Source organism: Chenopodium quinoa, unplaced genomic scaffold (assembly GCF_001683475.1).
Source record: "Chenopodium quinoa cultivar QQ74 unplaced genomic scaffold, ASM168347v1, whole genome shotgun sequence".
Taxonomy (NCBI): Eukaryota; Viridiplantae; Streptophyta; class Magnoliopsida; order Caryophyllales; family Amaranthaceae; genus Chenopodium; species Chenopodium quinoa.
This window is the reverse complement of record NW_018742963.1, coordinates 960,636-1,078,088: the sequence shown is the minus strand read 5'-3', so window position 1 is coordinate 1,078,088 and position 117,453 is coordinate 960,636. Positions and strand designations below refer to the sequence as shown.

Sequence of the window (117,453 nt, the reverse complement as noted above, 5' to 3'; positions counted from 1 at the left end):
GCGGTGGTGGTGTCGTTGTTGTTGTGGTGGTGTCGCCGTTTGAGGTGGTCAGAAAGAGGGGAAAGAAGAGGAGGGAAGGAGGAGATCGAAGAAGAGAGAGAAGGAGAATGAGAGGACCAGAGAAAAGGAGAAGGGGAAAGAACGGGAGAAGGGGAAAGAACAAGAAAAGGAGAAGGGAAAAGGAGAAGAGGAAAGAGAAAGAGAAACGATAGAAGTATAAGGCGGAAAAGAGAAATGAGAGAGCTGGGGGGTTTTGGGGGTTTTCTTTTTTAAAAAAAAAAATGGGAAAATCCGTTGGAACTCACTAAAATTCCGTCGGAAAATCAGTCGGAAACTATGTATTTTCCGATGGATTTAAATTCCGTCGGAAATTTCCGACATAAAATCTAAATTCGTCGGAAATTTCTAATGGAATTTAAATCCATCGAAAATTTCGTTTTTTCCGACGGATTTTCGTTTCCGTCGGAAATTGACCTTTTTCTTGTGGTGAACTTAATACTAAAACAGACACCGGGAGAGACATGTGTCACATCATGGTGTTATTTTTTCCCTCTAAAATTCTCTGTCCCTTTTAAACCATTTTTTTTGGTGAATATTTGATACAATTATAATAATATCATTTCAAATCATTTATATTATCTTTATGACAAAAATATTCCCTCTTATTTGGTGCTTATAATTCTTCCCTAAAATATTAATCTAACTCCTTTTTAATTATTTGATAGACGGAGTAACATTAGATTTTGCTAAAAAAGTAATATTCCGTAATAAAATTGATTCATATTATTGATATTAAAGAAATTAATTTAAAGCATCACTTTTATTTGTTAGACATAATAATTTTTTGGGAAATTCTACATTATAACCCCTAAGACTTCGAAATTCTACGCTGTGCCTATGCTTTTTAAAAAGTCTACAATGTAACCCCAAGGTCCTGTTTGTATCTACCTTGGCGTTAAGTCTCCATTAGTTTGGTTCCGTTAACTTATCTGGAGCTGCGTTTTTGTTAGATTTGTTAAGTTTTGGCGGAAATTTTCCCTCCAATTGTACAGGTCTCCATTCCCTCCCTTTATTTATACCCTTTCCCTTATTTTTCCCCAATTTACAATTTAATTAGGGTTTACATTGCTTTCTCTCTCCAAAACCCCTCCATGTCTTCAACAAGTTCTCGCTGCTCTTTTCCCTCCAATTCCACCTGTCGTTTAGAGTTTCTCAGCCCACGTTGTTGGTGCAGCCCACCCAAAGTTGCGAAAATGAAGATCTCAACCACGAACCGCAACCCAAGGAAAGCTTTTTTCAAGTGCAATGATTGTGGATTCTTCAAGTGGCTGGATGAAAGTGATATTCAAGGGCTTGATGCACTGAAGAACAATAGCAATGGGATTGATTCAGTGATGTTGAAGTTGACAGACTTGATGTCATATGTTAGGAAATTTATGAGGGTTGGAGTGTTTATGTATGTAATTTTATTGGTGATCGTAATGCTTAAAAAAGGGGGTAATTGATTGCCAAACTTAGCTTGATGTAACCCAGATTAAATAATATATGGTATACATAAATTTGGGTTTTGATTTAACTGTGTTGTTGTGTGTATTGTGCGCAATTTATATGTGCAATTAAAATAGCATATAAGACATGACAAAATTTGCTAACCATATAAACATCATCACTGAGATGAGATGGGCTACTCATATCAAAATCATATCTGTTTACCAAAAACAAATTCATAAGTTAAGCAAGTGGTAGTCCAAAAAAGCCACTGAAGTTAAGTAGTTTGCTAGTATAAAAAAAACCCACTTAAGTGGATACAAACCAAACTAATATTATTTGCAAAAGTAGTGCCAAAATAAATGCAACAGGGGATCAAATTACATCATTGATAGCCTGTGAATTTTTTGCCTCCTTCAGCTAATACTCTGCTGTAGTTCTGATGCTAGTGGAGGCTAAGTGGATACACCAGCTTTGGCAGTTGATCTGGTTGTGTTTCTTGGGATGGGTTGGCTGTAACTCTCACTTGGTGGTGGCATTGACCTTTTTCTAGTAGGTGGTGGCTGACTTGAAGTTGGAGTGTGCTCTAGCTGGAACTGGGAACTTGTTGGGATAATGTAGCACCATATATCATGAGATCAATCAAGTTGGTGTTACATGGTTGACTGCCTTGCCTTGTATGCATTTTTCCCTTGCCCTTAGCTTGCTTTGGTGTCTTCCCCTGTTGTTCCAGCAACTCTTTCTTAGTTTCCCCCCCTTTGCAAGTTAAAGTGTCACAATAGCACTTTTCTTTCCCTTTCTTTACTCTCCTTCCTCTCTTCTTCTATTCCTAGAGGGTCTTCCCACACTTCTCTTGATTGGAGGAGGCACAATCTTTGGGAACTCCAAATCAGGCCATTGTTCTGGATTTGGGATGGGCAATATGTTCCCAGCATAAGTTGCCTTATACCTAGCCACTGAAAACCACTCACTCACATAATCAGTTGGCTCTCTCCCAACATCTAACAGTGCCCTAATTCCATGTCTACATGGAATGCCACTGATTTGCCACCTTCCACTCACACAAATCCTAGAGTTCAATGAGATAGGGAGCATAGTTTTACCATCTGAGATTTCATACTCACCCTTTCAAGCTGGATAAGCATGACAAGTTCTGGACTCTTTCATCAGAACCTTAACTCTTTCTCTGATGTTAGGAAAAACTCCATCAACCCATTGCTCACTGGTTTGTTGTCTGGTGGCATGCCTCACCATAGCAATTCTCTTAACATCTGCACAGAACAATAAACAATGATGTCATACTTTCACCTAGTTCCCAAATATTACAGAAATTAGTATCAATTATACCTTCTAAGAGGGTGAGAATAGGGTAGCTTTTGTCTACTCCAATTGTGCTGTTGAAGCTCTCCACAAAGTTGTTAGTATTCTCATTAGAACATAGTTGGGCCTCAAATCTCCACTTAGTCCATTTCTCTAGTGATCCAAGTACTCCAACCATTTCACAGCTCCCAAACCAGCAATTGATTGAAGCTTGGTGAGTGCCTTCTTAAAGATGAACTCTGAGTTTGCATTTGTGATTGCCCAGAACATCTTATGCATCGGCATGCCTGGATAGTTAGAGTTGAAATTCTTGCAGAGATGCCTAGAACAGTACCTCCTAGGTACTTTGGGCCATATTTAATCCAAGGAGGGATCAATTCCCTACAATAATTAAATCACAATTAGTGCAATAATTAAATCAGAGTTAGCTTAAGTAATTATTAATTGTAAAATGCAAAAAGGATGAGTACACTACCTTTTGTCTATCTGACATTATGGTCCAGTCAGTTCTCCCTGTGTCTGTGTTAGTCAGAATTTGCTTCAAATGGTGGAAAAACCAACACCAAGATTGCTTATTTTCTAAGTCAACCATTGCCACTGCTACATGGAAGATCTCATTATTTCCATCTAATGAGACAGCTGATAATAGGACACCACTGATTAGGGGATTTTGCTCCCACCAATCAGAATGCGCCACATGGGCCAATCAGGTCCTGCCAAGTGTCCCCCAGTTGGACCTCTCAGGGCTTGCCACGTGGCACACGCTTATTCGTCCACCTTGGACTTATTATGTCATGACACGTGGCATACTCCATGCCTAATGGAGAAGCCGGTCACCTAGGCCCAACTTCCGAGGGAAGCCCAATCAGCCCAAGGTTAACCTAAACCTAGATTGGCACGTTTCCCGAGGTTATAAATACCTCCCTTAATCCTCATTAAGGGAGATTACACAGATTACACACATTAAACACTCTCACCTAGAGAGACCCAATCACTTTAATTTCCGCATTAATTACTCCTTAATCAAGTACTAACTTGACCGTCGGAGGCGGATCTCCAATCATCCGGAGCATCCGTTTGTTTTGCAGGTACAGGCGTCCGGTTCCAGTCTCGGAATTGTAACTCTCCCGCAGGACATCAGAAAACCCCGAAACATTTTGGCGCCGTCTGTGGGGAGAATACTTCTGAGATGGCACCCACGTTTGTACCGGCTCCTGAAGAGAGACGTCCCCTGGACGATCCTCTAGTTCAGTCGGACCACGATACTGAGAATGAATTTGAAGTTGAAGCTCACACAGCTTCAGACGGGACCCTAAGGGCCCGACGTACCCGTCATACCGAAAGGAGGGAACGGGAACATCTTCAAACTGGAAGCGAGCCAGCAGGCGCACCGCCTGTTCGGCAGCAGCCGACTGATGGATCTGCTCCCATCACAAGGAACGAACTCATGACCTTCATGAGGGACTTCAAGGGAGAAATTCAAGAGTTGATCAACAAGAAGCCGCCTGCTCTGGACAAGGAGCAGTCGGCTAAGAAACCCTCCACTTCACGGAAGAGGAAGCCAGTTCAAGGGCGAGAGGCGACCCCTCATCCTAAATCTAGGAAGTGGGAGCCACCTGCCCTTGATTTCACAAAATACCGTTTTCCTACTCCAGGAAATAGGAAACCTGTTCGTCATATTCAGGCGGACGGGTCGAGGAAAACATACACAGACGCTCGGCTACTGCTAGAGTAGAAGAAGAGTGACCGATTGTCAGAGTCGGCCTCTACTTCAAACTTCCAAGACAGTTTGCAAAATACCTCGATGAGGCATACTCAGTCGTATCATGAGGGTCAGTCAGGCGGCACCTCCCGTCAGTCTGGCTTTCATAGCGACCAGGCGGTACCAAACTTACCGTTTGTACCGCAACAACAGTATTTTTTACAGCCACCTCCGTTTGGTGGACATGCAGCAAAAAATGTCCAACCTATGGACTGGCAGCTACGGTTGCTTAGACTTGGTGAACAGCCGTCGGCCTTCTCCAAGGAAATTACTGAAGCCGCTCAGCCGGCTAAAGTGAAAAATGTATTAGTAGGCGCCTATGACGGCACTACTAACCCAGAAGACCATCTGATGGCATTCACCAACCTGATGTACCTTCAAGGGTTGGATGATCCCACTTGGTGCAAGTGTTTCCCAGCGACTCTCAAAGGAATCGCACAACAATGGTTCGGCAACCTGCCGACTGGTTGTGTAAATAACTTCAAGACGCTTGCTTACTTATTCACCTCCAACTTCGCCATGAACATCCCTGCGAAGAAGACGACCCTTGATTTAGGAACAATTCAGCAGGGCGAGAAGGAGGGGCTTCGTTCTTACATCAGGCGATTTAACCTGATGAGAATACAGATTCAAGGGTTACCGGATGAAGTAGCCTATACTGACTTTTTCAGAGGTCTCAAAGACGGGTCGACCTTCAAATTTGATTTGGTCCGAAAGAGGGTGGCGACTCTTCAAGAGGCCTTGATTGAAGCGGAAGCCTATATACAGGCGACTGATCTTTGTAGTACGGTAAAACAGTCAGACGGGAAAAGGTCCGACAAAAGAGAAGGACGACAGAAGCAGTCGTTAAACAAAGACGAGAAGAGAAAAGGGGTCTGGGCAACTGATTCCTCTAAACAGCCGTCCCAGAAGAAGAAAAAAGAATTCAAACCATACTCCCCAAAGTATGTGTTTAACAAGGATAGCCAATTTATCCTAAAGGAAATCAAGGGACGGATCTCAATTGAGAAGCCGGTCCCCATGAAGGGTTTTGCAAACAATCGGAACCAAGAAAAATTATGTGATTATCATGAAGATGTTGGTCATCACACCAATGAATGCATCAGTCTCATGCGGTATCTGAACCGCCTGGCTGAGCAAGGTGACCTTGACACTTATGTCAAGAAATCTACGGGGAACACTTCCTCGAAAAAGCAGTCGACCAAAAAGAATCAACAGGCCGACAACTCCGATACAGATGATGCAGTCGTCTACACCATTGCAGGCGGCTTCTCAGGAGGCGGCCCCACTATTAGGGGCAACAAAGACAATATCAGACGGTTAGATGTAAATTCCGTTCACCAAGAACGGCCCTCCAAATATTCATTTCCTGAGATTGTCATCACTAAAGAAGATCTAGGAGGGGTAAGAGGGCCGCATGACGACCCTATCGTTATTGAATGTAAAGTGGCCAACCAGAGAGTTGGCCGAATCCTCATAGATACCGGAAGCTCCTCAGATCTCATCAGTAGCAAATGTCTGTCGAAACTAAAATATCAGACTGATTGCATACATCCGGCATCCCACCCTTTAGTAGGGTTTGGAGGAGGAGTCGTCCACCCAGTGGGACGAGTGGATTTACCCATCCGCCTAGGCGAAAAAGGAGAAGGACGACACATGGTAGTCCGGTTCCTGGTAGTAGAAGAACTCTCGGCCTACAACATGATTCTGGGACGACCAACCCTGAATAATTCCAAGGCTGTTATAATCCCATCTCTTATGTTGCTCAAGTTTGAGATGGATAATGGAACAGTCGGGTCCCTAAGGGGAGATCAGAGGATGGCCCGAGAGTGTTATCTCTCGGATGTCAAGCCCACTGTTATGGCCACTGGGTCGAGCGGTGGAAAAATAGACCTTGACAATGTCAAGGAGAGTGCGCCTGTTCAAGAAGCAGGCAGCAAGAAGAGAAAGGCATCCCAGACAGGGGCCGCAAGGAAAGACAGAAAATAGCAATCATTGGCAGAGGAGCGTTCGGATGAATTCCGCCCTCAGCCGGCTGGTGAGCATACGGACCTGATCTTAGATGACTCGCGTCCTGACTGAACAATCAAGGTTGGGACGACTGCTCTAAGGGACCTGGGTGACGACTTTCACAAACTATTGAAAGAATACAAGGACATCTTTGCATTCGAAGTCCATGAAATGCCAGGCATTAGTCCTGATCTGGCGGTACATAAACTGGTCGTGGATCCGAAAAAGAAGCCGGTACGGCAGAAGAAGCGGAACCATGGCGAAGAAAGAAGTCAGGCGGCAGCCGCCGAAGTTAAAAAAATTACTTCATGCAGGGTTCATTAGGCAATGTTACTTCCCAGACTGGGTTGCAAATGTGGTGCTTGTTAAAAAGACGAATGGCACCTGGCGAATGTGTGTAGACTACACAGACTTAAACAAGGCGTGCCCCAAAGACAGTTACCCTCTGCCTAAAATTGATAACCTGGTCGACTCAACAGCCGGCCATGCTTTGATGAGCTTTATGGACGCCTACTCTGGTTTCCATCAAATTCCTTTATGGAAGAAAGATCAGGAGAAGACGGCCTTCGTCACTGATCAGGGGTTATACTGTTACACGGTCATGCCGTTTGGTTTTAAGAATGCCCCGGCCACTTCCAGCGAATGATAAACACTGTGTTCTTTTATTAGATTGGGTGAAATGTCGAGGCATATATTGATGATATGATTGTCAAGTCTAAACTTCAGAAAGATCATCTGTCGGACCTCCGAGAAACTTTCGCCACACTCAGGCGGCACCATGTCATGCTCAATCCCAGGAAATGTTTCTTTGGAGTTGAGTCTGGGAAATTTCTCGGATTCCTTATCAATCAGAGAGGAATAAAGGCGAACCCTGAGAAGGTGCAGGCGGTCATCGACATGCAGTCGCCTCGTACCATCCGAGAGGTTCAGAAGTTAACAGGTTGTCTGGCGGCCTTGGGAAGATTTCTAAGCCGATCAGGCGACAAATGCCTATACTTTTTCCAGGCAATTAAGAAAAAGGCAAGGTTTGAATAGGGGCCGGATGCTGAGGCGGCCTTCCAGAAATTGAAAGTTCACTTGCATTCCTTGCCGAGGCTGGTCAGCCCTTTGCCCAAAGAAGTACTCTACATGTACCTGGCCGTCTCTGATCATGCGTTAAGCGCTGTTCTCCTTGCTGAAAGTGACGGCTGTCAGCTCCCGGTCTACTTTGTCAGTCACGTACTGAAAAATACCGAGTTGAGGTATCCCTTAGTGGAGAAATTTGGTCTTGCACTCTTCATGGCTGTTAAAAAATTGAAGCCCTACTTTTTGGCACATGCAGTCGTCGTGTATACAGACCAACCTATCAAGCGGCCACTGGCCATCATGGAGTCGTCAGGCCGAATGATCAAATGGGCCATAGAAATACAGAGCCTCGAAGTTACCTTCGAGCCTAGAAAAGCAGTGAAGGGGCAAGCCTTTGCTGACTTTATTGTTGAGATGACTCGTCCTCCTGACTCTCAAGTTCCAGACCAAGTCTGGAAGGTATATGTGGATGGAAGCTCTACTTCAAATGGTTGTGGAGCAGGCGTCATATGTCAGTCGCCAGAGGGCGACATGTACGAGTATGCTCTACGCTTCAGTTTTCAGGCCTCAAACAATGAGGCAGAATATGAAGTTTTACGAGCCGGAATCCGTATGTGCAAGGCGGCAGGGGCAAGAAAAATAGACGCCTGTTCCGATTCACAATTAATAGTGAGTCAGTACAATGGCGAATATGAAGCAACCCATCCGGCCATGATCAAATATTTACAAGCGGTCCGACAAGCAGTCGGCTCCCTTGAGGATTTCCATCTGACCCAAGTGCCGAGATCAGAAAACAACCAGGCGGATGCACTTTCAAAATTAGCATCATCCGCCTCCTGTGATACTCCTCGAACTGTTTTTTGGGAAGTAATGGAGAGGAGAAGCATTGAGGAAGACCCTATTGGAATCTTAGACAACTGCTCAACCTGGATGGATCCAATCAGGGCATATCTGACAAATGGTACCCTGCCGGATGATCATCAACAGGCGGCAGCACTAAAAAAACGAGCAACCAGTTTTGAAATAATAAAGGGAGAACTTCACAAAAGGGGGTACCTTCAACCCTTCTTAAAGTGTGTTACTCCAGAAAAGGGGCGAGAGATACTAGATGATCTTCACTCTGGTTATTGTGTTCCCATATAGGCGGTAGGACGCTTGCTCAACGGGCAAGGCGGCAGGGCTACTTTTGGCCTACTTTAGAAGCAGATGCGATGGAGATGGTGAAAAAATGTGACAAGTGCCAAAGGTTTGGCAAACTAATTCACCGTCCGGCTACTGACCTCACTACCATTCTTAGCCCACTACCGTTTGCTAAGTGGGGCATGAATATTCTAGGTCCATATACGCCTGCTACAGGCGGAAGGAGGTACATACTTGTTGCCGTCGACTACTTCACTAAATGGGTAGAGGCGGAGGCTATAAAGGGAATCAAGACGAAGGATGTAATTTCATTCATTTGGAAAAATGTCATCACTCGGTTCGGGGTTCCCATGTCTATGGTTTTTGATAATGGTCCCCAATTTGAGACGCCTGTTCTCAAAATCTGGTTGGGTGACCAAGGAATTGCACACTACTTTGCATCTGTCGGCCGTCCACAAGCAAACGGCCAGGTAGAAGCCTTTAATAAAATCATCTCAGACGGTCTCAAGAAAAAGATTGAACGAGCAGGCGGCCTATGGGCGGATGAATTACCACATGTTCTCTGGGCCATTAGGACGACTGAAAAAGGGGCGACTGGAGAAACTCCATTCCTCCTAACTTATGGTGCGGAAGCTATTCTTCCAATAGAACACTACGAGCCGACTCTTCGAGTAATGCTATATGAAAAAGAGGCAAACTGGGAAGCCATGTGCCTGGCATTAGACTCACTTCCTGAAAGAAGGGGCAATGTTGTCTTGCGCCATGAAATTTACCGCCTGAGAATGACTAGATCATACAACAAAAAAGTACACAGGCGTCCACTCAAAGTGGGGGACTTTGTACTTAGAAAAATGGAAGCAGTTGGAAGGGCTAATGAGTCTGGCAAACTAACTCCCAACTAGGAAGGACCCCACCGAATCTGTGAAGAGGTCAGGGACGGTACCTACCATCAGGAAACACCAGACGGCCAACCGTTGCATAATAAAAGTTTGCATACTTAATATTTCTTTTGAATGATATAAGTAGTCAAGGGCTACTTAATAAAAGTTTGCATACTTAATATTCAATTTTGTACTAAGAGGGGCACGCCTACTAACAAACAGTCGGCTACTCTCCATACTCAGTTTTCATTTTTACTTAAGAGGGGCATGCCTACTGACAAACAGTCGGCTACTCTCCATGTTTAATTTTTATTCTTACTTAAGAGGGGCACGTCGCTTGTTTCACTCAACCGGCTACACTCCCATAATACAGTTCACCAAGAACTATCAAAGGCTCATAGCTAAAATTATCAGACCAGGCGCCAAGCCAACTGATCAAAATATAAAATTCAATTCGACCTGTCCCAACGTTATAGCAGGCGTCCGACGGCATCCATCCGGATGAAATTCGTCGCAGAGAGCAGCTCCCTTTTTGGGTGGAACATTGTTCTATAAAATCATTACACGGCACCTATACGACTGTCTAACCAAGACAACCACGTGGCCGTTTCTCGGACAAGGATATCTCTCACTTAACTGACTAATCACGTCAAGCAAGTGTTCGCAGTAACCATCCGGGTCAACCGACCGACTGAACTACTTGGGATAAGAACAGTTGGTATTTTATGAGTTAATAGCCAACAAACATTGGCGAATAAAGTGGAATAACCGGTACCCACCGCTTGATACCTCTACTACTCAGTTACTTGGCGACTAGGTAACAATCATGTTTACTTGGTCACTCCTTAAAAATTTAGTGTGAAACTAAAAAGGTGTTCATACAACACCTTTTCACACTAGATTAAATATGGTGGGGAACAGTCGGCCTAGACGGCCTAAAGTCTCTAGCCTAAAAACATGACAAGTAGGAAACCACTTTCCTACTTGGTTAATTTAACAAATGACAGGACCGCCTGCCTAAAGGGGATCCAGTCTTTAAAATGGTTCGAATACCGATTGGATAAATGGCCGACTGATCGTCTAGCCTGGAAACAAACAACCAGTCGTCCAGGGGCATAGGCGGCGTGACTAACTATCCGTACCTGTCTGCAACTATCGGCCATGTAAAACAGTCGGTATAGTGTACAATTGGATATCAGAATATTCAATACTTAAACAAATTTGAAGCAAAACAAAAATATTCATTAAAAGGAAGCCGGTCATTAAAGACCGGCAAAATATTCAGAGCCCCGGCCCCCTGGCCGGGTAAATACAAACAAACGGCACGCAGGCCGGGGAAAGAGGACATAAAGCTTATGAAGGGGGCAAATCTTCAATATTAGCAGCTGCCGCCTAGTCAGCACTCTTTTTGCTGGACTCGGCTTCAGCTGCATCCTTCTTCGATGCATTAATCCCAAGCGGCACAAGCGCCACTACCGGCTCCTCCTCCTCCTCCAACGCCTCTTCCTCAGTAGCCGCCAGGATCTCTTGATTATATCTATCAGAACAATGGCGGTACGTTTTTTTCCCAGGAGGCAAAGTCGGCATTGGGGAAGAGGCGGCTCCAAGTCATCCGCTGGATTTGAGCAGAGTCTTCCATCATCTCTCGGACCAACTCTTTCTTTTCTTGCTCGGCCTTTTCCGAGAGCTCCTGAGTAAGACTCTTCTCCTGGGTCACCAGGTGTTCCTTTACGCTCGCCAAGGATTTCTCCAAGGTTTCGTATGAGGACATCTTTTGGCAAAGAGGTCTCAGCTCGGTCTTGAGGTTGTTGATGGTCGCCTCCAGCTCGCTATTCCTCTTCTGGGCCGCCTCTAACTGAGCCCGGATAGCGGCGGTAGCCTGCGCCTGATAATAAAGAATATCAATTGTCAGAACTTCATTTTGGGCAATTTGAAACATTGCCTTATCACAGTCAGAGGCGGCCATAGCTTTTGCAGCCTTTACCTCTTTGTTCTTCCGGTCAAGCGGCTTGCGAAGGCCGTTCACTCGGAGCAGGGCCTAAGTAAAAAGGGGAACAAGCGTCAGTTTCCAAACAAAAAAGAAAACAGGCGTCCTGGAATTCAAATACTAAAAAATATGCTAAGTATACCTCAGCAAGGACCCCTGCAATCCCGTCTAGGTCAAGGGTGCCGACACCCCTGACCGCCTCCCTTTCAGCTGGAGGTACGGCCTTGATCATAGACATGGCCACTTCGACCAAGTCAGGCTCCTGAGGGCCAGCTGCATCAAGCATAAACAAACGGATTAGACCTAGTAAAGGAGGGAGCAATTCTAAAATTTGCAAGGACAATTTCATACTTCTAGGTGGCCCAGCTGGAGTTTTAGAAGAAGTGGCCGGCTGTTTCTCAGCCGCCGCATGTTTCCTGGCAGAACCAGGAGAGCTCCCAACAGTCGTCCTCCGGGCCTTGGGGTCCGGCCGTTGGGAAGAAGAAGCTCTTAGAGCGCCCGTCTAAAAAAGAAGAAAAGAGTCAGTATATGCATAAACACAACTCCAAAAGGAGGGTGAAAGGTTCGAAGCCCACCAAGGGTGACCCTTGTTAGGGGAGTCGGTTGAAGACTGTTGCATGATGGAGGCCCGCAACATGGCCGCCGCAGTCTTGGAGGCGGTAATTTTGCTCATGGCGTCCGCTGCAAAAACAAATAGCAAAGTTAATAAAAGTCATAACAAGAAATGCACGGAACAACAGAGTATTCGACAGGCCGGCTACCTCTTGAGCACCGACTGCTGAGGCCACAGGCGGCCAAAAAGTACTCGTCGTAGAGCCATTTGAAGCTCGGGACGCAGTGCAGGGGTACTTGCTCTCGTACCCCTGAAGTAGAGTTCACCTTCGACTCTACTTTGAAGAGTCCTTTATCTAGGATCTCTTTCTTAGCCTTGGGGGGAACAGGCGGCATGCTGCGGCCGCCTGCAAGAAGGGGCGGATTCCTATTCCACCTGTTGAAGCGCTTGTTCAGCTCTGTGTCTGAACTCTGAATGATAAGGAAGGTGCTCCGCCAGTCTTTCCATTTGTTTGCTTTACCTCTCGTCATGAGGTAGCCCCTGTGGCTCGTCAATTGATACCAGCCGGTACCGCCTGCCTTAGGGGTCCGGCTGAGGTAGTTCATGTGGGCGAAAGCCTCGAAGTTCGGCTCCACCCCGTGCAGTTCGCACCCGGCCACATAGCCGAGTACGTTGACCCAGGAGTTCGGGGCTAACTGCCATAACCCCAACTCATACCCATCCAAGATCCGCTGAACAGCCGGATGTAGTGGGAAGCGCAGCCCAGCCTTGATGGCCGCCTCGTAGCAACCAAAGAAGGCGCCATCATAACTGGTACCAGCCGGCAAGACGACTGTGTCTTCTGGATTCGGCACGAACACTAAAAAGTCGGGGCCCATTGTGTGGTTTGCGATAAAGCTCCCCACTTTCTCTTGCATGGCCGTGATCCGGCCCCGAGGTACCGTGTAGTAGTAGGGGGTATTTTGCTCTCGGTGAGAGGCGGATGGCTCCGCCCAATCGTCCCCCTTCTCAACTGCGTGAGAAAGCCTCGCCTCTTGTAGGCGACTGTTTTTCTCTTCTGTGTCCAGAGAAGCATGGCCAGAAGAGCTAGACTCGGATTCGTCCTCTGACGAGTCCGAAGAGGACGACTCCTCCCCTCTCCCGGAGGGGCCCGCCTCCTCTCCTATAAAAGGAGCAGGAGAGAATGTAGAATTGTCAACTGTAAAATGGGAAGGGGTCACTTTGACTCCTCCCTCAGAACTGCCGGCTTTCAAGCCGCTTTGTTCACTTCCACATCTGGCGCCTGGTCAGATGTTTCACTAATCGGCACCCTGTGGGAGGAGCCGTCTGAGTTTGAGATCCTGGCAGTCTTTTTTGTTCTGGCCATCATGCTCTGCATAGACACAGATACAGTCGGACTCTGTATAAAGGGCAAAGATGGGTCCAGAAAAGGGCAGGCGGCATTCCTAGTCCTAGATTCAGCCGTCCCCGGTGACCGGCTGATCACTAACCTAGGTCGTGTCGTGTGCTTCCGTGGTGCCATTTCAAAAAAGAATAAAGTAAAGAGAAAATTAAGAGTAAGAGAACCGACGGTTACCTGAACGAGTGACGAATGATGAAGTTCTGAAAATCCTTTGCAGTCGGCTTGTCAGAGTAGGCGGTAGGCAGAAAGGGTCCAAAATGTCAGAGCAAGTTCAGGGGTCCGAATGTTCTCTCACAAAGTTTTCAAGTGTGAAAATGACCGAAGTCAACACTCCTTTATATAGGCGAAGTGAGAAGGCGAAGGGTCACTTCCAGAATTCAAAATTTTGGCGGGAGAATCTCTCGGCCTCTCGCCGAGTGACACCTGTAGCAGGCCGTCGCCTGTTACAGGGCGACACCTGTCACAGGTAACACGTGACCAGTCACGTGCCACCTGTGAGGGGCAAATGATTAGGGGATTTTGCTCCCACCAATCGGAATGCGCCACGTGGGCTAATCAGGTCCTGCCAAGTGTCCCCCAGTTGGACCTCTCAAGGCTTGCCACGTGGCACACGCTTATTCGTCCACCCTGGACTTATTATGTCATGACACGTGGCATACTCCATGCCTAATGGAGAAGCCGGTCACCTAGGCCCAACTTCCGAGGGAAGCCCAATCAGCCCAAGGTTAACCTAAACCTAGATTGGCACGTTTCCCGAGGTTATAAATACCTCCCTTAATCCTCATTAAGATTACACACATTAAACACTCTCACCTAGAGAGAGCCAATCACTTTAATTTCCGCATTAATTACTCCTTAATCAAGTACTAACTTGACCGTCGGAGGCGGATCTCCAATCATCCGGAGCATCCGTTTGTTTTGCAGGTACAGGCGTCCGGTTCCAGTCTCGGAATTGTAATTCTCCCGCAGGACATCAAAAAACCCCGAAACAACCACCATAATTCCCTTTCAGGTTGCATCCATCAACTCCAACTAAACCTCTACATCCTTCAATAGGACCATTTAACTGAGCAGCAAAGCTACTGAAGATTGACGTAAACTGCAAAGGCTTCTCAAGCTGTTGTAACTCCCTCCATATACAAAAAGCCACTGAACCTGGATTTCTCTCCTTCAGTAAGTGGCATTAAGCATTCAACTTTCCATGAGAATCATCATGTCCCCCCTGGATTATCTTCATAGCAATGTCTTTCATCCTAAAGACAGTGGAGATAGCCATAGTAATACCATATCTTTCCCATAGCAAACCATTAAGTGCCTTCCCCTTAATGTCTGGGCTTGCTCTTATGTCTTCTAACAATTTCTTAGCTGCCCATTCACAGTTGCCCATAGGATTGTTCACTAGGTTCATGTGACAAGCATGCTTGTTCCTAATACTCTTTATAGCCTAAGTACATCCATCATTGAGCATGCTAGCATGAATTCTCCAAGAACATCTTATATCAGCACACTCAGTAGTGTATCTATCATTCTCTGATTTCCTCACCACCAAAGCAAAACCTTCCTGGATGCAGTAATCTCTCAGTGCATCTTTGAAATGTTCTCTGTCCACAAAAAACTGCCATGATCTCAAGCTAATCTTTCCTATCCTAGCATCATCATAAACCTCACCAATTTTGTATAACTTCCCCATATAACCACCATCCTCAAATGATTTTTCATGTGCTTTAAATGGCTCCCTATTCCCGTCTACAAAATTCTGATTCAACAGATCTCTCACATTCTCTTCCATGAAATCATCATCAAACCCCTCATCACTCTCTTCTTCCTCTTCCTCGGTATGAGGTTGGTACTCACCTTCAGAGTCAGACTCAGAGCTACTCCCTTCTTCCTAATAACACACACTGGGTCCTTGGTCCTGAACCTACCCCTTGTATTCTCAACTAGGTCTGAGACTTGTGACTCCTGAGTTTGAGCTATCTGTCCCCTTTAACCTAGCAGTGCTATGAGGCATTTTCTTACCATGAGGAAAGATTAGGGTTGTAGACCTAACTCTTGGTGGTCTAGGAGAGACATTTGGGTTAGGATTTGGGTTAGGAGGGGGTTTTTCTGAAGATTGGCCATGATACAATAACAGCCTTGGGCTCCTTCTAGTATTTGGTGGTGAAGAAGCATGGGGTTGGCTTGACTGTTGCCTAGTATTGCTAGAAGCTGCAAGTGAAACATGAGGAAGAGAAGAAGGGTCTATTTCTTCTAGATACCTACTGAAAGGAATGGTGTCCTTCCAACAAGTGTATTATTCTGATAGAGGGTTCAGAATTATTACAGAGCTAATTCTTCAGTAAGGTCAAGTGATCAGAATGCCTAGGTGGAGGCCACTTCCGATCAGTAATATTAAGGTATAATTAATATTACAGCTTAATCTTAACTGAACCCTTCGAGTCGAACCCAATCGAACAACCGATCTAAGACGACGAATAAATCCGAAGGATTTAGTGAGTCGTCGGAGTTTTATGAACACAGACATCGGATATCGAGCCTAGGGCGTCGAGACCGAGCGTCGCAAAATCACAAGCAACAAGTACGAGCACAACCGTAGCATCACATTGGCCTAGCCATGTGAAGTGCTAGGCTAGGCTATTTCATCGCAAGCCTAGGCGCACCATGTGTGTGCTAGGAGCGCTCTAGATGCTATTGCAGCCCATCGCACAAGCACAAAACCATCGCAGTGCTAGGCACTTACGTGTGTGTGCCTGTGTGTAAGACTACGTGCGAGTGCGAGTGCCAGGCAGTCAGCAGCGAGCAGCGGGGGCCTCGCCCAGCGCCTAGCACCTAGCATCATGGGTGGCTCGCTAGCAGCACGCATGTGCTAGGCAGGCTGGGTGGTGTGCATTGCGTGCTGGGCAGTGGTGCGGTGCAGGCCAGCTGTGCTGGCTGGTGCACGCTAGCATGCTAGCTGGCTGCCAGCCAGCAACCCTTGCTTGGTGGCGATTTGGGGAGAGTGGGGACCAATCCTTGGGGCAAAGCCTTGGGGAGCAAGGCAATGGTCCCCCCCCCCTTGTTTTTTGTCCTCACCTAACTCTCTCTCTCCCCTTGACACTTGTTGCATAGGGATTGCCTTGATTAATTATTTAATTTAGAATTAAATAAGTTATCAATTTTTCTCATTCTCCCACATTGGTTGGGGAATGAAATCCAAGGGTTCATTTCCCTATAAATACCAAGGCTTTGGCATTTGGGAAAGAACACACTTGAGTGGAACTATATAGGCATCTCCACTGTTGAGAATACCTAAAGTTCGTAAAACTCCAAAGTTTATATTTTGTCCGGGTCCCGACTAACCTTCGGGGCTTAGGACGATCGGGTCGGGTTCGAGGGTACGAACCGTCGGAGGCCTTGCATTTGCGAGGTTGAAGTAAGAGCTCTATTAGCGAGAGAAGCACGCGTCTAGGGTATAATTCTTTATCCCTTATTCTTTTAATTATGTATTAATTATGTTTTGCATGCTTTAATTGCTTAAGTTATCGGGGCAGGACTTGGGGGGTTTCTTTCCGCGTAGTGAGGGTCACTACGAAACCCTTCAGAGGTATCGGAGCCGCGCTCCTTTTAATTATTGCAATTATTTATCAATTAAGGTGTTTTAAAGTGGATTTAATTTCTGGTTTTGCTTTTTTAATTGGATTAGAAGCTCGTTTTAATTAATTTTAAAACTCGTATTTTTCTCGTTTTGGCTGTCGAACCCAGATTTTGGTTCAAAAATAGTGTTTTTTGGTGGAATCGACATTCTGAATCAGTTTTAATCCTCTACGAAAGCTGTCCAGAAGCCAAATTCGAACTATATTTCCTGTAATTATTAATGTATAATTATCGTTTTTTTCAATTTTTGTATGAAATTCTAATTAAATTAGCAAATCTACTGGTTTGTGTTGTATTTTTTGATTTTTTGGCTTTAAATTTCGTATTTTTTTCGATTTTCGACGGATTTACTGCATATTTTGTTTTCGATTTTTTTTTGGTGAACGGTTGTAGTGGTGGGAGTGTTGGGGCTGGCAGGGAGTGCGTGAGGGTGGGGCTGGGTGTGGGTGGGTGTACGTGAGGGTGGGGCTGGGTGTGGGTGGGTGTGCGTGAGGGTGGGGCTGGGTGTGGGTGGTCTGGACAGGAGGGGTGGTTTGGGTGTGGGTGAGGGGTGGGGATCTGGGTAAGTAAGGAGGGTAGGGGGATGGTGGTGGGCTGGGGTGGGCTGGTGGTGGTGGGGCTGGGTAGGGGTAAGGGGGTAGGGGGTGGGCTGGTGGTGGGGGTGTTGTGGGTGGTGGTCTGAGGTTGAGGGTAAGGGGGCAGGGGGTGGGCTGGTGGTGGGGGTGGGGTGGGGCCTTTTTTTTTATTTTTTTTAATTTTTTTTTTCCGACGGAATATTCCGTCGGAACATCTACCCCACTGACGGAATTTTCCGTCGGAAAATACCCCACTCCGACGGAAAATTCCGTCGGAACCTTGCGACGGATTTACACTGAAAGTCAACAAAAGCGCCGACAGAACAAAATCCGTCCGAAATTCCGTCGGAAAGGTCGCAAAATACCTACAAAGGGTCTTCCGACAACGCTTGCCGACGGAATGCATTTCCGACGGAATTTCAGGGTTTTCCGACGGATTTTGTCCGTCGTTGATTGTCTGTTTTCTAGTAGTGTCAACGAAAATTTTAAATCTCTTATGCCTTGATTAATGCAAGCATGTCAAGGGTAGATTAAATGCATTATTGCATCCCTAATCTACTGCAATTTAAATATCTTTTAAGCATGATTATGGAGTTATAATATGTGCTTAAGTAGATATGTTTTTTTTCACATAAACTTGTTTTTCACAATTATGCAAATAAATTGCATCAATGTGTGAATACTTGTTTTGAATGTGTAATTTTAAGTTCCTAGTATGTTAAAGATCTAATCTTTAAATGTTTAATTGATTGGAACTTTAACCCTAAATTCCATGTTGGACTAATTTTGAATTTTCATATTTGGTTGATTAAAATCCTTGAAGTTCAAATGCTTGTGAATAAATGTTGATTAAACTTCATATTGGAAGATATAATCTTGTTATTTTACACAAGTGTAAAAGTTGGAAAATTTTATCATTCCATGATTAATTTATTTTTCCAACTCCCTATTTGTCAAATCCATTACTAATTTACATATTGGTTAAATTAATTATGGACATAGCTCTTTCAATTTTAAGCATCAAGGAAGACCTAAATTATTTCAAAAGGGAAATTTTAGATGATTTAGGCTTGTGCACCATTAAAATTGAAATTAATTAAGTTGGACTTATTTTATTTTCATTTTTGCCCTAAATTAATTCTAAAATAAATTTAGATTAATTTTACGTCGCACGTAAATCGGGATTAAAATCCCGAGAATAATGCACGCAAATCGAGGCAAAAACCCCAAGCGTCACCAAGGCTGGCCGGACTGCTCGGCAGCCCGCATGTAGGCTGCCTATGGTGCGCACAGGGGGTAAGCCATGGTGCTGCTGTGCAATGTTGTGTGGCGAGGGATGCAAGGGGCTGATGTGCGTGGGGCAGTGGCTGGGCAGCTGGCTTGCTTGAGGAAGCTGCTGGGCAGCATGACAGCTAGCGCCAGCCCAGCGCGCCACTTGCTGGCAGACGCCACCATACTAGCCAGCATGCGAAGCATGCAAGGCAGACAGCTGGTGCTAGCAGCGTGGCATGCTACACTAGGTGCTGCATGCTAGCACCACACACCAAGCCACCCCATGGGCTACTTGCCAGCCATGGTGCGCAACCCACTAGGAATTGTGTGGGGTGTTTTTGCTTAAATTCGAGCTATGTGTTTTGCGAAATTTTTGCCGTTTTAAATTATTTATGTAATTATTTTAACGAGGTTAGACCTCGATTTTTCCGGCTTTTGCAAAAATTTTTGATTTTGACAAATTTGGGTTAATCGGCTTAATTAATTGGATTAATTAAGTTGGATGCGGAATTTAGTGGGAGCTTGGCTAATTACTTGAACAAATGGCACCTTAGTAATACATAATGTATTAAACAACTTTGACTAGTTTTAATTAGGCGCGTTAATTGGATTAACCACCTAAGTTATTTACTAGTTTGGCGTGTTTACTTGTTTTATCTCGTTAAATGCATGGGCCATTCACAAATAGTGAATGGATGAATGAAAGATTGTTTCAAAACAGGTTATTGAAAAATGGCAACTAATGGCACCCGACTAGGATAGAAAATACGGACTGCGTTCCGTTATGTATTTTTGTAAAATCTAAATACGGTCTGTGAACCGTTAAGTATTTTTGTACTTTAGATTAATCTTAGTCGTAGTAGCTAGTTATTTTATTTTGGAAAAGATGTCTCAAGACGGCGTTTCGATGAAGACGAGCCAAGATGAAGACCCTTGAAGATTTGAAGATTTCAAGGGGTCATGTTAGTTGTCAAATGCATCTATTTTTATGCTTTATATATATTGTTGTTATATATATATATATATATATATACTTGAATGTTAGATGCATGTCTAGGATTTCAAATGTTGCGATGATTAGTTAAGTTCACTTAAATCAACCAACATAGAAACCCTAGGTCCCTTAAAATATTGAGCTAAAAATTTGCCGTTCCAAGCTAAAAATCAGATCATGGTTGTCTTGCTAAAGAGAGGTACCATCTTTGGTCTACAGTCTGCAACACCAAGTTGAGACTGGGTATGCCCCTCCGACCCTATGTGGCAAGAATGACTAGGCTCTTTAAGAACATGGAACTCCTCAGAATTCCATTAGAAGATGGAATGGCTGGTCATATTATGCTCATTTCACTCCACTCAGGATATGATGCACTAAGGGCATATATTTCTGAAAGCCAGGAGACACATTCTTTGAAGAGTGTGGTGGAGCTACTTTACCGAGCCAATTCATTTGGGGCAACCAAAAGACCATCAAGGAGGAGGGATTTCAAGAACAAGGCAAAAATTCATTGCTTCTATTGTGGAGGGCAAGGCCACTACAAACGAGAATGCAAGATCTTTCGCAAGGATGAGGAGGAGAGGAATGTTCTGACTACCTCAGGTATTTAAACACTTGTGAATTAAGCTTATCATGGGTATTGGATACCAAGTATGACTCACTTTATGTTGCCTTTCCAGGGACCAAGTGAGAAGCTTATCAAGTGTTGGTGCAAGGACAAGTAGACGACGAAGATGGTTTTTCGGTCGTGCTTGCATGCACTATTTTGTCCATGACATGTAATTAAACTAATCCTAGTTTTCATCATGCTTTTGAACATACTATGATCTATGGTGTTAGACACCTAGTTAATTTTGAATGTAAGACTTTGACAATAGTTGTTTCAAAATTGTCTTGCAAATATATGTTCAATGGAAACTGCATGTTATTACATATGATTAGACAAGAGTTGATATCGCTAACTAAGACATCTAAGAATCAACTTCGTTAACAAACATTAGTAGATATGGCTATGTCTACCTAATAAATCTGAATCTTTTGAGAAATTCAAAGAATTTCAGAAAGAAGTTGAAAATCAACTTGGCAAGAAAATTAAAGCACTTCGATCGGATCGAGGTGGCGAATATTTGAGCCATGAATTCGACGATCACCTGAAAGAAAATGGTTTTCTTTCAGAATTGACACCTCCTAGAACTCCTCAATGGAACAAAGTATCCGAACGAAGGAATCGAACTTTGTTAGACATGGTTCGATCAATGATGGATCTTAGTGAACTTCCTATATCTTTCTGGGGACATGCACTACAAACCGCGGCACTAACACTGAATCGAGCTCCGTCAAAAGCTGTTGAAAAAGACTCCATATGAATTATGGACTAAGAAACCTCCTAGGTTGTCTTTTTCTAAGATTTGGGGAAGCGAAGCATATGTCAAACGATTAATTTCGGACAAACTTCACCCCAAATCAGACAAGTGTTTCTTTGTGGGATATCCAAAAGAAACCAAAGGGTATTACTTCTACAATAAATCCGACAACAAAGTGTTTGTTGCTCGTGATGGTGTCTTTTTGGAGAAGGAACACCTTTCCAAAATGACAAGTGGGAGGAAAATCGAACTCGACGAAGTTCGAAAAGACGAGCAACAATGTCAACCTAATAAAACTGACAATCTAAGTGCTTTGGAAGCAGCTGAGAAGATTGGTCAGAATCAAACAGACAATGTAAATGCTCAACCCATTACCCTTCGTAGGTCGCAACGGCAAAGATCTCAACCAGACAGATACCTTGGTATTGTCTTAACCGATGATCAAGACATCCTAGTTATGGATGGTGATGAGCCAGCAACGTACAAGAAAGCTATGACGAGCCCCGACTTTGCTAAATGGCAAGAAGCCATGAAATCCAAGATGGACTCCATGTCTGAAAATCAAGTCTGGTACTTGGTGAATTTGCCCGAGGGTTACATACTCATTGGTTGCAAATGGATCTTCAAACTGAAGACAGACAAAGATGGAAATGTATCAATATACAAAGCTAGACTGGTGGCAAAAGGTTATAGACAAATCCACGGGATTGAATACGATGAAACTTTTGCACCAGTTGCAATGCTAAAGTCTGTCCGGATTATCCTACTGATTGTTGCATATTACGATTATGAAATATGGCCGATGGATGTCAAAACCGCCTTTTAAATGGGATTTTGGAAGAAACTGTGTATATGACACAGCCAGAAGGTTTTGTTGATCCAAGCAACGCTGGAAAGGTATGCAAGCTTAAGAAGTCCATTTATGGACTGAAGCAGGCAAGCAGAAGTTGGAATCTGCGATTTGATGAAGCCATCAGCAAGTTTGGTTTTATCAAGAATCTAGATGAGTCTTGTGTCTACAAGAAGGTCAGTGGGAGTGACATCGCATTCCTAGTCCTATATGTCGATGACATACTGCTCATTGGAAACAGCACAAAATTACTAGAGTTTGTGAAGGGCTGGTTGGGAAAGTGCTTTTCAATGAAGGACTTAGGAGTGGCACAGTACATATTGGGCATCAAGATCTATAGGGATAGATCTAAGAGGATGATTGGATTGAGCCAGAGTACTTACATTGATAAAGTACTAGCATGATTCAACATGGAGAATGCCAAAAGAGGGCATGTACCCATGTCCCATGGCGTAACTCTCAGCAAGAAACAGTGTCCACAAACACCTGTTGAGCGAGAGAGAATGGATTAGATTCCATATGCTTCGCTAATTGGGTTGATCATGTATGCCATGATATGTAACAGGCCAGATGTATCGTATGCCTTAAGCGCTACGAGCCGATACCAATCAAACCCAGGAAAGGCGCATTGGACTGCGGCCAAGAATATCCTGAAGTACCTGAAAAGGAACAAGGATAAATTCCTGGTTTATGGTGGCCACAAAGACCTGATTGTTGAAGGTTACACCGACGCTAGCTTCCAGACTGACAGAGACGACTTCAAGTCACAGTCAGTGTACATATTTTGCCTAAATGGAGGAGCGTTTAGCTGGAAGAGTGCCAAGCAGAGCACCACTGCAGACTCTACAACTGAAGCCGAATACTTGGCTGCTTCAGAAGCCGCTAAGGAGGCTGTTTGGATTCGCAAGTTCATCAGTGAACTAGGTGTTGTACCCTCCATCAAGGGTCCGATAGATCTCTACTGTGACAACAATGGAGCTATCGCTCAGGCTAGAGAGCCAACAGAGCACCAGAAGGTCAAACATGTCCAAAGGCGATTTCACATGATAAGGGAATGGAAATCCGAGGGTGAAATCAGAATTTGTAAGATCGGAAAGGATGATAATGTAGCCGATCCTTTGACTAAACCTTTACCTCAAGTGAAACACAACAAGGACATTGAGGCAATGGGAATTAAGCACGTATTGGATTTGAAATTCCCTATACATGTGTTTTAATTACACTGGTCGTTTTAATGTAAGACACTGTATTGAAACCATTCATTTATGGAGTAATTAATTTTTATGCAAAATTAGTATTTACTCCATTACTATTTAATTGTGGTTTAGAATTAAATAATGAGTCATTCGATTTATGGAAATATTCAAAACAGGATATCAAGACCATGTCTTTGATAAATATTTAAATCGAAAATTATCCCTAATCGAGGTCATCTAACTGATGGACGATTGATGACCACCAGAGATTAGTGTGTAGTATGATTTACAGCACCGTTTCTTGTGCTGCAAGGACATGATGGTCATAAATCATTTGCACAGGTGCCAGTTTGGAACTGCACTGGATAGACCTATGAGAGTACTTTAAGAGATTTGAAATTGTCATAAGTACATTTCTCATTATAGCTATCGGAACTTATTTCCTCGACCATGAGTATTGTGAAGTTTTCTTGTTTGAGTACTAGTCTCTTTGATGTTGCCTAACGTCTGCCGTAACTGGGGATCATAACGGGAACACTCGGGATATTAGATCCTCTTAGTAAGAGAAACTTATAGTACAAGACTGGGAATGTCCCCCTATTAACAATAGGGAACATGTCTTTGTTGTTTACAAGGCTGCTCGAAGAGCGAGACTGTGAAAATGCATGGTCGTGCTCAGATGAATTTTAGAAATCATCTGCTTATTGACAGTCGAACTCGGAGATCGAGAAACATTTCTGAACGTAATAAGGATGACGATGAATCTTACCTTATAGTTCACGAAGAGACATTAAGTGACATAGGAAATGGGCTATACACTGTATGCACACTTGTCCGGAAGGACAAGTTGGAGATTGAAAGGAATGGTGTCCTTCCAGTGTATTATTTTGATAGAGGGTTCAGAATTATTACAGAGCTAATTCTTTAGTAAGGTCAAGTGATCAGAATTCCTAGGTGGAGGACGCTTCCGATCAGTAATATTAAGGTAAAATTAATATTACAGCTTAATCTTGATTGAACCCTTCGGGTCAAACCCAATAGACGTCGGATATCGAGCCTAGGGCGTCGAGGCCAAGCGTCGCAAAATCACAAGCAACAAGTACGAGCATAGCCGTAGCATCACATTGGCCTAGCCATGTGAAGTGCTAGGCTAGGCTAGCTCATCGCAAGCCTAGGCGCACCATGTGTGTGCTAGGCGCGCCCTAGGTGCTATAGCAGTCCATCGCACAAGCACAGCACCATCGCAGTGCTAGGCACTTGCGTGTGTGTGCCTGTGTGTATGCCTAGGGCTATCGCACCATCGCAGCCTTCGCACAGCTCACCATCGCAGCACAGCACTATCGCATGGCTAGGACTATGCGTGTGTGTGTGTGCACGCATGCCATTGCGGCATCGCTAGCACAGCACCAAGCATCGCATGCTTGTGCGTGTGGCTGGCGAGGCAATGCCCAGCATGCGTGGCTCGCTAGCAGTGTGCGTGCAAGTGCGATTGCCAGGCAGTCAGCAGCCAGCAGCGAGGGCCTCGCTCAGCGCCCAGCACCTAGCATCATGCGTGGCTTGCTAGTAGCACGCATGTGCTAGGCAGGCTGGGTGGTGCGCATTGCGTGCTGGGCAATGATGCGATGCAGGCTAGTTGTGCTGGCTGGTGCACGCTAGCATGCTAGCTGGCTGCCAGCCCAGCAAGCCTTGCTTGGTGGCGGTTTGGGGAGAGTGGGGATCAATCCTTGGGGCAAAGCCTTGGGGAGCAAGGCAATGGTCCCCCCCTTGTTTTTGGTCCTCACCTAACTCTCTCTCTCCCCTTGACACTTGTCGCATAGTGATTGCCTTGATTACTTACCTAATTTAGAATTAAATAAATTATCAATTTTACTCATTCTCCCACATTGTTGGGGAATGAAATCCAAGGGTTCATTTCCCTATAAATATCAAGACTTTGGCATTTGGGAAAGAACACACTTGAGTGGAACTATATAGGCATCTCCATTGTTGAGAATACCTTAAGTTCCTAAAACTCGAAAGTTTATATTTTGTCCGGGTCCCGACTAACCTTCAGGGCTTAGGACGATCAGGTCGGGTTCGAGGGTACGAACCGTCCGAGGCCTTGCATTTGCGAGGTTGAAGTAAGAGCTCCATTAGCGAGCAAAGCACGCGTCTAGGGTATAATTCTTTATCCCTTATTCTTTTAATTATGTATTAATTATGTTTTGTATGATTTAATTGCTTTAGTTATCGGGGCGGGTCTTGGGGGGTTTCTTTCCGCGTAGTGAGGGTCACTACGAAACCCTACACCTAGGCTACCTCTTATTACCACTATAAAATTGGACACATGAGTTCAATGAAGATGACTTTTGAGGAGGTGAGTTATGAGGAGTTGAGTTTTGTGGGGCTGTAAGCCTTTGACTCATTCTCCTAAAAAATACATACTTTTTTACTGTATAAATACTCTAAAAAATACATACTTTTATACTGTATAAATACTCTAAAAATATGGGGTATTACAATACATGTCATATAATGATTCAAAGAGTAGTCAAACTTATTAATTCATGATAATTTTTAAAACATAAAACAGAATAATGGAAACACCTTTATCTTGTTTCTTATTTTTAGCTTTTTGTTTTGAGAAAAACTAAACTAAAAAAAATTAATAAATAAATAAAACAATGCCAAACCCTTAGTTAGACCTTATTCTGTTCCCCTTATGGTGTATTTTATATTTCACTTATATGAATTAATTTGACCTAATCAGCTTCTTACATCTAGTTCGAAATGAAAATTCTTAAGATATGTGATTTACAATGTTTTGGCCATCAAAATAATAAGATAATTTCTTATTATCTAAAATATTTTAATTTCCATAATCTATTACGTCAAAAATATTATCAAACACTAAATTAGTCTCATGCGATGCACGATTATGACAAATAATTTGTTATACTGTCGCAACTACAAAATTATTGGACTAAGTTTGAATGTTAATTTCAAATTATAAAGTTAAAAATACTGAAAATAAATTTCAAATTACAAAGTTAAAAATATTGAAAATTACACATGCATATTTTTTTTTTTGGAAAATTTGAGTATTAGTGAATAGTTGACTGAAATTTTATCAAAAAACAAAATTACAAAATAAAATTCTAAAATCACATATATTTTTGGTGGGAAATTTTTTTTCCACAACTTGACATGTGTACACTTACGAGAAAGATTGATGTTACCGGTGTTATTTTAGTAATAGTTATGGATTATAGGTTTTCATTTATTTTGAATAATCATTATTATAGTTTTCCATTAATATGGTAAGATGAGAGTAATTTTTGTAAAACTAAGAGCAAGATTAGCCCTAAGTCTTAAGACTTAGGATGACATTATCATTTTTAAAGTTTTTGGTCTTAAGACAAGACTTTGTTTTTTTTATGCATTTAGTCTTAACAAAATTTGAAGTGGAGTCTTGAAAACTCAAGACTCAACTTAAGACTCAACTCTACACTCTATACACAATGTTTTTCCTATAAATACATCAAAACACAGTGTTTTGATAAAAATAAATAAATAAATAAATAAAAAATTTATTCTGTAAATTCATTAAAATCTATGTACATTTCTTCCAAAAAGTTGTATGTACGTTGGCTTAAAAAAATGTTTTACATTTACAACTATTTTAATTCAGATCAATTTTACATTAGGCGATTTTATTTTACATTTACAACTATTTTAATGCAATATGTGTAATTTTAGTTTACATGCATATTTAAATCATTTAATTTCATGTAGTTCCATTATAATTGATTTTTCTGCTTTATCTATTTTGCTATTATTTTTCAACTATGACATCTAAATTTGATTAGAAATTTGTAACACCAATGTGAATATTCATATTAAAAATATATATGTATTTCAAAAAATATATTGAAAAAAATATGTTAAAAGGAAACAAAAATTAATAGAGATTTTAAAGAAATCTAAAATAAGTTTGAGGAATGAAGAGATAAAACTAATTGAGTCTTAAGGGGTCTTAACATAATTAAATAATTTTAAAAAATAATTAAATTTAATATAAATCTGATGTGGCAATGGATTAAAATTTTAAGACCAGACAGGGCTAATCTTGTTCTAATTAGAAAAATGTTTTTTCTTAGAAAAAAAAATAAAAAAATAAAATAGACATATGTTTTTAAGGATTAAAACAAGTGAATATATTTTCTATAAAAAAAATTTAAAGGAGGAATGATTCGTTGAATTTCCATCAATTTCAAATTCAAATTTATGGATAAAAAATATTTTTCCTCCTTTACTTCGGATAATATCGGGTAGTTTCCTTACCAAATCTTTCATTTCATCTCAACCGTTGTATTATTTCTCATGCCAAGCGACGCCATGCAAATATACAATCTTATAAATACCCTTGGAACAACCTTTATAACTATACAACAATTCTCTTAAAACCCAAGCCTAATCCCCTAAGAAAGATGGCAAATGGTCTTGAAAATTATCGTTGGGGGTGGCGATCATGGGTTGCTCTTCTTACATTGGTTGTCATAATTTTGGGTTTACCATTGATCCTCAAGCCCGACATACCACCCTTTCTCTTGATGCTCACTCTCATGCCTTTATGGTTTGTGATTGTGTTGATCGCTTGTGATTATCATTATCATACGGTTGTACTACCGGCGCTTGAACGATTTAGGCGGGAGTATCAAGACTAGTATATGTTAGCAAGGGTGATCGTTGCTGTTGTTGTGCTTTGCAATTACATATTATCCACATTATAATTATATGAAGATGAAGATTTTGCTTCATGGGTGGGATATTTGTACTATATATGAAAATGTACGTAGCATGATATGTTTACTACATGTTGTAATGTCTTAAAAGTTTTATTTGAATAAAGCAAAGCACTAGTATTATGTTTATTATTTTTGGATTCTAGGTTTCTTTCTTTTATTTCTTTTTCGATTATTAAGATAGGGTTTATTGTTTCTTTCTTTAATTTTTGCTGATTTTACCTTGATAAATGATGTTAGGGTTCTTGACCTTAGAAAGAATTTGAACAATTAATCGTTGGTTGATTTGGATGATCGAATTGCTTCTTGGTTGATGAAAAGCATCCTTTGTTGGAGAAGAATGTTGTATAAAGAAGTATAGTCTATCACATCTATTTTTTTTTTTTTTTTTTGACAACTGCAAATGAATATCACATCTATAATAATTCAAAAATTATATGATGATATGCCAATGATAATGGTGATCGAAAAATGAAAATTTCTTAATTTTATTTTTTTTCTGCTTTGATTGGGAACTCATACCTGGTATTCTGTAAATTGTGTTAATTTTTTTTTGTTTTCTTAAACTTAATTTTGCTGATAAGTATCTTTCTTTTGTCAATGTGAAACTTCAAATACATAAAATTTCAAGAAATTATTAATTATTTATCATAGGTCTAGGTTCTCGTTTTCAACTGTAAATTGTAATTATTTATTATCCATTAGAATATGATGTTAAAAATTTTTAATGTATTTTTTTGATAGAATTTACCTCATAAAAATGTTAGAATTAAAAATAGAATATTTGAGAGTAAACAAATTTATATACTTACACTATAACATTCATAAGTGGGTTTACTAACATATGATATCAAACGCTTAAGGATAGATATAAATAATTGTTATATCATTTTTTATCCTTTTGTATTAATTAAGTTTAAATAATTTGTTCCTAACCACTATCCACCTATTGGAAATTTTTATTTTTACATGTTCATGACTTATCCTTCTTATATTGAAGATTACTAGTATTTTTACAGGCATGTGCAATAATTATTCAAATTCTAGTAAGAAGTCGGTCTATTTTGTCTACGGTCCGTCCTAATGATTAGTAAAGCATTCGTGTGAACTAAAAGTCTGTATACTAAGTTTATTTTATTTTTATATACAAAGTATATTCTTATAGTCCGGTACCTTAAAAATTTAAACTACAAAACATTAATTCTTTTTAAGCTGTGAATTTTGAATAGAGTACAAAAAATTAAAGGTGTCACAAGTCGTAAGTAATAACTTCTTTTAATGTTTTCTTGTGTATTTTTAAAACAACTTATATTTGTCAAAAGAAAGAAAAAAAAAAGGTCCTTATTAAGATAAAGAGTAAATATACTGCGTATCTAGCTATCTATGATGAATCAGTTAGTCCATAATTTAATGACAAAAGTTTCTTTATTGTTTTCCACATAGTAAACATCTATGTATAAAAAAAGGGGTTGTTGAAAAAAATTGACATAAAAATAAAAGAAACTGTTATACATAACCCTTAGAGCTACATATAAGCATTAAATACATACTAAAAATCGTATAAATTTAGAAAATCATCAAAATTAAATATTAATTAGACTGATTTACGTGTGTTTTTGTCATAAATTCCTAATTTTATACTATTTTTATACATGGCATGAGTATTGGTACATAATAAATAGTGTAAGAAGATACCAGGATTTTCTTTAAAGTGTTTTGATGTATTTGAGAAGCCCTTTATACTCTACCTATGAATAAAAAGTTTAAGATGGAAACATATTCACAAATTAGGAATTGTTGAGAAAATCAAAACAGTATTTAATTATTGGATTAAATAGAAATTTTATCTTTGATTTTGGTAATGTATGCAAGCATGTATGTGTAGATATATCCAATTGAAGATGGATATGGTACAAACACAGATACATTGCATGCAAGATTGCTGAGATTCGAAATATTAGTATAGTTCTATGCTTACGTACGTTGAATAATTTGTTTGAATTTACATTTGTAAGAAATAAAAATTAAAACATTACTTGTATTTCGACTCAACTGGAGATCAAACCCAGAATCTCAGGTTTCGTAGACCAGCGCCTTATCCATTGGGCCATTGAGTCAACTTATTATAATTGGAGCAGTAAACACTTAAAACAAATTACTGCAGGCTTTAGCATTTTTGTCAACAAAGAAATACAAAGGAAGATCTAAAAACAGCTTTAATTCTTAAGGAATCCGGTAAATTTCACGTTTGATTTTTATTCTCAATTTAAATTTCATAATTAAGTAGTAATTTTGAGCACCCATTTCCTTACAAAGAGTTAAATGTATATTTTTGTTGCCTTTATTGTGCATTGACTTGAATGTCAATCAAATCGTTTCAGGAGTATAAGCATATGATCCTTCAATTTCATGACATTGAATCCGCAGAAAGCTTTCTACGTTCGTAATGCACCATCACCTTTCCTTTTACACTCCATACTATATCATTCTGTTCAGTTTCTGGGAACGGCGAAATCAACTCCAACTCAAAATTCCTCAGTAGATAGCTCCATACAGCCTTAACCATCAAATACGCAAAAGGTTGTCCAAGGCAACTATGCTTACCTCCTCCAAACGACAAGAAAGAGAACGGCCCTGCTAATCGATCCTCGTTCCTTTTCGGGAGTAAACCTATCAGGATCATAATCATTTGGCTTCTTGTAAATATGAGGAAGCCGATTTGAGAAGAATGGTGAGGCTGCAATTATATGGCCTTTAGGGATATCGTACTTTGTACCATCTCGACGACTAGTCATAGTAAAATCGGTATGAGATTGGCGTAGTAAAAATGCATTTGGAGGGTGAAGCCTTAGGCTTTCCTTGATGCATCGATACAACAATTGCATTTCCAATAAAACATCATAATTAACTTTGTTTCCATGTTTTTTCATCAATTCTTTCTGTTCTGCCTTAGCTGTAAACCAATGTTGCTTATAATGAAGAAGAAAAACTCCTGTCCAAATAGATGTAGCTGCACCGGTGTGTTGACCGCCATAGAGCGCAGTAACAAGCAAGCCAGTGACCTCTCCCACACTCGTGGCTCGGCCATCTTTGTACTTTGAGTCAATGAGGCATTGTAACATGTCATCCTTGGTTTTGTGAGATGATTGTCGAGAGGCTATGATGTTTGAGAAAACCTCGTCGAGCTTCTTTCGAGCTTTGTCACGACGATTGTGAGGTGGGATAGGCAAATAAGGGAACAGGGTAGTAAGAGGTACCATTGCAACATTGATCTCCTTAATAAGGGCAATTATATCCTTGGAGAGACTGTCACGAATATCTTTACCTAAAAAACATCTACTAGCCATTAAGATGATGATATTTTCCATTTCTTGTTTCAAATCCACTTCTCCTTTCTCTTCCCACTTCGAAAAATAGTCCTGTTTATATAGTATTTGATCAATAATTAAACATCGCCATGAATTTATTAATCATTCCACGAGAATAAATTATAGATTAAAGTATATTATTTATGCTTAGATTACCATAAGTTCGTAACTGATCAAATACAATTACATCCTACATTCTGCTTTGTTTTATCTTCCTATATATCCCGTGTACAAATCTTTACATTACATACTTGGTACTCCACCTCTCCCTTATTTTTTGCCCCATTTGATTTTTCACAGTTTTTAAGACGCGTGTTTAAACGTATATATCTTAATTTCTATGTGCATAAAAATTATAAAAATTTGATATTAATGGAATATACAATGAGACGAATCTAACAAGATTCCACATGAATATATTATCACTTATACATTACGAGAATTCATGGTCAAAGTTATATAAGTTTGACCCATATATTTGCAATGGGGAAAAAATTAAAGGACGGAGGGAGTAATAAGCATTAGACCTTAAAATAAGAAATTAGAATTCAAACCCCAGTAAAATATATAACATCACTATTTGATGTGCCCGATCAACATTAAAAGATAAAAAAGACATCTATACATTTCCCAACCTTTTAAAAAATATGATAAAACACTTATGAATAGTGTGAGGACAATTATATCCTTAGAATATTTATTTACCTATGCCCTTATTGATATGATGTTAATTACATCTAAACTTTTTCTTGTGACTTGAGTGATTTAATGAATGAACTCTTAAAAATAATGTTTGGACAATTATGCCCTTTAAATGTGATAGAGTGTAAAATATATTCCTAGGGCTCAACCATCAGCTTTGTAATCCCTTATATTTTTAAATATTTTATAAATGAAATTTTATTTAATTTATAATATTTATTTGTATTTTCAGGAATTTATTTTAAAAGGTTTCAAATTATTATTTTTGCCTTGATAAACGATTTTATTATAAATGAGTTTTTATGTGTTATATTCTACAATTTATGCCCATGCAAACAAAGTCCAAACCATTTCATTAATTAAGAGACCCATTATTTATTTTCATTAGGCTCAATCTTACCTACTTACCCAATAATTTTCCTCCTATTAATACATTATTAATCCTCAAAATTTTTCCAACACAAAAAGGTTAGTTAAATTCTTTTCTCTTTATTTTATTTCTTTTTCTTTTTCCTTTATTTTTTCTTTTCCTTTCTTTTCTTTTTTTTTCTTTCTTTTTCTTTCTTTCCCTTTTCTCCGTACTTGAGCAACTGCACACCTTGTAGCTGTTGTCGCTGCCTTGCCTACCACCCCTACTCACCAAAAATCGGCGTCGACCACTGCTGGTCTGCCGGTGATCCACCAAGCTGCCACCGTGGCTGCTCCTTCCTCTCTCCCCTTGCCTTCTTGTTATTTTGCTTAAAAAAAATTTAATGCTTTGGGTTTTGGTTTGGTTGCTTGAACTTAATTTATTTAGTACCAAAAATGGATTTTGATGATTTAAAACTTATAATTTCAGATTATTATTGTTGTTTTGATTTTCAGATTATGTGATTTTAAAACCTAGGTCAGGGTTTTAATTTATTTAAATTTTAGGGTTCTTATGAGAAATTAATTTGGGGCTTTTGTCCTTATTGTATTTCTAATCATTAATTAAGCATAAAATCACGTTTTTAAGGATCGGAAGTTTTAAGGAGTTTTAATCAAATTAATATTGCTGGAAATTAGTTTGGGTATTAATTTATGAATGTTGGTTGTTTTCTAGGAGGTGATTATTCCCTAAGAAACTTTTAAGTGATTAAAAGTGGCACAAAGGGTTGTTTACACAAAGTACGTACATGTCTACTTCGTTGTAAGTAGTATCATGTTTAGGTACTAAAAGGAAATAACTTAGTTTCATGTTTAGAGAACTCTTGGATGGAAATTGTTTGGTTAAACATTGAATTTATTCATGTGCTTATATTTATGAGACATGTTGTGGTGAATTGATTATGTTTGTATGGAATATTGATACAAGCATATTTTATTGGATTGGTTTCATAATAACGTTTGATTATTGAAGGATTGGAATTGAATGGTTTAAGTGGATTGAATTTATTAATTATTTCATGAGGTTATTATTATTTTTATTATTACTCAAGCATGACTTGTTAGTATGTTGAGTAAAGGTGGATTAAGCCGAAATGGCTAGGTGGGTTGACTATGTTCAACAATTTTTGATATTTTGGATTTTAAAGAATTAAAGGTCAATTTGTGATGCAATCATCATTGTCCTAAATAAGAAGAAAAGTGAATTATATGTATGATTATTGTGTATGGTTATTTGAATGAATCGACTATTATTATTTAAATTTGTAATCATGTAATGTGAAACACGGATGGGCAATAAAAGTCTGGAGAGTGTGCACTTCTAGAGTATTAACAATTATGGGTTGGGGTACACGGTGGTAGCCCGTGGCTTTTTGAGGCTTGTTTGATCAACATGTCCTCTTTTCTTTTGGTATTTACATTTTTATTATATAATGAAAATTAGATGGGATCCTAGACTAACTTTGTGACAATGGAGTCTCGCCCATTCTTGAATCGTGCTATATTTTTATTTTAAATGGTCATTTGGGACCAAAATGATTTGCTTACTCCAATTAATTAAATTAAATTTTATGAGTCAAGTGGTGATTGGAATTGGTTAGTAAGTATGTTGTGTTGATTGAAGTATTTAAGTGAGGAGTCTTGTTTAAAGAATTCGGGATGTATGTTTATTTACTTTAAGTAATTGAGCATGCTAGGTTGAAGCGTTGTACCTTGCATGTACTCAGCTTTGCTGATTGCGTGCTTTTGTGTGTATTTTCTTTTGGTCATGGCCTTCGCCTTTCAACGACCCGATGATGATCCAATTATTACACTTGTATTATTGGGGAGTAGTATTGCATAGATTAGCTTGATGATGTAAAGTTCACGGATGTGACAAAATCAAGGGATTAGTGTGATTGAGAGTATTAATTCTTTGTGTTGAACTTATTTATGATTTATTACTTCGTTTATGTTTCCAGATTTTAAATATTGGTTTAGTTTTAAATAAGGGCCTTATATTGTTCCAGTTTGTAAGCTTTGACTTATCGATTTTCTTTATTATAATATTTTAAAGATTTAAGTTTGGATTTTCCGCTGCGAAACTTTGATAAAGCCTTAACGTTTTAACACGTGGCGATAACATGTCAATGGTTTTCCTCTATTCTATTTAAAGTAAGTGGGTTGGAAAAGGGAGAATTATTAGAGCGTTACAAGGTTAAGCTTTTGGTTGAGTTGGTCTGTTAACATGGTATCAGAGCTAGTGTGATATATAGGTCACGAGTTTGAATCTCATCCATACCTCCCTTTAAAGTGGAATATTTCGCATGGGTCTTATGCTGCATCCACATTTCAGGCCCAATGGGCTCTAATGTGAGGGGGCGTGATAAAGTATAAAACATATTATTAGGCCTCAACCATCAACTTAAGTTTTTGGTTTGGTTGTTCCTTTAACAAAATGTTTATTTAATTATTTACCCTCATTAGAGGTGTCCACCGTGCGAGTCGTGCGAGCTGGGTTAGGGTTAGGTGGGTCGCGGGTTGGGGTTTCATGACACACGGCACGACACACGTAGGGTAGGGTGGGCCGGGTCGTGGGTTGGGTCGGAGAAGTTGGACACACCAGGGTTAGGTTCGTGGGTTAGACGAGTCGTGGGTGGGTCGAGCTGGGTTTGTGGGTTAGACGGATCGTGGGTGGGTCGAGCTGGGTTTGTGGGTTAGACGGGTCATGGGTGGGTCGAGCTAGGTTCGTAGGTTAGACGGGTCAAGGTGGGTTAGTGAGTTAGGGTGGGTCGAAGGGTGGGTTAGTGGGTTAGGGTCGGGTGGGTTTGTGGGTTAGGTGGGTTAGGGTCGGGTGGGTTAGTGGGTTAGGGTCGGGTGGGTTTGTGGGTTAGGTGGGTTAGGGTCGGGTGGGTTTGTGGGTTAGGGTCGGGTGGGTTCGTGGGTTAGGGTCGGGTGGGTTGTGTGGTGTTTTAATTTTTACAAAATTAACAATTTGATGGCTTGCTCTTAATTAAGATGCCTACGTATCCTTATATTATAAAATAAGGAATCAAAGCCAGCGTAGTTCTTATATTGTACTTCTTTTGAAATTTGGGGGGGGGGGCTTGGACCTATCTTTAGAAAACTAAAATTTAATTTTGCAATTAAATTGTAATTTTCGAAAAATAAGTTGCCTACGTATCCCGAAAGAATCAAAGCCCACGTAGTTCTTAGCGTACCTGATTTAGACTTTTCTAGCCACCCATGTTTGTTGCATCATCATCCCCGGAAGCTGCATCATCCGTTGACGACTCCAATATCATCACAGGATCATCTTCATCGTCTTCGTCTTCCTTTAAACCTTGAGTTCTTCTTTCAGCTTGATCCCAATCTTTCTTACAAACACAAATTTGAATGCTTTCCGGAGTTAAGCGAGATCTTTTTTCATCTAACACTCTTCTACCTGCACTAAAAGCAGACTCGGAAGCAACAGATGAAGTGGGAACTGCAAGTATATCTTTTGCAATTCTCGCCAATATAGGAAAACTTTTTTTATGTTCTTGCCACCATTTTATAATTTGAAAGTTGTTGTTGGTCTCATGTTGATATGACAAATAATCATTAATAGCAAGTGTTGAAGAAGATGATGATGAGAATGATGTAGATGCTTTGTGTTTTTTTTCATAACTTTATCAAGAAAACCAAATCTAGAATCGGAAGTGCTAGTAGTAGTTGGTGTTGCCAAATCAAAACCATAAATAGATGCATAATGATCATAAAGGTCTCCCAAAACAGATTTGCATTTGTTAATATATTCACTAACATCATAATCGATACTTAAACTTGTATAATAAAATTCTAAAAGATTTTCCAAACCTTCAGCTTTGACACCGGGGTCAAGAATAGCAGCAATTCCATAAATGATTGGAAATTCACTAAAATAAGTATGCCACTTACGTTTCATGCTATCAAGAACGGGACGAAGTCCATCAATCTTCATATGCTCTTCGATGGTGTGAACAACTTTAACACACTCAATTATGACTAAATGAACGTTAGGCTCATAAATATAAGAGAAAATATGAGTTGCACTATCAAAAGCATTTAAAACATCACGAACAACAGAAGCATTAGTCCAATGACTTTCGGTTATTAACTCAGTAGGATCAACACGAGTCTCATTGTAAAGTTGGGTCAAAATATCACGATACTTTATAGCATCACTCAACAACTTGAAAGAAGAATTCCAACGGGTAGGGGTATCAATAGACCATTGTCTTTTCTTAATACCTCTCTCTTTACACATAGCTATGTACTTTCTTCTAACTGACTGAGTAATCCTAATCCATTTTATAACTGTTCTAATTGGGTTTAGCAATGGTTGCAACTCAGCGAGACCCTCTTGAACAGACAAATTCAAAATATGAGCACAACATCTAACATGCAAGAGACTACCACCCAACAACAAATTCAACTCGGAGTCATTTTTCAAATAGTCAATACACTTTGTGTTTGCAGTTGCATTATCAAGAGACAAAGAAAAAACTTTATTATTCAAGTGAAATTCTTTTAAACAATCCAAAATACGAACTTTGATGTTAAAACCGGTATGCCTTTCTTCCATAGCTTGAAAACATAGTATACGTTTTTGAATAAACCAATCATCATCCACCCAATGAGCAGTAATGCAAAGAAAAGGTTCGCCAAAACTAGAAGTCCATGTATCACTTGTAAAACTAACACGACCATCAAAAGTACGAAATAATTCAATCAAACCACTCCTATACTTATAATAAGAAGTTTGTGTATAACGTCTTAGGGTATTTCGGGGGACACGAGTAAATGCAGGTTGTAATGCAACTTTATTAAAATGCTCAACGTTTGCATTTTCACCGTAACTAAAAGGGTATTCATTAGCAATACCTAAAGTACTCATTTCATCAATCATTCTATCATTATTATAAATGAAAGGTGTACCTCCGCCGGGTTGGTTCATGTATCCACCCAATTGTGTTTGGACGCCACCCCCCGAAGGACGGGGGCCATTTTCGAACAAGTCGTGTTTATTTTGCAAATGCCGACTCAAGGTTCCGGTTCCATCTCCCGTTTTCCAATTATATGACTTGACATTTGCACCTAGCGCCTTGCAAACTAGGCATGTACACGTGAACCTCTTTGGTTGACCAGGTTGCCATCCCGGGGGTGTGACCTCAACTCGTTCAAAATGTTTCCACACCCAAGAAAAATGTGCTCGACCTCTACTTTCACCGCCACCACCTTTCATAAATCAAATTATTAAAATTAATTTTTAAATGCTATTCATGAAAATAAGCTTTTAAATTTTAAATATTTTAATTATACTTATTTAAACGCATTTTCATGGTAATTAACTAATTGTAAATCATAGAAAATTGGAAACTAAACTAACTTTATAATCATTAATAATAGTTTTTTTAAATATTCATAACAATAAAAATTTAATTAGAAATTACCTTGAGATGAAGGTTGAGATGTTGGTTGCGATGGAGGTGGCATAGTTGAACTTGATGATTGGTGGGACTCGTGGGAGAAATGTTGTGGTGGAGACGTTTGAATATTTTGCCTATCTCCTAAACCATAATCTCCATATTCATTGACAAATTGGTTTAAATTTTCCGTATTAATTTCATACGAAAAATTTGCACCACCACTCCTTTGGCTACCACTTCGACCACCACTTTGACTCCTTCCCATTCCTCCTCTTGAGCTCATTTTTTTTTTGTATGATTACTAATTATAATATGGAGAAGAACTTTTTTTTTTTAGAATCTTAAGAATACTAATAATAATATTAAGGAGATTTTTTTTAACAAAAATATAACTCTATATAACACTTGAGAATTTGAGAACAATAAGAATTTTTAAGTAAGAGAGAAAGAAAGCTTGAATTTGTGTGGAAATTTGAGTGAAATGGAATTGGTATTTATAGGAAAAATAGAATGGATGATCATACACTTAAAAAACTAGCCGTTAGATACAAAAAACTAGCCGTTAGATACAAAAAACTAGCCGTTTTTTTTTTAAAAAATGGATGTTAGGCCGTGCGGGCCGTGCGGGTCGTGCGAATTGTGCGGGCCGTGCGGGTTGTGCCGGCCGTGCGGGTTGGGTGGGTCATGCGTGCGGGTTAGGTGGGTTGGCTCGTGCGGGTTGGGTGGGTCATTCGTGCGGGTGGGCCGTGCGGGCTGGGTTGTGCCAGGTGGGTCGGGTTAGGTGGGTTCACGGGCTAGGTGTGTCGAATTAAATGAGTCAAAACGGGTTGTGCGATTTGGGTCGAATCAAACGGGTTAAACTGAGCTGGGTTGAAATGGGTTGTGTCGAAAATTTTGGACCCACGACACAACCCGGATTAAATCCGAGCTGTGCCGGGCTGTGCCGGATTGAAACCGGGTCGGACCCACGTGACCCACCAGCCGTGCGAGTTAGGGTGGGCTGGGTCCAACCCGGCCCACTGGCCACCTCTAACCCTCATTAATGTTAAATGTCTTATTTTTAGAACTCCTAAGAACAGTATGTGGACATTTATACCGATAAAAATATTTTCCCTGTTTAATGTTGCTAACAATTGAAAGGGCTCTCTAAACATGCACTACATGGCTAGCTATGGCGCGTGCATATCACGCGTTAACCGCCCTAGTCTCATTAATAGTATCACAAAAGTAGTTAAAGCTTCAAACTTATCTTGGTGATAACAAGATGATATTATAGACATTTACTTTTAACCCAATTATTAGTACTTCGTATCACCTTAAGATGGGCAGCCAAACATCAAGCAATTACTTATCACCTAAGCGCATGACATCAGATTTTCCTTCTAAATAAGCTATAACAGGGGCATATCCCGGATTCTCGACTAATTTGTGTACTTTGCAAATAGTTAAAAACATTATTCTATTAATTGAGATTTGTTATTAAACCCTAAAATTTTCTCTATTCTCTCTCTTTAAACCTAGCCACCATAGGAAAACTTAGGGGCTGCTATTGATTTTTATCGATGGTAAGCCCCAAATTCTTTCTTGATTTAATGTTTTTAGCCAATAAAAATCACCAACAGTACAGTGATTATAGTCAGTCCCTCCGTGTAGGGTTTTTGTCAGTCTCTCCATGTAGGGTTTAGTATAGTTTGTTTTTAGTGTGTGCAGGGATACAAATTTGGAAGATTCGTCTAACAAACGGGTCTGTTGGTATAGGGGTGCAGATTTAGAAGATTCGTCTTGCAAATTTGCAGATCTTGATGACCAAAAAAGTTTTATCACTTTTGCGACTATACATTAATGGAGCTCCGTCAAAAACGATGTAAAGACATCTAAAATTATCCAGGAGCAGTTCAGAAGCGATGCCATTAGTTTATGGGTGTTTAATTCTTGTATTGAGAATTTAGCTCTCATAAAGGATGATTGTAAGTGCCAAATGACTATTATTATTTAATGAAATCTCCCCTCACTATTCCAGTAAATATATATATATATATATATATATATATATATATATATATATATATATATATATATATATATATATATATATATATATTGAGATCTATTTCAATGTGTCTGTTAAAAATATTTGTTTTTTTTTTTACTATTTTTAACAATATGAAGTGAAGATATCATAGTCCAATGGTTTACACCTAAGACCATGCAAAAAGCAATTATATGCTGCATGTTTTAATCCGAACTCGATTTAAATGCAAGCTTTAAATTAGTCAGTTTTTACTAATATTCTAAGATCGCTCTACAAAATCAAGTTTCAATTCATGTAGAATGAAATGTATTTTTATTTTATATACACATTGACAGATCCAGGAATTTAGTAAGGGGACATTAGTAATAGATACTCCCTCCGTCCCATAATAGATGAGACGTTATGGGACGTTGGACGTTTTTTACTATTCATGCATTAGCTTTGACCGTAATTTTTTACTAACATAACAAAAACATATTTTATCATAAAATATGTTGTTAGATAGGTATTAATATAAAGATTCATAATATAATTTTTAAAATAATTTTTATTAATATTTAACTATATAAAAATAAACTCAAACTTGTGTATTGACATGTGTGCAATGTTGACTGTGTCATGTAATACGAGACAAAGGGAGTACAATATATATACACTCAATAGAAAAATTGTTACGTACGTATTAATTAAGATTACTTTGACTCTACACATTTTATTAGCTTTATATTAATCTTGTGAATGATCCATAATTCAAGTTCATCAGATGATTAATTTCAGATTAAATACAAATTAAAAATGCTAAGAATACATGGTTCAATTATACAAATCTTGTTAGATTTGCTCGTTTATTTTAATTACGAAGCTTAGAAAAAATAACTATCGAGATTAATAAAAAAAAAATGCTAAGGATAGAATGTAGCAAAATTACCTGTACTTCCTCGAGCATGGCATCAGCATATCCTCTAAGATTATCGATACGTAGCGCATCCTCGAAGAAGTGAAACTGCTCTTGGCGCACAGAATACACGGCATCGTAGACCACCCCAGGTCCGAATATAGGCACGGTGAATTGATACACCTCTCGCTGACTGAGCTCAGTCTCACCAGCCTTAAAGAAGTGAGCAGATACGTCGGGTTCGAGTAGGAAGGTAATATTCTTGTACACCGCATTCATGGTAAATACACTTCCTAGGGTTTGATACTCCTCATTAAGCATCTCCACGGGGTTCGATAGAAACCGAACCACCCCGCGGATTAGCGGTAGCCGCCCTTTCACCACTGGTGGTGGGCGTTTGCTACTCCTAAAGAGAGTTTTGGGTGCCCATTTTATCATTAGTTTTGTTGCTACAATAGTTGTTAAAATAAAAAGCACTACGTTGAACAATTGCAGCTTGTTGTTCATTATTTCTATCATCATTTTCATTTGGTTATTGAATACAGAGTAATTGTTAAGTGCATGGTACTATATATTTTCCTCTAATCAATTACGTAGAAAAATGATAAAAAAGAAATTAATAAATAAATATGCAACTAGTGTTCACCATAACGTGCGCGTTTATTCCTTAAGGATAGCATAATATACATTTGTTAATTAATTATGTACCATTCGCACGTAGAGTTGACTAGACAATCTTTTAATTTCTAATAAACACCGATCATATCGATCTATAACAAGCTAATATTAATTTAATACAAATATTTTAATATTCTAATATTTTCATCTTGATAACGAGGATCCGCAGGGCATTAGATAACTAAATATTTCCTAATTAAAAGGGATGTATACTAAAATTATACAACAATTAGTGTAACTAAAGCTTATACGGAGTAAAAATTTAATATTCTTCTCTTAATCATGTTATCTAATGCCTTTGGAGTAGTATATGTTCATTAGCTTTTGTCTTCTAAGAAAGTAATATGACAAATAATTTGCGTAAGTCAAACGTGGTTAAGGTGTATAATTACGAGCACCACTTTAAGTACAATGTCAGTAGCACAAAAAAATTTGCGTTAGTCAAACGTGCTTAAGGTGTTTAATTAGGACCACCACTTTAATTAATTAATAAACTCACATGCAATCTTCATCCTTAAAGATTAAAACGCCTATGATCTTGCGTTTGTTCCGGGTTTTGAGTAAGGACCCATCTATCTTCTACTTCCTCTGTTATTTTTTACTTGACTATTTACTTGATTTTAATACTATTCATTTTCCCTTCTTTAACTGTCTTTTGTAAGTTATATCTAAGGAAAAAATAGTTTTATGGGATCTTTTTAGAATCCCCTCAATTTATACTATCATAAAATCTAATTTTTATAATTTTAAATTATTGGCAATTAAAGCTATTGATGGTAATTAGTCAATCTCAATATCATTTGCAAAGTTTATAACCACTGTGTTAATTTCGCCAGGCCACTACGTAGCTTACACTCATTAAATCTTCCTAAAATTGATTGATCTAAGTAGTTTGAATTCTTTCTCCGGAGGAGGTCTATTTTGTCATTTTTCAAAAAAGGCACCATAACATGCAGACATGGCATGTTATGGTTGGTCCATTTTTCATTTATTTTTAAAAGGCAAAATGTACTATACATGTATGTATAGTTGTAAATACATGTACTTTAAAAAAATACATAATTACAGTATTTAAAAGTCTATTTAAATTTTTTTAAATCATTTTCGAAAATTAAATTATAATTGAAATTTAGAAAATTAAAAATTTATCATTGTTCATCAATGTTCTTCATTTCATGTCATAGTTAGCCGCCCATTCCCCAAAATCATTTTTAATTGTTAATGTATTCTCTAATCCGACCTAAAATCCCAATAAATTCATAAATGAATTGTGTTGTAGAGTTTCGTTTTTTTTTTTTTAGTTTTGATTTTTTGGGTTCCGTTCACAAAAAAAAAAAATCTCAACAACAATCTTTTTTTAAAGTATTTGTTAAGGAAGAAATACCCGCATAGGTGTTTTGCAATGTCACGGTGGCCGGCGGCATAGAGATTTAGGTTGAATGATTAGCGTACTTCTGACTGTGTAATAGGAGAAGACGACCATTGGTTTTTTTTTCGAGTCCCATCAGTTTGATTCGTAAAAATTAATTAATTTTTCACAAACTTGTTTGTGGATTACATAATGACCTAAACTAATTTTGGTCATTGCATAGGAAAACAATGTTTTATATATTCTGTTTGTATTTAAGGCAATTACCTATGTTTACTTTGGACATTACCTGAAAAATATATTACAATGTAATTAAATTAATAATATGTAGATTTTTTTTTTAAAGAATATATATAACATAAAAGCACAATCAATCCACAATCATTTACACGTTTTTTTATGGAGTCCCAAGATTGTAGTTTTAGTTGCTTCTTATTAGTTAGGCGTATTATTCTCCTTCCCAGTTTATAGTCTTTGACTTGTATAATTGTAAATTAGTTGGTTGTAGATATGCTTTCCTAGTTTATAGCTTTGACCCCTTGATTGTAGCCATCAGTTAAGCTACGGTTATGTATATAATTATGAATCAATGAAACTAATTTACATTTACAAAGATATATACAATATATTTAGCAATATGTTTAACACTTCCAAACATATATCATAGTGATTTTTTGACAGAAAGTATATCAATTATTATCCTAAGAATTTATTTATTATTTTAATTACCAAAATTTATCCTACTATAATATCAACTATTATCTTAAAATTCATTTTTAATACTATAGTTACCAAAATTATCCCTATTTTATATACAGTTATTTAACTAAGATTTATTTAATATTGTAATTAACAAAATTTATCCTATTTTATATTATGTTTCATACTTCTGAGAATGAAAATAGAATGTTTAATTCGTTATTAAATTTATATTGTAATATAATTGTGTCGATAAAATGACAATAATATCACTATTTAGTTTAAATAGGAGAAAAGAATTAATACTATACATGACCTAATATAATAAAATATTTGTATTTTCCTTACTTTATATAAGGAGGTCGAATTTTTGTTTTAAAAATAAAAAAGATAAATGTAGCTTACTTACATTATATAAACCGCCTATCCGCTTGTATATTTAATTTATACTTTCTCCATTCTTTTATTATTGCACCGTAAGGGTTTGGCACAAATTTTTTGAAAGTGGGAAAAAGGATGAGAGAGAAAGGTAAAAATACAAATTAAAGTTGTCCATGTGATTATATACAGAAAATAAAAAGTAAGTGTTGAAAAGTAAGGGCATATTAGGTATTTGTAGTGTGAACACAAATATTTTTTTTCCTTAAATGGATATGGTGCAATATTTGTGAAACTTTCATAAAAGACAAGTGGTGCAATATTAAGAAAACGGAGGAAGTATATAAGTACTTCAGGAAATGACCTAAACTTTTATAAGTCATAACATTACATTTTTATTTGATGTTATTTAAATAGTGTATCCTCGTTCTAAAGTATCAATTGAAAGTATAATAGATGTTAGTTTAATCCTTTATAAATGAAAATGTTATTATCTTTAATTTATAGTTCCAACACTTCCCTAAATGGGAAATGTCACAATAGTTGCAACACAGTATAAAAGAAAGGTTTTTATGGTGAAAATTGCACTATTACCTTTATTTAAAACTCATGACCCACTTGATTATACTCCTAGCTAACAACCTCTTAATCCTATTTTTAATGTATGTATTATATCATTTGAGGTCCATTTTTCTTAAATAGGCCCGATTCGAGCTTGTGAGTTCGGGTTCGAGGCTCGGCTCGAGCCTTGAAAATTGAGCTCTGCTCGAGCGCGAGTGCTCAAAAGTGAAGCTCGGGTCGAGCTCATTATTGGCTCAAGTTCGAAATCATGCTCATTAGAAGCTCGATTTTGAAATTAGAATTATTTAGGCCCATAAATACATAACCTATGTCACATAACTTACCCAACTATCTAAGTATAATGGTGGGTTACTGTTATTGTGCTTATCAACTTAATTTAAATTCCAAAAAACATAATATTAATTTTTAAAAAATAATTCGAGCCGCTTGCGAGCTTAGCATGGCTCGTGTGTATTGTCTCGTTTAGTCTCGAGCCGAATACGAACTCAAGTTGAGCATTGCCGAGCCAAGCTTTGCGAAGCTCGAATATTTCATGAGTAGGCTCGACTCATTAACAACCCTAGTTGAACTATTTAAAGAATGTATACAGTTACTTCCAAATATAAATCATAGTAGGTGATTATTTTATCTCAGTGTCATGAAAGACAATTATTTAATAAGTTATGTTGGAGTAAAAAAATTATTTTTAGATAACAAATTCAGGTAATGGTATATCACAGTATAGGTCATTACTTTTTAGTTGATGTTATTAATCTACATAAAAAGAACTCTTAAAAATTATATATCAATTGTCAAAATCTTAAGAACATAATATATTGAATGCAGCTATTCCCTTTTCCCAACCGTTGAGTAAGTACTTTTGTTGAGGCTTCAATGTTGTAGTGGTGGTAGTAGTAGTTGTTGTTTTCATAATAATGTTATAGTAGTAGTAATAGTCCCTTTTTCCAACATATGCCGTTGCTTTGCTTTAAAGGGTACAGAGGTTCTCCAAGGCACAAGATATTAGGGCTGGAGTAACAGCCCACATTTTTGTTAGGATTGATTTTGCAATAGCTAAAGCAGTGGAGCCCAAATTATTTTTTAGCTACCTACTAATTTTATTTAAATATTTTGAGTTAATAATAATAATAAATAATAATAATGTCGGAGAGAAGAATTATATATGTAAAATATTTGTGGGCAACAGTGCAAGTGCATTAGGATATTAATAATAAAATATTAAAAATATTTCAAAAATTAAAAATTATCATCATCATAATAATAATAATAATAATAATAATAATAATAATAAGGGGTCTTGTTTCAAAATAATAATAATAATAATAATAATAATAATAAGGGTCAAAGCTATAAATTAGAAAAGCATATCTACAGCCAACTAATTTACAATTATACAAGTCAAAGGCTATAAACTAGGAAAGAGAATAATACGCCTAACTAATTTACATTTACATAAATATATACAATATATTTAGCAATATATTTAATTGGAAGTAACTAAAACAACAATCTTAAGACTCCATAAATAACGTGTAAATGATTGTGGATTGATTGTGCTTTTATGTTATATGTATATTCTTAGGAAAAATCTACATATTATTTATTTAATTACGTCGTAATATATTTTTCAGATAATATCCAAAGTAAACATAGGTAAATGCCTTTAATACAAACAGAATATATAAAACACTATTTTCCTAGGTAATGATCAAAAGTAGTTTATGTCATTACTTAAGTCACAAACAAGTAATAAATTTTACGGATCAAACTGATGGGACTCAAAAGAGGAAAAAAAAAACCTAATAGTCGTCTTCTCCGATTACACACTCGGAAGAGCGTCAATCATTCAACTTAAATCTCTATGCCGCCGTCCACCGTGATATTGCAAAACACCTATGCGAGTAATTCTTCCTTAACAAAGACTTTAAAATGAGATTGTTGTTGAGATTTTTTATGAACAAAATCCTAAAAATCAAAACTGAAAAAAGCGAAACATTACACAACAATTCATTTACTGAAAAAACGAAATGGTACAACATAATTTATTTACGAATTAACAATTAACAACGATTATTTTAGGAATGAGTGGCTAATCTATGACATGAATGAAGAACATTGATGAACATTAATGAATAATGATGAACAATTTTAATTTTGTGATTTTTAATTATAAGTAAAATTTTGAAAATTGATTAGTATTTTAAAAATAGATTTTCATAATTTAAAATTATGTATTTCTAAAAAAATACATATATTAAAAATAATACATAATCTAAATTTAATACATTATGGACATTAAAAATAATTCAAAATGAAAATCGAAATACTAATTACGGGCCAATTAGATTTCGCCACGTAAGCATATTGTGGTGCCTCTTTTAAAGAATGACATTGTAGAATTTTCACTTTCTCCATTGTTATTTAAGTTTATTCACTTTTGACTTTTATCTATTTTTCTAAATTATACCCACTTTTACTTATTTTTTTCTTTTTTAAAAAAAATAAAATTTTCTTTGTTTTTCTTTTACACTATGTAACAACTTTTTATTCATTACTAAAAAAATAAAGATTAAAAAAAATAATAATAAAATAAAAAAAAATAAAAAATAAAAACCAAACATAGAATGAGTCCTTTAGTTGTGAATTATTGCATCTTTTTAATTAAGTAAAAAACAAAAAAAAAAAAAAAAGAAAGAAATGACATAGCAAATAAAGATGACTTGCTTACAAGCATGCATGCATACATACAGCATGACATTATTACAAACAAAGACCGAGTTGAAGAATTGTACAATCTCACAACTATGTGGAATCAAACAATATCCACAATGACCGAGATGAAGAATTGTACAATCCCAATATTTACTCAATAACAAGTTTCCTACGCTTGTATCGTACCATCACCTTTCCTTTCGGACTCCATACTATTTCATTATATTCAGTCTCTGGGAACGGAGTAATCAACTCGAGCTCAAAGTTCCGAATCAAATAGCTCCATATAGTCTTTATCTCCAAGTATGCAAATGTCTCACCAAGGCAAGTATGCTTGCCTCCTCCAAACGATACGAGCGAGAACGGGCCAGCTAATCTATCCTCTTCCCTTCCAGGGCAAAACCTTTCAGGATTGTAACTATCAGGATTCGTGTAAATATGTGGAACACGATTAGACAAAATCGGTGAGGCTGCGATTATATGGCCTTTTGGGATGTCGTACTTGTCACCCTTTCGAGTAGTCACACTAAAATTTTTATGCGATTTACGCAATAGCATTGCTAGTGGCGGGTGTAGCCTCAAGGCTTCCTTGATGCAACGATGCAAATGATGCATATCAAATATTGCATCATAAGTTATCGCGTCTCCATGCTTTTTCATCAACCTTCTCTGCTCTTTCACAGCGTCAAACCAGAATGTCTTATAGTGAATGTTATGGGTAAATTTTATAGTAAGTCAAAGTCAACAAGAGTCAACGACAAAGAGCGAAGATTGACGACCAGCCCAGACTTGACGGACGAAGCGAGAGTAACGAATCTCCTATTTTATAGGAAGAGATAGGTTTGAGAGACTAAGTCTCCTATCACAGTTAAGCCGTTATCAAGCTGGGAGAAGTGCCACGAATCAAGGAGTTAGCTGCCGAGAATTAAGGAGTTGATATTATTATTCTTCAGCAGCTACATTAAACCCTAGGCATCATCTATATATAGGAGAGGAAGCATTGACGTTAGACACATTGCAACCTAGCTACTAAACACTCACTGATCATATATTGTAATCATTCTCATTCAATCGTTTTACATAGTGAAAGTTTGGTAGATCCTCATTCTACCCGCAGTTTTTACCTTTTTTGGGTTTTTCGCATCACCAATTCCTTGTGTCATTTATTTATCTCGTTATTTCTTTTCTTCAAGGTTTTATTTTGTTGATCCGTAACCTAGATTTTGTTACTCAATCCCACTCGATGAAATTTAGCATAAACATTTTGGCGCCGTCTGTAGGGAAACAACTAGATAAAAACCTCCAAACCCTACAAATCTAAGCCCTACCTTCGTGATGGAATCTGGAGACATGACCTTCGAGCAAATGAGAGAAGCCTATGAGAAAGCCAAGGCTGATCTCCTCGCAGCCAAAGAATCCAACGAATGCCTCAGCCGTGAAAAAGAAGCGTCGACATCTAATGCAGGTACCCTCCGACAGCAACTGGAATCCGCCCAGAGAAACCGTTGTCGAAACCCAAGACAGCTTGGGATAATCCCGAGGGTGCGTCCTCTGGAGCTACTGGAGTCCCCGCACGATACCGACAAAGAGACCAGCGGCGAAGAAATGGATGCTGATCCTTCAGGAACAAGGAACGAGACCCAAATTCCAGAGAACGAGCGTCAGCGCAACGATCGTGAGCCGACCCAGACTAAACTATTGCTCTAGAGGTTAGCCGCTCTTGAGAAGCAGAACTCCAAAGTGCTGACTATGATGAAGAGGATGCCAGGTGTCCTAATCCCAGTCTAGAGAGAGGCACCCGACGGATTCAAAGCAACACCGTTCAGTGATGAATGGTCCAGAGCTTGCATCCCTAGAAGACTGTCGTTGCCGACGTTCACTTCGCTCTATGACGACACCACTTGTCCAGAGCAGCATGTCGTGTATTACAAGCAGCGGATGTGGCAAGCGTCAATTTCGTCCGAGTGCTAGGAAGTATGCATGTGCAAATCTTTTGGTGTGACGCTGACTGGTCCCGCCTTTAAGTGGCTCGGCAAACTCGAACCAGGTAGTATCACTAGCTTTGCTTTGTTAATTAACAAGTTTTATTCCCATTTTGAAAGTAGCTGGCAGTTCGACAAGCAAACTAGCGACCTATACCGGATCGTCCAAGGACCAAAAGAAAGCATCAGGACTTATTGGACCAAATTCAACAAAGAGAAGGTCTCTATAAAACAATGTCGACAACAGGACTGCCATTGAAGCATTCCGTCGAGGACTGCATACCGATTCTGATCTATACAAGGATATGGTAAAGTACCCATGTTCAACGTTTGAGGAAGTTCGGACGTGAGCAGTGGCCCAGATGCGCTTCGACGAAGACGTTATCAACCGCAATTCCAACCACAGCACCAAGAGTACAACTGATCGAAAGGTTGCAAGCAATCCACGTGGATCATGGCGACACCAGCCTTACGAAACCTTAGGTAGATCATGATTTGTTAATAGTGTGCAGGAACGAAGCACCAAAATTCCCCGAAATATCAGAATATGGGTTTGACATTGACGTGGTTGCAGTAGTGAATGCACTGGAGCCGTTAGGGAGCAAAGTTCGTTGGCCGTTAAAGAGCAATAAGCCAGATTCGGAGAATGATATGAGCAAATGGTGCGAATTCCATAGCGACCATGGGTATAAGACGGAAGACTGCTATGCTTTGAGAAGGGAAGTGGCCTTCCAGCTAAAGAGAGGCAACCTCAAGCATCTAATGAGCAAGAAGAAAGGCAACGACGTCAAAGCTGTTATGACGACAAAGTCACCCAAACCACCTACACCTAAGGTAGTAATTAATGTTATTTCTGGTGGTTTAGATATTTGTGGGCTAACCTATTCTACAGCTAAAAGAATCGCCAAGACATCGTCAAGTGACCCTGCCGTCTCGGAAGAAGCAAGAGATCCCTTGGAAAAGAAGCTCGAAGCAATGGCCATAATTTTCGACAACGATGATATCAACAACATCAACAAAGAGGATGAAGACTCCCTGGTCATTTCATTGATGGTTGGGAATTGTATGCTGAAACGAGTGTTGGTCGATGGAGGAAGCTCCGCAAATGTTCTGTTATGGAAGACCATGGAAGAGAAGGGGCTGAAGGATGACGACATCACAAGAAGGTCAACACTATTATTCGGTTTCAGCGGCGAGACAATGTCAACTCTTGGAGACATAACCCTGCCCACCTATGCTGGCGGCCTAAACCCTCAAATCAAATTCAACATTGTAGACTATCCCTCAGCCTATAAAGCCATAATGGGCAAACCCTGGATCAAAAAACTAAAAGCTATCCTCCACCTACCACCAAATTCTCAAATTTCCAACCCCTTGGGGAATCCAAGAAATTAAAGGAGAACCCCGTGAAGCCAAAAAAATCTACAAAACAACCCTAAAACCATGCATGAGATCCACCTAGCAATTGCAGCAAGGCCCGACACCAGACAATCCCAACGACCTAAACGTTGACGAAATACCTCTAGACCCTGGAAAACCAGATCAAATTGTCGATGTCGAAGCCAACCTAACACCAGAACTCAAAAACGCCATACTAGCCTTCATCCGAGAGAATAAAGACTGTTGCGCTTGGTCGCATGAAGATATGACAAGTACAAATCCAAACGCCATCTCGCACAAGCTAAATTTTGATCCAAATCACAAGCCCATGAAGCAGAAGCGTCGAAAGTTCACCCCGGAAAGAAATCTAATCATCAATGACGAAGTGCAGCAGTTGATTGACACAGGAAAATAAGAGAAGTGAAATATCCAGATTGGCTCGCAAATGTTGTCGTCGTCAGCAAAAAGAACGGTGATAAGTGTTTTATTTGTCCACTTATCATGGTATTTTGACACAATTTTGTAGTTATTTTCCCCTCTTTTATCCCTTTTTATCTCCTTCAGTGCATGATTATAGCTTTTGGCTTCCCCGATCTTTTTTATGTGTGTGTTCATGTTTGTAGATGCAATGATAAATTGGTTATATAGCATAAGCATGAAGAACTATATTGGAAGCAAAGCACAAGAGGAGCCCCCTGAGGAGAGGGCGCTCCTAACCTAAACGCCACAATCTGCTTCTCTCAATTCCCAGCCAGGAGCGGGCGTGCACCATTTGAGGAGCGGGCCCTCCTACCCGAGCTGCCACAAACTGACTTTCACCTGCATTACAAGGAGAGGGCGTGCAACCTTCAAGGAGCAGGCGCTTCTAGTCGAGCTCAAGCAATCTGCCCCAATCTGTGCAGTCAGGAGCGGGCTCGCAGGAAGGCCAGGAGAGGGCGCTCCAGCGTTAGGAGCGGGCGCGCCTCTCTGTAATCCCGATTTTTCTTGACGGATTTTACGATGTAATTTTTGGGGGTATTAAAGTGACCCTTGGTTTCTATTTTACGGGTCTTCTTCCTTTTAGTCATCTTAGGCGCTTAGTTAGCTCTCAAAACTCTCATTAAATAGCTAAGTTTCTCTCAATTTCAATCATTGAAGTAGTTTAATTGAAGTTTGTATTCTCAATTTCAACACTTTCTCAACTTTAAAGCTTCATTAGTAATTTCTTCCTCTATCTCTTGCTCTTTATTTTCAGTCTTTAATTGCTTTGAATTGTTAATTTCCATCTTAATCTTACTTAATTGTTGTTGCATGTTAAATCTACCTTATTCTTACTACTTTTTTCAACTTGTTATATTTATGATGAACTTAGATATTTTTGTTAGATTGTTCTTCACCATGAATTGTGAGTAGTCTATTTTCTAGGGTTTGGGTAAAACCCTCAATGTAGTCACAAAGAATTTGTTGCATGCAATAATTTGGTGATTGTGGGGTGTTAATTAGTTGAGCTTAAGTGGTTTCATTGTTAGTTCTTGCATTTGGCCAATGTTAGGACTTTTTATCCAAGCTTTCTCAATGAAGGATCGAGAGATGAACTTGAGTTAGCTCCCTTATGCTTAATTGACTTGAAATGCCATGATAATAGGAATTTCCAGTCAAGGGAATGTTTTTGTCATCGTGATTATGCTTTAACACTTGTTTTATGCTTTGTAACCATAAGAGTAGGTTGTATTCATGATTCAAGGAATCCCTCTAGCTTGATAGAGTAGTTGGGTGCCTTAGATGACTTCCCTTATTTTATCCCCTTATTTCACCTTGATTGTTGCATGCTAATTATGATTTGTGATGAAGTTGAGTGGTATAACCCAAGCCCTAGATTCCTCTTAATATTTTTAATCGCCCCTTAGATTTTAGTTGTTTTATTTGAACTAGTAGAAGTTACTTAAAACCAAACCAATTTCGACTTCATTTAGCTTATTTGAACGGTAGTATCTCGGTGGTTGATTCGACGCCTCTCTTGGGTTCGACCCTTTCTTACCCTTGCTATTAGTTAGTGAGACCTAGATAGGATTTATCTTTGGTAGGCTCGACGATGACCTATCAAACGCCAATTGGAGAGCATGCATCCACTTCACAGATCTCATAAGGCATGCCCCCAGGATCCGTTCTCGCTGCTGCACATCGACGCCATGGTAGACGCAACAGTAGGTCATGAGCTTCTGACATCCATGGATGCCTACTCCGGATACAATCAAATCCTCAATCATCCCGACGATCAAGAATCGACAGCCTTCGTGACAGATAAAGGTATATATTGTTATAAAGTTATGCCTTTTAGTCTAAAGAATGGAAGTTCGACGTACCAGAGACTTGTGAAAAAAATGTTCAAGGACCAGCTGGGCAACACGATGGAGGTATATATCGACGACATGTTGGTAAAATCCAAAAAGTCTGAAGACCATGTCGACCATCTTCAACAGTCGTTCGAGGTCTTGCTAAAGTACGGTATGAAACTTAACCCTACTAAATGTTCTTTTGGAGTATCTACTGGTAAATTTCTTGGTTATGTCGTAACACAAAGAGGGATTGAAGCTAGTCCTGACCAAGGCAGGGCATTAATAAATATTCAATCCCCCAAAACGTTAAGGAGACTCAGAAATTGACAGGACGAGTGGCAGCGTTAAATCGCTTTATCTCCCGATCGTCGAACGAATGCCATCTTTTATATAATGTTTAACGAAAAAGTAAGGGCTTTGTTTGGACCGACGATCACGAGAAAGCATTACAAGATTTAAAGACATATTTAATGATGCCACCACTCTTGTCGAAGACAAAGCCTAACGAATCTTTGCAGCTATGTATTGCCGTTAGTGTCGTCACCGTTAGTGCTGTCCTGACAAGGGAAAACGATGATGTTGGGTAGGTACAAGTTTACTATGTAAGTAAAAACTACTCCCAGCCTAGGTCAAGTATTCTTTTCTTGAAAAGCTTGTTCGCACTTTAGTTACTGCTGTTAGGAAATTAAGGCATTTAAACCCACACGTAGTGGTTATGACTAATTACCCAATCAAGTCTGTTTTGAGCAAACTAGAGTTAACAGGACGTATGGGAAAATGGAGCATCATGCTGAGCACATTCGACATTAAATACCAGCCACGAAGAGCAATAAAGTCACATGCATTGGCTGATTTGTGGCTGACTTTAGCACCGATCTACAAACCGCAGCTGACAAAGAAGTTGAAGAAATCAATAACGTTGGCAAAGAAAGCAAGTGGATCCAATTCGTCGACGGATCGTCAAATCAGCTGACATGATAGTACGATCAATATCTTGTGATTTCAAGGAAACAAATAACAAAGCAAAGTACGAAGCATTAATTGCAGGAATGATCGTCGCCAAAGATCTGGGGGCAACAGCCCTAGACATCTACAGTGACTCCCTCCTCGTTGTCAGATAAATGATAGGAGACTTTACAGCAAAAGACTCCAAAATGGCAGCCTACCTTAAAGTAGCCAAAGAAAAAGCCAAACACTTCAATCCTTTCACAATCCAACAAATACCAAGAGATCAAAATTCCTAAGCCGACGCACTTGCCAACTTAGCCTCAGCACTAAAATGACCACTTTCACATCAATACCCCTAGTCCACCTACAGAAACCTTCAGTATCCATAAAAACAATCCTCCTCGTCGACGACGTCAACAACAACGACTGAACCAAACTCCTCACAAATTACCTCACAAACAATACTCTCCCTGACGACAAAACAGAGCCCGAAGGCTGAGATACAAAGCTTCCAGATATTATGTCACCAACAGAGTTCTGTTCCATAAATCAGCATCAACACTATCACAACGATGCATCCAAAGCCATGAGCAGCAATCCATCCTCAGCTACCTACACGATGGCATGTGCAACAGTCACATCGGAGGCAGAGGGTTAGCCACACTTGCAGAAAGACAAGGGTACTTCTGGCCAACACTCCATGAAGACGCCATCCAATACATTGCCTAATGCGACAACTGCCAACGGTTCGCCAACATGATTCACAAGCCGCCGGAAGCCCTGTACTAAACCTTGTCTTCATGGCCCTTCATGAGATGGGGAATGGATATCATCGGGAAGCTACCTGGCGCACCTGGACAAAGAGTCTACATGCTAGCACTAACAGATTATTTCTCTAAGTGGATCGAGGCAATTTCCTAGAAATAGGTGACAAACAAAGAGGTTATATCATTCCTATGGACTAACATTATTTGCAGGTTTGGTATTTCGTCGGTGATAGTCTATGACAACGGGTCAAAGTTTATTAGCGACAAAACTCGTTCATTTTCCAGGAAATTCTGAATAGAACTAAGGACATCGACACCAAGATATCCTCAAGCAAACGGCCAAGCTGAATTCAGTAACAAAGTCGTCATCAATGCCATCAAGAAAATACTAAAGAAAACTAAAGGCAAATGGGTCGAGGAACTCCCCGCCGTTCTGTGGGCCAACAGGCCAACTCCAAGGTATGTGACGAGGAAGACGCCTTTTTCCCTCGTCTACGGATGCAAAGTTGTTTTCCCAGTAGAGGTCGATTTGCCAACGTCCTGATTTAGCTTGATCACGGAAGAAAGAAACCAAGAAGAAATGGAGAACAACTTGGACGCAATCGAAGAAATGCGTGAGACAACCTTAATCAAAATGCCGCAGAGCAGCAAATCATCGCCAAAAGCTTCAACAAAAATGTCAAAGCAAAGACGTTCTAGTTAGGTGTTTGGGTATTAAGGAAAGCATTCCAAAACATAAAAGATCCCGTCGATGGAAAGCTAGCTCTCCATTGGAAGGACCGCACCGGATCACCAAGGTCATTGGCAACGGCACCTATCGATTGTGCTACAAGGAAGGTAAACCTGTTCCAAGAAGTTGGAATGCCACCCACGTCAGAAATTACTACTTTTAGAGTATTAAAAAGCGTTCGTTGACGATAAGGTAACATCTCCCATATCACATTTGATTTATTTACATTTGCTTATTTTATTTTCACAACGAGTTTGACTTAAACATCGGAGGGTCGTTGGCCGAGCCAACAACCAACGGTACTCTAACCTTATTGGTTTTGTAGAACATTGATCAACGAAACAAAGACTACGAAACAAAAATACAGGTCATGACCAAGAATTACGATGTACGACGAAAACACATAGAAGTCGGCTACACTAACATCCTTGAAAAGGATGAGGAAAGTCGCCGATCAAACGAAAACAAGTGACGAAATGAAGCCCGGGCAAAACTGACTTTAGCGTCCGACGCCAAACACCCGAAACCTAAACTACGAATCTAACCTTCAGTGTTCAGCGTCGACACTAGGATGCAAGGGGAATTTGCAAACAATGATGGCCAAATATACAAAACTCGAGTATACATATGTCACATAGAGCCTTTGACGAATACTTTGTATAATGACGATTGAGTAAAATTTGCTAAGTTTTTATTTAGCTCCTTATTCACTGCATTATTAACTCTGTTTTTACTTTAGTGTTCCATCAAATGTTCATTTTGTCAAATGTTTGTTTTTTCACAAACAGTTGTTCTTACTTGATTTTTCTCGCACAAGTAAATTTTTCGAAAAATACTTCCCTTTTCTCAAAGTTTCATGCATATGATATTATACATCACATATCGTTCACAAATCAAAGCAGGCGAAAACAAAAGCTAAAACAAAGGGAAAATATCACTTATGAAGCCATGACAAAAGCCATGACAATGTTCAAAAGAACCACTTGCCATCAAGTGGAATAAAAGACAAAAGTATCCAAACAAAAGTATTCGAAAGTCAAGACAAAAACATCCAAAGAAACTAAAATACCAAAGTACAAGACAAAAGTAGAAGTACACATAAAAATCAAATCATCATAGACGATGGCCTTCAAGTATCAGAATCGACGTCAGCATTCACTCCTTCGACGACATCATTTATGATTGCGTCGACAGGAGCATTATCTCCAACACCTTTACCAATCGTCAGTTGTGCAGCAGCATCAGCAACAGAAGGATGGACGACGTCCACAAGGCGAGGCTCCTACTCTGCAGTCGAAACGATTGTGACGTCATCTCCTAACTCAGGAAGAGTCCCACCATTGGCCAAAAAACGATTAATATCCTCTTGTGGAAGCCATTCCAATGCCTTCCCATCTAGAAATTCCTTCATCAATAGAGCCCTAAGCTTTATCTCTAGTTCAGCACCGTCATCCAAGGCGTCGTCCAATTCCTTTTGGACCGACAATAGTTGTTCCTTCACCTTTGACAAAGCCTCATCTTGATCCTGGATAACCACAACCTTGTCTTCCAATTGTTGAGCTTGTTCCTTCAGTTGCTTGGTTTGCTCCTCCAACTGCTTGGCTTGCTCTTCCACCTTCTTCGCCTGTTCCTCTAGCCGACTCTCTTGTTCATCCACCTTTTTGGCAGCATCGTCGAATTACTTTTTTAAAGTCAAAAACTGTCTCTTTGCAGTCGACGCCTTTGCTTCACTATTTTTTGCAACATCCTCTAGCCTCTTCATCTCCTAGCCATCCCAATCACCTTCTCCCTTAAAACTAGGGAATTCTGCAGACACTGTCCAAAAACACAAATCCCAAGTCATAATTTGAACCCATTCACCAACGAAACGCAGCTAAGGGAAGGACAACTTACATAAATATGAACAAAAGCATCCTCAAACGCAATATCCAAGGTAGAAGTTCTGGCTAACCCTTCTCGAGAACCAGGGAAACAAAAGTTGATTCAGATGGGGGAACAAAGGTTGACGAACAACCTTAGTAAGGCTAAGAAAGTCATATGGGAAGCGCATCTCCAATTCTTTAGGCATTTGGGGGAGACGACGACACACGAATCAAAACAGGTGCGTCGCCATCCTTGTGCGGCGAAAGCAAAGCCTGAAGCTGCTCCGTCCTGTCCTCCCCCGACATCGGTGCCATCTCTTGAGACGATATCCCACGCTTCCTCCATTTCCTTGCCTCCCTCTCAGCCTGGGTTATGTTCCGTCCTCGACGACCACCCTGCGCTGAAGACTCCGACGGACCTAAATACATTGAGCACACAAGAGCATTAAACAACTGTAGGACTATAGATGCACTAAGCGGAATTGCATGAATCATATTCATAAGCATCTAACAACCAAGATCAATGCATAACACATAAAGAATATAAAATTATACCTTTGAAGCGTGATTCCACGTGTGATCGAGCAAGAACAATAGAAGAACAAGAACCTCAAGTGTGATTCCTCTACTTAGTCCACGAGCATGGATTGAACCTCCACTAATGCTAGTTAGTTGTGATTGAACCCTTTCAATCAACTTTATACGGAGAGGAGAGGAACAAACTAACCACGATGAGAACCACGCGCCACCAAGGGGAGGTGGCCGACTGTACGGACGGGTGAAGAGGGGGGGAGGGCGTGCGTGAGTGAGGAGAGAGAGAGATTAGGGTTTTTGGGAATTGGTTGCCTTGTTTCACGATTTACTGACTTTTTATTATGTCTTATGTTAACCTTAGGCATGGACTTTATTTATAGATCATACCTAGAAATTATAGACCATGTCAAGCCCAAATTCCTAACTCTATTCTGACTACTCTAGCCCAAACCCTTACATGGTTTGTCATAGCCTCATGAGGCCCATTAATGGGTCTCACACTTGTTCAATCCAATACCCTTGTGTGTGACCTCATAGGATCTAATCTATTGGGCTTTGGACTATTTGACTAGCCCAAAGATCGTTTGTCATATCTAGCAACAGATAATGACGACCCAAAAGAATGAACTAATTATCTCCATAATAGTGATCCTTGATATATCTAGTAATTGCACTTGACGAAGACATAATTCCTTCAATCTCCCACTTGTCTGAGACAAGTGCGCAATTTTCAAAGTCCTTAAGTCAATTTGTGTCGATATGATAGTATGATTGCATCTCATGTCATGATCATATTAATCTACAAATCTTTTCTTGGAAACTGAGTTAGAATTACAAAACAAATTATTGCTATGTAATCATTTGAGCACGGCGATGCATTTTCTGAACTCTCCCTCTTCAACGAGCCATGACACATTCCTAATTAAATAGGTAGACTCAATCCAATCTTGTGGCAACCAAAGCTCCCACACAACTCTTGAAGTAACCGGGAAACACCCTTTATAGCCCCCTTTTATGGCATTACGTTTGAATGTACCACAGTTAAATCAATCATTGAATGGAATCAATGTTCTACTCATGTCAAAGGAATCCACTAATATATCTGGAAGCTCTATACTTGAACTTCAAAGTAGGTCTATAGTTCGATCATGCATCATTCATGCATATCCATGTGATTGACCGAGCATCTCTATGCCCCTATAGCCCATGAAACTTCGCTATCCAATCAATCTTACATGCTAGTCCATTTATTCAAATCATTTATGTCCAATTTGATGATTTCAAACTACGAACTCAAATAATTTATGAATTTAGTTCACCTATGGGATTTCATTCACCAAGTCATCAACTTGATGAGCCCATCAATTCATAATTAATTTGGACATTTTATTTAATATCAAAAACCATAATTAATTAAGAGAAATAATAAATTTATAATTAAACATAATTCTGCAAATGAATATATTACATGTGTAATAAGTTTTCTCAAAAAAAATACAACTTAAATTACATCACTTGCTTCAATCCAGTTGCCCTAGTCTGAGCTTCATGCTTGGGCTGTGGAAGGGGTTTAGTGAGCGGATCAGCGATATTCTCATCCGTGTGAACTTTGCTCATCTTGACATCTCGTCTGCGAACAATCTCTCAAATGAGGTGATACTTCCTCTCAACGTGTTTGGATTTGAAATGTGACCTTGGCTCCTTTGATTGAGCAATGGCGCCATTGTTGTCACAATACAATTCAATTCCTTCTTGAGCACTTAGTACAATGTCCAGCTCTGTAAAGAACTTCTTGATCCAAACTGCTTCCTTAGCTGCTTCAACGGCAGCCGAATATTCTAATTCTGTCGTAGAGTCTGCGACAGTGCTTTGCTTCGAACTCTTCCAGCTCACCGCTCCTTCATTCAGACATAAAATGTACCCTAATTGGGATTTGAAGTTATCTCTATCTGTTTGGAAACTCGCATCCGTATAGCCTTTGATAACCAACTCATTTTCGCCACCATATACTAGAAACATTCCTTTAGTCCTTCTCAAGTACTTAAGGATATTCTTGGCAGCTGTCCAGTGTGGTTCACCAGGATTTGCCTGAAACCTGCTACACATGCTAAGAGCATATGCAACATCCGGCCTCTTACATATCATGGCATACATAATAGACCCTATTGCAGAAGAATAAGGTATATTAGCCATACGTCTAAACTCTTCTGACTTTTGAGGGCACTGAGCTTTACTGAGCGTAATACCATGAAACATGGGAAGAAATCCTCTCTTGAAGTCTTTCATCGCAAACCTGTCAAGAACCTTATCAATATAAGTCTCTTGACAATCATCCTTCGAGACCTGTCTCGATGGATCTTGATTCCCAAAATGTACTCTGCGTCACCCAAGTCTTTCATGGAGAAACAACTCTTCAACCATTCCTGACTGACTCAAGCATTGGTATGTCATTCTCCATGAGCAGTATGTCATCTACATACAAAACTAAAAAAACTAGGTTGTTCCCACTAGACTTCTTGTATACATAAGGTTCTTCTTCTCTCTTGAGAAAACCAAACTGTTTGATCGCCTCATCAAAATGAAGGATCCAACTCCTTGATGCTTGCTTCAATCCATAAATGGATTTCTGAAGTTTGCATACCCTTTCAGGATTTTCTGGATCTTCAAAACCCTCAGGTTGTGTCATGTACACATCCTCCGTCAAGAACCCATTCAAGAAGGCGGTTTTGACATCCATTTGCCAAATTTCGTAATCGAAAAATGCACAAATCGCTAGAAGAATCCGAATGGACTTAAGCATTGTTACTGGGAAAAAAGTTTCATCATAGTCAATGCCATGAATCTGTCTGAACCCTTTTGCAACTAGTCTTGCTTTATAGATGTAGGCATTCCCATCTTTGTCTGTCTTGATCTTGTAGACCTATCTGCAACCAATAGGTTTGACTCCATTAGGCAAGTCTACCAAGGCCCACACACCATTTTCAGACATGGATTCCATTTCGGATTTCATGGACTCAATCCATTTCTCTGATTCAGGGCTCGCCAAAGCTTACTTGTAGGTTGTAGGTTCTTCATCTCCCATAAGAATATTTCAGAATTTTCAGTTAGCATTACATCAACAAACTGTTTGTTTCTGATTCTGCTAGACCTACGCAGGGTAGGAGCAACAGTAGAAATATTCTCTTCAACTCTTTGAAGAATTTTGCAAGAATTAGATTCAAGTGGGACGATAGGAGTCTTGCTAGTTGAATTAGCTTGCTCCGACGCATTATTTGTCAAACTAGTTGACTCATGTGCCCTCGCCTCTAACATGGTGTTATCCACATCCATTTGTTGCTCGTCTCGAATTTCTTCGAGAATCACTTTACTCCCACTTGGCTTTTGAGAAAGAAATTCCTTTTCTAGAAAGACACCATTGCGAGCAACAAACACTTTGTTATCTTCGTGATTGTAGAAGTAATACCCTCTTGTTTCCTTGGGATAACCCACGAAGAAACATTTGTCTGATTTAGGGCCTAGTTTGTCACCTTGTAAACATTTTACATAGGCTTCACAACCCTAAATCTTAAGAAAAGACATCTTTGGTACTTTTCCATTCCACATCTCATATGGAGTCTTTTCAACTGCTTTGGACGGGCTTTTGTTTAGTACTTTTGCATCTGTTTCTAATGCATATCCTCATAATGATATGTGAAGATCAGTAAAGCTCATCATGGATCGAGCCATGTCTAGCAAGGTTCGATTCCTCCTTTCTGACACACCATTTAACTGTGGTGTCCCTGGAGGAGTTAATTGTGAAAGTATTCCACAATCCCTCAGATGATCATCAAAATCTTGAGTCAAATATTCACCACCACGATTATATCGTAGTGCTTTAATTGTCTTCCCAAGTTGATTTTGTACTTCATTCTCGAATTCTTTGAACTTTTCAAAGGCTTCCGACTTGTGCTTCATTAAGTAGATATAACCAAATCTACTTAAATCATCAGTAAAAGTAATGAAGTAACTAAACCCACCTCTAGCTTTTGAACTCATTGGTCCACACACATCTGTATGTATGAGTCCCAAAAGGTCACTAGCTCTTTCACCTATTCCTGTAAAAGATGACTTGGTCATTTTACCTAGCAAGCATGACTCACAATTTTCAAATGATTCATAATCAAATGATGAAAGGATTTCATCCTTTTGTAATTTTTGGATGCGCGATTGGTTCATATGAACCATATGTTCGTTGCTTTTTATGATCTATGTTATAGACATGGGTTGTATAATCTAATACATATAAACCATTAACCAATTTTGCACTAGCATATAACATGTTATTCTTTGAAATAAAACAACATTTGTCTTTAATTTCAAAAGAAAAACCTTCTGTATCTAAAACAGGAACTGAAACAATGTTTTTAGTAATCGCGGGAACATAATAATAGTTATTAAGAACCAAAATGAGTCCAGACGGGAGCTTGAGTTCATAGCTTCCAATAGCAAGTGCAGCAACATTTTCTCCATTTCCTACTCGAAGCATCATCTCCCCCTTTGCTAGCCTTTTACTCACTCTTAAGCCTTGCGTGTCATTAACAATGTGAGCACCACAACCAGTATCGAATACCCATATGGAAGAGAAAGTAAGGTTAATTTCTACAACATAAACATTAGGTAACTCCTTACCTTCCGTTTTCAACGGCATGTTGTGGGGACATCCTGGTAAGTGGTAAGACCACCTGCCATAATAGAAGCAATGGCTTCCTTCTTTCTTCAAGTACTCCTCTGTGTGGTTGATCAATAGGTCGACAAGCGTGACTATAGAGCCTTCATCATCATGAATTAGCTTGACGAGATCAAATCTAACATGATGTGAAAACAGAATAGTGTCATGAGCAGAGTCATCATCATACGGTCTCTCTAGGATATCCATCCAATTAAGTAACTCAATTAGTTCCTCGACATGCACTAGTAGAAAAAATGACAAAGGCACCCCACCTTTGGCACCGGTTTTTGAAAACTGGTGGTTAAATAAACGGGCGGGATTGGAAAACAAGCTTTTGGCACCGGTTCCAGCCAAACCGGTGGCAAATTATTTTTTTGGCACCGGTTCAAACCGGTGCCAAATAAAAAAGATATTTTTTAAAAAAAAAAAGGGAGAAAGGGATTTGGCACCGGTTCGGTTCAAACCAGTGCCCATTTAAAAAAAAAAAACAACCGCTCGTATTTCTTCTTCTTATTTTCTTTCCCCCTACTTTTCATTTTCGGTTTTCCCTAACTCTCGTTTTCGCCCTTCTCTTAGCTTCGACCACCTCTGAAGTTCCACCTTTCTCCATATCTCTCCTCCATTACGCGTGCTCGTAGTTCTCCATTGAAGCGCATTCTGAGCTTTGTCCATATCACTCCTCCACTACGCGTACTGTTAATTCTCCATTGAAGCGGATTCGAGCTTTCTCACCTCCATTGAAGCAGCTTCGAGGTAAAAATTTGTTTTTGTCCTTTTTAGATTATCGATTTCAGTTTTCGCAATATAGGGTTTGTCGTTGATTTGATTTTCGAATTTAGGGTTAGTTCTTGTAAACTAGGGTTAGTTTACTACCGCAACCCTCTTAATTTCGATTTGGGTTTTCTGGGTTTGTGTAACACCCCCAAATCTCTCTCTACGGAATATGTAGAAAATACGTATAAATACCGTAGAGATAGACTTGGGCGTATTACCGCCGCGTGATAACGCAAGGCTTATACTTTAAAAATACTTTTGCAGCGGAAAATTCTTTATTCTTATTAATAAAACTTTAAATAAACTTGTTCATAATTTTTGACACAAAACAAAGTCAAACTTTTCCTAAGCTAGGTGAAATTCCCGTGGACTCCCGCATGCATCAATTAACTTCCACCTGAAAAGTTCACCTGCTTACCATAAATGGTAAACAGGGCAAAGCCAAAACAAAAGTACGTATTAGCAAATTATGCTAAGTAGTTTATGTGTAAGATAAGTAAAACATAATTTAAATCATTTAAGTTTAATTCAAAGAATTCCAATGCCATACTCATGTAAGAGCTTTCCAATTCAATGCTTTCAAGACAAGTTTAAAACTCAATCGATTACGTTCCAAAACCATTTCCTCACTAAGTGTGCACACCCCCAAGTGGTTTACTTTATGAACAAAGGCCAATCTTGAGGAAAGATTAGGTCATGCAAAGTCCATAGTCTTCTCTAATCCATTCCCTAAGTGGGATTCATAACCATATCGATTGATTTACTTAAAAGCACCTTTTAAAAAAATCCATCATTCTTGAATATTAAGAAACCTGTAAATCAATTTTAATCCAATCCTTTTTAATAATTTTAATCATAATTCAAAGTCTATTTTGATTAACCAAAAATCATTAATTTTATAAGGAACATAATAAGATACAATTTCATGGACAACTTTCGAAGGTATCAAACCATATAACGTACCTTAATTCCGAATATCAATAAACACTTCGCACTTTCAAAGTTCAATCACGAATACACCTTGCAATTAACATAACCATACGATTATCACAATATCTTTAGACATAAACCTAAATCTAATGTGCATGGACTATAAAACTATTTTAAAAATAATACTTTAATATAAAATTATAACTGTGAAATAGGTAATTATATTTTAGAAAACTAACCATGAAGAAAATAAAGGAATAGGATTAAAGGAAATTGAATTTGCGTTGGAAAGGATAGGCAGAACTTGTAGAGGTCATAACTCCTTTGATATAACATCTAATTGGGTGATTCTTCAGCCTAACCTCAAGGATATTTCAATAGGAATAATTTTTTATGAAATAGAAAAATCCAAAAACTGACCAAAAATGCCCGAAAATTAGTTCCAAAGATATACGGGCAGATTTTCTTTTAGAAAAGAGGAAAAGAAAAATAGGAAAAGTTTGAGGGAAAAGAAGAGTAAAAGAAAAGAAGGGAATTGAGTTTTTGGTGTGAAGAATATTAGAGGTATGAGGGGGTATTTATAGGTGTTTAGGTGATGAGTTTATAGCAATTTAGGGTTGTATAATTTATGGAAATTTTAAAGAATAGAAATTACGGTTTTAAATGTATGGAAGAATATTAGATTTTATTTGATCATGAAATTTTGTTTAGTAGGTTTTGAGATTGGAGTACAAGTATAGAATAAGATCAAATAAATTTTAGATTTAAGAGTAAAAATAAGGAATTTTAAAGGATCTTTATCTTTAATAAAATAAATTAAAATCATTTAGAAAAATCATGAGTGGCCGAAAATATTGAGCTTAATATTGCTCAATAATTTCGGTCCCTCTATGTTAATTTAAGGATTTTGTAAAATAATTTATTTGCTTAAAATTAATAATCCAATAAAATCTATTTTGTGAAAATTAATAATTGAAGAATAAAAATCAGATTTTTATTAAATAATTGGGGTGGCTGAAAATATTGACATATAATAATTAATTAAATCAGATTTTTATTATATAAAATCCGAAAATTAATCTTTAAATATATATTTCATGAAAATAATTAATTTAGAAAGATATTAAAACAATTTAGATTTTTATTCTATGAAAACCGAAAATACAATTTAACTAATCTACCGAATTAATATAATTTCGGTTTAGCTATTTCATTTTGAGAAATCAAAAATACTATTTATAACATAAGTATAAAATAGTTTCATTTATTAGGTTATCCAATTTAATTAATTTTGTAAAATAATGATTTAGGCGCCAAAATTTAAATATCATTTTGGCTCCAAAACTAAAATACTCTTTAGAAAATAATTAATCTAGAAAAATACGTCAAAATACGAGACTAAAATACCTTTCAAAAATACGGGGTATTACAGTTTGGGTTTCACTTTGAAGTTTTTCTAGATTTGACTTTTTTTTAGGTAGTCAATGGGGAGGCAGTTTCGTGGTGGGTTTAGGGGTTTCGTGGGTGGTCAGGGTGGCTGCGGTGGTCGATTTTGACTACATTTAATTGTCAGTATTTCTTGAAATTATGTAGATCTGTGTTTCTGAGCTTTCAAATTACTGATGTGCTGTGGAGCGAACCTGGATATGGGATTTAACTCGGGTATTGTGGCGATGCGAAGGTTGGGTATGGTGATGAGTTTGATGATGATGAGGTAAAGGATGTCTCTTGATAATTTTTCTGCATTTTCATGATAATCTGACCCTAATTATATATACCATACAAAGTATTATCTGAGCTCAAATTCATCAAGTGTTTGTTGATGGAGGATTGTGTGTTGCTTGTTGATAAATGGTTGCCAGCAACTTTGATCTGTTGCTGGCCAGGGGATGTATGATTGTGATATGTTGTTGTTGCTATTGATGTTGGTGTGTGGCCTGAGTTTCTTGGATTATGTGATATTACTCTGTGGCCTTAAATGGTAATTCATTTTGTGAATTCTTTGTGTTGATTGTTTGACTGGTTGTGAGGTTGTGTTTGTTGTTGGTTTAGTTTGTTTAGTTCAATTGGTCTTCTTGTTTAGTTTGTTATTGGTTTCGATTGATCTGCTTTGCCTACTCAAGTGTTATTGATTTGTTTCTGCTTTGAATGCGCTAAAATTTATTGTTGTGGCTGAATTGAAAGATTAATAGCTTGGCTGTTGTCTAGTTGATGGGTAGTATATATGAGTGTGGACTGGTGTGAAGCTGCTTCTAAGTGTGTCATACCTTAGTAAAACTTTGTGGATTGATTTGCTGGCCAGGGGATGTATGATTGTGATATGTTGTTGTTGCTATTGATGTTGGTGTGTGGCCTGAGTTTCTTGGATTATGTCCCTTTTTAATGTCCCTCGATTGCTCTGTACAATGCATTACTGCTGCTTGCTTGCACTCTGCTTTTTTGCTGCCCAATGTGTTGTTGTTGTTGTTGTTGTTGCTGCCCAAAGTGTTGTTGTTGTTGCTGCCTCGGACGCTAGGTTTGAAACGTTGGCTCCTCGATGAAGGGAACAAAGAGGTGGTGAAGTCATCTTGGGAAGAGGCCAGGGGATGTATGATTGTGATATGTTGTTGTTGCCATTGATATTGGTGTGTGGCCTGAGTTTCTTGGATTATGTCCCTTTTTAATGTCCCTTGATTAATGTTATTTGGAATATGTCCCTTAATTATGTCCATTGTTTAATGTTGCTTGGAATATGTTCCTTGATTATGTCCCTTGATCAATGTTGCTTGGAATATACTCCTTGATTATGTCCCTTTTTAACTGACCCCTATATAACAAACCAATGCATTGAGTCCCTTGGCCGTAAATAGTTACACTAGGATAATCCATATGATGAAGGGACTCACTTTCATCGTACAGCTTCTCACTGTGATTTGCTCCAGTTTGTCCGTTGAGGTAACATAGTTTGAGAAGTTTTTGGATGAAAATAAAACCCCTGATGGATTCATGAATTATTTGCTTTATTTTGATGAAATTTGCGGTTTTTGTTGTTGTGTTTGAATAGTCATTGAATGCCAAGCTAAGAGTGTACTGTTGCTTAGGGTATTTTCTCTCTCCCCCTTAAACTCTAATGAATTCCTACTAATTATTCGTGTTTTATTTTTGTGATATTATATGGTCTTAAGTTTGTGTTAAAGCTGAAATTAAACTTTGTGGATTGATTTGCTGGCCAGGGGATGTATGATTGTGATATGTTGTTGTAGCTATTGATGTTGGTGTGTGGACTGAGTTTCTTGGATTATGTCCCTTTTTAATGTCCCTTGATTTCTATTGATGTTGATGTTGGTGTGTGGCCTGAGTTTCTTGGGCAAGTGGTGGCGTTGGAAGAAGAGAAAAAGAAGAGGCGAAAATGGCGGCGTCGGGAGGTAGTGGTGGTGTTGGGAGTTTGTCCGGCGGCAATCGAGAAATACTTGCGACGGTGAACATGGTTGCTTCAAGTTTTTCATTGATTGGATCTAGCTTCATTGTCCTTTGTTACATTCTTTTCATGGACCTTCTCAAATTCTCTTTCAAGCTCGTCTTTTATCTCGCTCTCTCTATAACTCTCTTTCTCTCTCCTACCAATCATTCTATCACTTTGTTCTTCTTCCTTTCTTTTTTAATTAACAATCACTGCTATGAATCTCTCTATTGCATTTTTAGGTCATTTTTACAGTTGGATTGCAAACTTCAATATTCATTTTTAAGTATATTTGGATTACATTGTAATTTGGTTTTGATTGTAGGACATGCTTTGCAGTTTTTTCAATATTATTGGGTATGTTTGTATGTATGTTATGTCCAATTGTTCATCGCATCATTCATTATAATGCTCAATCATTTACTCAATTCTATGATTAGTTGTGATGTCTATATACATACATAGTGTTAATTACAGTGTTTCCCATTCTATGTAGAGATCCATCTACAGGGTTCTTATGTTATGCTTAGGGTTATAACACTCATTTCTTCTGCGTCGCGTCCTTTTTATGGACGACCACTATAGCTTTTACTCTTCATCGTACTGTTGTGCAACACAAGACTGATGTTGAAGATTTAGAGCCTGTTTTCCACCTCTATGTATGGGGTATGCATGTTTTCCATGTCTTAGGATCTATTTTTTGTTGTCATGCCCTGTCCACTTCTACATTGTCATCATTCTCTTCATTTCATGACCTTAGTCTGTTCTTCTTATCTCATTTTCTTACAGGCATGGCAGCGAGTCATGCTGCTTATCTTTTTTTTCCTCGTCTTTCTGGTTTAAATTTCTGTTTTTCATGATGTACTAGTCAGCATTCAACTAAAATCTCAAGTGTTTTTTTTTTTTTAGTTTTTTAAAGTGTAATTTTACAAGTTATTGAAGAAAATATATGTGTTTTATGTATATTATGATTATATATAAGTATTTGGTACAATTTAAGTGAAAAAAATCCAAAAAAAAAAAAAAATTGTTTTTTTTTTGGCACCGGTTTTGGAAAAGAACCGGTGCTAAAAGTCTTTTTTTTTAAATTTTTTTGGGGACTTTTGGCACCGGTTCTAAGTCAAAACCGGTGCCTATTGTATTGAAATAAAAAAAAATATAAAAAAATAAAAAAAAGCGCGCCATGGGTAATTTTCACCGGTTAACCGGTGCCAAATCTTCAGAGATTTGACATCCCTCAAATACTCAACGTTTCAAAACCGGTGCCCATAGGGTGGTTTGAACCAATGCCTATTTATGTTTTTCGCCTAGTGATGGGTCCTAACTGACTAACCAAGTATGAGTTTCTTAAACATCATCTTACAATGAATGTTGTAAGTCTCAAACCTTACACTGTCAGTCCAAGAGAAATATACCATGGGAATCAAATCAACAATTTCCTTGACATTCTTGTCAATGATGCCTCCACTTCCTAATGCCCCTATGCCACCTCTACAGATAGCATGTAGGCATTCTCACAGTAAGGTTGACTAATAATCCTTAAAGCTTCTCTTCCAACAGGTTGATATAGAAGCTAACATGAGATTCCTGATTTTCTCTGCATTTGAAACATCTTTCGCATGCCTTTCAGGAGTTAACCCCACTGTGAATCTGCTTTCAATGGGAATATATAACCGACTTCGAGCTTGTGGCTCTTAAGAACACTTCTTAGCTCATATTCCCAATCCTTGAAATTTTGAGGTTTAGCCTTGTTTTCAATTTGTTTGGCAAGTTAGTGTTGTCGTTAAAGCAATTCATCTACAAACAAAATCAAAACGAGGCAAAGTTCAATAATTATGTTTAATAAAAATTAAAGCACCATAAACGTATTAAATAGGTTACTTTAAAACACTTTATTAAATATTAATTGATCCCAATTGAATTAAGTGATTCCAAGATTCTTTATTTGTGCAATAGTTGACCGGACTGAGGCCCTACCATCAAGCATTACATTTTCAAGGTGGGTAAACTCTTTACTGATTACAACTCTTGTAACTCTTGGTTGCAATAATTATCCATCACATGTTTAATTATTACCCTTTGCTTCAAGGTTCTAAACGCTTTAGGTAACCTTGTTGAGCATAACCAACTAAATGTGTAGAACGTGATCTACCCCAAATTAACTGAGATAACAAGTGACACCCTGCGGAGGCAGACCCACCCCTCACGATCGAAGGGTTGTTGGGTATCTAATTGGAAAAACAATCTCAATATTACCGGGACCTAGATTTATTATGTTGTGATTATTTAGTGAACTCTAGCGCATCATCACAAGCATCAATAAAATCTAACATGCATAATCTACTAATACATTAATGAAACATTACATAGTATGGCCCCTTAATCCTAAGAAAACTAATAAAGCAAAAACTCCCACTTGAACCTTCATGGATCTCATCCATCTTGCTCCTTTGGGCCTTTACTCCATTGGCTTCTTGGATTAACTGCAACCTGTAATACTATTCTACCTAATAATTAAATAAAATAAAATAAATTACAAAAATACTTAACGGTACGCAGACCGTGTTTAGATTACAAAAATACATCACGATGCGCAGATCGTATTTAGAATCTATGGGCCATACTAGTCTATATATAGCAAAAATAACATCATATTTTATAAAATGTCATATAATAAATCACTCATCATGCTTTCCTAAACTACAACATCGAATGTTCATAATTAAGGAAACAAGGAAACTAAATATCTCATATTTTAATTACTGTAATTAGATAATATCATATATTATTCATGACCAATGATAAATATCATATATTTTAATTTAGGTATGAGATAGAATGAAATCATATTTTAATCAGGGAAGATAAATCATATTTATTCTCCTTGATTATCCTATTCTATCCTAATTACTTAGCCAATCACATAATTTGAAAGCAATTATTTCCTAAAATAATTATGGGATAATCTCATTATTTAATCAATTATTATCCACATAGAATCTTTTGCTCAAAATATCTATAAAACTTATCAAAATAACAACTTTAATTTTGACAATTATCCTTTCAAAATAAAAATCTGATTTTTTTTTTTAAACTGAATTTTTAAAATAATTTTTTTTTTTAAATTGCGTCAGCCACCGTGGTGTAGCCAGCCGAAGCCGGCCATGGTGGCCATACACTGTGAGGTGTACGCTGTTATGTAGCGGCGCACAACAGCAGCAGCACTGCCGCGCAACCCTTGCACGGTGGTGCTGTTACTGCCCACGATGCCCTGACCTGTTGCCCCGTCCCACCTCTCCCTCTTGGACCACCACCGGCGGCAGCCATAGTGGTTGTGCCACCCAGTCGCGGCTGCCGCCCAAAATTCCCTTTTATTGTTTTGAAATTTTAATTTAATTAAAACAATCCTTTGTGAAATAAATTAAAGTGGTCCAATTAATTATAAAATTAAATCATATTCAATCTTAAAATTAAGGTTCTTCATGAAATTAACTCCTAATTCAATTTTACACTTAAATTAAATAATTTAATCATGAAAAATTCATAATTTATGCATGAAATCAAATAAATTAAATTCATGAATCACATAACAATCGAAATAATTCAAAACCAAAACACAAAATCAAGATTTTAAGGTTAGGGTTTCGAAAATTTCGAAATTAGGGTTAGGGTGGTTCGAAATTTTCGAACCAATTAGGGGCAAAAATTTGGTCCTTTTAGGGTAAATTCGAGCAAAAATAAACAACTTTTAATGATTCCATATGTTAAAAATCTCATTTAAAATAATAATTGACCCATAATTAAATTATTCTCCTTCTTAATAGAATTAAAATTTGTGGACAACAAAGAATTAAATTCAATATGTGTACATGCATAAGGCTAACTGATACCATTTTAGGACTATAGATGCACTAAGCGGAATTGTATGAATCATATTCATAAGCATCTAACAACCAAGATCAATGCACAACACATAAATAACATAAAATTATACCTTTGAAGCGTGATTCCACGTGTGATCGAGAAAGACCAATAGGAGAACAAGAACCCCAAGTGTGATTCCTCTACTTAGTCCACGAGCACGGATTGAACCTCCATCAATGCTAGTTAGTTGTGATTGAACCCTTTCAATCAACCTTCTACGGAGAGGAGAGGAACAAACTAACCACGATCCACCACGATGAGCACCACGCGCCACCAAGGGGAGGTGGCCAACTCTACGGACGGGTGAAGAGGGGGGAGGGCGTGCGTGAGTGAAGAGAGAGAGATTAGGGTTTTTGGGAATTGGTTGCCTTGTTTCACAATTTACTTCCTTTTTTTATGTCTTATGTCAACCTTAGGCATGGACTTTATTTATAGATCATATCTAGAAATAAGAGTCCATGTCAAGCCCAAATTCCTAACTCTATTCTAACTACTCTAGCCCAAACCCTTACATGGTTTGTCATAGCCTCATGAGGCCCATTAATGGGCCTCACACTTGTTCAATCTAATACCCTTGTGTGTGACCTCATAGGATCCAATCTATTGGGCTTTGGACTATTTGACTAGCCCAAAGATTATTTGTCATATTTAGCAACAGACAATGACGACCCTAAAGAATGAACTAATTATCTCCATAATAGTGATCCTTGATATATCTAGTAATTGCACTTGACGAAGACATAATTCCTTCAACAACGACATAGACAATTAAAACAACGAAAAGACAAACGACTTACATGTAGACATGGTTTCTTCCGAATCCTCGACTCTTTGAGGAGTTCTTGGTAATTCTTTGCTCTTTTGACCCGACGATTCACCTAGAGTGTGTCTCGTCCTTTCAAAAGTCCTTTTCACGTAACCCTCCTCGAGAATTAGTTTTATCTTTTCCGACGATCTTTTAGCTGGCTGAAGAAAGTCGATGTTGAGATCTGCAAAATCAGAACCAAGATCAAACATTCAGAAAACCTTAATTCTAGATATCGAACACAAAGAAAAAACGCTTACCCCTCTAAGGCTACCCTTCCGTCAGCCAAGCTCCTTCAGTACCTAGTGATCTCTCACTACAAGAATCAGGTAAAATTCCGACGGACAAGTTCCGACGGACACGTAATTCCATCGAAAATATCGGAATTTTCGACGGATTTATTTTTCGTCGGATATTTCCGACGAATTCAAAAATTCCGTCGAAAATCCGTCGAAAATTTTTGACGAAAAATTATTCTGTCGGAAAATATGTACTTTCCGACGGAAAATTCCGTCGGAACATTAAATTTCCAACGGAATTTCCGTCGGTATCTAATTTTTTTAAAAAACAAGAAAAAAAAAAACAAACCCTAAATTGCCAACCCCCCCCCCCCTTCATTTCCGCCTCTTCTTTCCCCTTTCTCCTTCTCTTTCTCTCTCCTCTTCTCTTCTCTTCTATTTCCTCTTCTTCTCGATCTCTCTTTCACTCCTCCTCCCTCCTCTTTCTTGGTCTTCTTCTCCTTCTCCCTCCTCTTTCTCTTGTCTTCTTTCTCTTCTCTCTCCGTCCTCATCTTCTCTCTCCGTCCACCACCAACATCAAGCATCGTCAACAACAACAACGCTACAACGTCCTCCTCTTCTTTCTCCGTCCACCACCAACATCAACCACAACAACAACGCCGCAACACCAACAACAACAGCGCATTAACAACGTCGCAACAACAATAAAGCCGACAACCACCGTTGCGAGCCACCCACTCTCAAGGTTTTTGTTTTGTAGATCTAGTTTTAATTTAGGTTAGATTGTAGATTTAGTTAATTTTTCATGTAATTGTAATGTTAATTTATAAATTTTATTAGGTAATTGTATATTTATATATTTCCTTTAATTTTTGTCGTTTAATTATCGTTTTTTTTTAATTTTTTATGAAATTCTGATTAAATATGTGGATCTACTAGTTTTGATTTTTTTTTTGTGTGGTATTTTTCGATTTTGTTGCGTTAATTTTCATATTTTTTGGCTAATTTTCGTTTTTTTTAGGTTAATTTTCGGTTTTTTGCGTTTTTTGTTTTGCTAAGTTCCATTTTTTTGGGGTTAATTTTTGGTGTGGTGGTGTGTGAAGGTGGGATAGGGGCTGGTGGTGTGGGCAGTAGTGGTGCAGTTTTTTTTTTAATAGGATTTTCCAACGGAATTTCCGTCGAAATTTTCCAACGGAATTTCCGTCGAAATTTTCTGACGGAAATATATCCGTCGAAATTTTCTGGGCCAAAAATGTCTTTCGACAGAAAAATTCCGTTGAAAACGGAATTTCCGTCGCAAAAGGCCGTTTTTCCCTACAAAACCTCTTCTAACAACCGCTTCTGACGGAATTTTCGTCGAAAATGGGTTTTTCGACTGAAAACGGAGTGTTTTCGACGGAAAAATTATGTTGGAAATCGCCTGTTTTCTAGTAGTGTCTTCTTGACGAAAACAAAAAACTGGGCTCAGCCCCTATCATTACAGTCAGTGTTCAAAATCAATTGTTTCTCCCTTTTATACAAACTCACAAAACGATCCTTCTTCATCTTTATATCATAAGCCTCAATTAAATCCTCCAAAGTGAAAGGATCCTCCCAATCTTTGGTAACCTCCTCCAAGGCCAGCAAAATCCTCCACCTAGACGACATTAAATGCTCAGGACTTAGTCCCAACACACCAAAGAATGACATAATTAAAGGCTTGAAAGGGTATACATCCCTTGTTTCCAAGAACGGATACCGAAAAAATACAACGAAACCCTTAGGACAATCTTCCACCTTCTTACCTTTACCTGGAATTTGGGCAAATGCGGTCTTAGGAAACCCGACCATTTTCATAAACCCCGCCATCTTGTCTGGCGTCATCAACGATTACGCTTTAGTCATCGATTTCTTCTCTGAAATAACCGTTCCTTCTTCTCAACAATTCAAAGTGAAAACCTAGACCTAGAATTAGGATTTCTACTTGACATTTGCCAAAATTAACTAAGCAAACAGAGAATTGAAGTAATTACCTGTCGATTGAGATTATTTTGAGCTTGAATTTAAGAGCACTCTCAATGGTGAGAGTTTTTTATGCTCATGAGCATTTTTATGGTGTAAAAAAAATACTCACTAGTCACAATGGTGAGGAAAATCAAAATGGGAAAGAAATGCTCATGAGCATTTATCAAAAAGCTCAAAACTTGAGCTTTTTTTCTGATGAACAGTAGTAGAGGTGGGCCCCACACGCGTCAGACCCACTTAAAAAATTCTGCTGCCTTCCCCATCAAAACGACGCGTTTTGATGAAGCTTCCTCAAAGGCAATCCTCAAAACGCGTCGTTTTGAGTAGCCAAAAAAAAAAAATATAGGTGGCTGACGCGTGCAGGAGGTTGGCGAATGGGGATGAGACGCGTGGCAGGTGTGCAACAGTAGCCAATCAGGTTGAACTAGCCGTTTTACAACGGTTAGTTTTGTATTTTGTAATTTCTGAAAAAAAAATTTTGTAAAAAAAAAAAAAAAAATACCAACGGCCATAAAATTAAATTCTCTATAAATAGACATGCATTTTGATATATTTTGATATAATTTCGTAAACACTTAAAAATCCTCCAAAATTTTATTTTCTTAAAAGTATTTGAAATTTGTAGAAGAATATTGTTGTTGCAATTAATCCATATTGAGGTAAAAAAAAATTTTAATTTTTATTATCAGTTTTACAATATAAGTAGTATATATGTGATTTTTTTTAAAAAAAAAAATTGTAGGCCATGTAATTTTTTGCAATATGTAATTATTAACAACGTTGTTTATATTTTGTCCATAAATTTCTATATTTGTAGTTATTAAAGTGTTGTTGCAATTAATGGTAAATTTTTGTTGCTATATATAAACGTATTTTAGTATTTACTTAATAAAATTAGTATATATGTAAGTTTATGGAAAACAAAAATTGAAGGCCACGAAATGAAATTGCAATTATTGGCTAATTTTTGTTGCTATATATAAATGTAGTTACATAATAAAATTAGTATATGTTTGTTTTAATATGTACATGTAGTTATGTGTTAAAATTAGTATATATGTTATTTTGTGGAGAAAAATTAAATATTGTATGGCATGTAATGTATATATGTTATTTTTGTTATTATATGTTATTTTTGTTGCTATAAAGTTGTTGATATTTTTGTTATTTTTGTTATCAAATTAATTTGTTTAATAAGTAGTATATATGTTATTTTTGTTGCTATAAAGTTGTTGATATTTTTGTTATTTTTGTTATCAAATTAATTTGTTTAATAAGTAGTATATATGTTATTTTTGTTGCTATAAAGTTGTTGATATTTTTGTTATTTTTGTTATCAAATTAATTTGTTTAATAAGTAGTATATATGTTATTTTTGTTGCTATAAAGTTGTTGATATTTTTGTTATTTTTGTTATCAAATTAATTTGTTTAATAAGTAGTACATATGTGATTTTTTGATGCAGAATCTTTGAATGGATCCAAACAACCCAAATTTCCGTCAACAATTTTCGGGTTATAGTGATGATTTCCTAACTAATCCCGAGTTTCAATTGTTCTTGCAAAGAATGGGCAATATGTCGTCCCAACCACCTCCACTGCATCAGACACCCACTGAGGTTCCCCTACAAAACCTTGCGAATGAAGATCGTACACCTGAAACTGATCTTGGTAGTAACACAATGTTCGATGAGAGCGAAGAGGAAAGCGTACCAGAGACGCCGCAGTATCCTCCTCCACCAGTTCGCTTGTTGGAACCCAACCAGGTTCCTGCACGAGCTACCCGTGTTTGGTCTGTGGCGGAAGATGAAGCTCTAATTGGGTTGTACTTGCAGATTAGCGAGGATGCTATTAAAAGTACAAGCCAAAAAGCAACTACCCTATGGCGCAATGTACACGAAGCATACCAAACTTTGCATACGCAGAAGCCGCATATAATTCCGCCAAGGCCTATTAAGAGTCTGACGTCGCATTGGAGAAGGTTGGCAGCGGACACACTGCAATGGATATCTTGCTATGATGAAGCAGGTAGACTTCCGGAGGGAGGGAGTGGTTACAATGAAGCTGATCGTATGAAAAGTGCGGCGAAGCTTTTTCATGTCGCCCAAGGTCGCAATTTCACTTTTCCTCACGCGGTTGAAATGCTTAACAAGGACCCAAAGTGGAGACCAAAGCTAAGATGGTCAATGTCCTTGAAGGAAAGAAAAGCCGCTTGTGATGCTGAGGAAGAAGGTAGTGATGGAAGTGGGAAGAGGTCCAGAGGTGATGTAGAGGCGGATACCCTTACAGATGGTTTTACCATCTGGCGGTTTACAGCGACCCGAGGGTGTCAAGAAGGCAAAGGCGAAGCGTATAGGGAAAGCAGTACCAGCAGAAAGTGGTTCGTCTGAGCTTAGCGAACGAATGAAGGAATTCGCTTTAGTTTGCGAGAGGGAAGCCATACTGAAAGAAGAGAGGATCAAAATTGAAAAAGACAAGGAACAGAGGAAAAGGGAGGAACTTGACTTTCATAAGATGAAAACCTGGTTTGATATGTTGCAAGCTCTGAAGAATTCTCCTACGCCACTCACATCTGAAGAAGAGTCGTACAAGAATTTTTTACTGGGTAAATTACAAGGCCTTTAAGCATGATTGGTTGTAGTCTTTTATTTGTTAAGCGTAATTTAGTCTTTTATTTTGAAGTTGTATTAGTGGTGTGGTTAATCTCAATGTAAGATGTACACTTGTATTCTGATTTTCCAATATTGAATGACAAGTTGTTTAACAAGTTGATTTAAGTTTCCAGTCATACCGACATAATTGCTTTAAATCTTTGTCACTGTACAGCCACGTTTTCCTATATTCACTTTATCAGAATGCTTTACCTTTGTGTCATTGATACCGACATTATTGCACTCAAGACTTGTCACTGTCAACTAGCATAGTATACCTATTCCGTGGTTGAAAATTTGATTCCTGTACTTGGTGTGGTCATTCAGTTTTGTAACCGCATATTCATTTGATATTTTTGCTATATATAGTAGACATGGCACATATCCACAACCACACCCCTTCATCAAGTAACTATATTAATACGAGATGTATTCCAGACCATCATCAAGCTCAAGTTCAAGATCATCTTCTTCAAATACTGAAGAATATGACCAACTTGTTGATGAACTCTTCACATACCAACCCCCATCTGTCCTCATGCCCCAAACACAATCCCAACACTCTTCAAAAAAACCTAGAGGGGGTACGAATAGAAGAGATAGGGAAATTGGACATGCCAGGTTGTTTAATGATTACTTTTCCGATAATCCTGTGTACAACACCACCCAATTTAGAAGAAGATTTCGTATGCAACGACCTTTGTTTGTACGTATAATGAACAAGGTCGTTGAAGGTGATGTTTACTTCCAGCAGCGTAGGGATGCAGCTGGAAGGTTAGGTTTATCACCTCTGCAAAAATGTACAGCGGCGATAAGAATGTTAGGCTATGGCATGGCTGCGGACGCCGTGGATGAATACGTTCGGATCAGTGAGTCAACCGCTCGAGTTGCCCTTCAACGTTTTTGTACTGGTGTCATTGCGCAGTTCGGAACCGAGTACATGCAAAACCCTACAACTGATGAATTGGCCAGAATACTGCATCAAAATGAACTGCGTGGTTTTCCAGGCATGATAGGCAGCATTGATTGCATGCATTGGGAATGGAAGAACTGTCCAACGGCATGGAAAGCGCAGTACGCCGGTAGGAACAAGAAAGCAACGCTAATACTGGAAGCCGTTGCAGATCAGGATTTATGGATATGGCATTCCTTCTTTGGGATTCCTGGATCTTGTAATGACCTAAATGTCTTATACCGTTCCCCAGTGTTCGATGAGGTTCTGCATGGTCGAGCTCCTCTGGTAAATTTTACCGTTAACGGCCATGAATACAACATGGCATATTACTTAGCCGACGGTATTTATCCGAAGTGGGCAACTTTTGTTCAGGGTATCACAACCCCTCAACTTCAAAAAGATAAATTGTTCGCTGACCACCAGGCTGCTGCTCGAAAGGACGTTGAAAGAGCATTCGGTGTTTTGCAAGCTCGATTTGCAATAATACGAAAACCGTCACTGGCGTACGATGAGGACATACTGCGAGACATAATGAAAGCATGTATCATTATGCACAACATGATTGTTGAAGATGAGCGCCACAACTACACTCGAGCCGAAGTTCTAAGAGCCTTCTACGAAGAAGAACAACAAGAATCAACACCAGCATCAACATCTACAACGCCACCGTTTGAATTCAACGTAGGCCGACCTACAAACTTTGACTTCAACGCATTTCTACAGCAAAAAGCTTCCCTCCGTGACAGAGAAATTCATCTATCTCTGAAACGTGATTTAGTCGAACATATTTGGCAACGATACGGGCCACGTAATTAGGGAGAAATTAGACGACTTAAATAAAGCCAAGTACTATGGCGTAGCCACTTTTACGTACGCAGCCGAGTTAATTTTTAGTTGTTGTGTTTATTTTATTTCCTATGTTTAATTGCGCATGACGTTGCAAATGTAATTGTTCTCTAGTATTGTACCGCTTTTAAAATAAATAAAAACATTTAACAAATTATGAGTTTTTTTTTACAATTTTTTTATATAACGTACTTAATTTTACGACAAATTTTAACAATAAAAAAGACAAAAATAAAAAAAATAAGTTACACAAATTTAAACTAGTTTTTATTTATTTGGAGTAACATTGTTAAAATATAAATGAAATAAATAAATAAAGAAGTGTTGTGTAGGAGAGAGAAAGTTATGGTGGGGTATTGAAAAAGTAAGAGAGAGATAGTGGTGGGTGAGCATTTTTTTTGCTCACCATTGGGAGAGGAAATGTGGAAAAAATTTGTCCATGAGCAAAATTGATTTGTTGAGAGAGAAAGTGGGTAGAGAGAGAGTGGGTGAGCATTTTTTTTGCTCACCATTGAGAGTGGTCTAAGAGTCACCGCCTTCCGCCGCTTCAAATTCCACTGGAAACTTCCTGCGCAAGAGTGAGAAAGAAGAGAGCAGTAATTTTTGGGAAGCGGGAAGTGTGTTGCAGTAATTTAATGTGGGAAGTAACGGTTAATTGAGTAGTGGGAAGTTGTAGTAACTTCTTGAACTAGTGCGCTAGGTTGAAGGATGATTGTGCCCCTGGAGAGTTAGTTTTTAATTTTTTGTTTTTGTTTTTTGAATTTATTCTATTTTATGGTTTTAATTGCTAAACATGTACATAGCTGCCCATATTAAGCAATTAGGGGCAAATTGTTATGGGTAAATTTTAGGATTTTTTTTGACAATTACCACCTACAATTGTTGTTATTTTAGCAATTACCACGTTTAATTTTTATTTTTTTTTTGAATTTTACCATCTACTATTTTGAAAATATCAAAATTTCCCACCTACTTGGCTCTGAACTGAAGTGTCACTACTACAAAAATGGCCTAAGGAACCACTCTTAAAGCACCATATAAATCACTAATCCAGTTTCTTAGATAAAGAAACCTTACAGGAAAGATATCTGGTTTCGTAGATGAAAAATAAGAAACCATACATCATAAAAAACCAGTTTCAGATAAAGAAATCTCAAATTAGAAATATTTGGTTTCTTAGATGTTTAACTAAGTTACCACACATCACTAAAATTCGGTTCTTTATTTTTCATTTAATATTTAATTGTAAAAAATGTTAAAAAAAAAAAAAAAAAAAAAAAAAAAAAAAACCTAAACTACCTTGATATTAACCGCCCCCTTCCCCCATTTCTCTAATCCTCTTCGCCATTAACGAAATTGCCTCACAAATACAGGCCTCCCCTATCCCCTATTTCTACTATCTCAGAGCTTCTCCAGCTTTCTCTCTCCTTGCCAACAATGGCGGAGAAACCAATTCTCTCTCATCGGCGAATTCTGTTTCGAATTCTCTGAGTTTTTCTTCGGTCCGATTTTCTTCGCCGGCGAAAAACCCTAACAATGGCGAATTCTCCGTTTCTGCGGCGGCGCCGGAAGCTAACAACCGTCCTTTGACCGGCGTCATTTTTTGAGCCGTTTTAGGAGGTTAAGAAGGAGCTCTCTATGGTTCCTACTGTTCCTCAGGCTTCTCTTGCTCGTCAAAAGTATGCCGATGATTGTGAATACGCCATTAATGAACAAATCAAGTAATTCTCATTTATCTCCCTCTGTTCCTAAGAATGAAATTTCTCACTCCATTGATTCTCTCTCATATCTTTTTCAATTATAAATCCTTGACAGATTACTACCTCTAACCAACAAATCTGACGCTTTCTCGCTGTCGTCTTCGCATCGCACCGTCATACCCCTACATAGGTCATCTACTATCTCCTTGGATTTTCCGGTAAGCCCCTTTTCAATCTCCAACTTTGTTTTATTTAATCTTTATTTTACAATCCTTTTTATGTTCGATCTCTTTGTCAATTTTTGAAATTAGATACTTAAAAATGGGGATTCTAAAATGTTCAGTAACTTAGTTGGATTAGAAGGAACCCCAAAACAATTATGTTTTTAAATTGTACACTGCAATTTTCAATAATCGTTTGCCTAGAATTTTATGTACTATACATGATTTCATTATTACCTTTTTAAATTCAAGTTTTTTACACAGTTTAGTATTGATTTTCTTTTCTTGATTGAATTCAATTGATTTATATATATATCATTATATTTTTTTGCAGTATAACAAACATTGAATTTGAACAAGTCAAATTAAAATGGGATATTGCAGACATGCGGTTGAAGGATGTGAAACGGAGCAGACATAGTGCTTGAATCTGGTCAAGATTAGTGTTATAATTCATGTAATTTGATTTGCTCTGATCAATGAAATATTGAGTTTATTTTAATCGTCAATTTTTATGTGTAATGGCGTCAATATCATTCTTAGGAATATGATTTTAATAGAGTACCTTTTTTGCATTATTTTTTTTACAATTTTTTAACAAGTCAATTGTAATTACTCATAGAACCGATTCCTATCTTTTAGTTGGACAAATAGTACTGATATACTTGTTGAGTTGATTCATTGGCAAAAAATAATAACCATTTGATTTTTTTTTTATTTTTTAAATAGCAAAGATACCGGTTATCTCTAGAAACTGGTTTCTTAGACTGGGATCAAAGAAACCGGTAACCAAAAAACATTCGATGCCTAAAGGAAGAACCAGTCTCTTTGCATGATCTTAGAAACCAGGTAAAAAACACGGTCTCTAAGCTAAGCTAAGAGACCTACTACCTAGGCACCGGTCAATTTATGGTTTCTTAGACATATTTTGTCCGGTTTCTTAGGCCATTTTTCTAGTAGTGTGTGATGTTATATGGGGCCTACTAACTACTATCTCACCCAATTTCCCTCCTTTTCTTTCTTTCTCTCTCGATTTCTCATTCCCTTATATTATACTCCTCTCATAATTTGGGAAAAACTTCAAATTAAATTACATATTCATGTTAATTATTTCACGAATTGAAGTTTTTCCTCAATTTTGAGAGGAGTACAATACAGGGGAATGAGAAATCGAGTGAGAAAGAAAGAAAGGGAGGGAAAAATGATGGGAAGGTAGTTAGTGGGCCCCACATGATGTCACATTTGAGTTGAGAGCCAAGTAGGTGGGAAGTTTTGATGTTATTAAAAATAGTAGATGGTAAAATTCAAAAAAAAAAAAAAAAAAAACTGTAGGTGGTAATTGTCAAAAAATCCTAAATTTTAAAGTAAGTCAAAGCCAACAAGAGTCAACGACAAAGAGTGAAGATTGACGACCAGCCCAGACTCGACGGACGAAGCGAGAGTAACGACTCTCTTATTTTCTAGGAAGAGATAGGTTTGAGAGACTAAGTCTCCTATCATCAGAGTCAAGCCGTTATCAAGCTGGGAGAAGTGCCACGAATCAAGGAGTTAGTTGCCGAGAATTAAGGAGTTGATCTTATCATTCTCCAACAGCTACATTAAACCCTAGGCATCATCTATATATAGGAGAGGAAGCATTGACGTTAGACACATTGCAACCTAGCTACTAAATACTCACTGATCATATATTGTAATCATTCTCATTCAATCGTTTTACATAGTGAAAGTTTGATAGATCCTCATTTTACCCGCGGTTTTCACCTTCTTTGGGTTTTCCGCATCACTAATTCCTTGTGTCATTTATTTATTTCGTTATTGCTTTTCTTAAAGGTTTTATTTAGTTGATCCGTAACCTAGATTTTGTTACTCAATCCCACTCTATGAAATTTAGCCAGTGAACAAGGTAAGCACCTGTCCAAGTAGCTGTAGCAGAACCCGAACGTTGACCGCCATAGAGGGCAGTAATAAGCATACTTGTGACCTCTGTAACGGTTGTGGCACGACCATCTTTATACTTCGAGTTAATAAGACTATGCAACATGTCATCCTCGGATTTTGGAGATGATCTACGAGAAGTTATTACGTTTGAGAAAATATCATCTAGTTTTTTACGTGCTTTGTCGCGGCGCCAGTGAGGTGGGGTGGGTAGATGAGGGAACATCGTAGTAAGATGTCCTGATTATATAGCTGATAGAAAGTCTACTATTGATAAGTGTAAAATTCTAAATTTTCTGATTAAAAATTCAATGTATTAAATATTTAATTTTCACTTTTTCATGTTATTGTGCTATCATACTGTAAGGCTTACAAGTCTCTACATCACAAATTGATCACATTCTTTTTTGCTTTAAACTTTCTCATAGCTTATCCGTTGATTTTCTTTAGTAATTTCTATAGAAAAGTGAAAGGATCACAATGGTAATGGAATAAACATATTAATACTCTAGAAGGGGGGGGGGGGGGGGGGGGGGGGTTGAATAGAGTATGGGCGTTTTTCGCAAAACTGAAAATGTCAAGGCCTTGAGATCAGTTACAGGGCGGAATAAACTGATCTCTGTTTTATAAATCAAGACTTTGAAAACTATTTAAAGTAAACCAGTTAGTAAGCAGAAGGTTATAAACGTTTGTTTTGGATTTCGCTAAAACTGTTTGAAACAAAGAACGAAAATAAGAACAAGGCAAAAAATAAAAACAGAAATAAACACAAGGAATTGTTACGAAGTTTAGCACAAAGGCCTACGTCTCCGCCTAGGGTTGTCCAACCCGTAGGATTTTAACCAACTTTTATTTTTTCCCTTAGAGTTCTAAAGCAACCTAGAAGATCTCACTATCTTCTCTTTGTAGTACTTCCCACTACACCTTAGACACTCAAATCCTAGAAATAAAAGCTAACACACTCAAATAACTTCGAGTATTATAATTTTACTACGAAGTGTATCACTCAAAATTACAATGTTTAGCACAAGTGAACACTCGTATTTTTCCCTCACTTTTAAATAATAAAAAGTAGTAAACAATGAGAGAATTAAAGCTCTTAGAATAGCACAAGATTTCTTGAAAGACTTGGATAATAAAACCGGCTGATCTTCATGCTATTTATAAGCCTTTGAAGCTGACTTTAAAACGTTGCCAGCAGTCTCTGGGTCTTCAACAAATTCCAGAAATTTCGAAGCTTTCAAAATTAAACTTCAAAGCTGTATTTTAAATTCAACGTTTATCTTCCAGCTAGAAATTTGTTACAGCATACTTAGCTTCCTAAAAACCAGGTCAGCAAGCACAAGTAACAGCAATATTTATCTTAAACAGAAAACTTATCATGTCAGCCAAATAATAAGATAGATAAATAAATACATTTGACAGAAAATTATCTTTACAACATAAAGATAAAATCAGTTACTAAAAAAAATAATAAAATATAAACATGCTTAGCAGAATATACGAATAGGTTAGCATACTTAGCAGGATATATTCGAATATAAATTGACAGAACCATAAAATAAACTAAGATAAATAAACTAAGCATATTAGTATATTAAATAAACATTGACTATTCATTTTGACTTCCATCATCCAATATAAGACTAAGTAAGAAAATAAACGAAACAACAAGGTGGAGTCATCAATCTCCCCCTTGATGGAAGTCAAAACCTGTGACAAATAATAAAGAGAACAAGTATGATTAGAGTAAGATAACATAAGAAGCATAAATAATAACCATCATAAAATTTCCAAAAACTAACTAACACACAAACACAGGTGTTCTCCCCCTTTTTGACATCCAATCAAGGGAGAAAATGTCTGGAACAAAGTTTTGAAAATAACTAAAAAACAGAAGTTTAAAGTTATTACAGACCAAAAGAAACAAAATAACTTTTAAAAAACATCAAGGCCTTGAAAAGCAGAAATACGCCTTGAGTCCTGCAACTCCCCTGCTCAACCAGCTAACTGAGCACTGATTTCATCAAGTTTTCTCTCAACGTCTGCAAACAATGAGTACATGGATTGACGAAGATCCTCCATGCCAAATTCCAGAGCTTGAAGTTTTGAAGCAGGATTAAGAATATCAGCTTTGGGTTTATAGGCAGAGGGGATGGCAGCAAGCTCTTCATCAGAGAGGTCTGAGATGAACTTCCATGTATCCCTTCCAACCCTGAAAATTCCGATTTTGTTGAAGAGTTCCAGGCCCACACTAGGAGTAGTAAGACGATCTACTTCCTTTGTGTGAACTGGAACAGCAAAATAGTCGAAGATTTTTGGCAAAAGATTGGCATAAGGAAGGGTAGCAAGACGAGTAGAGTTGTAGATGTGAGACATATATGTGAGAATAACGGAGGGCAGATCAAGAGGATAGCCATTGAACAGAAAATACAGAATTTCAAGGCATTGATCAGTCAATAATTCCCTTGAATTAGATCTGGGCATAATAGTTCGAGTTAGAAATTGGAAAATGATCTTAGGTTCAAGATCAAGAGAAGAATGAGTGAGCTGCTTTGAGGTAGGAGTATTAGGCAAAAGAAATTGAGACCTAGCAGCAGTAATACAAGAAAGACGAGAAGGAAAGGACTTATCATACACAACAGGAGCAACCCCCAAAATTTATGCCAGAATCTGATTAGTTAATCTAATTTTGATTCCTTTAACAATTGACTCAATTGAAGGCCCCTCACTAGAATTAAAAAGAGTCATATTAAGATAACATAAACGAGTGAGACGAGGGTATGCAAAATCAGGCAGAGAAGCAAGATGAACAAGAGAAGACTCACGAAATAGCTTGAAACATCGAAGCGATGAGGAATTGACAAGATCCATAGCAATTGGTTCACAAGAACAAATCTTCCGAGAGTGATACCCATCCTTCCATTTACCAAGGGTTGTGAAATTCTTGAACCATGAAGGAGGGAGAGAGGATGGAACTTCAAAGGTGTGTTCTTGAGAAGCCGAAGCTTGAGATTTCTCAGGAAAGGCTTTCGATGGGGTTTCCTCTTCTCGAATTGGTGAATGAGAAGATGCCGAGTGTGAAGGTTCAGAGTATGGAACTTGTTTTGGGGCTTTCTTTTGGGATTTGGCTTGTTTCTTTTTCTGAGCAGGTTTAATGGCGACATGTTTTCTTTTGGGCGCCATTAAAGAAGGGGAGAGAGAGAGAAAGGAAATGGAAGAGTGTAGAAGAGGAGAAGACAGAGGTAACAGAGGAGAGAGAAAGTGAAATGTTTTTGGCGGATGAGAGAGAAGGAGTGAATGCAGGCAAGTATTTATAGGTACGGGATAGTAAAATATTTTTCAAAACAGATTAAAAAGATAAAAAGGTGAAAAGGTGCGACTGTTTAAAAATCAAATAGATTAAATGAATGTACGAGTTTTGAAAACGTTTTCAAAAGAAATAATAAATAAGTACATTGAATGAGAATTCACGAGAATAATCACCAAGTACTGTTCCAGATTTATTTATTTTTCGGCAGTTTTACGTCAAGGCCTTGAAATATAGTTCAGGGCTCTGAAGTAATTTACACTGAACACAAAAACAACTACTTAAAGCAATTAAATAAATTAAGTAACGTACCTTGGCTCCCCCTACGAAGTTGCATCCTTATTTAGCATTCCCAACTCAAGCCGTATAAAATTAAATCTTTCTTCACTCAAAGGCTTGGTAAATATGTCAGCAATTTGAAAATTTCTAGGAATGAAAGAGATAGAAATGTCACCTTTCTCCACATGATCTCTTAAGAAATGATGTCGAACATCAATATGTTTGGTTCGAGAGTGCTGCACAGGATTCTTAGCAATTGATATAGCACTGGTATTATCACACTTTAAAGGAATTCCTGTATAGTTAAGGCCCAAATCTTTAAGCTGTTGAGATATCCACAATATTTGTGAACAACAAGCACCGGCTGCAATGTATTCAGCTTCTGCAGTTGATAAAGCTACGGAATTTTGTTTCTTAGAGTGCCAACTTATGAGAGATGATCCAAGAAATAGGCAGCAACCTGAAGTACTTTTCCTGTTTACTTTATAACCTGCAAAATCAGCATCCGAATACCCAACAAGCTCAAAGTTGCTATTTTTAGGATACCAAAGACCGAAGTCTTTAGTTCCATTCAAATACCTTAAAATACGTTTAACAGCACTTAAGTGTGATTCCTTAGGATCAGCTTGAAAACGTGCACACATACAAACACTAAACATAATATCAGGTCGACTTGCTGTTAAATAAAGAAGAGATCCAATTATACCTCGATATTGCTTTTGATTTACTGATTTACCATTCTCATCTTTGTCTAAAGATAGTGATGAACTCATAGGAGTTTTTGCTTCTTTGGATTGTAGCATATCATATTTCTTAAGGAGCTCTCTAGTATATTTGCCTTGATTCACAAAGATGCCTCCTTTATCTTGTTTGATTTGCAATCCAAGAAAGAAATTGAGTTCACCCATTAAGCTCATTTCGAATTCCCTGCACATTATATCAGAAAATTCCTTGCAAAGGGAATCATTAGTAGCACCGAACAAAATGTCATCAACATAAATTTGCACAATCAGTAAGTCACTTGCTTTGATTTTAACAAACAGAGTTTTGTCAACTTGACCACGTTTAAAACCGTTTTCCAAAAGATATTTTGATAAACGTTCATACCAAGCCCTTGGGGCTTGTTTCAGACCGTATAAAGCTTTATCAAGTTTGTAAACATGGTCAGGAAAAGATTCATTTTCAAAACCAGGAGGTTGTTCTACATAAACTTCCTCTTTTAGAAAACCATTTAAAAAGGCACATTTTACATCCATTTGAAATAGTTTGATACGCATAAAGGATGCAAAAGCAAGTAAAATTCTGATTGCTTCCATACGTGCAACAGGTGCAAAAGTTTCCTCATAATCAATACCTTTTTCTTGATTGTAGCCTTGAGCTACTAACCTTGCCTTATTTCGAGCAATTTTACCATTTTCATCCAACTTGTTTCTGAAAACCCATCTTGTTCCAATTACTGATTTTCCTTTGGGCCTTGGAGTCAAATTCCAGACTTTGTTTCTCTCGAACTCATTTAGCTCACTTTGCATAGCAATAATCCAATCCGGTTCATGCAAGGCTTCTTTGACATTTTTTGGTTCGACAAGGGAAACAAAGGCATGAAAGGCACAAAGAGACTTTAAGTTTGCTCTGGTTTGGATTCCAGATTTTGGGTCAGAAATGATTTTATCAAGAGGATGAGATGAGGCATGTTTGAATTTTCTGCGCATTAGTAAGGGGGTAGCAGAAGGTTCTTGGAGTACTGTTTCAAGACCATGAGATGAATTTTGGCTAGATTCAGGTTCGGGTTCAGGTTCAAGGTCTTGAGATGAGCTTTCAGGGCTTTGAGGAGGAGAAACAGAGGATTGATTTAATTCTCTTGTGGTTTGAATGGGTTCTTGGATGTTCTGGGTAGGGCGCATTGCTGGAGCCTCTGCTGCTTCTTTATCACTTTCATCATCTGTTTCTGGTTCCTCGTATCTGTTCAACCTTAGACCTGTAAAACTTTCACTCAAAGTATCCTTTTCGGATTCGTCAAAAATAACATGTATGCTTTCTTCAACAAGCTTAGTTCGCTTGTTAAAGACTCTATATGCTTTAGAAACAGAAGAGTATCCTAAGAAAAAAGCTTCATCACTACGTGCATCAAATTTCCCAAGGTTATCTTTGCCATTATTATGAACAAAGCAAGTACATCCAAATGGTTTTAGATGAGCTATATTGGGCTTCCTTCCTTTAAAAAGCTCATATGGAGTTTTCTTTAAAATAGGGCGAATTAAACAACGGTTTGAAACATAGTTAGCTGTGTTTACAGCTTCTGCCCAAAAATATTTTGGTAAAGCATTTTCCAAAAGCATGGTCCTGGACAGATCCTCAAGGGTGCGGTTCTTGCGTTCCACAACCCCATTTTGTTGAGGTGTCCTTGGAGCTGAAAAGTTGTGAGAAATACCATATTTAGAGCAAAACTTTTCAAAATTGATTTGATCAAATTCTCTACCATGGTCGCTTCTCACAGCTACCACAGGTAGGTTTTTCTCAGTTTAAACTTCTTTGCAAAGTTTTGAAAACTCCAACAAAGCTTCTGATTTTCTCTTTAAAATGAAACCCAAGTAAAACGAGAATAGTCATCAACAACCACAAGGATATACTGTTTTCCTTTTGGAGTTTTGACACGCATAGGACCACATAAATCAATATGTAAAAGTTCAAGGGGTTTAGAGGTACTTACAACCTTTTTGGTCTTAAAAGAGCCTTTAACCTGTTTACCTCTAGCACATGCTTTGCACATCCCTTTTTCTTTGAAATTTAATTCAGGCAAGCCACGTACTAAACTCTGTATTGACAGCTTTTTCATAGTATGCATGTTAATATGTCCAAGTCTTCTGTGCCAAAGCCTTGTATTTTCAGTCAGGGCCTTGAGACACTTTAGACTAGAACTTTCAACAAGATTAGAATGAAACGAATACACATCATTATTTCTAGGAGCAGTTAGAATGATCTTACCACCTTTGTCACGCACTTCACATTTTTCATTATCAAATATTACCTTGTTGCCTTTGTCGCACAGTTGAGAGATGCTTAAAAGATTGTACTTCAATCCATCAACTAGATAGAAATCATCAATGGAGTTAAATGCATCACCTCCAACTTTGCCAATGCCAACGATATTGCACTTCTTTTTATCTCCAAGGGTTATTGTTCCACATAGATTAGTTTCAACCTTAGAGAATAGAGCAGAATTTCCACTCATGTGCCGAGAACATCCACTATCTAAAATCCATCTATAATATTTCTTTTTCAAGCTCTCCTGCAAAATAACAAGTTATCAAACCTTTCTAGACCAAACTGCAAATTTGGAGTCATATTCGGGATAAACCATGTTTGGTGGTCTAGTTCCCTTAACTACCCAGATTTGCTTAATTTGGTCTCGAGTAAAATAAGGAAATGAATTTTTGATAATATGAGGATCTTTCCTTTTGAAAGGACAGGTAAGCTTGGTATGACCTTTTTTGCAACAATAAAAACAGGTAGGACCATTAAAACTTCCTTTTGCTTTAACAAAAACAGTAGGTTTCTTTTTGTGAAGATATTTGTTAAAACCAAGTCCAGTTTTGTCTCTGGATCCTCGAGCTTTGTCCAAAATTTTGTCAAAATCATTTTCAGAGTTTGAAATTTTACTTAAAAGAATTTGCTGATTTGAACACTTTTCAAAAAGACATCTCTTCTCATTTTCAAGACTGTAATTACAGTAATTCAGAGAAGTGAGTTTTTGTTTCAAGACACTGTTCTCGGTTTTCAAGGCCTTGGTCGGAGAATCAGAATCTTTGACCTTGTTTTCGAGAGCTGTATAAGCTTCTTTTAAAACAGAAATTTCTTTGGTTAAGTTCTCAGTAGTTTTAACTTGCGTACTGAGTTTTTCTTTCAAAATTTTTGACTCTTGAATCAAGCTTTCCTCATTGATAATCATATTATGCAAGAATTCAGAAAGAATATTTGAAGGACTAGACATGAGGTTAATTTCAATTACCTGAAGATGTTCCTCTTTTGAAGTGTCTTTTTCTGCCATTAGACATAGGTTGGCTTGATCATCATCATCTGAATCACTTGAGTCAGAATCGCTCCAAGATGCCACCACAGCCTTTTTCTTGAATTCCTTTTTGTAGGGCTTAGACTTCTTTCTTTGAGGACAATCTCGTACAAGATGATCTTCTTCACCACATTCATAGCATTTCAAGGTATTGAGTTTGTTGTATGTCTTTCCCTTAGGCTTTTCTTGGCGATTGCTGTATCGATCAGATTTCCCATGATTTCATTCTTTTGAGAACTTCTTCTTCATCTTGAGGATTTTGGTAAGACTTCTTGAGAGAAGAGCAAAGGGGTCTTCATCATCATCATCTTCATCCGAATCTTCCTCTATCTCTTCTTCTTTCTTGGCTTTGAGAGCTAGCCCCTTTGTGGATGAGGCAGGCTCTCCATCTTCTTCATCAAAGGACATTTCATGGGTAATTAATTTTCCCAATAGATCATCAAGAGGAAGGATTCTTAGATCTTGAGCTTCTTCAATTGCTGTAACTTTAGGACCCCACTTTGCTTTTGGAAGAAATCGAAGGATCTTTCTCACTTTTTCTTCATTTGAGAAAGACCTGCCTAGAGAATCAAGATTGTTAATAATTTGAGTGAATCTAGTAAACATTTCTTTAATAGATTCATTAGAGAGCATTTTAAAAAGTTCATATTGTCGAAGGAAAATGCTAATTTTGGTCTCCTTGACTTGGCTTGTTCCTTCATATGTGACCACGAGCTTATCCCATATCTCCTTGGCACTTTTGCATGTAGACACACGGTTGAATTCATTAGCATCTAGTCCACAATACAACAAGTTCATAGCACGATAATTCTTTGCAACACTTTCAAGGTCCGTTTGGTTGAACTCAACATCATTCTTGGGAACAGCTACTCCACTTTCAGTGGTCTTCATAGGAACTTTAGGACCCTTCTTAATAATCTCCCAAAGTTCAAGGTCTTGATCAATCACGAACATTTGCATTAACGACCTCCAATGAGCAAAGTTGTTGCCACAAAAGAGAGGAGGGCGATTTGCGAATCGACCTTGAGCGAAGCCTCCATCACCAATGGAATTCATCTTCACAGATTGTTAGATCTTTACGTGAATACCTGCTCTGATACCAAATGAAAGGATCACAATGGTAATGGAATAAACATATTAATACTCTAGAAGGGGGGGTTGAATAGAGTATGGGCGTTTTTCGCAAAACTGAAAATGTCAAGGCCTTGAGATCAGTTACAGGGCGGAATAAACTGATCTCTGTTTTATAAATCAAGACTTTGAAAACTATTTAAAGTAAACCAGTTAGTAAGCAGAAGGTTATAAACGTTTGTTTTGGATTTCGCTAAAACTGTTTGAAACAAAGAACGAAAATCAGAACAAGGCAAAAAATAAAAACAGAAATAAACACAAGGAATTGTTACGAAGTTTAGCACAAAGGCCTACGTCTCCGCCTAGGGTTGTCCAACCCGTAGGATTTTAACCAACTTTTATTTTTTCCCTTAGAGTTCTAAAGCAACCTAGAAGATCTCACTATCTTCTCTTTGTAGTACTTCCCACTACACCTTAGACACTCAAATCCTAGAAATAAATGCTAACACACTCAAATAACTTCGAGTATTATAATTTTACTACGAAGTGTATCACTCAAAATTACAATGTTTAGCACAAGTGAACACTCGTATTTTTCCCTCACTTTTAAATAATAAAAAGTAGTAAACAATGAGAGAATTAAAGCTCTTAGAATAGCACAAGATTTCTTGAAAGACTTGGATAATAAAACCGGCTGATCTTCATGCTATTTATAAGGCTTTGAAGCTGACTTTAAAACGTTTCCAGCAGTCTCTGGGTCTTCAACAAACTCCAGAAATTTCGAAGCTTTCAAAATTAAACTTCAAAGCTGTATTTTAAATTCAACGTTTATCTTCCAGCTAGAAATTTGTTACAGCATACTTAGCTTCCTAAAAACCAGGTCAACAAGCACAAGTAACAACAATATTTATCTTAAACAGAAAACTTATCATGTCAGCCAAATAATAAGATAGATAAATGAATACATTTGACAGAAAATTATCTTTACAACATAAAGATAACATCAGTTACTAAAAAAAATAATAAAATATAAACATGCTTAGCAGAATATACGAATAGGTTAGCATACTTAGCAGGATATATTCGAATATAAATTGACAGAACCATAAAATAAACTAAGATAAATAAACTAAGCATATTAGTATATTAAATAAACATTGACTATTCATTTTGACTTCCATCATCCAATATAAGACTAAGTAAGAAAATAAACGAAACAACAAGGTGGAGTCATCAAAAAGCTTAGTATAAAACAAAAAAAAAAAAAAACAAAAATATAAAATAAGAGGTTTAATAAGTAAGATATGTATACAAAAAGTGGGGAAATCAACGAAAACTGACGAAAATAATTAAACACATGAATTTTACAACTTTTTATTACAACTTTGATTTGCATCATTTTACAACATTTCTGCCATGCAACCAAGATACAAATATAAAGCACACTAATAATGTAAGGTTCGACATTGTTATTAAAAATATGACATAGGGCTAATAAAGATGATTTGCATACATGCATGCACACGCATAGCACTATTACAAAGACCAATAGTTTAAGAATAATCTCACAAGCAATAATGTCAAATCAACTAAACATCGTATTTGGTTACATCATGATCCCAATGTTCGTTTATTCAATAACAAGCTTCCTACGCTTGTATCGTATCATCACCTTTCCTTTAGGACTATGTATTATGTCATCGCATTTGGTCTCCGGGAATGAAGAAATCAACTCGAGCTCAAAGTTCCGAATCAAATAGCTCCATATAGTCTTTAACTCCAAGAATGCGAAGGACTCGCCGAGGCAGCTATGTTTTCCTCCTCCAAAAGATATGAAAGAGAACGGGCCAGCTAATTTATCCTCCTCTCTTCCGGGGCAGAACCTTTCAGGATCGTGACTATCAGGATTTTTGTAAATATGTGGAACACGATTAGACAAAATTGGTGAGACGGCGATTATATGGCCTTTTGGTATGTCGTACTTGTCACCCTTTCGAATAGTCACAGTGAAATCTTTATGAGATTGACGCAATAGCATCGGAATTGGTGGGTGTAGCCTCAATGCTTCCTTGATGCAACGATACAATACATGCATTTCAGATAGTGCATCATAAGTTATCGCGTCACCATACTTCTTCATCAACCTAATCTGCTCTTCCATTGCATGCAACCAAAATTTCTTATGATAAAAAAGATTAGCACCTACCCAAGTGGCCGTAGTAGAACTCGAACGCTGACCGCCATAGAGGGCAGTAATGAGCATACCTGTGACCTCTGTAACGGTTGTGGCACGACCATCTTTGTACTTTGAATTAACAAGACTCTGCAGCATGTCATCCTCGGATTTTGGAGACGATCTACGAGATAATATTACTTTAGAGAAAATATCATCAAGTCTCTTACGTGCTTTGTCGCGGCGCCGATGAGGTGGTATGGGTAGATGAGGGAACATTGTTGTCAGAGGACCCATTGCAACATTGATTTCATTGATAAGGGCAGTTACATCTTCTGAGAGATTTTCGCGTACTTCTCGACCAAGAAAACATCTACTGGCTATTAAGATGATGAGATTCTCCATTTCTTGTTTTAAATCTACCTCTCCACTATCTCCCCACTTGGAAAAACAGATCTGTATAGTGTATAGCATAGAATTTAATGAGAATCATTGACTATTATTATCACAATAATACCACTTTGTATGTGGATTGAGTATTGGAAAACGAGAAAATAGAATAGAATCACATAACATGCTTATAGTAATTCATAAATGTGGTCTTATGATGATGATAACACAATCTTACACAAATATTTGATATATATTATTTTGTATACAAACCACAAACAATAGTGGTACCAATTTTTCGAAGTATAACTTTTACTCTCTCTAATTTAAAACAGTTGCATGACTTTATGATGTACTTATCAAGTTATCAATGCATATACTTGATCATTAATATCGTTTGTAGTCTATCATATATATGTGCATTGTGACTAATAATCCACTAATGACAATTTAGATAGTCATACTCCTCTTTTTTTTTATACTTTTAACAATTCTCTTTTCACCCTTGCCAATATATTATTTCAATGCTAATGTATTTAACGGATTTTTCACCATATACCCATGAGTAATTTTTTTATTCACCATATACCCATAATTTTTTTCAAAATTCACCATATATCCACGAATTTCACGAAAATGTCACAAAATGCCCTTAATGACTGACGGCGGTTAACTCTGTTAGTCATTAGGGTTAATTATGCTATGTGGCAGCATCATATTGGTTGCTTTTGAAATTAGTTAACTAATTATTAAAAAATTAAAAAAAAAAACCTTCTAAATGTTTTTTTTTTTTAAATTTAACCCAGCCCAATGTCCCCCGCCAGTCGACACTCAGCCCCCTCCCACCAAGTCGTTATCGGCGCTTAGCTCCTCTATCGCCGGCAATCCCAGGCCACCCCCTAACCTAGCTTTTCTCCCACCATGACACCCTACCCTCCTATCTTTCCCTACTGGACACCACTCCCTGCCCCCTTTGCCCCATCGGAAGCCTTAAATTGACCCTTACTCTTCCCCTACTTCTCTTTCCCCAAAAAACCGCTTGTTATCAAACCATTCGAGTAATTCGGAATTGAAGTTAAAACGTTTCAACTAAAAGGAAGTAGATCGAGAAAGTATCTCTTATATATTTACTAGTATAAAAGTTATAAAAATTGATATTTGAGTGAAAGTGTTGACACACATTAAAAGTGTATAAAAGTATTGGAAAGTGTATCCACATTGAAGAAGTAAGAAAGTCCACTAGTAGAAAAATAAAAATGAGCAACGATAAATGAGCACCGGTTTTCGAAACCGGTGCATAAAACGCAACCCATATCCCAAAAAGTTTAAAATTGTTTTCAAAGAAGTTAATGGCACCGGTTAACCGGTGCTTTTAATTTTTAAAATAAAAATAGATACTTGCATTCACTCTTCCTATCTCCTTTTCTCTCCCTATCTCGCATTCAACTCTCTATCTATCTCTCTATCTCTCTCTCCCTCTCCCTTTCTATCTCCTCCTCTCCCTCTCTCGACTCCACCGCCGCCCCTTCCACCGCCGCTAGCCCACTTCCTCCTCCTCTCTCTCTCTCTGTTGTTCTGTATTTCTTCTCTCTCCTTATTCACTAGTGGTGTCACGATGGTGGCGACAATGGTGACGGTTTCGGTACTTTGATTTTCTTCTCTCTCCAATTCTTCATGGCTTCCATATCTACCCACTTGTTTTTACTTCATTGTTATACTCACATTCGAGTTTAGGGTTCTCTTTTGATTTGTGGATTTAGTGTTAGGGTACAAGGTAAAGGGAGGGAAGAACAGGAAGAGAGATAATTTTTGGATCTGAATTTTTTAATTTTACACATTTTCGCTTTGTATTGCTAATTTATGTGCTTATTTTAGTAGTAATTCGTTTAATTATTGATTTTTGTTAGATTTAGAGTTTAGGGTTTTGGTTGACTGTGTTTGATTATCGTATGTTAGATTTTAGGGTTTACTAGCTCTTAATTTAGGGCCATGAATTTTGATGTTTTTCATTTTTGTAAGTTTATGTCGTTGGATTATTATGAATTTGGTGCTTAGTTTTGCTTTGAAATCAATGAAATTATGACATTATGATGGTTACTATGATGAATTAATTGTTCAATTTCTACTGTTGTTCATATTTTTAATCATTTATTTGGATGATTATGAGAAGATTTATACGATTGATATGAATTTATATATGTTGGTTAAATCTTTTATTATTTAGGAAAAATTGACAAGAATAATCCCAACTTTGCCTCATTCGCCCAAAATAATTACAACTTTGCATTATTTTTTAATAATTCGAACTTTGATATGAATTTGCTTTCAATTGTCCCAATAGGTCATCAAACTTGTTATAATAATTTTCTTAACACATGTTGGCACATGAGTGGACAAAAAAATAAAAATAAATAAAATAATTTATAAAATTATTTTATAAGAATATAAAAATAAATTAGTATTTAATTAATAGAAAAACCACCCACCAGCTCAACCACCCTCCCCGCCCCTTGCCATCCCGACCCCTGCCTCCGGCTGCACCCAACTTCCAGATCCCCCAGCGCCGATCCCCCACCCCCTGAATCATTCACCCACGCCACCCAAACCAAACCCCCTTTCCCGTCCTGGAAAAATACACCTCCCTTCTCAAGCGCTCTTCCTCTCTTCTCACTTGTTGGATGAGCTGTTCTTGTTCCTTCTCGAGATTCAGGATCCGTTCTATAACTGGCTCTGTTGGCATGCCCCGCTCTTCGTGCTAGCACACTTGGCGTTCGAACTCAGCAAATTCACCCTCAATATGATCAATTATCTTCTGCAATAGTTGTATCCCTGAGGAGTGATAATAGTAGCGGTCTTCATGTTTCACGGCTGGAACATCGGCATTCACTGTAGCAGTGGGTCGTTCGCTCCAACTCTTATCTCTTTCTACAACAGCAGACCATTAGCGGCTGGACATCAAGGTTTGGAGAGTCGACCCTACCCAGATCTGAGTAAGGGTGGTTTCGGTTTAGGTGGGGGTTAGGGTTTCGGGTGTGGGTGGTTTCGGTTCAGTTGGTGGCGGTTGAGGGAGGTTTTAGTTCAGGTTGTGGTGGGCGAGTGAGGAGAGAAAAGGATGAGGTTCTGGACTTCTGGTAGTTATGGCGAGTGAAAAGAGAGAAAGATGAGGTTTCGGTTCAGGTAGGTAAGGTGAGGAAGGTGTGCGGCTGGTGGCTCAAGGGAGGAAGGGTGGTGGAGGTGGCTGGGTTGGCGTTTGGTGTTGGTGGTTGGGGTTAATTTAGTATTTTTTTAGTATTTTGAAAATAGATTTTTGTTATTTAATTTTTAAAGTAGTTAATTAAGTGTTAATAATTTTTAAACTTATTTTTTACTAATCACGTGGTGACACGTGTTACTTAAACTTAAAAAAAAAATTACCTACTCAACTGGTTACCGGTCATTTGGGACCATTAGAAGCAAATTCATATTAAAGTTCGAATTATTAAAAAAATAATCAAAAGTTGGGATTATTTTGGGCGAATGAGGCAACATTGGATTATTCTAGGCAATTTTTCCGATTATTTATGTAGTTATTTGTTGATTTTCTTGCAGCAATTATTTATTAATTATAATTGATGGAATATTTCTGAAATTTTGCTATTTGATGGATTATTCAGGATGCTCTATTGCCTATAATGGACGCTACATTCAGGATGCTCTATTGTCTACAATGGATTATTCAGGATGCTCTATTGCCTACAATGGACGCAACAATTCTCTTATGTGTTGCTGCTTTGAAGCTGCTACCATACTGTTTACTAATTGTGATGCTGTTGTTCTGCTACTGGGGTGCTGCTGCTATGCTATTGATTGTAGGAAGTTGTTGCTGCTCTTGTTATGGTGAATATATCCAATGTATTTTTTTTTCTTTCTTTTTAAGTGTAAAATTACAGGCTATCAATGAAATTATCAGTTTCAAGTATATTATGTATATATATAATGCTAGTATAATAATAGTCCAAGTGAGGTTAGACGATTAGTAGGGGAGAATAATAATATTATACGAAATAATACATTTTTTTTATATACATAATAGTAATATAATATCATAATAATATATTATAATAGTAGGTCCTAATAAAAATAAAATAAAATAAAAGTGTTGATTAAAAAAATTGACAAATAAAATTGTTACATTGATAATTTACAAAAATGAAAAAGAAAAGTGTTACTCCATACCATTAATCTATCAGAAACACGAAAAATTGTAAATTTTACTAAATGTTGATATTATTTGAATAAGTTCTTATTTGGTGGTAGCGTTTGAGGTAGCGGTTAGCCATTTGATCAGTTAAAACACTCCTAGAAAAAATTTGATAGTGTTTAATTTGGCAAGGTAGCGATTCTAGTAGCGGTTAACGATAGAGGTAGCGTTTAGGTAGCTTTTCTCAAACGTTAAAAATAGTAGCATTTAGAAGTAGCGGGTAGCGTTTGACAAATTTTTATTACATTTTAAACAAATATCTATATGAATTTAGTATTGCAACCGCTACTTTTACTAAACACTCATACTATCAACCGTTACTTTGACAGCTAATCTCTACCCACTATTAATTGACCGATACTCGCTACCTTAACAGCTACCCGCTACTCGACCGCTAAAAGCTACCCGCTACTGCTACTTTTGCCAAACAGGACCTAAATATATAGCGGGATTAATTATCCTGTACAAAATAACAATTATATATATATATATATATATATATATATATATATATATATATATATATAGATTATACGAAAAATACATTTTAATAATCCCAACTTTAATTAATTTACTTTAAATAATCCCAACTTTTGATTATTCTGCAATAATCCCAACTTTCCCCTCCGTTTTCTTCTAACAGGTCAACAAAAGTCAACAACCTATTATTGTAGGTAATTTTCCTGTCGGCGTGTGAGAGGTCCAATAAAAATAAAAAAAATAAAAAAAACGGAAAAATTAAACAGCCCCTACCCTGCCCGACAGCCACAGCCACCCCCTTACCCAAGCTTCAGCCCTGACAACCGCCTCGTCCTCCAGTCCTACCACCAAAACCACCCTCCTTCCACAGCCACATGACCGCAATAGACTCCCTCTCCCCAGCCCCACCCACCAAAACCGCCCTACACTTCAACCCGCCACCCCGAAACCACCCGAAATTGCCCTAAAGTCAAACCTCGAAAATCTAAACGAAAGCTTTCCGCCCTAAATGAAAGCTTTCCCTGCCCGAAAACTTCCGTCCACCTATTTTAACTGGTGTTTAAGTGGTGGTGGACCACCAGATTTAGGGTGTGGAATGGAGAGAGAAAGAAATGGGGAAAGGGAAGGTGCCAGATTTTAGGGTGGGCCAGATTTGGAGGGGATGGGGCTGGGAAGGGCGGTTTTCTGATAGGCTGGGAAGGGCGTAGTTTTTCCGGCGAGCACGGAGGGGGGAGTTTGCCCGGCGGGCTGGGAAGAGGAAAGGAGTTTGTCGATTTTTTTTTTAATTTTTAATTTTTGTGTTATAATTTTTTGGACCAGTAAATGTGTGACACGTGGCATATTAGAAAAACAAAAAAAAATCAACCTTTCCAACAGGTTGTCGGTTTTTGGAATAGAAGAAAAGAAAACGGGGGTGGAATTTGGAATTATTGCAGAATAAAAAAAAATTGGGATTATTTAAATTAAATTGGATAAAATTGGGATTATTAAAGTGTATTTATAGAAGTAAATAAAGTTAATATATGAAGAATGCAAATAGAGTATTCGAAATCAAGTGATAAGTTTTTATGCTAGTCCATATACGCGTGAATATTTTTATTGAGGAACAGAGAGCGTAACAAAGATAGAGAAAATAAAATAAAAACCAGACCTGGACTTCTTGGCTCATATAATCAACAAAGCCACGGAGTTTATCAATTCGAAAAGACTCCTCGAAGAAGTGAAACTGCTCCTTACGCACTGAATACTCGGCGTCATACACGATCCCAGGTCCAAAGATAGGCACGGTGAACCCGTACACTTCTTTCTGACTGAGCTCACTCTCGCCGGCCTTGAAGAAATAAGCCGATACATCGGGTTCGAGCAGGAACGTTATATTCTTGTACACTGCATTTATAGTGAATACACTTCCAAGGCTTTCATACTCCTCCTTGAGCATCTCTACAGGGTTCGCTACGAAGCGAGCCACGCCCCCGATCAAAGGAATCCGCCCTTTCACCACTGGTGGTAGCCGTTTGCTGCTCTTGATTAACAGAGTTTTGAGTATTAATTTTGTTGCTACAATAGTTGCCACGATGAGAAAGAATACATTGAACAATTGCAGCTTATTGTTCATCATATCTATTATTTTCTTGATGTTTATTTGGGTTATTCAATTACTAGTTAACTGCATTATACGAAGTATATATATTACGGATTACGGATTACTACTCTACTCTTAATAAAATATAGGTATGTGATATTTTGGGAAGACAATGTATCGTTTCCAAGCAAAGCACTGCAACAACTTAATAAAATATAGGTATGTGATATTTTGGGAAGACAATGTATCGTTTCCAGCAAAGCACTGCAACAACTTAATATTTGTGTTTAAATGACGCTGACGCGTTGGGTTTTTTAAAGTTTTATTGATGGAATTATGTGAGTTAGTTGAGTTCAAAATACTTAATACTAGGTGTGAACTACGCACGGCTTTGTTTTTTATTTTATTTTATTATTATTATTATTTAAGATTTGTATCTTTTTTTATAATAATAATTATTATAAAAAACAGATAAAGTCATAAATAAACAGACATTTATTATTATTATTATTATTATTATTATTATTAATAAACTATTGCAATTAATTAAAAACTTCTTTTTATTAATAAGATATTAAAACAAAATAAATTTGTGAGGTTCAAATAGAATTCTCTCTTCTACACCTCTATGTAGAGTACTCTTTTATTTTTCTGTAGTTTTGGTATATGTATCTTGGGTATCCTGTGAATGACGCTGGCAGGATTATCCTATTCCCCTCTTCAGCCCTAATTATCTTGGGTATCCTATGAATGACGCTGGCAGGATTATCCTATTCCCTTCTTCAGCCCCAATTATCTTGGGTATCCTGTGAATGATGCTGGCAGGATTATCCTATTCCCCTTTTCAGTCCCAATTATGTAGTGTGTAGGGTATATCGTTTCTTTGTAATTCAGGTACATGTTTCTTGTGCCTCTGGTGAATGACGGTGACAAGATTAATTTTTTTAACTCTCCAACCTTAGTTGTATCTTTGTTTACCATTGCATCCCCGAAGGTATTGTAAATTTCAATTTGTGAAGGCATGATACTTGGGTCTCCGACTATGAAAAGAAACCAATTAATATTTTTCTATGAATTGTGTGGTTAATTAATAGTGCATGTACAGTGAATTAAATTAAGGCCTATTTATAAGGAAATACAATAAATCATATCTTCTCTACATAAATTTTATCATTCTTTGTAATCTAATCCTTTTTTTTTTTTTTTTTTTTGAAAGAGTAATCTAATCCTTTTTAATTGTTATCCATATCATTATTTTTTTTCGTTTTGTTTTTTTTTTGTATATCATACTACGTTTAAGTATTTCAGATATTAGTGATATTAATTATCATAAATAATTTTTATATACAGTTACGGTTTTACGGCTGCATTAACTATATTATTAATGACACTATTTGGAAAAGGTGAATGGCCTTGTTTATAGACACTTACTTTATGCTAGTATGCAAGTGGAGACAAAAGATAAGAACCCCATTATATTTGTAACAACTACCAAATAAAGTTGAGAAGTTGATATGGAACAATTATGCTGACTATATTACTATGTCATACAAAGTATTAACTAAAAGGAAGGCAAATTCATTTTACATTACCTATTTCTTAATATAAATTTGATCATTTTTTTTTAGGAAAAATTGCGAGGAAGGTCCTTTTAAGGAGTCGACCTTGTGAGCAAGGTCCTTTTATGAACAGGGTGGTGAGGAAGGTCCTTTTATGACGTTTGGGTTGCGTGGAGGGTCCTTTGACCAAACTCCGGCGTTGACTTCCATTTTCCGGCCAAAAAAAAGTCACGTGCTGTGCACGTGACCTCTTAAATCTGATTTTTTTTTTTCTTTTTTCCCTTTTCCTTCCCTTTCCCTCTCATCTTCAATCACCACCGTTTATCATCATTAACAATCATGTGCGAGTCTCGTGATAAGGTTCAAATTGAACCCAAATTGGGGCTTTTGAGGGCCGAATCGCAGCTGCAATTAGTGCGGTGTTGGGCGGTTTTGATTGATGCATTGTCAGGTGATCAGGACTTTAGTGAAGACTGCGATTTTGTGGGTTGCTAGGTGCGGTGGAGTGCAGGAAAAGAAGATGGAAATGGGTGGCTGCAGCTGCGAAGCTGGGTTGTTGCGAGCTGGCTGTTGAGTGGCTGATCGCTGCTCTTGCGCTACTGTTGGTGGCTTGCGGTTGAGGTGGTGCAGTGATGATGGTGGTTGGTGGATGCGGTGAATAGGAGGTTTAGGGGCTGATTTGAGTGGTAATTTGGGCGGTCAAATGATGAATGGTGGTTCGGTTTGGTACTGGAAATTGCTGGTTGAGGTGGTCCACATTAGAGCAGGGGCTGCAGTTGTTGGAGTCGTGTGGGGGCGTAGCACCAGTTCGGTGTTGTGGTGGAGATGGTGAATTGGTTGCGGAGCGGCGGTGATTGAGAACGGTAGTGCGGTTGGTGGTGTGTAAAATAGGGGCAGCAGGTAGTTCGATGTGTGGCATGATAAGGAGAAGGAAAAGGGAAAAAAAAGAAAAAAAAAATCAGATTTAGGAGGTCACGTGACTTTTTTTTTGGCCGGAAACCGGAAGTCAATGTCGGAGTTTGGACAAAGGACCCTCCACGCAACCCAAACGTCATAAAAGGACCTTCCTCACCACTTTGTTTATAAAAGGACCTTCCTCACAAGGTCGACTCCTTAAAAGGATCTTCCTCGCAATTTTTCCTTGTGAAGCCTAGGTGGTGGTGGTGGTTAGGGTTTTCCGCAACATTTACCAAAAAAAAAAAACAACCAAAAAAACGAGACTTACCTACACCGGCGGCGTCCAATCGGCGGCTGGTGGTGGAGGCGCATTCTCCTTCTTTCTTTCTCTTTCTCCCTTTCTCTCTCTTCCTCTTTCTCCCTTTCCCTCTCTTCCTGTTTCTGTTCTTTCTTTTCTGCCGCAAAACAAGTATTAAACTCCAGTTTTTTTTTTAATTTGCTTTAACCTTCCGATGGAATAAATTCCCTCGGAATTGCCTTTTTCCGACGGAACATTCCCTCGGAACTTGAAATTTCCAAGGGAATTTAAATCCGTCGGAATAATTCCAACGGATTTTTCCGTCGGAAGGTACCGTTTCCGACGGATTTTTCCGACAACTCTATTTTCCGCCGGAAATTTTGAATTTTCCTACAAAATTTCAGTCCATCGGGGCAATTCCGTCGGAATTAAGCCTATTTCTGGTAGTGGTTGCCCACACCAAAGGCACGGGTTGCTGCTGCTACGTAGCCCTGCTGCCCCTCTCGTCTTGCATTCCCTCGACATTGCTACTGCTACTTCACACAGCACCACCATCACATCTCTCCCTCTCACGACCCCGCATTCCTTCTCTTTGTCCCTCTCAAATTAGGGTGAGTTCATGCCTAATCTTACTACCTTATCTATTTTTTCTCAACAATTTCCCAAATTTTAGGGTTTCAATTTTAGTTAATCATATTATATGTTAATTATTTTATTAATTATTTGTATACATAATGTTATTCCCCACGTGTTTTATTAACCAAAGGCACGTGTTTCGAATGTAAACAATGCAATTAATAATTATTCCCCACATTACTGTCATGAAGGGCACTATAGGAGAACCTTATTAGTGGATGCAATTCTGAGGCTACAGTTAGGTGGTTTTGCCTCGAGCAGACCTCCATTACCAGATGCTTATGCAACCCTCATGACGTGGAAGATTACCTGGAACGGAGTATTAAGGAATCAACGCGTGCGGGAGATAAGTTCATATTAGCCCTATGTTTTGAGGAGTACCTCTAAAAATGTCATAATTCAGTTGTTATTTTTTTCCACATTCTGAAAATGCAGTTAACTGTGGAGTGTATATGTTGACGTTTTCTAAATACATTATGCAGTGCTCATTGGATCCTTTTAGTGATTTGTGTTTCCAATAACACAATCTACCACTTTGATTCAGCTCGTGAGAATCCACTACGAAAGCTGCTAGTGAAGAACCTACTGAATAGGTACATATTGCTTCCTATTGTTGATTGACCTCACCTAAATTATTGAGTATTTATGTTTCTAACTTTGAACTTATTTTCCTAAGTGTTATGAAGAAGCTAAATTGTCGTTCTGTTGCGGGTCCTACGTGGAAATATGCAAAGGTAATGCCTTGAGTTAGTGATATGCTTAATTAACTTGGCTTCGGTTATGGCTATGCATGATTAGATTACCTTTGTGGCATGTCAGTGTGCGCAACAAGACAATGGACTTCATTGTGCCCTATACGTGATGAGGTTTATGCTTGACATAGTCACTAGTTGCACGGAAGCACAACACCTTGATGAGGTATGCTTTTATTATCTTCAATCTATTACTTGCTTTCATTATTGCACCGAACAAAACACAAGCATAACACACAACCCATGAAGCTGCAGCAGCCTAGGCAGGCCAGGAGCCAAGGCACCAGCCCAGGCAAGCTGGCCAGGCAGCTGCAGGCAGCCCAGGCAGGAACCAGCCCAGGCCAGGCAGCAGCCCGGGCAAGGCAACACCCTAGGCCAGGCACCAGCCCAGGCCAGGCACCAGTAGGCCAGGCAGCAGCCCAGCTCAGCCCAGGCAGCAGCCCCTACACTTGATTTTGGTGCAGTTCGGTGATTTTGGTGATTTTCGGTGAATGTGGTGAATTTCTTGCCTAATTGTTTGTGAATTTTGATGCCTAAGTGTTTGCGGATTTTGGTGACTAATTTTGAAATATTTGACATACATTTGATGTGATACTCATGACAATGATGTTTGGTTTTTTTTTTCTCTAAAGGTTTGCAAGATTCAAAGGGAAGGCCCGTTAACAAGCAAGGAAATCAATGAAATTCGCGACATGTGGGCTTTTTTCGTGACATTTGATGGCAACTAGAATTGTCGGAGTGGTTATATTAGTTTGTTAGATTGACTTTATTAGTTATTATTATGAACATTATTTTAAGTAGTTATATATGTTTTTAATATATTAACATTAATTTATAAGTAGTACGTAGTATTTGTAAATGTTATCTTAATATATTTTGGTGTGTATTACATATTATTGTTCATTAAATATATTAATGATGTTAATTTTTATATATATAATTTTTTACATGTTATATATATCATTGTATTATTGTTTGTAATATTAATATTATTATTAATTAATAATATTAATTTTATTATTAATTAATTAATAATAATAATTTTATATCGATTAATAATATTATTTTATTATTAATTAATAATACTAAAATTATTGTGAAAGTTCACTAATAATATTATTATATTATTATTATTATTATTATTATTATTATTAATTTTTTAAAAAAAAGGCTAAATTGGAAGCGGTTTGGCGCCAAAACCGCTTTCCATTACATGATACATTTCATGTGTGAATTGGGAATTGGAAGCGGTTTGGCGCCAAAACTGCTTCCCATTCTCCATAAATGGGAAGCGGTTTAAACCGCTTCCAATTTAAGTGGACATTGGCAAGCCCCCCAAACCGAAGCGGTTCAAAACCGCTTCCCATTTAGTTTTTTCTACTAGTGTGGGGTTGTTGTGGTGAGTTCGAATTTGAGTGGGTTTGTGGGTCGTCGATGGATTGATGTTGGTTGATTTGTGGGTGGTTGGGTTTTTTCGATGCTAAATCAGTGGTAGTAGATGGTTGTCATGGTAGATGAGTCGGTGGTGGTGGAGGATCGGTGGTCGGGGTTTGGGGTTCTGGGTAATTTGCTGGTCTGGAATGGTCGTTTGTGTTCGGCGGTCTAGAGTCCAGGTGGTCGGGTAGTTGGGGTCGCTGGCAGTGAAAGGGGAAGGGATATGGCGGTGGCTGTCCGGTGGAGATGGTGGTGTGGATTGATGGTTGTGGTTATTAATTTTTCTAAATGTTTTTATTTTTTTCTTTAAAAAAAAAAAAACTAACCATAGTTAATTTTAATTGACTATTTTATGTTAAAACACCATCATTAATGTCATGTTTAGGAGAAAAAAGAAAAGTAGTGTCATTTTGTATAATCCAAAAAAAAGGGGGTTACCGTTGGTGCGTAGCAGAAGTTGGGGGTCGCCGTTGAGAATTTCCATTTTTTTTTTTTGAGGGGTACCTCTGTTTTCATATTCGCATAATGGTTGCACACTTACACATTAAGCTTTAAATTTTCCAATTTGTGATGTGCAAATACTTTAATTTTAGTTGATATAATATCTTAGGCACGTTTGGCGTTAGCAATGCATGATTTCAAAACCTTGATACCGTCAATTATTGATGCAAAAATATATATGAAAAGTTTGTACTTGGAAAATGTGAAGATTTTATAAATTAAGGTATAGTTGGTGGTGAAAGGATCAAAGGATTAAAGGTATAACGTACTTCTTAGAAAATACAAAGTACTTCTACTTTCGTGTTAGCATTGACAATTAAAATTTTTTTATACAAAATTTAGCGTTATAAAGCTCGTTTAGTAGCAAAGGGATTCTGCATCAAACCACAAGACAAATATAAAGTACTTCTTAGAAAAAGTTAAAAACTAATCTTAATTAGTAACAATTAATAAAAATAAGGTAAAACATAAACTGAAAATGTACAACATGTAAAATATTGAATGTTACTTGCTTTTTTGAATGTATGTCACAACATCATCTCAAGGCAAATTCTACTCTAAATCATTGACAATTAACAAAAACAAACTGAAACATAAACTAGCAATATGCAACATCTAGATTTTAGAAAGTTATGTGTTTTTCAATGTATGTCACAACATCATTTTTAAAGGCAAAATCATGATGGGGTCATCAATTAATCAAATTTAGACAAAGTATTTTGAATTTGAAGCACTCTTCATCTAACAACTTATACAAGAAATAAAATAAAGAAATGGGATTATAAAAGAAAAAAACAGCCAAATTATAAAAGGAAAATAAAAGATCGAGAAGAAATAAAGTGGGATTATAAAAGGAGGGGAAAAAAAACAACAAAAGTTGGAGATTTAGAAGAATTGATCTTGTGACCTTGTGCATCATGTTTTACCTTTTCACTACTAAAGCAAGACTATTTATGTATTACTTGTCTTCACTTAATAATATATATACAATAAATCTGCAGGGGCCAAGTTAAAAAATTATGGGCCGCGGGGCTAGGCTACGGGGGCCGGGCCCCTTCCAGCCCCCCATGTAGCTCCGCCCCTGCTTTCAAAGAGAACCTGCTTGCAATTAAGTTGTGTAATGAAATTTTCAAGAAAAGCAACATTTGGACTTGTAACAATGATGTCATCTACATACACAATAAGGTAAATAAGTGTAGTAATGTGATGAAGAATAAAAAGGGATGTATCAGAGACACATCTTTTAAAGCGTTTCCCCATCAATAATTTTGTGAGCTCAGTGTACCACGCTTGTGGTGCTTGTTGTAGACCGTAAATGGCCTTCTTTAACTTGCATACATGAGTAGGAAATTGTGGATCAATAAAACCCGGAGGTTGAGACATGTATACCTCCTCATGTAATGTACCCTACAAAAAAGGATTGTTAATATCAAGTTGGCAGAGATGTCAATTTTGAGTGACCACTAAGCATAAAAGAGTGCGGATTGTAGCCGGTTCAACAACCGGACTGAATGTCTCCAAGTAATCAATTCCCGGACGTTGTTGAAATCCCTTTGCTACTAAACGAGCTTTATAACGCTAAATTGAACCATCTTTGTTGTATTTAATTCGGAAAACCCATTTGCACTTTACAATGTTACAGACATTAGTTGACGATGTTAAATCCCAAGTACCAAGTTTGAGTAAAGAAGTGAGTTCTTCCTCCATAGCTTTCCTCCAAAGAGGGTCTTTCAAGGCTTGTTGTACAGTAGAGGGTGTTATTGGGTTGGAAGATGCAGTGGTTATATGAGCATATTTGGGGTTTGATTTTACTATATTGTTTTTGGATCTTGTGATAATGCCAGGAATTGAATTTGTTGGTGTGTTCTGATTTTGTGGATTAGAAAATATTGCATCCTCAAAATGGGTTGGTGTTTGAGGTGGAGAAGTAGGCTGATGTGTTTGGGCCGTTGTAAACACCTGATTGTGTCGCCCCAAAAACCAAACCCAATGATGAGTACTTTTCACCTCATTGATTATCGAGTTAGGTGAAGAGTTGAAGAGTCTCGTGAATTTTCTTTACCTTTAACCATTTCTAACATTTCCTAAAAATGTTTTAGCCAAAATCATTTATTCCGTGCCTTTAAACCCAAAATCATTCATTTCGTGTTCTTTTTATAAAATCGTCCAAACAAGTTAATTTTGGTCTATAATCTGGGTCCAATAATTGTGTAGTTGGATGGGGTTTGAAAAGAGCTTTCCAACGATATATTATAAGCCCAAATCCGACTTATAACGAAGAAGTTATAGCCAAAATACTAAACCAAGCCCAAACCGAACCTAGGTCCACCTTACCTACGACCCAATGATCATATGGAGAGTCCATTAACCTTAATCCCAATCCTAAACCAATTAGGATTTATTGGGAGTTTCTAGAGGTCTCTAGAAGGTTCTAATCTATCCTTTTTGAAAGACCAATATCAAGAGTTTGAAATTGAATAAAACTCCTCTTTTTGATCATTCTTGTTCTATTCAAATTGAAAGACAGTCTGATATTATTTTCGTTTCTCTTAATTTTTATCCAAATATTGGATTATTGGATAGGCCTTGAAATTATCTTTCTAATGATATAATATAATCCTAATTCTGAGCTATAACGAAAACGATATGAATGAAATACCAAACTCTATCCAAAACTGACACCGTCTTACCATTTCGGCCATATCTTTTAATCTAAAAAATATTTTAATCCGATTCTAACTGGGTTGGAAATTAGACTTCAAGGGGTTTTCAACGACATATTATTTAGCTTATTCTGATTTCTGGATCAAATACTACTAGAAAACAGCCAATCAACGACGGAAAAAATCCGTCGGAAAACCCTGAAATTCCGTCGAAAATGCCCATTTCCGACGGAATTCCGTCGGAAGGCAGCGTCGCATTACACTTTGTAGGAATTTCGCGATATTCCGTCGGAAAGTTCCATTCCAACGGAATTTCAGACGGATTTTGTTCTGTCAGAGTCAAGTTTGACTTACTTGGAAAGTCCGTCGCAATGTTTCGACGGAATTTCCCGTCGGTATGAGTTATATTCCAACGGAATTTTCCGTCAGAAGAAGCATATTCCGACGGAATTTTCCGTCGGAAAAAGTAAATTCCGACGGAATTTTCCGTCGGAAAAGTCAATAAAAAAAAAATAGCCCTGCTAACCGAGCCCAGATCCTCCCCACACCTAGCACCACTGAACCTAGCCCAGATCCTCCCCACACCTAGCCCAAATCCTCCTAACCCAAACCCACCCACGCCTCCCCACACCACCAGCTACCACCTCCATCTACAAACCACCACCGAAACCACCATTCCCCACCCTCACCAACCACCATCGAAACCCACCACCCACACCCAGCACCGAAACCCACCTTAAAATACCACCCACACCCAGCACCGAAACCTACCTAAAACCACCCAAAAATAATCAAAACCACCTGAAACTTCCCCAACAAACCCGAAACCACCTAGATCTACCCGAAACCAAAACCGTAACCAACTCTAACCCACGAAACCACCCACCACCTTCACAAATCGTCACCCACCACCAACCCACACATCACACACTCACACACAACTTAAAACCCAAAATTTTTTAAAAAAAACGAAGAAAAAAAAACCACAAAATCACAAAATAAAAATTATAAAACATACCTAAAGTTGAAATGGGCTTGAATTTCATCACGAAAATGGTTTACCAAGGCCAAATTCGGCCATAAAAAGTCTAGATCTAGGCTTTTAGTGGTCGAATTTGGCCTAAAAAACCTTCAAAATAATCAAATTTGGTCGAATTTGGCGGTGGTGTTGGTTACGCATAACCACTGTTGCTTGAGGCGGTGGTGTTGCTTGAGGCGGAGGAGAGAGAAACGAAGGGGAAGGAGAAGGAGAAAGGAGAAAGGAAAGAAAAGAAGGAAAATGGAAAGAGAAGAAGGAGAAAGGGGATGGAGGAATGAAGGAGGACCGAAAACAGAAGAAGGAGAAGAGAGGAGAGAGAAGAGGAGAATAGAGGAGAGAGAAATGAGAATAAAAGGGTGGGATCCGGTTTTTTTAGGTTTTAGGTTAATATATTTTTTTTTTAATTTTTTTTTTTTTTTAAAAAAAAAGAAAATCTTAAATCCGTCGGAACGGTTTAAAATTCCGTCGGAACTTTCCTACGGATTTTAAATCCGTAGGAATTTTCCTACGGATTTAAAATCCGTAGGCAATTTCTATGCTCCGACGGATTTGTGTCCCTCGGAATTTATAGCTTCCGACGGAAATTTCCGTCGGAAGCAGTAAATTCCGAGGGGAAATAAATCCGTCGGAATATTTTCGAGGGATTTTCCGTCGCAACCAATCTTTTCTGACGGACTTTTCTGACAGACAAAAAGTCCGTCGGAAAAAACGAATTTTCCAACGGAATTGAAGTCCGTCGGATCAGTTCCGTCGGAAAACAACTTATTTCTAGTAGTGAAAAGTTATGATAAAAACAAAAACCGCAAAAACTGCTGTCCATCGAAGGAGTTTTATTCCTATTCGAATTCAGATCTTTATCTAATCCATCGACCCTTTTTTTCACTATTAATAGAGGACGTTTCACCCCATTTTCAATCGTCAACAAGCTTGATCACCAAAAATCATCATCTAATTTCTCTCTAAGCTTTTCTCTCTCTCTTTTCCTAAACAAACACCATTCCTCATTCACGAGCCTTGAATACTCCAAGCCCTTCTCGAAGTTGCCTTCGACCTCGACGTGAAAGGTTGATACTTCTGAGGGCTTGGTCCCAAATCCTTATTTCAATTATTATTTGATTTATTTATTTAATTTAATCTTTCTTGAAGTTACTAACGTGTGTATTGTTTTGATAGAAAGGGATACGAGGCATCAAAGTGAGTAGATTTACTATCCTTATTCCTTGCTTTTGATATAGAAATCATGCTTAGAATATTATTATAATTCCTAGGATCATGTTAGGTTGATTATGATTCCTAGTATCATGTTAGAGTGTTACTTTAATATTTATATTATTTTGATTTCTAGTATCATTAGGCTAAAGTTTTGATTTTTATTTAGTGACATGCTAGGTTTTGTAATTAATCTGTTTAGTATCATGTCTAGGATCTTGCTAATATTATTTTGGAGATATTGCTTTATTATGATGATGATGATTGTTGTGTTAGTAATAATTATGTTGCTTGATTATGGTGATATTATTGTTATTGCTTGATCATGCCCCTTTTTGCAGGTTTAAAGGGAATTTCTACTTGAAATCACGCTTAATAAGATAATTAATAATTTGATCTAGGCTTAATATGATTTTAATTCAAGTGATCGCCAATAATAGATTTATTTGTGCATTAATAATCAACCGACGTAGATTAAACAGGTTTAGGGTTAACTTGTTATGTGTATGTTGATCCTAAAGCGCACATGAATATCATAAGAATTAAGTAGAGGCCGATTTAGGGCGGGTTCAATCTCTTTTAGGTTGGATTTGTACCATCAACCCCGAATATCCAGTCATGGCTCCGGACCACTATAGAGTTAGCGATCTCCGTGATCGTGAATGAGGCGTAACCTTCACACCCGTGAACGGTTTACAAGTTCCTAAAACTTGTTGGCGACACTTTTGCTCTAGCTTCTTTCCCTCTGGACGCCACCATGCTTAAGTGCATGATCACAGTGGGGCTCAAAGTTAATGTTTGAAATATTACCTACAGTATTTTGGCGACTCCGCTGGGGAGGATTTCTAATTTTGATTCCTAAAATTTATTTTGGCAATTGACTTTAGAATGAGTGGACGAGACTTGAAAAATTATAGATATTTATTGTGCGTAATTTTGATTAACATTGTGGCATAAGCATAAAAAGGTCCGCATTGGAAAGACCATCCGAAATGCGTCAAAAACATAGGATTTTTACATGTAGGAAAATTAGGAAATATCTTTCACAACTAGAATCGAAAAAATACTACGAAAATTCGAAAAATTCCGAGAACACAAAAAGCTGCCGCGAAGTGTAGGAACTGTCACGAGACGACAGTGTCTATCGCTACGACACCGAGTTCTTCCAACATCGAGCCAGAAATCTGCCTTCTTATTTTAATCGATTCTAGTAGTGTTTGGCCGATTCTACTTCCTGATTGAGTTTTTCCTTCTTTTCTAAACCCCATTTGTGTTCTACATATGGTTTTAGCCCTTGCGAATTCACGCTCCATCTACCCAATCGAACTCTCCGTGCAACGATGGGTACATCCGAGTTTGTGAATTCACCAAACCATGGAAGCAAGTCTAACTTGCGGGGTCCCATCCATACGCGCCAACCCTTCCAAAGGTAAGGCTTCCGCGAGATGCATCTGGACTCATAACCATGGTCCCTCTTTGACTACCATAATCCCTGAACTTTAGAGAACTAGAGCCATGGTTAGGTTGCAAACTTATTGCATCATGTTATGACTATTTGACTACTTGTGCATTGTGCATACCTTATTTGTGGTTAAACTAACCGGTTGTGTTGACTTGTTTTTGTAAATAAAGTCTTAACAAACTAACTAATGACTAAAAAGGACTTTGATTAATTAATTGATTAATTAATTTGAACTTATAAATATGTCTAAAATCGAGTCATAGCTCTTTCTTTTTTATCTCGAGTCAACCCGGATTTTTAATTCCCGTATCCTGCACAAGCGTCAACTTGTTATGGTCATAGACGGAGTTCTAGAAAGAGTTACGTGTCGTGCAACCTATGGATCTGTAGCAACGGATTTTATCTTTCATTTAACGTTGGTTTTGTCCCAATCAGAGTCACATATCAAATGTGATGACTGAAATACTATAGCCTGTGCAGTTTAGGAGTTCTTGTTGGCGTGCAACCTTTTTTATTTCTTTTCGTGTCAAGTCTAATTTCCATAATTAACCGGTTTAATTAATAACCGAGGTCTTAACTTAGTCTTTGCTTGAGTCTAATCACATATCTAGTCACATGGTCATGACACGAGTCTTGAACATATCACTTTCACTCACAGGTCTTAGCACACACTTTGTACATACCTTTTTCACACCATGACCATGTCTTAGGTCCATGCATAAGTCGTCCTATCCGTCATTTGAGTTGAGGGATCATTTTATTCCCGGATTTTTCCACATTTTTCCACAAATATACTCTTTCCTTTTACATCATTATATACATCACACTTTCCTTCTTCGACACTTTCACATACCTTCATCTTACTTGCATTCCCCATACATATCATTCACCTTATACACTATGATTTTTCCGCATCTATACATGTTGAATCGAGTTCGAGTCATGCGATTGACAATGAGTGACCTGTTTTCCCTTTCCACAACGTTTGGTCAAGGAGAGAAGAGCGTTTAATCAAAGACAACACCTTTGTTCAAGTACTAATCTTTGATAGACTGATTCGACCAAGAAAAAAGTTCGTAATAATGGCCATTCAAGAAGAAGTTTTTTTAGGTAAAACTAGGGAAAACTCGTCAAGTCTAAAAGAAGACGTTCATAAACTGCGAGATGTCGTTGCCATGCTCTTGAGTACGGTAGAAGGCCTAGCGAATCAGATGATGGCATCGAACAAAACTCTCATCGTCAGGATCGGAAGAATGAAAAGAACGACCACCCTCCTTCTTCTTTTTCCCATCAAGGACTTAAGGAAAAACTCAATGCTCCTAAGCCACGGGTAAAACGGACCATTGATGAATACACACCAATAGGTATGACTTATAATGAAGCTTTCGATTATCTCCATGGCCAAGGTCTCATTCATCCCATTGGTCCAATCCAAGATCCAGTACCTGAGAAACGACTTCCCAATTGGGATCCAAACTCATATTGCAAATTTCATAGAGGCCACGGTCACACCACCAATCGCATTCAAGACTTCATTGATTCAAATTGCCTTCATGTTCCTCCGAGCAATAAGAAGGCCCAAGAGTAATAACAATGGCGACAATGGCAAGAGCAGGAAGAACGACAATCCTTCTTCCGCTTCTTCCCATTAAAATGGCAGTTACATCGATGAAATCTGGGCTCTTGACGAAGATGTTTTAAAGACCAAAGAACCAGACAGAAAGTTCACCCCAATTGGAGTAAGCTACAATATCTTCTTTGATCGACTCCATGCCAAGGGAATCATCACTCCAATTGGACATATGCAAGATCCTTCCCCTGAAAAAAGAATACCTGAATGGAATCCTGACTCCTATTGCAAGTACCATCGAGGCAACGGTCATACCACAGATGAATGTAACAGGTTTCAAAACCTCATTCAAGATCTCATCAATGCAAATAAGATCCCATTCCCTCCAGCTAGCAAGAAGACCGAGTAGTGATAAGCACAAAGCACGAGACGCGCTTCAATGACGAAGATTTCATGATTCTTTTCTTATTTTTGTTTTTACCCTTCCCTAATAAGTCTAGCATAGGCACCCTTCATCTTCCTTAGAGTTATTTCATAAGTTTATTTTTACCCTTTCCATTTTAATAAAATGAGCATTTATTTCTTTGCATATGATCATTGCATTTAAAAAAAAAATCAAAAAATCATTGTCGAACTAAGAACAAGGTATGCTAATGATTTGAGGCACCCCTTGTAGCCACATCATATTACCTTTACCCTTTTTTACACAATCCTTTTCTTGATAAACCACTTTGAGCCTCGTCTAACGATAGACCTTTTATTTTTTCAACCCACATTTACCTACCCTTGGGATGGGATGGTGTGTAACTTACGCAATTATCAAAGCTAAATACAAAAGCTTGAGTAACATTTATCGAAATTTTGAAAGTTAAAAAAAAAAGGTTAAAAAAAACAATAAAAGTGTGCAAAAGGGCAAGTGTTCCAATGTCTTTGATATAAACATGTCTTTGATACGAACACGTCTCAGATTGCGTCTCTTATCGAGTGCTCGGTACCGTGCCTGAGATACATGAATGCTAAGTGAGTGATAGACCGCATGATCAGGATTGCCCACACTTATACAAAAGAAAATCCAAAAACAAATTTCAAATGCAAACAATAAAGAAAAATGAGTTCAAAAGTGATAAACCTTAAGTATACAAATACCAAGATTCAAATGCAAGGTTGCACACCTTCGGGGCTTATCTAGGGTCTTGAGCCTTTATCCCTTCTTCTTCAAACTTTGGCCTAACCCCATAACAACCCTTAAAAGACCTCCTTGAGGTATACACACACTTGTGGGAGGTTCGGCTAGAGCTACATTCGGCCTGATTCCTAACAGATATGTAGGCAACCTCACATTGAGGTGCGGCCGTAATAAAAATGCATTCATTCACATTCATACATGATCATATCTAGGGATCTCCAATGCTCATCCCTTATCCATGTAGAGCTAGACTTGGGGGCTTGATCCTTACTTCATTAGCCTGCCTAGCCTTAGAGTCACCATCATTTGGCTCTTCTCAATTTTTTCCACACCCTTAGCCTTTGCGGCTTAACCTTAGTGTCACTTTCATGCACATCATAAACACGTAGCCAAATAATCCTTCCCTTAGGAACCCTTGGTCATGAAATCTTGATACAAACTTGAAGCATGCCTTGTCTTCTTAGAATCACTCATTATCATCATTGCATCACAAAGTATGAAGTACTTAGCCTCCGCGCCTAAGTTACCCAAATACTTTCATTATCGAATCATTAATTAAGATAGTCTAAGATGCTACAATCCTTGCACCACGTGATACAACATCAATGCATACGCTTGATTAAGCTCATTTAACATGCACCATCGCTTGATTAATTCTTTTCATCTTCTTTCCTTGTGAGGAAGTTCAAAAATTTCATTTTTCACCAACACTTTACCTCTTCTTTTTCACGTCTTTTTTTTTCGGGAGAAAGTCGGTACCCTCCACATAAATGACAGAAAATTTTTGCTTTTCTGCATTTTCGAGTCACACGAACACAATGGAGTCATGTCGTGTCATCACATCAAGTTGAGTCTGCACACATGTCCAAACGCATTGAGTCGGTTTGATTTAAACACATTGAGTCACACAATGAGTTGAGTAACACCAAACCTTGGGTCAACTACAAGATAAACATAAGCAAAGTCCTACATAGTCAATAAACACGGGAAAAACTACGGTGCCGGAAGATGAGGAATGTCGATGTATCATAAAACTCTGCACTCCGCGGGGCCAACCCCTGACTAGTATCAGCACCACTAGTCGTCAGAATGTAATGGTAGGACCAGTCCCCTGAGTACCTCCGCCAGCAAAAGAAGCAGGTTGCTGCTGCTGCGACGATGAGCCAACCTTATACGTCCCACCAGCAAACTGAGACGACACCCCAGCTGCAAAAGTGCCCTGGGACTCATATGGACAAAGCACCGGAGTATCGTGTCTAGATCAGCAAACCAGGATGGAAGAGCGTCGATTTGCAACAAGTTTGAAGAGATTTGGTTGAGAAACGACCAAGAACGAAGACTTTAAAGTTTTCGGAAAAAACGAATAAAATACAAGCAGCCCCGAAAAAAGGAAGAAGAAGGGGTTCACATTTGGAAAATGCGAAAATATCCCCGCACGATGAAAATATCGTAATGCAATACTACCATCGAGGCGCGTTTT

General features: G+C 37.9%; 2 protein-coding genes, 1 long non-coding RNA gene and 1 pseudogene across 3 annotated transcripts; 1 reads left to right on the top strand and 3 right to left on the bottom strand.

Moving 5' to 3' along the window:
* Positions 1-30,442: 30,442 nt before the first annotated feature.
* On the bottom strand, positions 30,443-41,632 carry LOC110728824 (annotated as a pseudogene).
* A 5,857-nt stretch (positions 41,633-47,489) lies between these two features.
* LOC110728822 (obtusifoliol 14-alpha demethylase-like) lies at positions 47,490-83,490 on the bottom strand. Its single transcript, XM_021908491.1, has 3 exons — positions 83,142-83,490; positions 64,480-64,491; positions 47,490-48,227 (listed from the first exon to the last, which is right to left on the bottom strand). Exons 1-3 carry the CDS (start codon positions 83,400-83,402, stop codon positions 47,679-47,681), a joined length of 822 nt encoding a protein of 273 aa, XP_021764183.1. The 5' UTR covers positions 83,403-83,490; the 3' UTR covers positions 47,490-47,678.
* Positions 79,658-83,156, top strand: LOC110728823. Its single transcript, XR_002512779.1, has 3 exons — positions 79,658-81,041; positions 81,136-81,238; positions 81,576-83,156. It is a non-coding gene; the product is annotated as an uncharacterized LOC110728823 (long non-coding RNA).
* Positions 83,491-92,920: 9,430 nt separating the features above from the next.
* On the bottom strand, positions 92,921-101,204 carry LOC110728821 (obtusifoliol 14-alpha demethylase-like). Its single transcript, XM_021908490.1, has 2 exons — positions 100,336-101,204; positions 92,921-94,531 (listed from the first exon to the last, which is right to left on the bottom strand). Exons 1-2 carry the CDS (start codon positions 100,801-100,803, stop codon positions 93,533-93,535), a joined length of 1,467 nt encoding a protein of 488 aa, XP_021764182.1. The 5' UTR covers positions 100,804-101,204; the 3' UTR covers positions 92,921-93,532.
* Between the last annotated feature and the right edge of the window lie 16,249 nt (positions 101,205-117,453).

Excerpts from the sequence above, each read along its gene's own strand:
- LOC110728822 (XM_021908491.1), bottom strand. The coding sequence starts at position 83,402 with ATGTTCCCTCATCTACCCACCCCACCTCACTGGCGCCGCGACAAAGCA.
- LOC110728821 (XM_021908490.1), bottom strand. The coding sequence starts at position 100,803 with ATGATGAACAATAAGCTGCAATTGTTCAATGTATTCTTTCTCATCGTG. Across the intron at positions 94,532-100,335 it reads ATATGAGCCAAGAAGTCCAG|ATCTGTTTTTCCAAGTGGGG; the intron begins GTCTGGTTTTTA and ends TACACTATACAG.